Here is a 134,439-nt window from a genome sequence, read left to right as displayed (position 1 = left end):
AGCTAACTGACTATACGAACAATTTTACCGAAACAAAACACAAGTCTCACAAGAAGCGTCTAAATGAACCCTGAGCGAAAAAATGCTTACACACTTAGCACAGAACTCACGGAAAAATACTCTTATTACTTATCGTAGCTGCACATACAATATATGGATTAGCAAGCTGAGATTCCACAGATTCCAGAAATATAAGTATCATCAGAACTCGCGACAGGGGAAGCGAAAACAGACATCATTTCACGGGACATCGTCTTACCTTAGCTGTTGTTCTGATCAAAAGTTGTGTTCAATGGCATTCAAACGATAAAAACGCTGCTGAAGTTTGATCCAATGGTTAATTCAATGTGTCTGTGTCACTTTGAAATTATTACTGATAATCCATAATTCAATTTTTATGTCAATAACGGAGTTTTCTTATTAGCTGCTATGATAGCCACCAGAGTGTATCGCAGCTTCGGATTCCGGGGCATTCTGGCTACGCTCATTCACTAATGGGTAATGTTGATATGGATTTTAGGAACTTCCCCTCTATTCTATTGGCTCTAACGGTTAAAAAGAGATGTCAATCATCAAAATCGAAAAAAGGTGGGCCAGAGATATGGAAAATCCACCCAAATGACCCCAGAAGTCGTTTTCTTTTTCTAAACCTCTCTAAAAAGTTCAAATTTCACTTTTTTTGCGTCAATCTTGATACAGGGTACTTATTATATGTTAAAGTTTGAATTCCTAAAGCTTTTAGTCTACCATCCCATCATTCAAGGGTGGTTTTCACTATAAGTAATGTTTGTTTTTGGACAAACATTATAATTTACATTTTCAATCTGAATTTACTTGAAAATAAAAACATCTATATTGATTCTGACTCTTCTACATCCAACTCACAGGTTTATCATTGCTTTGAGAAAAAAGATTATTAAATTACCCCTTTTAGAAGTGAAGTTATGGTCATTTGTTCTGGGAATGTCATTTTCGAAAAACAGGCTCAGGGCTTAACAGGTTAATTACATGCTGTTTTTAATACGAATGACGAAGATTTATACCGCAGCAGATGTGCCTTTTTAAGTGACGACAACTTCATTGTAGAGGAGCTTGATATGATTTTGCGTACCTCATAATTAAGTGTCTGTTCATCCATCAGGTGACGTCTCTTATGTTTGCGGGGCTGAGCTGCAGTTCGTGTTGTAGCAGCCCTCTTCTGTCATCTATTTTCAGGCCAGAATGAATCAGCCTCTCCTCCCTTTTTTGTTCATTTTGACACCCGACAAAACTCATCGCCTCCAAGGGAATTGCAGTAGAGGGTCTTGTTTTGTTCTGGCAGTTCTTTCAGGAATGGCCATCAATCAGGTGATCTATTGTGTTAGTGAGGGACCTTTCTCTATTGAATTCATCACTTGCTCCAAAAAGCAGATGCTACAAAGGTATTGAAAGTTTGCAGGGTACATTATAATCTGATGTGAAAGAGCCAGACTGAAAGTCAGGGGGGCAGTGCCTCATAATGATTTCACTGCCAGTTTATATGTCAGGACGAAGTGACCCCATTGGACGGCGCCTTGGGTCCCACATAATTTGTATTACATTGATATTCACTCATGATTATCCTCCACACACCATGTTCTGGTACACTGGTCCCCACAAAACAAAAGGAGCAGCTTGGAGTATTTGGCATTTTCCAGTAATGGAAAATAAAGATTGTGATGAAGCACCGCAATGAAATAATACAAAAAAAAATCTACTTTTATAATTGGCTTTTTTTCACCAAAAGACCAGCACAATAACCTTTATGATTGTTGTCTGCCTGACATTGATGTTTTTCAATAGGTTTGTTTCATGACAGATTGTTGAAAAATAAACAATGTTTTTTCCATGAACAAACCAAATATTGAGAGATTTGGTAGAATGTCAGCAGGCTTGAACAAATAGTGAAAACTGAAGACAGGAGTTGGTTTGGATATGTCCATTTCCCTCCAGCTGATCGATGAGAAGGACTGTGGTGAGCTATAGTGAACACATTTACTTGTCTTTTCAAAAAGTGCAGAGAAACTGGGAAAAGGAGTACTTTGTAAGGCTTAATTTGCTGGCATTGTCAGTCAATGCCTGTGTTCTTCAGGCTGCCCAGACCAAGGATAAACACAGCTCTGTTTAGAGAGCCATGGATGGAGAGGAACCACAAACAAAACAAAGGTCTTGGTGAAACTAACTGCGTGCAGCTTTTCTGCAGATGAGGTCTTTGGGAACAATGTATGTTTGTTTGTGGTTAAGACAGAAATATGATATTATTCTGACAGGCCTTTAGGTTAGCGACTCCAAAACCCATTTCTCTACCACAGTAATGTCAGAGCAAGTTTCACAGCATCTCTCAGCACCACTTCAGGACTCAGCCGTGCGAAAGCTGCATTTTTAGACATCTCTTAGGGATTTGTTTATCACTAAAACGTGCAAATGCCCACAGCAAAAACAGCTAGTTTTTCTTTGTTTCAAACACATAGAATAAAACTCTTTTCAACGCTCTACCCTAGCAGCTGTTTTTCTTGCAACTATATGCTCAATCTTGTCTTGAGAGTGGTTCATTTTCATGTTCCCAGAGTTTATAGTCGTTACACAATGTCCTCATTTGCAAGTTTGTTTTTAAAAGAGATGTTTCAATATCATGGCCCTTGAGATGCCAGTGACAAACACTCCAAATAGCACTTCAGAGAAAATATTGTAAACAGCTTTCAAGAATTAATCACCTTTCTCACCTACAGGTATTGATTCTTCACTCTGCATTTTTCTTCCAGACATTTGTTGATCAACTATATGCTCATCTCTTGGTTTCAGGTTTCCTTTGTATTTAAAATTCTATTCAGTTTCTCTGTCTTGTGGTTTTCACACTGCACTGTAATTATCCCCTGCCCTGATAATAAAGGCAGCCTGTGTCTCCACCGGTGCCGTGGTGCTTGTTAGGCTAACATTCAATTCTGGTTCAGGCTCAGTATATCTCAGACAATTGGGTTTAGCTTTCAATTGTCACTGTGTGAAAGTTGAAACAATAATTTGGGCTTTCCACCTTCTGCCATTCCGGACCAACATGGCTCCCACACAGTGTCTGCTCTGAGGGCTGCTGTGGAGCCGTTTTGTCAGCTGTGTGGTGTAGGAGTGGGTAATGGCGTGCTTTTACAGATGTCTCTAATGAGTCATGACAGGCAAACATTGGAATCCAACCGTGGCTATTAATTTCACCCGCTATGCTTGATTTGAATAGTTGTACGCATGCACATGGTAACTGGTTTTACATTTTAAAATATGAAATAAAATGTGGTTGGAAATGCACCTATAAAACAGATCCTACTGTATTTCCTTCACAGGCAACGTTTTAATATGTGAAATAAAATGTACAACTTTACAGCTATAATGTTGATATTCTGCAGATCCCTTCAAGCATGCATGATAGTGTTTTGCAAAATGAATATATTTTTGACTAGATTTTGAGAAATATACTTGTTTACTTTCTGCCAGATAATTGGATGGCCAGCTTCATACAGTATATGTATGAAGTTACAGCCATCAACTGGTTAGCTTAGCTTAGCACAAAGACAAAAAGCAGAGGGAAAACATTTTCTGTCTTTCTAATTTCTTGTTTTTTGAAATATGTAAATAAGAAGTGCGTAAAAAGACACAATTTGCGATTTTAGGGTAATCATTTGTTGGACTATATTAATGCACTTACAAATTCAACGAGGGATATTTTGTTCCACAATTTGTTAGACTATTAGTAATACATTTGCCAGTGAATTCAGGTATATTATGGCAGAAAGAGAAATGTGTTTTTGGGCGTGATTGACCGGTGTTTCACTCTATGACAATCAGCTGCTTACTCATCTCACTTACTCAAATGTACGCTTCCCTCTCCTTTCCTTTGTCTGTTGCTTCAGTGACTGCCAATATATCAATGGTGGGTCAAATTGATCATTCAAAACATTTCTTCATCAAGTCCGAGACACCCCCTCCATGCTTTTCTGCAGTTTAGTTGAAACACTTATGGTCTTAAAAGACGAAGATTGGTTGCCACCATTACTTTGAATCCAGAGTGAGATTAAGGGAAAGGTTCTCCTCTGAGAGTTGTGCGATAAAGAGTTCGTCCCTCCCGATGGCCTCGAGAGGCTCTGAAGAAATGATTAGGTTCATGTGCCACTCAATTATCTGTTCCCTTAAAGCCATCTCTTTGACGATGCAATTATACAGGGTGAATGTGAATGGGAATGATGGACGCTGTGATGTGGGGCTGGCCACTGGTGGAGCTTTAAATTTGGTCAGCTTAATGGATCGCACATGTCTTGGCAATGTTTGTACATTCATTCACAAGACAAGAGTCATATTCTTTACGGAAAAAAAATGGGGGGGGGGGGAAGCAAAAGGGGCAGCATGCAGAGGGAATGACGTTACTCTTTCCCATCTGTTCAATTAATTTGCCATGAAAAGTGCCCTGAATGCTTTTTATAAACTTTCAGTGTTTTTCTGCCACCTTCTTCTGATTTTCTGCCACTGACCAAAAACAAGTTGGACACCGTTGTTTCTCCTGTTAAAAGATCATCATGATGGTGTTGTTATGGCCGGGCCCCTGGGTTTTTATGGACAGGTTTAACTGTATGCTCCCTGCCGCACCGGATCATGTTACTACTGTTCTGTTCCCCCACTGAATCTCCCTCAGGCCCAGCTGCCTGGCAAAGCATTCATGATTAAATGTGAGACACGAGCCGTCCTGCCAAGAGAAAGCTGGAGGAGGGGTTTCTAGCTTAGGAAGACCACAGTTTGGAATTTCTTCACTGTTTGTCATACACACAGAGAAAAATGAAAGCAGATGTAGAAGCAGAGGGAGGGGGGAGAGAAAGGGACAGAGGGAATCATCAAAGACAAGAGGTCTCTCAGGCAATAGATACTGTAGGAATACATTTAGAGCAATATTTGCAAAGCAGTATGTGCTGTATAGAAAACAGCAAGCCAAGAGGGGGTTTTAATTATACAAAATTCTCATGAGGCATACAAAATATCACTGGCCCACTAAGCCACAGTGGGTGGAGATAAATAACCACACGTTTTTTCTGGCTAACATGCTAAGATACATTAAAGCTCCACTAAAATTATAATTATAGTAACGGGAAAAAGGGGAACAGTTTTTTTACATTAGCAATGAATGAAGTGACTGTGTGTGTATGAGGTTTTGCATGCATTATGATCCCACAAATAATAATTTGTCAATGATGCCACTCTATGGAACTCTTTAACTCCTTTTGGTTCACTGCTTTTGTCCTGGCGCTTTCACACACCTTTTTTTCCCCAGAACTAGCTACACCACCTTCTTAGAAAGAGTTAGCGCTTTAAGCTAGCTAGTGAAAAGAGTTGAACATGTAGCTAGAAACACATATATTTATTAAGGCTGACTTTTTTATCAACCGCAAACAAATAGTCAGTTAATTTCTCCCAGCAGCTAAACAATGAGTAGGCTACTTAGCTGCACTTTATTTTATTTATTTAAAATTAAGCACTTTTGAGATGCACATATTTTCAATGCTATTTTATTTATTTTCTCTATTTTACTTGTAAATGCAGCCCGAGAGGAACATTACACATATCCACAGTATTTTACTGTATATCTGTATAGTTCAATGTTAATTGACAATACATATTGTTGTTTTTGAATTGTACTTTCTTTATTTGATTGGCAGTTGTCAATTGTCAGTTGTTGATTACATGCAGACATTGATAAAGCTACATGCTACTTCAATATATGTCACACTAATTCATAAAGCAAGTTAGACATTTTGATGTTCCGAGATTTTCTCTAACTGGACCTCGTTGAATTTTAGTTGAATGCCCCTGGCTTATACAGTGTATGATAATTAGGGAACATTAAACTGTACTGTGGCAATGTGTCTGGGATTTTCAAGGTAGCTAATTAGCATCCTGGCCAAAAGATAGTGTTGTTCTACATCAAGATAAATGTATAACTAAGAAACAGCTAAGCTAACGAACGCTACCTGTAAGTGCCTGAAGGCTGGAGCTGACTGTAGGACAAATTGGTCTCGTCTGTTAAGATTTCCGACTAGTCTGTATAAGCTAGTGTCAGTCAGTCATTGTTTATTTGGTAACATTTTGTTTCCTTTTTCTGCATCAACCACCCACACATTCAGAGATTCATTGATCAAAACCTTGACTACATTCACTGATTCCTACTCATGTTGTTCTGTTCACACTATTTAGGTTGCTTTGAAAGTAAGGTAGGAGAAATTCACAGCAGCTTCATCTCAGTTCAACACAGTCTCACGGCATTTTGTGTTATAGTCACGAAATGAATCTATTGATTTGTGTTATCCAACACGATTTCCCCATTTTTATTCGTGTTCCACAGAACAATTTTAAAAGCAATGTAAATAATAAGAAATTTGAGATTTCAGTATTATGACACAGAACGAATTTAGAAGCAATGTATTTATAGTATGTTTCGTGCCTGCACCAAATAATAACAAATTAGGAAAAAAAGATTTTAAAAAACACAGATTTCAGTATTCTGAGGCTCTGATCCCCATTTATTTCCCTCGGGGACGGCAAAAGACATTATACTATTTAAAATAAAAGGGTTAGGGTTAGGCTTAGGGTAAGATATTGAGTAAGAAAATGTTTTTATGAACCACACAGCTTCCGGTCTTCCAAGACCTGACTGGAAAAAGAGACGTGGTGCAGGCACGAAACATACTACCTATAGAAATACATTGCTTTTAAAATCGTGTTGATGAACACGAATCAATAAGTTAAATTAATTTTGTGACTGCGGAATGCTGTGAGACTGGGTTGCTAAGTTAGCACAAATCAGATGCAGCTGTTTTGGCTCATTCACTGTGTGTCAACATGCAGGTATTGAAAACATTTAATTTGATAAGAAGTATGAAGTCACATGTAAAGGGACACCCCAGGGTCAATCACTTCTCCAAATAAAATGCAGTTAAGTAAGAATGTTAAGACTGGAGAAATTGTGAAGGGACAACAATTATACTGTACATCTTACATTTTTTGACACCCCTATTATTTTATGAAATGTCCAATGTGCATTAAGGCACATGTCTTAATCTAGGGTGAACATACACTTAAAAAACAATATTTATGACCATCTAAAGACTAGAAGACAATTGTGGGAAAACGGTGTGCAAACAATAATACAATTGATTTTAGCATACAAACTCACACTAACCGTACTAGGAGAAACCAACCAATAATACAAAACATTATTCTCTTCTTGTGTTGCCGCTGTGCACATATTACTTGTCTGAAAACCTCGCTTTGTTTTGACATATGTTGAAGTATTGTCTCATGATGATGAGTTGTATTTTCCGTTAACTGATTGGGAGGCACTCTGTTTACCATTTGTCACAGTCCATTTCAGTGGTTTCTGAATTAATGTCGCTCTCACATATTGTGATGGGGGGGAAAGGGCCATTAAAACGTCCGTAGCCCAAAGGTTTAAAGTAATAAAAAGGTTGCCTGTGGGATTCATTGATTCATCTTCCACTATGCTAACCTTTAATGCAATTGGGGATTATTCTCATCCTCTCGTATACAAACATTAATCTCATGTCCAGGTCACAATACAGTCACAGGTTGGATTGGTCACACATTATATGTTTTAATCCAATATGCCAGGTCAGGAAGAACAATAGGTGCCTTGTGAATTATAATCTATGGACTGTATAAATGATTGGAAGATCTGCTAATACTTTAAATGTTGTTGATTTTATTTGCCGATCTTTTCCTTTTGCTCTGTTAAATAACTGCTGGTCTGAACTTCAGGTTTGATGTTCTATTTTGGGAATAAAAAGCTTGTTTTTGTATTATTTTCTATACCTTTCGTGTGGAGGTCTTTGTCCTTTGCAATTTTTCAGGATTTTGTTTGGAGGACATAATTACACATTGGGCATTGAGTCCTGTGTTTTTGTCACCTGTTCTCAAAACACGTATTGTTTTACGAAATAATGAGAACAAAGAGTTAAAGATAATTAAACATTTGTTTGTGTGGATTAGTTTTTCCTTTTAGGTGGCGAAATCTGATGTCACTGTTGTCAAGAGAGGGTGGAAGAGAAAGACTAAGAGGATTGTGAGAGAGACAAAGATAGAACAAGCCATGGTGTCTGATTGAGGTGTTTGATCCAGGGCATGCTGTGGTCTAATCATTGGCGCTGTGGATAGCCACTGTCGGTCGGTGTTTTTTATAAAGGAAAGATGGTTGTGCAGGTCTACTTCTCTCGGACGTAATTCAATTGGAAAATAAATGAGTTCTGTTGGTAATTTGGAGATAACCAAGTGGCCGAGCTTAAAAGAAAGATAAGAAACGACACGGGAATGAAGACAAGAAAACAAGACCATTTTTCAGCCTGCCATGGCTAATTTAAACTTTTCCCGGTCCTCCTCAAACTTTAATTAAAACACACACTTGCATGCACACAGGTTCACAAAGCCATGCTCACACGGTCCCACATCCCACAAGATAATCCAATAGGAGCAATCAAGTAGTTTAAAAGAGATCAGTAGAAAGTGAGCGGTGAGCCTAACTGGAACACAGTGAAGCTTCTCTATCTGCCCCTCTCTTGTTAAGATTAATCAGCGCTGTACACTCCCAAAGTCAATGGTCCTTTGAGTCGTAAAACATTGAGTTGTAGTGGGGTTGTGTACGTTCATCCTAAACACAAACACTTCTCATTATTTATTTCCAAGAAGATAGTGATGGGTATTTGTGTTGGTTTAATGTTATATTTGTTGATTAAGGCTGCTAATCCAATACAATGAAAGATGGTAGAAGCTTTAAATAGATACTGTATCACCTCCAAGGTTCTTTGTGACTTTCCATCATCCTAAACTAGAATGTTGAAAATGACATATGCCCTGGTGAGCATACAGTTATGTCAGTGTGACTGTTAAATCTGAGGTTTGACAGCTTTGTTTCTTTAGAAAAAGAGTCAAGGTGCATTTAGGTGCATTAGAAAAGTTTGCATTTTTTATTTCCAACAATACCAAACATGTTATTGTAGAAATGGTCCCTGATCTTTTGGACAAAAAGCTCTTATATTTATGACTGTAATATTTGATTTAAACTTTATAATTAACATACGTCTTACTACTTATACAAGACCACTTTCCATCACCACCTCTTGTTACTGGATCACAGGGGTCCATCAGGCTCAAGTGGAACTGCAGCCAGTGTATTGAGTAACACCACATCCCTGTTGTGTCACAACGGAATTTTGATTGGGTTTAAATTGTCTGTTATTAGTGCAAAATGTGGAGAGGCATTGTAGTCAATATGATATTTTGACTTGTTAAACCTGGTGAAAAGGCATTGAAGGAAGTCATACTAACATGGAGGAGAAGTTTCAACATCAAGACTGAATGGATCACCTGTGCATCTGGTGTTTTAATCAAGATTCCCACTAGGGTCCTTGTTCCCAATCCTCTTTGGAATGACACTGTTGCAGCTCCACTGAAACTCAACAAAGACACATGTAAATGGCGCAGAAAACCTCCACATGGTAGCACTTTGTGGATGGGAGCATTTAGCGTCTTGTCTCCAAAGCAGTTCCCCTGATTCCCACATGATTACGAGTGAAAGACCCACTTCTCTCTCAGTGTAGATGGTTGGTGGCGACACCTCGATCTGCAATTAATGCAGTTTTGAGGCATAACAAGTTGGAAACATGTGCAAGGCCAGACACCCAAAGTATAGAGCTCTTCACTCTGTGTGAGCTTTGTCTGCAGTCTCTGAGGTGTTTCACTGCATAAAATTCAATAATGTATTCGGTCTCAAATAAGACTCACCATTGTTTTCAGCTGTCCCACACTCTGACAATATTGTGATTTAAAATGCGGCATGCATTTCTAAGCCAGACAGTCACAAAACATACAGCCTCCTCTAAACAGGCTTATTCAAGTGGCATATTTTTTAATCTGCAAAAAAACAGGAAAAAGAAAAAAAACCTTATTTGTATTTTCTTCAAATGAAATATGAAGCTGTCTTGTGAGGAATAATCACACGTCTAAATCTTGATTCAGTTTTGATGGACTACTCTGAACTGCTCCACTGCTGTCAAGGTAGGGTTAAGGTTAGCTCTGTTTGCTTTGGATTTCGAGAGGAACTGTGTGTGTTTTTCCTGGGCTCTTGGCAAATAATAAAGTATGTTTTTACTGCGTGGTATTGAAATTTTTTCTCTCTTTTTCTTTTGCCACATTTGAGCTCTTTCCAAAAGTAACAAACTGAGCCCAAAGGAGGCAAGTGTTTAATGTTTTTAACTGGTAGCTATTCAGTGTCTCTTACAATGGAAAATATTCTTTTTTTTTACTGTGTGTTTGTTTGGGCACATTTTTTCAAACTTGTATCCAAACAAGGACAAATCAATATTCTATAATGCACTCAAATGTCTCCCCCGCTGGACGTGGCTGCAGTGATTTGCAAAGAAACTGTATTTTTCTTTGTCTGCATTGATTTTTTTTCCAAAGACTTGCAAAACTTTAATTTTTTGGAGGGTCTTTTTTTCCTCCCAATGCTCTTTCCCCTCACAGATATCCCACCACAGATCATTTTCAGGGACCGCAGCAGAGTCTTGAGATTCCCCTGCAGTATTTAGCGGTGGAAGTAAGTAGCTTCAGCAGCCCGATGAAATGGCTTTGAAACTCTGGTGTCTGTCTAAGCGGTGTGTGTGCCTGAAGTGGCGCTGCATTCGGCTGGGGTGAGGGGGTGATGGTATGCGTGCAGAATCTCAATAGTCACCCCTGTTACTTGGTCTGAAGCAGATCTAAGTTCAGCCAGCTCCTGTGAGTGAGAAGAGAGATTGTTCTCTTGTCTTTCATGACGAGGATATACCTTCTCCTTTTAACTTTAAATCATGAGCCAGACTTCATAGGGCAGGTCAGGTTTACATTAGCCCTCTGCTTTTTTAAGTATGTCAGTGGAAAATATGCATGGCATACCGTTCCATATGGTACATTAGAGTGAAGTGGAAAGAAAATTCTTAAAACACTCAGCTTTTTGGACAAATGTTACTTTTATAAATACCATTTTGATACCAATATGAATACACAGGGACTGGAATTCTCTGTTGAGATTGCTCAAACATTTCTTTGGCTGACCTTTGTGGTAGTAATCTCAAATAGCTCACTATTTCGTTAACTGTAATAGCCTTAAAATTGCTGTTTGAGGTGATGGGTCGTATTTGTCCCAGTGGTCATTTTTTGCTGCTTCAGCACAGTTCTAAATGACTGCAAGCGGCTCTGCTCGAGTATAGTAACCTGCCAAATGCACTTCTGTTCCTTTTCTCAAATCAGTGATTCCAGCTCCATGTAGGGATTTGCTTCTTGAGACAAAAACAGAGTGGCGACACAAATTCTTAACAGTGGAGGTAATTCTGCAGAATCCCCCTGTGTGAATTTATTTCCACCTGGAAAATTCAGCATGCCCTCATACTGTGTTATTCTCTCTGCATTCCTCCTCTGTGGCAGGGATGCTGGATGAAAGCATTTCATCTATCCATCGATTGCTCCCTCCACCATGAGTGCCGCATCATGTTTTGACTCAAGTGTTAGCTTGAAATTTCAAGCACTGTGGAGATAGCAAATTGTAAAGTTCTTATAGCAATGTGGCTTTCCATAAAGCACAATGCACTGCACATTAGTGCCAGTCTCTGGCATCTGCATTCCACTCAAGCAGCATGGAGGCTGTGCCCACCAGTGTGATAGTTCTGGCCCACATACAGACATTATAGCCACTCTATACATCTACAGGTCTATATGAGTGTGGACTGTTTTCAAACCTCTTCACCAGAGGAGAGGACGTGTTTTCAGAAGGTTTATTTTTAACAGTATGTGAGCATGAGGATGTCTCCCCTACAGATGCAAACAGGAAACTCCAACACGTTATGTCATCGAACAGCCTGGTGTGATTGATATTTAGTTTTGAAAAACAACATGACTCACAAAATGGATCATTTTAATCAGGTGATAAGTTTGAAATTAGGAGTTTTTGTTATTGCTAAGGCATTATATATTAGCCATACCTCCAACAAAAAGAGACTTAGATATGAGCGTTCCCCTGGAAGAATAAGATGTACATTTTGGTGAATGTCTGACAATTGGACAATATGCTTTTTTTTGTCTGCATTTCAATTTTTTGAATCTATCTTAAGTTGTTTGTAGATGAAGAATTGTCACTAATTCATATTTGTATATATATATGAACAGGCACGCTTTTAAGAAGTATGTTAACAAACAATCTTTTTTTTGCTATTATTTTTTTCTCTGTTTTGTAGTCAGCATACAGATATGACAACGAACAAAACAACTAATCTATTTTCCAATCCATTTCATGGGCTTCTGGACAAAGAGAAAAGGCAACAATTCTCATGGCTGTTGATGTCTTAATTGTACATTTTAAGCTCTTATCATGACTCTAAAGCAGTACGACACTAAAGCCACTACAATGTGAGTATCGGCGAGATAAGTTGTCTGTGCAAATGAAACCAGTAGATGTGAGTTAGCTGATAAATGGATCTAAATTACACCTATATTCCTGTTGTTGAGAGTGCAACCTATTTACACTATTTTGAATCCCAATTGAGATAGGCTTCTGAACAGATAATGTGAATTTAGAACAAAATAAATAAGGACAGTGTGAAGTAAGGTTCCGCATAGTACAACGTCAAAAATATGTTAAGATTACTGGACTTGTGAATCATCCAAGTAAATGTGCCTGTGGCCATCATATGTTGTGCTGTTTCCAGAGCCTTTATCAGTCTTTGTTAAGATGTTACTTTTGTTCCTAAATTGGAGACAGGACATCAAAGAGGACATCATTTCAGGGAACACGATTACATGCCAATTATCTTTTTGTTTTTCAAATATTTAGTTATTTTAGATTTTAAAGTAACTTGGAAAGGTAGCATTCTGCCATGTTGGAGGGTTTGTTTGCTGTGGTCTCTGCTCTACCTGATGAGGACAGACGAGATGGTTATCTCTCAGATGGTCCTCTTTGAGATGGTCATCTCCAGAGTCTTCTTCCAAGGAGCTTTGTCTGTTTTGTGTTATTTTCCCTATAAGTAGGAAGAGGTCATGGCCCCAAGGACAGGTTTTGTTGGTAAGTTGCACGTTGTCTAAACACAAGTCAGTACAGGAGTTCTCCTTGGATGCCATTAAGTAACATTTTGAGTTTTAGGTCTCTTCCCGAAGCCTGACTTAGGTTGCTTTTCTTGAAGCAGATACATTATTTAATATTGCATATTCAAATGAAAAGATGTACAGAATAGCAGTCATTAACAACTCATCAAATATCTACCCTTTGTATATGACAGATCCAAAGTAAAAGCAGACACAGGAGAGAGTGCTAACTTTCTTATGTTATAATATATCACGTTATTACAGTTGTATTAGGAAACAGTTGATTTATAAGAGATCACTATTTGTCATCAAACGTTTAACATATTGTTGACATGCTTGTGAACAATACAAAAACTTGTATTTTTCTCAAAGCTTGTTTAATAGTTTTTATATATCCAATCACATTTTGTATTATCTCAGGGTGCAACCACATGGCAGTGACTATAAGCACATCATAAAGGTAATTCAATTTGTCTGACACTGAAAAGGTCCAACCTTGGAGAAAGAGCAAGGCTTCCTGTGCGGGATTTCACATGACTGAACATGGAAATGATGTAGATGCGATCTCACCATGTTACGAAAGGAAATATGATACTATTCTTAATGAAGCTGTGATGCAAACACACTGACAAAAAACAATGAAAAGGTAAAAAGTGCAGCTGATGATAGACATCCTGAAACATAGACATGGTAGAGGGGGAGTACAAATTAATATTAGAGAGCAAATTCACATTCTTGTGCTTAAATCCAGCAGAGTGTATAAAGGAATCAATGGTAATTTTCCAAAGATAACACAAGCAATCCAGTGTAGGAATAAAATACATTTTATTTCAGTCTAATACTTACCCCCAGGGAGGTTATTTGAGTACATATGTGTGTGTATGGTGCTTGGAGATGATACACTTGCTTAGCAGCGGGGGCAGTACAAGGGGGTGGCCTTTGGAATTGGATCTGCAGACTCAACAGCCCAAGTGTTGCTAAATTGAAAACCTGCTCTCGAACATATCCAGACTGACTGGGTCTGTTACTCAGTCAGCTTTTAACCAGGCAAAGGAAATTACAGCCGTGACCTTGTGGCGCCTGCCAGAGAGAGACACTGAGAAGTAATTTTGCTTACACGGGAAAGAAGGTAGCAGAGGGAGGACGAGGTGGAGAAGAGGGTACAGATCTGTATAAGCACTGCGGTTCCTCTAGTTTAGAGCAGTGAGCAGCCATTAAATCAACATTCAACCCATAGAGGATTTCAGCTGGGGCATGAAAGGGCTCCAGAGAGAGAGAGAATGCTTGCTAAAGCAAACTGGGAGCCCTATCACAAACGCTGCACAGCCAGCTCTTTTTATGGGTGCAAGGCTAGTTTTAAGATTAGTGGTGATGCACGGCAAAGGAAACTGCAGTTACCGTACACTTTAAATCATAGAACAGAAAGGAAAAAACCTATTGGACAAGCCACTGAAATTATACAGGTTCATATTTTGTTCTAATTAAAGTGTTGCAGTTAACGGGCCAGTGAGCAAAATGGATAGAAAGTTATGTAGCTTTTAAAGTAAGCTATTACATCTTGACAGCAGCTACCGGCTTCCTGAAGTTAATAAATGAGTGCAATTCACTTCCTGGAGCGACGTTGTAGCTTATTCCCCCATTAAGAGGCACTGGCCAACCCATTCCAATCATTCTTTAATTACAACTGTTGTTATTTAGGCTGTCACAGGAGGTAATACCTCATGACAGCATCAGGATCAGCTTGGCAGCCTGCAATCTCATATTCATTGACGGGGGCTTTGGTGCTGCTTGGCTTCACCCACCCCGCCAGACTCAGCGGTGCGCCAAACACTTGCAGCTGATGCCTGTGTGGTCACATGGAGACCTGCAGCTTGCCCTGCTGACGTTGAGGGTTGTCTCTATTTAATCATGAAAACATGCAAAGTGTTTTTTGTCTTGCTGATCACTTCACCAGATTGCCTTAACGTACCATTGAGTCACAAAATGTTTACACAGAAACAGGAGAGGCTATAAAGTGAAACAGAATGGCTCAGCAGGCATTTATTCAACCATGCAGAGACATCCATCCATTAGTGTAAAATGTGGTCCTTAACAGCCAGAAGATGTCTGAGAAATGCAGGAAATTATGAAAAATTACAAATATGATAATAAAAAAAACTATTATTCTGTGGCCTCAGGTGTTTCTCATGTTGGCCCAGCAGGTCCAAAACAGTTAATTTCACAATGAGCTTAGTTTCCTCTTAATAAACAAATCCCATGTGTTTACAATTTGTGTTTAATGAAGTGCTGCCCTCTGTGGAGTGATACAGAACAGCACTAACACAGCAACAAAACCCTCCTGCCCCCGGCCCCTTGTCTCATTTTGACACATGGGGTGCACAGACAGACCATCAGTATGTATCCAGGTAAAATAGGATGCAGACCTCTCCAGAGGGTAAACTACTGTGGAAAAGAGGATGACATCAGGAACCCCAGCTCCCAAGGGAGACAGCTCTGGAAACATTGAACTTTAACAAGATTACCAACTTGGGGAGGGGGTGGAAGAAGGAGACAAAACAGCATGTGCCTCTTAGAGTTGGCAGCATGAAATACAGATTTATGAACTCCATTAAACCACTCTTTTTTTTTTTTATTGGGGCCTGCAGCATTTACCCAATGTGGAAAAAGGGTAGACAAAGATTCTCCTCCAGATAAATGACTAACAGCCTGGGCATTTCCACATAAGGTAGCTGTATAACTCATGAATAGAGAGATAAAAGCAACCAGACACCTTGACTGTGACACTCTGCTGGTCAACCGGCGACTTGTGTAAACCGAGCAACAAAAAACAGCCACTGTGGTCTTTGGAACAGGTGGCCATCTCAGACTGGCACTGGTGGTTTGGAGCTGGCGTGGGTTGGTAGCCAGACTCTCAATCTGTCCACTTGAAAACTCCCCGGTATTGCTGGAAAGTATTACAGACCCTGTGGAGGAGATAGCAATTACAATTTCTGATGGGAGAGGGGAAGAGCGCCAGGAGCCACATCCATTCTTGGAATACGATCAGACTTATGACTGGAACCTTTTTTACAAAGCGCCACTATATAAATGTCCTCTTAATATCATCAGCGTGGTGCCTTATAGCTTTCAATATACTTCCTTTTTCACTATCATTTAGTCACATTGCCAGGGGAGACTGTACATTTAAATACATCATTAAGCTGTGAATTGTCTTGCCAGTGTTTCATGAACCACACCGGGGCTCAGCAGGTACATGGCAAGGATCTGATGTTAAAAACCTGCTTCCATTTAAAGCCTGCATTGCTGTATTCTGTGACAGATTGCATTTGGAGTGGGCATTGCGTGCTCCAGCTGGAGACTGCTCACCCTTAGCCTCTCACCTGAACTCTTCCTGCTCTGGTATGTGTGACTAACATGTTCTTTTGGGAGAATGGTAACACTAGAGCCCACATGTTTGGCTATTGAGTGGTCTACAGCTGGCACTCAAGATTAAATCGTTTAAATTTTTTTTTGGATGGTCTGGAATCTGAATACTCTGCCACCCTGCATTTTGGTCACATTTCTCCAAAAAGGGCCATAAGCAGCAGTGAGGAAGTAATCAATTTTCAGGCCGCAGCGTCAGTTGATCGGTTGCTTTTGCACCATCAAATTGTTGCCAGATCTTACCTAAGTAGTGACTGCGTCTTGTTGGGAGCCCACATATGAATCTGTAAGCTCTGTCCTGAGGAATGAATAAGTAATAATCACATGCAAAGCAGTTATTCACTGTGTCCCACAAGCCCCATGTGACCTCCAACTGGCAGAACGTCTGAGCTCTGCAGTTAACAGAATAACTCGCTGGGTAGAAGTCACACCCAGCCAATGGTGTCTGCTTGATGGATTGTCATGGAAATGTGATTCTCCGTGTGCTACCAGCCGCCATAAACGTAATGCCACTAAAACCCATCAGAGCTGACAGAGGACCGTGTGCGGGTCCATGACTGTACTCTATGTTTGGATGCTCTTTGCAGCAGAGAAAAACAAACAATAACTCATACATCTGGTACGCCTCGATGAACTCTGGGGAGTAGATGTGACAAGACTGAAGATTGCCACCACCTTAGAAGGAACTGCAGCCACAAAAAGCCAAGGTCAAGTCTGTCGGCTCAAATGTGCCCCAGCGGTGGACCGACGGCACAGAGAGAGCCACTGCATGGATGGGTGCAGAACACTTATTGAAAATCAATAGTAATCTTTCAGTGGCAGCCTCAAGACATATTTGAACAACAACCTTTACTCAATAGAGTTTAGTCGGATTTGTATGCAGGTTTTCCATTGCTGAGAAATCAAAGGAGGTCAAAGGGTATTATACTTAAGAGGTACTCAATAGTATCATTGTGTTTCTTAATTTTGGTGACACCAATGAGCTCCTGCATGACCTCGGGGGCTATTTGTCTTCAGGTCGATTGTATGTTCCTGTGCCCACTAGTGGTCAACATGGATAGCGTTCAGAAGCAACACCACTATATAAATACTTCTGCATTTTAATGTTTTTGTGAGGAATGCATGGCTATTTCCAGCTAAATCTACTATCAAGTATCAAAAGTAAAACATTTATTATTTCTTAGCATTAGGCTATTTCTTCTAAAATATGGTAGTAGTAGATCATATTGGGCCTGGTAATTGACATGACTGTATTGTATTGCAAAAGCACTTTATTTATATGTTGTTTCTTCGGATTTAATTTTACCTGTAATTTTCTGATATGCTACTGTTCAATGCCAATTTTAATATTTAGTTGGTGAAGTTATAATTATGAGTAAAGATCCCACATGCACAGAGGGCAGCTCAGGGGTCCTTTGGGTGAAACGCAAAGAGGTAAACGCAGTGCAGTTAAGTGCTTATATATTTCAGGTAAGCTAATGATGAGGACTTGTATAACTTACCTTCAAAAATGTATGAGTAAAACTTTAACAAACTAGCGGTAATGCTGATAATATATTTATTAATATTGTATTTATCGTAGTTTAGTTTTGCCAGTTTAATGTTGAGCGTGTTATGTATAGTGCGCCACCTGCTAGCTTAATAGGACTAGTGTTTGTTTTGTAACAACCTTTAACTAAGTAGCAAGTTGTGTACGTGTACTTAATGGTGTCATTTTGTGTGTTTAGCGGGTTAATTCTTGGTAAACTTTTTGTTTTTAATGTTTAATGTAAGTTTGAGTATTTGTATGAATGTTAATGCAAAGACATCACTCATTAGACCGTGCCGAGTGTACAGTATAGTATCATGCATGCAGCTTCGTCCAGTGATGTACTTGAGCTTGTATTTTTCAGAACGGAAGTACAAAATACAATGATTTTATTTAAAACGTGTGCACGTCTGGCAGTCCCTTTTTAGAGTTGACATTAACTTTCCCATAGTCTAAATATTTCAAACAAACTCCAGTTTCTGCTTTTGTGACTAGAAAAGCAATATTCCCTATGCAACTTGAAATATTCCATGGAGAAGATCATTCTCTCTTCTAACATTACAGCTGTGGTATTTAATTATAGAAAAGTAATGCAGTTAGTTCATGGTGTAGTGCCGAGAGATAGGAGTCGGAGACACAGCTTTAATGTGGAGAAAGATATGTGCTTTCTGGTTTGATTGTGCGTTGATCTGTTGGTAATGCCTCGGGGTTCCGGTGGGCATTTAAACAAATGCATAATGCTGCGCTATACTTTGTGGCCTCACCCAGTTGCATAGCGACACTTATTGTTTAGGTCACGGTGTCTTTTAATAAGCAGGTAGTCATATCATTAGCTAAAACTAGCTGGATCTGATCGATATGGACATAAACGCGAGTGAAGTCTAATCTGACTGGAGAGAGAGATCAGCTGCTGCTGACGAGTCGACACGCAGCTCTGCATGATCACATGCAGCGGTGAGCGGAACAAAACACACACTTCAGGTTAGAATATCACACGTAGCTATTTTAATTACTTCTCAAACTACCTAAACTAGTTATAGATATGTTTAGTTTTACTGTTGGGTCACTCATTACTGGATCCGCGAGCTGCATGATACTGGCATAATAGATTGCCCGATCGGGCAACCAGCAGGTGAGGCCTCATGGCCCGAGGTAAATACTAGATGGCCCCGGGCCATCGGGCAGTCCTTAATGTCGAGCCCTGCATGTTACACAGTGGTCACCACAAGGGACATATTTTCCTTTTCATGTGATCAGCATGGTGTTAAAATATCTTTCGTTGCCTGATGCGATGGAGGTGTAGATAATGACAGTGCTTGTGTTGGTACTGGCACTGTTGGTGGTTGTGAAAGCAGGAAGCAGAGACATGCTGTAACTCAATCCCTGTGCCTATTACTTTTGGCAATCCACAGTTTATTCTAAGACAAGGACAAAGCCCTCTTCATGTAGTACTGCCTATTGTGTGAAGCGTTGGGGAATTTCCAAATAACTGCTTTGACAACACTAAGTCACAGGCATCAGAGAATATGCCAGAACATAAATGTGAGTCTTTTCTAAAGATTACACACAGACATTGAGCACAATCCAAAGTCAGGCATACATATTTGTCCGTGACTCATTTGACTGTCATGCTCGCCAGATCACCTTATTTTTCCTCAACTGTTGTAGCGTCTGGACTGCACTTCAAATACTTTTCTAAAACTCCTTCAACAGCTCCCGTCCTTGAGTGGTTCAGCAGGATCCCGGAGTTCATATCCATCAAAGAAAAAACTCAAAGATTATATATTGCATCAACACTCAATGTTTTATTGGTTTTGATGTGATGCTCAGAGGTGAAAACTTGTATTCAGTAGCATTGAGCTTTGTAGTCTACCACCATGTTTCTGAATCCTCAGCAATTCATGTTCTTGAAAAAACATGCACTGCAGTAATTGAATCATCAGGCACCCGTTATCTGCTACAGTTGTACTATCTAACTTTGCCTAATTGAATTTGAAGGTGTTGTTGGCTGCACATACTGTAGAAGGGCTTAACTTCTGCAGAGGGTAGCTCTCGCTTTTGTGATCAAACTATTCCAGCTCAGCATTATCTTACACAGTGTGGGAGTTGATGGTGCATTTTGCTACGCCATCCACAGTAGCGAGGTTAACACTTGTGCTTAACCATTTTGCCAAATATGTGTTGGCATACATGTGAAGATTGGTGATGATTGGGATGCTTTTAATGTAAAACTGCTGTACTGAAAATGAAAGCTTTAATTTTTGATGATTAGGAAGAAGACAAAGCACTCAGGCTGCACGCCCGATGGCTCACCCTACCTTTATGTGTTCGGAGGTGACAGTCTAAATCCTGTGTGCAGAGTGCCTAAGGCTCTACAACAGGGAAATTGCATTCTGATCGAGTCCACTCCTCTGTGTGCTAGTGTTATACAACAGACTATTGTGTCTGGCATTTGCATTAGGGCCATGAAATCCAGCCCACTGGCTTTCACTATGTGGCGAGATGAGACAACGGTAGGAGTTCTAGCTTATCTGTTGCCGTGCTACAACAGTAAGATCACATTTACGCTCGCTCTTCAAAGCTTTACTCCCCGGCCCTTTTGAAGGAGTGTATTTGCTTACATGAAAACCTATTTACATTCTTTTGGTGTGTAGATTTGACACCATGTGAAGCTTAAGTAGCCGCAAACAGAAAATTAAAGCAGCAACAACTGCAGCGTGACAAGACAACCTGATGAACCACGATATATGTGCCTGTGAGGCAGCGGGTGTTGGGTACAAAGTGCTGCAATGTGCTTGCTATTGTGTGGCCGTATGTGAAGTAGTCCTCTGTGTATCCATCATTATGGGCAGTGAATCAAGCAAGCAGGCAGGGGCTGTTGAGAAGAGGTCCCCCGGGAGCGTGGCCTTGTCCTGTCACTACCGGGAGGGACGACCAGATAATAATGGAGACATCATGAGGGCAGGACTTAGGCTTTCCTTTTCAAAGTAGAATATGGGGAGGATTTCCAGTGTCCCATTACAACAGACCCACAGCCATTGATTGGTCCCTGGCCTGTCTTAAATGAGGACAGCTTTAACTGCTTTTGTCGAAGAAAACAGAAGCCAGGGCTGTTTGCCTTCAGAAAAACAAATGTATTGTGCTTCTGAAGAAAAAAATATTGTCCTTTTTTAGTAATACCTGACATCAGTTGAGACACAACATGAATTGTGCTTCTCCCATCTTATAAAGGAGGATTCATTGTCTAAAATAAATGTTTTGCAAAGAGGTGGCCATCATTTTGAAGTAAGACCCATGCGTCTTGAAACGTATGGAGCTAAAACATAAAAGAAAAAAGTGTTGGCAACAAATAACCCTTCTTGCTTCAGATGTTTTCTTTTGCACTGGTCACAGATCGCTTTTAACAGTCTCTCCAAAAGCTCTTAGAGATACATTCAGACATGCTCTCAAAGGCATTTCTAAAGAGCTCTCAAAGACATTTGCAAAAAATTGAGCTTGATGATCATAGCCTATGCAACTCTTCAAAATAGGTTACAATAATGATTTAATTTAATATTGTCACTACTATCCCTCCTCCTTTTTAAAAAGAAAAGCTGCCATGGTCCTGGAATTTCTATTGATAGTTTGTTTTCTCTTTTTGTTTTGAAGTCTCCCTCCTCTTGTGTGTTGTCTTGTTTTATTTCCTTTTTTCTTTTTTTACTGCCATTGTTTATTTGCCGCCTAGTGAATCGTTTGCCCCGCCCTAATTAGTTTCACCTGCTACTCGTCAGGTCTGCTGACACCTGTCCCTCGTTATCTCCCTCCTGTTTGTGTGTGCTTAGTCTCTGCCCTTTCCTTTGTCAGTTTGTCTTTGTTGGTTAGCTGCTGTATTGGGTTTTGTCGGCCCATTCCCTGCCAGCTGTACAGTACCTGCCTGCCTTTTACCTGTACGTTTTCTTTCAATATTGTACTTGTTGGATCTAAGCCTGTATTTTGGCCTTGCCTGTGCATCTTAAAGGTGGGGTAAGTAATTTTGGAGAAACCAGCTCGAGTGCGCTAGAATTTGAAAATACACAACCGGAAAAAGATCCGCCACTTCCTTACAGAGCCCCTCGTCCTACACACACGAACGTACACATGACCAATGAGGGCACGAGATAAGTGTGTGCACAGATGGAAGGCTGACAGGCAGGTTGGCCATCCAGTTATTTTAGCCGGCTAAAATGATTGGTCGTGCTTTTTACAGCGCTACGGCTTCCACACATGACATTTTTAAAATGTATTTCTTGTCAAAGCATTTCATATATTCATTGCTATCGGGATGTTAAGAGCATTCCATGGAATATAACAAAAAGTGTTTCTGAAATAAATTACATACTCCACCTTTAATCAGCCTCAACATTGTTTTGTGAGTGATTACTTGAGTATTGAGCAGAGTTTGAAATCCTCTTTTTTTTCCTCAGGAAGCCTTGAAACTGAGTGAAATGACCCAGAAGTATCTTAGTGGCAGCCATAACAGCTTTAGCAATTTTCAAAATGATAAGGAAAGGTCCTTCAGTACTACCTTTGTTACTTCCTTTAACATAGGCTACAGTGAAGCAAAATACCTTGCAGTAGCAACATTTAAAGTGACACACTAATCAGCTGTTGATAACCGCTGCCCACACCTCCTTCTTAGCAACCTTGGACAAGAATCCTAACTTGAATTATACAGCATTTAGGGTTTAACTGTAGCTTATCCATTGTATGTCTTATGTATAAAGTGGCAATCTTAGCATCATTGAACACCTCATGGTGATTGAATCAAGGTCAAGGAAAAGTGGTTATGAAAAGACATGATGTGAAATATTTGTTTTGCATTTCACCGTAGCCACAGCTACTTAACTCCTTACTCCTAGCAGCCAACACGCAGTCCTTAGCTGTGTCACCTCCTCTTTCTCCTCCTGTCCTATTTCTCTCTCTTTAACTGTTCTATCCCATGACGGCAATAAACGGAAGAACAGCAAAAACATGATCTGAAAGGTTTAGTGGGTTTGACCATCATGTCATTTCAGCTCAACTTTTCCAGCTTTTACTTTAAATAACATTTGGAGATTTTTCTTTTACTTTGGAAACCACAAACATTTTTATATTGTGAATTCATTACCCCATGTTGGGAAGGACCTTCAAATATGACAGCTGAGTGCTCTTAAGAATGCATTTGGGATTGCTGTCAAATCCATGCCAATATAGGCTCCTTTTGAACAGTCGATGGACGGAACATTAGAAATACAGCAGCAGCTGCTAAGTTACCGCAACTGTGTGGTATGTATGCAGTGCCAGGCCGAGTAGGACAATGGTTTCATCTGAACTGCATCTCTGGAAAAAGGATTTGGACGTGTTTTATGACACAGAGCCTCAAGCCTAAGAAATACCGTGACAAATGGCTTGTATTAAAGTGCTTCTTCTAAAATACTACTCTATTGTGTTTTTATTCTTCTTGGATATATTGCTGCGGTTATTTTAGGTTATTCTTTTGACGATTGCTGAAGTATGTTCATATGCCGTCTTTGTCGACAATGAGTGCCATTGAGCATAGTTTTTCTTTGTTCTCACTGCTGTGGGTTTCTTTTTCCTCCAAAGTTGAACCTGGCAGCATCACTGGCTGACTCAAACATCACCTATTCTAACACAGTTTTTTCTCCTCTTGTCTGCAGCAAAGCCGATGCCGCAGGGTCCCCCAGGTGGTGTTATTGGGATCCTTGGAGGTGTCGTTGCCATTGGACTCATCGCCGGCGTGGCTGTTACTGTTTTCATGGTCCATCGGCGGCAGCAGAAGACCCGCACTGAGACAGATAATGACCTGTGAGTACTGAGCCTCTGCCAGGGAACATTGCAGGGGGCTGGACAGGTGGTAAGATTAGGTGTGCACTCTTGTCAGCCCACAACAGAGAAACGCTGTGAAAGGGGGGAAAAAAAACATTTTCGTGGAGAGTTAATGTGTTCGGAGACAGAAGATCGCACTGCAAACCTGTCGTTTATTCTGAGAGCTGATAAAGATAATCTCGTGGTTTAAAAAAGAACGCTTATTTTCGTTTACTCGGTCTGTGATTATCATTGAAGCGCCATTTATTAAGTAGTTGCTTGATTATAATGGGGGCTGTAGTGAGCCCATTTCCCATTAAAACACTATTGTCAAAATCAGGACTGATTGCTGGAGCGTGGGGAATGCCTCGCCTCTCTTGGATAGTTTGGATAGTATGTCATGTTCAGAGGCTGTTTCTACGTGTTATGTGGAGAAGCAGGTGTGGAATTAGTAGTGAATCAAAGATTGAATGATTGGGTTTGTTAATGTGCTAACCTTAAATGATATCATCATGTTTAGAATGATATCATGATGCAAATATGAATTCAAAATGCATCTCTCTCTATAAAATCCGACACTGATTTGCCTCCAAATTGCGGCTACATTGTTTGTAGTTCATTTTAATTTAATTCAGAGCGTGATTATCGGAATAAAAAGGACTTATCTCGCAGAATAATTTAAGCCATTTAGACTGGTGTTGAAGATAAACGTTTAGGACCCTGTATCGTTCTGACTTTAGTTACTTCTGCCGCCCCTCCTCCAGCCAACCTGGTCATTTTGTTCTGCCTGCAAACCAGAGGCCATGACAATTCTGAACATTGCCAGCTGCTGCCCGCACACAGAGGGGGAAACAGAAGTTGCAGAGGATGCAGCTGAGCGAATGACAAGCGACACGCCTTTATGAAATCTAGAATATCTCCATGCGCAATTCCAAAGGTGATAAAAGCCTCAGCCATCTGTTAAGGAGCGATTGTAAGAAATCTGGTTTCAACAAAGAAGGAAGCAGGCATCCGAGTTGCATATTGCTAATTGCCTTTCTCCAAAACACCTTGTTGCCAAGGTTTCCATGATGCTCTTGGCTATATAGTGGATACAAAAAAAACAACACATCCCCATGGGAATGATGCTGCTATGTGCAGTGGTTGGCTATCTTTCTCTCTGGGAATATTACCAAAACAACTGAGGTTGGGGGTGTGCAGAATCTGGCTGAGGGTGCACATGAGCCTTTAATCAAGTAGCATGATGAGATTACAGTGCTTATTTTAGAGATCCCCCCTCCTAAATCTTGTAATTGATTTGATATTCAAAGCAGTGATGCTAACATCAAGCTGACGAGTTTCTCTGCCAGATTTTTGGCCTCCGGCTCCTCCTGCTGCTCTTTTAGGCGCTCTTTGACTGCTTCACGTACACCGCCAGAGAGCCAGATAGCACGCTGCTCCAACCTCTCAGGAATGCTTTTTCAGACAAATGAAGCACACTCTTACCTCTCCCATTGCTTTCTGTCTCTTCCTCCCTCCCTGCTAACCTATCTTTCTTTCTAACTCTGATGCCAAAGTAACTGCTCTCTGTTTCCCACTCCCCTCCCTCAGCATTGCTGTTGCTGCTGTTGCTGATAGTTGTGTGACACAGGCTCCAGAGAAGCCAGAGTCCCCCACAAGGAAAGTAGAGGCACCTGACCCCAGTCTATCCCCCGCTGAACCCTGTCCTCCTGGATCCTCTATTCTGTTGCCTGCATGTAATGGTGGCCTGCAAGTGACATACTTGAGCACACCGTTGTGAGCGCCCAAAGCAGAATAACGTTCATCGACACAATACTTTGACTACCGTAGTCATCACACCAGACTTGACATCCAAAAAAAACTTTTCTTATTTATTTTGGTAACACATTGAGACGTCTGAAGTGAAATTAAAGATCTCTATTTGGTTTGCGAAAAAAAAGAAAAGAAACTCCAGCTCGTTAAACAACAATGAGCGATAATTAAACTGGCTGAAAAAAGTGTGCAAAGATAAATCAAACTTAATTAAAAGTCTTAAGATTAAATATCAAGCTCCACTTAGAGTTTATCAGATCGGGCGAGCATGGACAAAACAGAGCACTTTTCTGACGAGATTGAACATGCATATCAAATTGTTAATCTGAGAGAAATCTGTAAGCTTATAAAGGCTTTGTTTAACATAAGCTTAAACTCACTGATATATATTTTGTTTAGAGAACACATTGTGCAATCTCCCTCCCCCGCTTCTTACTCTTTTCCTCCTTCTGTGTGCATGCTTGTTGTCAAATATGCATGACAGCAGTTTGAGTCGTGTCAGTGCTGTGTAACTGTTGTTGTTGTTTCCAACTTGTAGCTCATCATGTTCATGTAGTGACATGTGATTCAGATCTTTAACTGTCCAGGTGAAATATTTCTGTCTGTTTTCTTGTGGTTTTACCATGAAACATGTTCTGTGTCTTATGAAGAAACTTTTTCTTGAAATGTCTGATGATGTGAACGCAGATGAGAATGTGCAGGGTTTGATTTGACGTAGAAAAAACCACTGGAAGAGATTCATAGTTTTATATGAGTGTCTGATGTCAGGGTAAAGGGGAAGCATTTAGCCAGACTGTTTAATTCCGCATGTTGATGAGCCGTTAATCAAGCTTGGGCATTTGATAACATGCCTGACTGCACCACCAGTCACGCCTCTGTTTGCCCTCACAAAGCAGCACATGATGTGACTCAAAATTGGTCAATCCTAATAAATCACTGGCCCTTCAGAGGCTGCACTGGAACTATAGTCAACTGATTATCCAAATAGATGGGCATTGTCAAAAATGATGTTCTCAGAATAATGTGTTCATCGTTCTGTCTTTTGCCCAAGCGTGATATGTATGACCTCCAAAATGCCGAAAAGCACTGCCAAACGTGGCGGCGTTCCTCGGCAAAACAAATTCAGTCCCTCGTGCTGCTGACATGCCGCTGCTGTTGACACAGTTGCAAATGCTCCCTGGTATAAATCACTTTGATGCCAACTTCCTGGCCATATTTACTAAAATATCTGAAAAGAATCACATGCAGAATGTTAAAAAGGATGATGAATTATGAGCTGGATGTAACTGTCGCCAAACTACAGCAACTCTGTTTCCTCAAAGCAGGAGCAAATCATTCCACCTTAGGGGCTGGAAATGTTTTTTCCGGGACTGAAATGTAGCACCATTGTGATTTTGGAAGACACTTGAAATTATTGATAGACTAAGTCAAGAAAAAGTGATGTAGAAGTTATAAAAAAAAGATGTTTCGAAACATTATTTGAAAGATGACACTGTGAAAAGTGGTTTGCAGAGATATTACTTGTACTTGTGTTCCCTTTGATTTATAAACCGGTCACCAGTGCTGTTCATCTTTGCTGTGTGGAGACCTTAAAAAATGTGATAACTCATTGTTGGACATCTTCTAGCTTTAAGCTGTAACCAAAATAGGATTGTCTTTTTATGTCTTTGAGTCATTCAACATGGACTTCCTGTACTGGGTGTGCATTTGATTAATTTCCTGTTTGAGTAATGATGGTGCTTGGTTTCTCTGTACAGAATGTTATACATGCAGTGCAACTGTCTATAACAAATACCTTTTTATTTTGTTGTATAGCATTGTATGTAATCTAGCATAAATGCCTGAGGTTTGGAAACTGGCCGTGTTTGTATAATTGTAAAGTTAAATGTTCTCAAAACCTTCCAGCAACAGAAATAATTCTTTTTGATAAACTTGTCAAAGAACAAAAACAGAAGTGATTTTGTTTTATTCTTGTTTTGTTCTTCTCTTGTGAGAGGGTAATTGTGTCCGCCTTTTTGAAAGATCGGAGTGAGACAAAGCATGAAAGTAATTGCCTCCTAAAGATCAAATCACATTTATCCCGTCTTGCAATTAAAAGTATCATTAGCATTTAAATTGCCAAATAAGATTGTGATCAACAGAAATCAATGAGTGCACCGAGGATCAGCTCAAACACTTCACATTGTTTTCCACAATCTGGGCTGTGGTGGTCGTACGGCGGCTCTTTAATCCAAACGCTACTGGGGATGCGACACTTCAATTTCTCTCACGTGGAGAGGACAGCAACTGCTTCCTAACTCGCGCATTGAGGTGTGTCTTACCTCTGATTATCTGTAACAATAAAAAAAAATGCCTCATTGCAACATTTTCTAATATAAAGGTCACTTTTTTTCTGTGAATGCATTGTAAAAGTCATTTTCTTTGCCGTAAATCTTCCCTCAGAGATTACTCTTATCAGTTTAAGGATTAGTTGTGTTTCTCCTCGCTATCCCCCTTAAATCTCGCCTTAAGCTGCCCTGAGCCTTTCGTAGCCAACAGAGCGAGGAGGAGCGAGGTCTTCAAGGTGGATGCCTGAGTAGGAAACAGTACAAACTTGAATGTAGCTTATGGTTCCTTGCTCGGTGCTATCTGCTCCCCACGGGCTTGTGGTGCTTGTCAGCTTTCATTAGTGTCCGGGTCTCTCACAAAGCCAACGCCCACATGGTGCCTGCCTCACATTCAGCTCCGAGGAAGTCTGTGTGTAATCGCACAGCTGACATGCACATGAGGTGGTCAAGCTGATATAAATATCGTGCTGCATCTGACTAATGAAGGATCCGGCAAACATTAGGGTCAAACTGCAGAATAAGTTGGATTGTAATGCATTACTGGGGTTGTGTGTAGGCCCACTGAATATCTAAGTCACATGGCACCAGTTTGCATTATGACAGAAACAACCTTGATAAGTATGTAATGATACACAACCTATGAATCCTTACTTTAAATCGTACTTTCTCTTCATTTTGGTTGACATCATCTTGTAAACATCTTTTTAATTCCCAATGGCAATTACAGCCAGTGGAAAGGTTACATCTCAGTATTGTACAGTTGTACGCTCAGAAACTCAGGCTGTATATATTAATCAACAACATTTGCAAGAAGCAAGAGGAATAAATATATAAATTAAGATCAAAGGGTAATCTTATTTTGCTTGAAAGCAAGCTGTGAATGGGAAAGAAGTCATTTAATTATTTAGCTGGCATGAAGAAAAATGCATTCACCTGCGAAGCAAACATTTCCTTGCTGACTCATTCATTCGTTTCAATTAGTTTGTCACAGGCATATACGTTTATTCTGTACAGCTCAATCCTCTTGCACATAAAGCTCATTCGGTGACCAAATGCTACATGTCATTCTATGATATCAACATAAAGAAGTGAAAAGTAAACTCAAAGAAGTCCACATCCAAACTAAAGTCACAAACATTTTGAGAGCTTTTTCAATGGACATTATTTCCAACAAGGCTTCATGAACATCCTGACAACTTCTTTTTTTTATGTTAAAACATTTAGTTGACATCCCTTGCTTCTCTTTGTTAAACTATAACGCTGGGTTATTACACCTCGGGTACTTGTTTCATGATTTCATTCACCCTTCAGTAATAGGTCTAACCCTGTTCAGTATACAGCCTGACTTCCTGGTTCAGTTTCAACCTACTGTGCATTTTATCCTTGTCAGTAACTAAGATTTAATTTTAAATTATTAATTGTCTTCACAAAATATTGTAGATATACTTTGGTAGGATTGCGGGATGACATATTTTAGAAGGCCAATTAGGAAGGAAGCATTTCCCTGGTCATCTGGACAAACAAAAGGAATTCTAATATAAAATAAACTCACTGCCAATCACAAGTGTATGATGCTTTCAAATTGTGTCAAGCATTACCAAAGCACATCATAATTACATAGATTTTAAAGCAAGGGAACCAGATTTGCAATTACTATAACTCATTTCCATGTTTTAGAGCTCGTTCCTGCAGCACTCTTCAAAAGCACTTGTACATTGTTCTTCCATAAGCAAATATCAGAAACCACTTTGGGGAGTTAAACATTTTCATCACAAAAGGGAACTGTAAGGACACTTAGAACGCAGACCTCCACCACGGCAGTGAAAAATAATACCGTATCCGTGACTTGGATCCTCTCCCAAAATATTATGGGTTCATCATTTGCCCATGGTACACCTTTTCACCAAGTTTATTTAAATCAGGCTGGTAGATCTTTTGTGAACTTGCTGAAAAACCAACCAACTGACAAACACATCTTGAAAACATAATCAACTTGGCTGAGGCAATGATGGCCCAAACTGAGAATGAAGGGCCGTGTTTGAATTAACTGGAGTTATCCTTTCGAAACACTCAAAGCTGTCAGAAAAGAAAAGAAAGAAGCCTCTCGTCGCTGGAAACACGATTTGTTGCTGGAGATCACACAGCGTCGGGAGCATTTCTGAAAACCAAATATTTCATTATTGGAAAGACATTCATCCCTTTTTTTTAAGTTCAATTAACACTAGTGTTTGTACCTGCCAGTGTAATATGGTCAAGCACATCAATGTCCTTTATACTCAAAGAAACTGAATATTTGAATGATAAGTACTTCGCAGTAAATTGGGGCACAGCTTTAATGCCTAAACACACACATTGTACGTACACTGCATGTTTGTCTTGACATATGAGCCATACTCTGTGTATACGCTGTGCACATACGGCACTTCATTAAACACTGAGGGTACTTTTCGCTCTGTTTTCCTGCAATTGTGTCAACCAGTAGTGACAGTGTATACACTGGCTGTCTCCTGGGGGCTGCCGTTTGTGCGCAACGTTATTTCAAATGGGGCTAAATTCAATAAAGAAAGGGGAGCTCTGACGGAGAGAAAGTGGATGCTGCTGGGTGGTAGTCATGAGACGAGGGAGCTTCTTCATGTTTTGTCCGATTAAATAAACCTGCTATGCATATGGGCCCCCAACACACTACCTATTTGAACAGGCTCCTTCAAATGATGTGCAATGAAACACAATCATCGGGGGTCCTATGGGATTACGTGTAAGAAATGCATCAGGATCTGAATGCCAATGCTTCATCATACATAAGCGTGGTTCATCCTATGAAGATATTCAACTGGTTTTTCCTGAAACGCTAAGAATGTCTATCAAATAGAAGACGATGCTGCAAATATACTTTTTAAATAAAATGAGTTTGATTGTGTGTCAGGATTCAGTTTCAGAGGCTGGAAATTACTTTTTGTCTCATACATTTCTTGAAAGCAAATGACGTTGTCGGCTGTCACAGCTTTTTGTCAACGTTCTCACCTTTATCAGAATCCAGTCAATCACACGCGACGGATTACTTTATAATGAGGCACTGCTGTACCTGTGGAAACATTCCACAACTCATTATCTGTCTCAGAGAAAATGGATGCTACTTCTCTGAAGGCTCTGTGATGGAAAAAGTGTATTGTAGATTGTGCTGCCTTTCTGTGTGTGTTTGCCTCTGTGCTGCAGGCAGGCTGAAGAGGGTGCCACATGAATCTGGCAGCGGCACGGCAGCCCTGTCTAGAGACAAGGTGATACCGACTGGAAATAATGAGCGTGAAAGAAAGAGTTAAGAGGTGCACTCATGCACACATTTTCTGCACATTAAAACGCCGGCTTGGCCTTGCGGAAAGGTCATGTTATTCAATAAGGGTGTGAACCAGTGCGAATGGGAGGCGGGAGGAGCTAGAGATAATGCATGTAGGTACACAGCTCAGTGTCTGTGCTCCTCCTCATTGTCTTTGATCACTCCTGATATCATGTCAGAAGACGGCAGATGACATCTGACTGCCAGCGTGTTTGAGGGAAGGGGTTATCTTTGTAACGATTTGGTAGCAACAACCCCTCTGATTCCTTGTCTCAAAGAATTATCCGTATGCTCTTCAAACAAGTTCAACATCAAGCTTTCAATTACTGCTGTCTTTCCTGCTCACAATTTAATTTCCCTATTTATGAACATATCCATGACTGTGTGCCGGGGCGGCCTTTATCTCCGGTGAAATCTTCATAGTTGATTTGAAGAACATAGTGGTGTTCTGTTCTGGAAATGGCGTCATGTAAATGGGTACAAGTGTTCACTTGTTCTTTCCCAGGTGTGTCAACAGAAGGGAGGGAGGGGGGGGGGGGGACACAGAGAAAAGGTGGAGAGCTGCCTGCTGAGCTCTCTGAGTCACAGCTCGTGTCAAAGCAATAGTCGCTGCACAGCAGGCAGGCAGGGTGTTTGTCCGCGAGGCACTCTTGAAGAGACTCAATCCACGCTGAGGACTTGACTCACACATGCCCTTTTCCCTGCCCCCCTATACTCCCTCCATCCCTATCTCCTCACCTCAGTGTCCAATTACAGCCCACTCTCATTAGCACAGTGTCTCTCCAGCGAGAGCCTTTGAAAGGGCAGGGGGAATGGCTGCCGCCGCAACAAAGCCACCAACTCGAGATCTATCAAAACCCAAGGAAAGAGTGAAAAAGGCAAGTGCAGGCAGGACTTCTCATTATAGAGTGCTGTAGAAGGTGAGGGACGTAAAGGGTGGCGATCCCTTACTGTGCCGAGTGTCATGTTATCTTTTCACTCTCTTAACAGGACCGACCTCCCACCCGCCCACAAACCAGCCCCTCCTCCGCCCAAAAAGAAGAATAGCGACATGAAGGGACACCTAACATCCGATGACATCCAGGTAAGGGCATCCCACTCCTCCTCTTTTTAATCTGTGGCCCTCCATGGCTTATCTGAGTAACATTTTGCTGATTTAAACTAAAATATCTACCAAAAGAAATCCCCAAAAAAACAAAACACGGCTTTAATAATACATATAATAGAACTCTGTCTTTATATGTTCTTCTTGAAAAGTGAATTCACTCGATATAACCTCATGGTGGGTGTTAGTAGGGCATTTATCAGAATCTGGTGAAATGTGAGATTAATAAAAGTTAGGCTATTTTTCTCATGTTATACAGTATTTATCCTAATTTCACAAAGCTGTCCGACTGTTTCTTGTCCCTCTTTTCCTGACTGGCGCTTGTCACGGAGTTCCTCCAACAATCCATGTTCCAGCACTATTAGCTCAGAGTGCTTGAATATCTAAATATAGAAATGATTTCTTCTCTAAGTCAAGCCAGTAGTGTAATTACCAATCTGACGCTAATTAATTTCCCCCTTAATAAGTAAAGTAATGGTAAGTGGATCAACTTTGACACGGAAATACTGACCTCAAACTGCAGCATACATATTAAATAGTACCTCGTTGTTTGTGCCGGGAAGTTTTTTATTTCTGGATATAACTCATTATCATAGTCCGCGTATGTGCCTCATTGCGAACATGCAGAATCTGATATAAGACATGAAACCTTAAATTAGTGGTATAGATGAAGTACCTCTCAAGTCTGATGAAGTGCCTCATCAGTGTTTTTTTTCTATATCTTTTTATTTCATTATATTGTACAATAATCAATGCCATTTAATTTACATTTTAGTATCACAGTACACTCACTATACTCCCCACTCCCTCCCTCCATCCGCACATGCAAAACCAAACCAACAAATGCTTATCAAGATAACTTAAACAACAGAGCCATGAAAAGAAACATAGAAAGGAAAAGGAAAACATCAAAGTAAAACAAACAAATAATTATACAATACAGCGACAATGTAGACATTGACAACACCACAACTAGTATTTCCGGCCGTCAGGACTAATAGCCACATAATGCACCATTCCATCACTGGTCATATATCAGATATATTCTACGGTGGCCGGCAGGTGCAAACGCGGAACAACGGCCAAAAACACATACATAAGCAGGAAACAGCTGCAAATAATGAAATGAAAAACTAACAAACCCTGAAAACAAATACAACAAAAAAACACTGCATTTACAGAAATTATGCAAACTAAATACAACACACAAGCCCCGAAAACAAACTCAACAGAAAAACGCTGCAAATACAAAAACGATATGCAAACCCCAAAACACATACAAACCCAAAAACACACAATGCTCCAGGCCCAGTGCATGACATTAAGGATTTTGGGAGATGGCCCTGTGGGCCATCTAAGCTAATTTACAGATGTCCCTGAGCCCAATAGAGATTGCCCTGAAAAATGCGCGCGGACGAAATGACGCACGAAGGGTTTGGGGGGCCTCCCCCTAGAATATTTAGATTTTTGCAGGTCTTAGATGCTGTCTGGTGCATTCTCTAGACTGAATTATAAGATGAACCACAATATTACAATTTCAATTGTATTCTTCATTTCACTTGTTTGTGTTTGCTCGCTTGCATGCCCTGCATAGCTATAATAAATACTTAAGTTGTTGGTCAAGACACTTTCCATCTGATGAAGGCAAATGCCTTCCAAGATGTAAAAAAGTAGAAAACATTACATTCAGTTGTAACTGCCAAAACAAACATTATTTACGCTATTATGACCTGTTAAAAATGTTTGTAATGTTATCTACTGTAAGTTGGTCGAAGGAATGCCTCCTCATCCAGAAGCTGACCGAGCAGACCCGAGCAGCCGAGTGCATCCGCGAAGCACACACAATGGCGACGTCAGAGTTCCCGTTAGCAAGCAAATCTAAATCTCTTCGGTCAAAATGTCCGGTCAAAATAATTTCCCTTTAGCGCAATACCGCTTCAGTTGCGCCACTTATGTGACAGACAAGAAGAGTATGTGACAGACAAGAATAGTCAATTCTAATGTGTAACACTTAATGTGGAGAAAAAGATGTGCTGTATGGGTTGATTGTGCGTTGATCTGTTGGTAATGCCTCGGGGTTCCGGTGGGCATGTAAACAAATGCATAATGCTGCGCTATACTTTGTGGCCTCACCCAGTTGCATAGCGACACTTATTGTTTAGGTCACAGTGTCTTTTAATAAGCAGGTAGTCCTATCATTAGCTAAAACTAGCTGGATCGATGTGGACATAAACGCGAGTGAAGTCTAATCTGACGGGAGAGAGAGATCAGCTGCTGCTGACGAGTCGATACGCAGCTCTGCATGATCACATGCAGCGTTGAGCGGAACAAAACAAACACTTCAGGTTAGAATATCACACGTAGCTATTTTAATTACCTCTCAAACTACCTAAACTAGTTATAGATATGTTTAGTTTTACTGTCGGGTCACTCATTACTGGATCCGCGAGCTGCATGATACTGATATAATAGATTGCCCGTTCGGGCAACCAGCAGGTGAGGCTTCATGGCCCGAGCTAAATACTAGATGGCCCCGGGCCATCGGGCAGTCCTTAATGTCGAGCCCTGCCTCTAGGGGGCGCGCTACGTGGAACAGATTGATGTCTGACCAGACATAGAGATAACGAACAAGAGTGATGGCTCCGTGTAAACCTGGTGTAAACATGTATATTACCTGATATGTTTGGTCCTGGTCCTTTCACCAGACGGGGAGCGATAGAACGAGCAAGTGGTATGATCACTTTTGTGATTACAACCTGGTACAAAGCACACAGGCATCTTGTAAAAGTGAATTTATTGGAGCAATCTCTTATATTTATTGGAGGGAATAAATCAGTTATGAGATCTTCTTCTTTGCTTTAATTGCGAGTCGCAACCAGTCTTGGAGCATTATCGCCTATGACATCACTTAAGCGACCCAGAATGCGATTTGGGATTTGTAGTCTTTCTAGTTGCGTATTTTTTACGACAAACTGACTTTTTTTACATGGAAATTATTGTTTAAGATCGACAAACATCATATGTGTCATTCGTGGCACAATTCAAACGGGATCAAAAGATAACTTTTCTCTCTCCATTGACTTCAATGTATAATTTTCCGCTTCTGGGGTCCCATGGAGGCTCCCGGAAGGGGAGGGACTTCGCCTCTCTATAGAATCCGGAGGAAAGAAAGTTGATTGAAGTGGACAAATCGATATATATAAGAAGGTACGTTTTGTTTTGTTGTTATACAAAGAGCGCCATATTTACGCAGCTAGCATTAGCGTGCCTACAGTAACTACTACACCAGCTCTGGAGAGGAGAGCTTCACCTGAAGAGAAGATAAAGTGAGGGAAGAACATTGTTAAAAGAGATGACAAATGAATTGCAGGTAAATAACACGGGCCAATGTGAGTACCGCGGAAACATTTGAAGAAAGAGAGACATTCTTAGCAGTTTGTTTATATTATGTATTTGTGTATGGCTGTTGCAACTATACAGAGCTTTAGCAATACTATAAGTAACTATCGTCGGTGGAGAAGTGATAAAATGTGAAGAGGGACAAAGTAATGACAGGAGAGTAGTGTGCATTAGACATGCTCAAGAACAAATATAGAGAAGACATTCAAGGACAGAGAGACAAAACACAGATTCAACGGTAAACATGATGTATCGTTCTATTTATTTAGCTAACCACTATTTAGACTGTGTTTTTGATTGACTTGATTAAATGGATTTACTACATCAATGTATTTCTTTTCAGGCTGCCATGTTTTGTCCTTTCTGTGGCCAACATCTGGGGACAGTTCAAGTGTTCTGTGGCTCCTGTGGCAAAAATGTACAGTTTTTGTTGAACACAACAGTAAGTTCACTTTTTTTATTGTATCTGTTTTAAATGCAAGAAATAAGGTTTCAACAAACTACTCTGTTTAGAATACTAATTGGCAGATGCATACACTAGTTATCAGCATGAAGGACACATGTTTTCATTGTCTGTTTATGTGAAATATGTAGAAGCCATCATTACATTGTAGACCAATGCATGATTAAATACACAAAACAGCTTATATTATACATTCATAATTGTGTATTAGTTCTATCTTTATAGAGAAAATTATACATTTAGAATCAGACTTTGAGACAGTGAGCGGCTGGGAAAGTCACACCGCCATGGAGCACAAACAGTTGCTGACGTGATGTTTTCTTCATTCTCAGGCATTCCATAAGGAGGGTCAGGAACTCACGCTTGGGACCACCAGTGTCCCCTCCATCCTCAGTTTGTCCCTCATCATCAGTGAACTTAACTATTATCTCATGAGAGGGGTCGAATGAGGCACTTTTGAAGCCGCGGATTGCTCCATCCCACACATTGGCTCTATTAATATTGAACCTGCTGCAAGATGTATTTGTTATTTGTTACAATGTGTGCCGCAGTCAGGTATTTGTTGTGTCAGGTCAATTATGTTAGTTTGTTATGTATTTGTCACGTTCATGCTTGTTTTGTTTGTTTCACTTCCTGTTTTATTTTTGTACTCCTCGTCTCATTCCAGGTGCCTTTACTTCCTTGGTTCTTGTTTCCCGCCATTGTCAGCGTCTGCCCCGCCCCTGATTGTTTCCACCTGTTCCAACTTACCTCTTTTATATATTGTCCTGTCTCCCCTTGTCTGTTGTCAGTTCGTCTTGTTCGTCATGCCAAGAAGTCAGATCCAAGCAGCCATAGAGAGACCAAGTACCTTTAGAGATATCCTCCATGAGAGCGTTTTGTTTTGTGACCGCTTTGTCACTCCCTCTGTAAAGAGTGTTTTTGTTTTTTTGATCCATTAAAGTTTATTTTTCTTCAAAACCTTTTCGTCTCCGGGTTGTGCAATTGAGTCCTCATATCAGTGAGTCACGGTGCATAACAGAACGAACTGACCAGAATATGGACTCAGCCAACCCCAAGACGCTGCAGACCGGCAGGGTAACGTCATCCATCAACACCAGGAGCAGCTAAAGAATATTAGCCAAGTAGTTAAGGAGCTTTCAGATCGCCAGGAGGGTTTCCAGACCTCTGTCACTTCACAGGTGAACCATCTGGCAACACAGCTCCACGGACTTCTCTCTCATCTGGAGGCAGCTTCCACAGCTCCGATTCCTGCTACTCCACCTGATGCCAATCCTGCTGTGAATCATGCCCCTCCTGTTCCAGTGCGGTTAGCAGCACCGGAGAAATACTCAGGAGAATCGAGCAACTGCAGAGCCTTCTTAGTCCAGTGTGATTTACATTACCAACTTAATCCAGCAGCGTTTGTATCTGATGAGGCTAAAATAGCGTTTATGATCTCCCACTTAACCGGCAGAGCTGCCGCATGGGCCACTGCGGAGTGGTCTAGAAATTCCAATATCTGTAGATCCTTCATAGCGTTCAAAGACACTATGAGCCGCATATTTGATATTACCTCACCTACCGGTGACGCCACTCGGGCTCTCATGCAGCTCAAACAGCACTCACGGCCCATAGTAGATTACGCCATCGAGTTCCGTACCTTAGCCATAGACAGTGGTTGGAACACTCCAGCATTAATAGATGCCTTCCGCAATGGACTCTCAGAGACGATTAAAGATCACCTGGCTCCATTAGAGTTATCACAAGACCTCGAATCACTCATTTCCACGTCTCTCCGAATTAACAATCGCATCAGGGAAAGAGAGGGAGAACGACGCCGAGTCGCAACAAGACCTCCCAGCCACCAAGGGCGCTCTCTGGGTAGGCAGTCCTCATGGGGTTCCTTGTTTGCCTCTTCATCAGGCCCAGCAGTGACAGCGCCACAACAGGCACCGGAGGAACCTATGCAGCTCGGGAGAACGAGGATTTCTCCAGAGGAACGACGGCGCCGCCTGCAGGAGGGATGCTGCTTCTACTGTGGTCAAATGGGACACCAGCAGGCGACATGTCCGGGAAAAGGGCATGCTCACCAACCATGAGGAGGGCGTTGGTGAGCAACATTTCATTTGATTATCCTCCTCGCACACTCACCCAGGTAGATACCATTGCCAATAGTCAGACACACACTATGGGGGCCTTAATTGACTCCGGGGCTGATGAAAGTCTCATAGACTGGGGTCTAGCGTAACGTCTTAATATTAAGACTGCTCCGCTCAAACATCCCGTCAATGCCAGTGCCCTAGACGGCAGACTTATGTGTACAGTCACTGACTGTACAGAACCCATGCAAGTGACTATTGACAATAATCATGTGGAAATGATGCAATTTCATCTGTTCGATTTTGCACAGCATCCGCTGATTTTGGGGTTCCCTTGGTTAAAGACACACAACCCACATATAGACTGGTGTTCAGGACAAATTAAGGGATGGGGAGAGAATTGTGAACAGTCATGTAAAGCTCCACGTACTGTTGCAGTGGCTGATAGTAGCTCAGACTTTCCTGACCTTTCCAAGGTCCCCTCTTGCTACAATGACATTAAGGAGGTTTTTAACAAAACCAAAGCACTACCATTGCCTCCTCATCGTCCGTTTGACTGTGCCATCAACCTGTTACCTGGCGCACCCATTCCTAGGGGGCGCTTATATTCTATCTCAGGACCAGAGCGGGCGGTCATGGATGACTACATCTCGTCCTCACTGAAAGCGGGGATAATCCGTCCCTCTTCTTCACCTGCGGGCGCAGGATTCTTCTTTCTGGGGAAGAAGGATGGGTCTCTAAGACCATGCATTGACTACAGCCCATTAAATTACATTACGGTGAAAAACCGCCACCCACTCCCGCTGATGTCTTCAGCTTTTGAACTACTTCAGTCAGCTAAGGTGTTCACCAAGCTTGATCTGAGAAATGCCTACCACCTCGTCAGGATTAGAGAGGGTGACGAGTGGAAAACGGGGTTCAACACACCTAGCGGATATTACAAATACAGGGTTATGCCTTTTGGACTATGCAATGCTCCTGCTGTTTTTCAAACTATGGTCAATGACATTTTGAGAGAATTTTTGGAATGTGTCTGTTTTCGTGTATTTGGACGATATTCTGATTTTCTCTCCAGATATTCAGTGTCATGTCAGGCATGTCCGCCAAGTCCTCCAGAAACTTTTGGAGAATCAGTTGTGTGTGAAAGCTGAGAAGTGCGATTTCCATGCAACCACTGTCTCCTTCCTGGGCTACATTTTCACCGCCAATCAGGCCCAGATGGATCCGTCCAAGGTCAGTGCGGTGACCGACTGGCCTACTCCAACAGTTCCTGGGGTTTGCCAACTTTTGCCGAAAGTTTATACGCAACTTCAGTTCTGTAGCCGCTCCTCTACATGCTCTCACTCTTAAAGTTTCCTTTCAGTGGACCCCCCAGGCCGAGTCTGCCTTCCAGTGCCTCAAGAAAGGATTCACCACGGCACCCGTACTCACTGTTCCGGATCCCCAGAGACAGTTTATGGTTGAGGTCGATGCGTCCAACGAGGGCATAGGGGCGGTGTTGTCCCAGAGGTCCTCCAACGATAACCGGATGCACCCCTGCGCTTATCTATCGCGTAAGTTGACCTCAGCTGAAAATAACTATGATGTAGGGAACAAGGAATTACTAGCTGTCAAAGCAGCGTTGGAGGAGTGGAGACACTGGCTCGAAGGGGCGGAGCAACCGTTTGTTGTGTGGACAGACCACAAGAACATAGAGTATGTAAGGAAAGCCAAGAGACTCAATTCACGTCAGGCCCGGTGGACTCTGTTCTTTAGTAGGTTTAACTTTACATTATCCTTTAGACCCGGTACGCAAAACCATAAGCCAGACCCACTGTCTCGTCTCTTTGAGCCTGTCCCTAATGCCAAGAAACCTGAATCAATCCTTCCACTAAACTGTGTGGTTGGGTCGGTAACTTGGCAGATAGAAACAGATGTGAAGCAGGCTAATGTTGTGAGCCCGGCACCTAGTGAGTGTCCAGACAACCGTTTGTTTGTCCCTGTGTCTATACGCTCTCAGGTAATCCACTGGGCTCAAACTTCCAAGCTCACATGCCATCCGGGGGTCCAGCGAACTATGTTTGCCATAAAGCAGCGGTTCTGGTGGCCGGCCACGAGAAAGGACGTCTCTGAATATGTGGCGGCCTGTCCAGTGTGCGCCCGGAATAAGACTTCTTCCCAGGCCCAGGTGGGTCTGCTCCAGCCCCTCCCAGTGCCTCAACGACCATGGTTGCATATCTCCATGGACTTTGTGACTGGATTCCCACCTTCCAAAGGTAACACTACCGTCCTTACAGTGGTGGATCGCTTCTCAAAGATGGTACATTTCCTTCCTCTGCTCAAACTTCGCTCTGCCAAGAAAACGGCAGAGGTCATGCTTACTCATGTGTTCAGAATTCATGGTTTTCCCAGCGACATAGTTTCAGACAGAGGTCCTCAGTTCACTTCCATCTTCTGGAAGGAGTTTTGCCAGCTCCTCGGCACCACCGTCAGCTTGTTCTCCGGTTATCAACCGCAGTCAAACAGTTAGACAGAACGCCTGAATCAGGACCTTGAAACCTGCCTCAGGTGTCTCGTGTCCCAGAAGCAATCCACCTGGAGCGATCATCTGACCTGGGTAGAGTACGCACACAACACTCTTCCATCGGCTGCCACTGGTCTCTCCCCGTTCCAGTGTGCGAACGGATATCAGCCCCCTCTCTTCCCTGCCAATGAAGAAGAAGTCAAGGTGCCATCCGCGCACGCTATGTTTCGACGCTGTCAGCGGGTCTGGGCCGGTGCTCGGCAGGCGCTACTCCGGACCTCGACCCGGATGAAGTCAGCGGCGGATCGTCACAGATGTGCGGCCCCCCTCTACAAGCCGGGACAGAAAGTCTGGCTCTCTACCAAGGACCTACCTCTATATGTTCATTCCAAGAAGTTGGCACCGAGGTTTGTGGGTCCTTTCCCAGTCTCAAAAATCATTAACCCTGTCTCTGTGCGCCTCAAACTCCAAAGGTCCTTGAAGGTTCATCCTACGTTTCATGTCAGCAAACTCAAGCCAGTTCAAGAGAGCACTCTGGTTCCCCCCTCCAAACCCCCCCCTCCACCCCGGATCATTGATGGTGGCCCGGTGTACACGGTCAGGAAAATTCTGTCGGTCCGCAAACGGGGCAGAGGACGCCAATTCTTGGTCGATTGGGAGGGATACGGTCCTTAGGAACGTTGCTGGGTCTCCTCGACTTTCGTGGTGGATAAAACACTCATAAATGACTCCTATGATCGCCACCCTGAGCAGCCTGGGCCGTCGGGAGTCGGCCCTAGAAGGGGGGGTACTGTTGTGTCCCGTCAATTATGTTAGTTTTTTATGTATTTGTCACGTTCATGCTTGTTTTGTTTGTTTCACTTTCTGTTTTATTTTGTACTCCTTGTCTCATTCCAGGTGCCTTTACTTCCTTGGTTCTTGTTTCCCGCCATCGTCAGCGTCTGCCCCGCCCCTGATTGTTTCCACCTGTTCCCACTTACCTCTTGTATATATTGTCCTGTCTCCCCTTGTATGTTGTCAGTTCGTCTTGTTCGTCATGCCAAGAAGTCAGATCCAAGCAGCCATAGAGAGACCAAGTACCTTTTGAGATATCCTCCATGAGAGCGTTTTGTTTTGTGACCGTTTTGTCACTCCCTCTGTAAAGAGTGTTTTTGTTTTTTTGATCCATTAAAGTTTATTTTTCTTCAAAACCTTTTCGTCTCCGGGTTGTGCAATTGAGTGCTCATATCAGTGAGTCACGGTGCATAACAGTATTCTGTGCTGGGAAAAACACACTGATGCATTGTAATATTAAATGATGGAGCTAGTAATATGATTTACAGTATAGAATGGAACAATTAAGTGGTAATAGTAACAATGAACACTAGGGCTGTCAAACGATTAAAATTATTAATCAGATTAATCACAGCTTAAAAATTAATTAATCATGATTAATCACCATTCGAACTATGTCCACAATATGCCATTTCTTCATGTATATTGTTGTGGGAAAGGAAAGATAAATGAAAGAAGGCGGATATATCCATTTAACATACAGTATGTATGTATGTTTATTATAACATTGTTCTGTGTGTCAAAATGAAAGACAGCCCACACACCTATCAATCATCAAACCGTGGGGTCTTATCGATGTATATAGAGATGTACTACAGCAAAAGTATTCTCCGTCGGGACTTCCTGCAACAACACCATGCCGTTATCTTGATTCTGATTGGCCAGAAGACATTATCAAAGATGTTCTATTGAGAAGACGATCAGTACGTGACAAAGGTTTTCAAAACCGTTTCTGGTCTTCGGTATTTCCAGACAAGTGGCTACTGAAATCAATCTTACTAACTGCTGTCTGTGCAATTCTCGGCGCGAGTTGGCAGACTTTATTTTGCTTACTTTAACATCATTTTTCATGGTGGGGCTAAGTCATTGCATGGTATGGGTGTAGCCTACCCCAGCCATACCCTGGCGTTGCCACTGGTGGGATGTATGGGGCGGGCCATTCTGCACATGCATTAAATATTTCAACGCAATTAATTCCAAAAATTAATTACCGCCGTTAACGCGATCATTTTGACAGCATTAATTAATACCTTTCCTCCATTTTGTCTTCTGGCTCAGACTGGCTATCAATAATGATAAGTGCATACACATTTGTGTAGTTGCTGCAGTGAGAAGACAGTTGAATAATTACTTTCAAATACATAATATATGCATGACATTCGTATTTACAAAAGAATGTCGATCCTCTTCCTGTTTTTTTTAAATTGGCTTCTTAACTAACAACAGCTCTTTTGTCATACTCCTGCACAACCCTTGTAAACATTTGAAATGGATGCAAGAAACAATATCTGATCTTTGAAAAATATTTGTTGGTGTTTTTTGTATCGTCTTCACTAAGATGTAAGATGTTGTGGGTGTCATTTGGAAATGTATACAAGTATACTTTTTCTGCTTCCTGGCAATGTTATCTACTGTGATTGGAGGCTATACAAACAAACACATGTACAAATAAAGATACACACCAAACAACTGTGTCACGATGCAACGGTCAACATCGTTTACCTATACAGTAGAAGTTGTTCTGACCCAGGGCAGACTGGACCTCTTCCTGGAATGGGGTTGGTACTCCATCCTATCTTTACCCAGGAAATAAGTGCAGTTGATCTAATGACAGTGTCATTAGCACACAAAGGTATTTATTGATTTCACGTTCATAAATTCAAACCTACATGGTATAATTACATTTTTAATTGGTCTTACCCGATCAGACGCTGGTTGTGGGTGCCTGAGAGGTCTGATAAAGGTAAACAAGAAATATATTCAAACTACCGTACTGTTAAAACATTCTGCTTCTTGAGACACAAAATAATATGTTGACAATGTTTTATTTTACCCTGGCAAACTGTTGTCCATTCGTGGAGTGCTCACTTTTGAGCGGAGGACCCCCTGTTGTTTGTCCCTCACACTTCTCAAACCCAAGTTACACCCTTGTATATATACAGGACTGTCTCAGAAAATTAGAATATTGTAATAAAGTTCTTTATTTTCTGTAATGCAATTAAAAAAAACAAAAATGTCATACATTCTGGATTCATTACAAATCAACTGAAATATTGCAAGCCTTTTATTATTTTAATATTGCTGATTATGGCATACAGCTTAAGAAAACTCAAATATCCTATCTCTAAATATTAGAATATCATGAAAAAGTATACTAGTAGGGTGTTCAACGAATCACTTGAATCGTCTAATTAACTCGAAACACCTGCAAGGGTTTCCTGAGCCTTGAAAAACACTCAGCTTGGTTCAGTAAACTAAATCACAAGTATGGGGAAGACTGCTGATCTGACTGCTGTCCAGAGGACCGTCATTGACACCCTCCATCAGGAGGGTAAGACACAAAAAGAAATGTCTCAAAGAGCAAGCTGTTCACAGAGTGCAGTTTCAAAGCACATCCACAAAAAGTCTGTTGGAAGGGGGAAATGTGGCAGGAAACGCTGCACAACCAAGAGAGATGACCGCAGCCTTAACAGCATTGTGAAGAAGAGTCGCTTCCAGAATTTGGGGGAGCTTCAAAGACAGTGGACTGAAGCTGGGGTCCAGGTATCAAAAGTCACTGTTCACAGACGTGTCCGGGAAATGGGCTACAATAGCCGTATTCCCATGGTCAAGCCACTTCTGAACTCAAGACAACGGAAGAGGCGTCTGACTTGGGCTAAGGAAAAGAAGCACTGGACAGTTGCACAGTGGTCCAAAGTCCTCTTTTCAGACGAAAGCAAGTTTTGTATTTCATTTGGAAGTCAAGGCGCCAGAGTCTGGAGAAAGGCTGGAGAGGAGCAAAATCCAAGTTGCTTGAAATCCAGTGTGAAGTTCCCACAGTCAGCGATGGTTTGGGGAGCCATGTCAGCTGCTGGTGTTGGTCCACTGTGTTTCATCAAGCCCAGAGTAAATGCAGCTGTGTACCAAGAGATTTTAGAGCACTACATGCTTCCGTCTGCTGAAAAGCTCTATGGAGATGAGGAATTCATTTTCCAGCATGATCTGGCACCTGCCCACAGTGCCAAAACCACCAGTAACTGGTGTACTGACCATGGCATTACTGTCCTCGATTGGCCTGCAAATTCCCCTGACCTGAACCCCATAGAGAATATGTGGGGTATTGTGAAGAAGAAGCTGAAAGACACCAGACCCAACAATGCTAATGAGCTAAAGGCCGCTATTGAAGCATCCTGGGCATCCATAACACCTCAGCAATGCCACAGGCTGATTGCCTCCATGCCACGCCGCATTGATGCAGTAATCCGTGCAAAAGGATTCCCAACCAAGTACTGAGTGCATTAATGGACATTTTCAAATGTTTGATTGTGTTTTGCTGTTATAAATCTTTTTTTTTTTACTTGGTCTGAGGAACTATTCTAATTTTTTGAGATAGGATTTTTGAGTTTTCTTAAGCTGTATGCCATAATCAGCAATATTAAAATAATAAAAGGCTTGCAATATTTCAGTTGATTTGTAATGAATCCAGAATGTATGACATTTTTGTTTTTTTAATTGCATTACAGAAAATAAAGAACTTTATCACAATATTCTAATTTTCTGAGACAGTCCTGTATATGATGTCAAGAGTTACATGTATGTGCACAATGCTGTCTCTTGACTTGCAAGCTCTTTTACCAAACAAGCTAATGCCAGCTGGGTAAATATGACGCTCTTTGTATAAAAACAAAACGTGCCTTCTTATACTGTATATCGACTTTGTCCACTTCGATCAACTTTGTTTCCTCCGGCTTCAATTTCCATCACTCTCGTTCGTTCTCTCTATGTCTGGTAAGACATCAATCTGTTCCATGTAACGCCCCCCCTAGAGGCCTGGAGCATTGTGTGTTTTTGGGTTTGTATGTGTTTTGGGGTTTGTATGTGTTTTTGACTTTGCATATCGTTTTTGCATTTGCAGCGTTTTTCTGTTGCGTTTGTTTTCGGGGGTTTGTGTGTTCTATTGAGTTTGCATCATAACTGTAAAAGCAGCGTTTTTTTGTTGTATTTGTTTTCAGGGTTTGTTTGTTTTTCATCTCATTATTTGCAGCTGTTTCCTGCTTATGTATGTGTTTTTGGACGTTGTTCCGCGTTTGCACCTGCCAGCCACCGTAATTTTCCAAGTGAGAAGACAATGGCAACCACATAGCTTGAAAAATAGATATGTTTTTTAAGTAATTTGAATAAAACGTTTTTATTATTAGTCAGAGACAAACTGATAGTCAACATCGAGTGGATTATTGAGGAGAATCTACTTAGAACTATTTTCTCAGATCAGTGATCTGGGGCGAAGAGGCAAGACATTCTCCACAGATCCAATCCAATCCATTTTATTTCTACAGCACATTTAAAAACAACAGAGTTGAACAAAATGCTGTACATCGATAACTGTATAAAAACATAGCATAAATACATAAAAACAGACAGGACATGAACACCGTGGCAAAGACGTGTTCAATCCTCAGCAGTGCTTCTGCTTCAGTGTACAGACAGACAGGCAGAGGTTCGTGCTGCTGTATAGCATTAAAAACCTCTTAAGCCCCAAGCCTGTTTTTCAGGTTTCAGGCTCGAAAATGACATTCCCAGGACAAATGACCATATCTTCCCTTCTAAAAGAGTTACATTAATAATCTTTTTTCTCAAAGTAATGATAAACCTATGAGTTGGATGTAGAAAAGTCAGAATCAATATAGATGTTTTATATTTTAAAGAAAATTCAGAAAACTGTAAATTATAGTGTCCGTCCAAAAAATATGTTGTACTTATAGTGAAAACTAACCTTGGATGATGGGTTAGTAGACTAAAAGCTTTAGGAATCCAAAGTACAACATATCATAAGTACCCTGTATCAAGATTGATGCAAAAAAAGTGACATTTGACCTTTTTAGACAGATTAGCCAATAGAATCGAAGGGAAATCGTCACACACACACTTGTAAAAAAGAAAAGGTGGTGTCTTCACGCATTTAATGTTGCTACAGAGCATAGGAATGGCCTGCTCTGATATTTGAAAACGGAATTGCAGTTTTATTGCTTATAGATTATCAGAACATTTCAAAGGGGACACAGTCACATTGGATATTAACCTATGGATTAACTACAGCATCGTCTTTATCGTTTTAATGCCATTGAAGACCAGTTTTGACCAGTCAAAACCAAGGTAAGCCATGTTAGCGTTGTAGGCTACCTAGTGCCACACTAGTGATGTACGTTTTTGTTGATAACGTCGCGAGTTTGTATCTTTCAGTGTTGAGGTGGGTACCGTTAGATTCTGTGTCTTTACGAACATAAACGATATGTTGGATGTGCAGCTAGGATAAGTAATAAGGGAGCTAGGAGTGATTTTCGGTGCAGTAATAGGTTAGCATTTTTCGCTCGGGCTAATTTAGAGGCTCAGTTTTAGCATTGTGTTTTTTTTGAAAAAAAAAATGAAAAAGATCAGTTAAATTAGTTTTTTCCCGTTATATGGATATCAAATATTCATAGTTTATTAAATATTAAGGTTTCTTTGACGTTGTTTCCTGCAAATGACGCAATTTCGGCCCCGGAACCGGGTCTGTGGGGCTTAAGTTAACAGCACACATGTTACAGCCTCCTCAAACGGTAGACAATCTTCTCATAATTATATAAATACATCATGTGCTCACAGCTGGGGAAACATTTAAACGTATTGTGTTGAAAAAGCTCCGGAAGCAAGGAAATAAATACTTATTAAAATAACACAAATGTCATTGTAAAGTTACAGTAGGTCGCCTTTGCATGGCTGGCATATTACATTATATCTCGTAAATATAAAATATGTTGATGTCTTGGATTGCAACAAAGTAATAGTGTATAGTTTAAAATATTAAAATGTAACCTAGCATGGGGTTGGGACAGTGCAGTGAATGTGTCTTAAAAGAAACACATGGATCTCTTAAGTGAATTAAAGCTGCAGTTCACCTCTTATAATGTATCAATTCATTCTTAGTCACATCTATAGTTTTCATTGGAGTAACACAATGTATTATGTGTGTTTACGAGTGTAGTTGTAAGGCAAAATTAATGCATTATAATTTCCCACTGCACACATAATTCACTATAGATGTTGTCTTAAAGTCTCAAAGCTTCAAGTGTTATGTATATCTTTATATCGCATTATAATCCGTACTATACATAATAAAAGTATTCCATGGAATAACTGGTTTGCTCCAACCTTACCCAGCATGCTGTGGTTTTGAATCATATCAGAAAAGAGGAAAGTACAAGGTCAAACTTTTGGTACAGTACACCATTGTGAGCTTTCTAATACCTTTAGTCAAGGACTGTGGCACGGAATAATTGTCCATTTCAAATTGAGCAGATAAAAAAGAATTATTAGAATGTGAATAATTGAAGATTCATCTAATCGCAGAGTTTGCTTGCCTTGATCAGCCCTGCTGAGATTTGAAATTCAACTTTACTCTTTATAGCTCCAAGGTCGAACTCCTGGACGTCTGGGCACTGAAGGGAAAGAACTTTGCTTTCTCAGGACTAGGGTACCTAATGCTACCTTCACTGGAGATTAGTAGACATGAGGTTTTATTAGACACTCGATTAACAGATGTTTACATCTGTGGATGTTGTTGCTTTAAAATGCAGCACATTCAGCAAGCTTAAATCTGGCAAAGTAAGAGTAAGCAAAATAAAGAAATATCACAGAAGGTTCCTGATGCACATGAATGAGCAATTATCACTGATGCATTAACAATAAGCATCTCTGTTATACAAGTAGGCATGTGCAGAGCAAGATCTTATATATTAACTGGCCAAAGGTTTTTTAGTATGAAGGTCAGGACACATCTGACTCCTTCTTTTTAAGAGAACATCTCAAATACAACTTTAAATCATAAACCTAAAATCAGTGTTATGGTCTCATCTTTCTTCCATCAGATAAATCATTCCCTGCCCAAAACATGTCAATCATCTTCATGAGCTGCTTCTACAAATCACTTTGAGATTTTTTCTTGTTGTTGTTTAGGATGTTATTAAGATGATTTGTGAACTCATTTGCCAGGTCTTACATTTGTACTATCTCTGAAGAACACATTAAAAGTTACCAAACCAGGTTTGACTGTAGTCTTTCATGACAAATCGTTATTTCAAAAATAATGAATATTGAGTGGTTTGAAATGAAATCAAAGCAAGTTTAAATCATTTGTTAAAGGAAATGACTAATAGTTTTATCTCTCTGGCTGCTCGCCCCAGCTCTCAGCCCAAAGCAGCCTGAACATCAATGAAAACACCATTTTATTTGGTTTGCAAATACAGATCCAAACAGTCAGGTAAATCATGCTATTGATTATGAATCTGTAAATGTTTTATATTACAGCATTATTTCAGGAAAGGTTGCTAGGTGACTCGGCTAGCCTGAAGAAATTGGCAGCATCACGGTTTCATCATGGCCCAGTGCACAGAGCAAAGCTGGCAACACAGCCAAAGTATCAACATCTGCGCTCGCTACATCACAACGCTCAGTGTAAGCTGCAGTGAGAAGAACTCCGAGAGCCAAACAGATGACATCCAGGAGGCCGATGTCTTTATGGTCCCACAAATGTTTCCTCTAGCTAATTGTATATTAAATTCAATGCTCAGCACAGCGTCGCTCAGCTCTAACACTCTTTGTCTTTTGGATGTGAGATAAATAGAAATGCTCACCCCAACCAAGTGCAGGTGACTGAAATTCAACAGCTATTTTATCGAAGTGTAAGAAAAATGGGCACCAAACAACAGTGGGCAGCCATTCTAATCCCTTATATCCCAGTGTGGAGAGGAGATGCCTTGTTCTGACATCTATTATATTAAACTCACATTTATAACGTTGATGACTTCATTGTTCAAGGATGACTTTTAATTATTTGAAATCACTTTTATTTCTTTTCATTGTGCAATATGAACACAAAGATCGTGTTCATTTGTCATTTCAAAATTAATTAATTCCTTCATGTGGCGAAAGGTGTGGAGAGTGTTGAGAACAACCCTACTAAGAACCGTTAAAAGGCACTCAGCTTTCAGCAGCATTAAACTTTGCATTGTGATTATGACAGAGTTTGACAGATCAATTATGAGCACGCTGTGCAGAAACTTTAAAGACAGCGACCTGTTGAAGGAAAACTATGTGAAGCACTTCACCGCCCCAAAGTGCTTCATTCTTTGATACACTGCTTCTATTATGCCGTACAGAACCTAATAGTTCCCCCATTAAAAATTCTAAATTAGAACATAAAAAAAACTATGAGACATGTTTACAAAAAAAGGTGCAATAACCTTTTCATTGTTAACTATTCAAATACAGTTTTCCCATCTTATCAATTTGTTACATTCTCTATAAGTGTTTCTGTAAAGTTGACCTAAAGTGGTATATTGTTTGCTTTATATTCACATATTGACATTTTAAAGTAAAAGTTAAGACCTCATGTTGTATCTATAAACACCAGATTTTTTTTGTTTCGTGCAGAAGGCATGTTGGGAGTGGTCAGAAAATCCGCTCGCTTCCCACATTGATCGTCCTCTGTCATCTGTTTATTTAAAGAAAAACTGAGAAAAAAGTAGACAAAAACCTCTAACTTCTAACTGAAGATTCTTAGCCATATGGTGTATAATGTGCATCATGTTTACCTTGTACCATGCGGTTGAAAATTGTTTTTCCTCCCACCCATAGTGACCACCTGTTCACCTTTCCTTAAATACAGTGCCAAAACCATATCACAATAATTCATTGATAGTCAACATCACCCAAAACAATAATAAACCTGAACACAGGAAATCCCCCAAAACGTCTACATACAGTATAAAATAACAGAAGAAAATATCCATCATATTTCGTTATAACTCTAAATAAGTAAAGATATCTTCCTCCGTGCACATACTGCACATTTGACAGATTACATTATTTTTCACTTTTAAGAATAACTTTTCAGAGTCCCTGCAGTCCAGTTTTAAAACTTCAAACACTGAGAACATATTACTCTGAAATATGAGAAAACTAAGGCACAATTGAAGAAAAGCTCCATACAAACGCATCTTTGCTGCTGAGTGAGTCCACATTTCAACATTTCAGTTCAGAGACGTCCAACCATTAAAAGAGACCTGCAAAGTAAACTGGGATTTTACATCAAGACAGGACCTCGAGTTTGTGATGATGTTGAAATTGTTAATGTTTTATGTTTCTTTTAGTGGGATATTATTTCACTCCATTAATATAAAGGTGGTTTCAATGAGCTTCATCCGTATACTCACAGCCTGTGATTGCCTTGCTGTAATGAATCTGCAATGCTCTGTGTTGTTAACATGTCTCCTTCCTGTATGATTTAAAGTCCCTGCACTATTTCCTCCTGCACCGCCGGCTCATGCGTCTTTACATTCCTGCTCCACTATTTCCAAAGTTTACATCATACCTTTTCTGTGATATGGAAGTCGTTCATTTGATAAAATAACTTTGATTTTTCGTGTAGAGTTCAGCCGAGCGGCTAAAGTTCAAACTGTTGTCAAGCTTGTCAGATTTCACATCTTGTTCCTGCTCATTAGCGATGGAAAACCAAATGGGGGCAAAATTAAGTCAAAACTCAGTTTAGGTAGCAGTTTTAACGAAGGGCTAGAAATGAAGGGTTAACCGGGGGTGAGGGCTCTGAAGCGGCTCCAGTATAAACTGGTCGACCTGCCTGCTTTATGGACTTCTGGAGCTCATTACGATGCTTGCTGAGCTCTCAGTGTTTCCTGTAGGTGGTTCATCTGGACAAGGATGAGGAAATGCAGAAGCTTCCTCTCCAGCCTCCTTATTACGACATGGCGCCCTCTGAGTTGACCCCCTTCACTGATAAGCTGGTGAGTAGTGATGCCACGAGCGTGTTCAAAGGAACTTCTCTATGAAGAGGTCAGCCACAGTCGCAGCCTGCGGCCAGATGTAATTTCCTGGTGCAACTTTCTTACTTGAGAACAGATTTACAATTGCAATACAACCTGAATGTCACTGAGAGTCTTACATGTAGCTACTTTCAGAGCTTTGACCGAGCTCCATATGTCATCTTTAATATCTGAACTCCTCACCTTGTTCTATCTGAACCTGGGCCAGCTGTCCCCCTCTCTCCCTGTGTTAGTGTGATGACTGTTTCACACTCTGACCCTGACACTCATCGCCACTCTGCCCTGTGCTCCCCCCCCCTGCACCTCCTCTAATCCCTCGTAATGACTTGTGTGTTTGCATGGCAACCGTGTGCAGATGATTTCAGGGGGATGCTCGACAGTGTATCCTCGCCCCTGAGTGTTGACTGTTGACTAAGTGTGTGCCGTCTTGTGTCAGATGCTGCTGCTTACTGCTACGAGCCTCCCTCAGTGGTGCAGATGCTTTAGTATTTTTTGCAGGGCTTTATTTGCTTTGGCTGGAGTCTCAGCTTTGAGATAAAGACAATAAAGAACCTAATTTGGGCTCTTAGGGAATGTGTTTGCATGTGTAAGCCTGTGTGTGTTACTGTGTCAACTCTTGCTGTGACAGATATGTCATACAGTATTAACCTGCTTTAAATGAGTAGCACCACCTGCAATGTAAAGGTAAGTTGTCATGTTGTCTGAGAACATCTCTGCTATATATGGAAAATAATAGGGACCATAGGGATCATTTGCAGAAATGGATTAATGTTACATGTGGGTGTTGCTCTGGATTACAGCATGTGCTATCAAGCTGTAAATACTGAAGTATCTTCATCAGTTTAGTGAAATGAACTTATCTTTTAGCAGACAATCAGGGTAGACTTGATGTTATATATTTTCATATTAACAACACATTAAAAAACAAGGCTGATCCTACTAACAATTATGGTCATTTTCAATAGATATCATACACACCTTTACTAGAGCGCACATACTGACTATATATTCATCCCACGTTAGAAAACCTGACCAATAACTGCTTCTTTCAGTTACATTACTGAATTTTTCGGTAGGATTTGTTGCTACAAATAAATGACCAAATACCAACGTACTATGTAATAAATACTTTAAATGTATCCATCTCCTTTTCCCATGGCTGTCATTGAAACGTTACATGAGATCAAACTATCAGAGGAGTCAGCATACTTATAAGATATTTAACTTAAAAGGCAGATTGGCCACTAAGTTTTTTAAGTTACATTTACCATTTTTTTTTTGTTTTTATCTGGATTGCTGGTATGTTGAATAACGTTTGGCTTGATTTACATTTCTGTGTTAAGTGGAAGTTACTTTTCTTTAATATCAAAGTGATGCACTCAACTCTGGCTAAACTTTATTATAAACATCACCCAAATGTTCCATAACGGTTGTGCTTTACTGGTGCTCTTGATGACCTGAATGCTTCCTGTTTTCGTTTATTAGCCAAGCCATATGTCAGCCATGCTTTTTTTAGGAACCCTTCTTTGCATTTATAGTATGCTTTTTTTTACATGACTCATCTTGTCTCAAATAATTGTTCAGGAATAACTCAATTACTAGAACTATCTTCTCCCAGACCAATCAAATGAGATGTTCTGCTCATTAATTCAGGATCATCTTTAACTCTATACTCAACGGAACCAGATGTTTAATTTTGATATTCCTTTGAGTTGGACACAAACTGTGTGGATGTAATCTCAAGATGTAATTCCTATCTGATAACATCCCACTCAAATGGAAGTTTAAGACTGCTCTTAAGATGAAAAGGGTATCAGGGAGGTTTTCAAAACACTATTTGTGAGAGACATGCATTGACTGCCGAGCGCCGACTGTTACTAATGATGATTCTCTAGGGGCAAAACACTATCTGCCAAATTTGAATGCGATGTGGCTGTAATTTTCCCCCTGATTGCACTCTGGTCATGACAAATATTCCACATATTTAAATATCCAGCGAGCGCAGGGCCTGAGAGCTGGGGGAATATGTGACGGTTGAGAGATTGCATAGTAGATTTAAATTATTAACACGAAATTCCGTTAAAGCTTCAATCTTTTCTGTGTAATTCATTCTCAGATAGAAATAAGGTACATTATTGCAATGGGGGCAGGCAGGCAAACAGGTGTCATTCCTTTGTATTTCCTCCCTCACTATCTGTCCTGAGAGGGTTGTTAGATACAGGAGGGCTGACACCTCTGCTTTGCATTTACACAGCCACATAACTCCTCTGTATCGCTCCACTGGTTTTATCACCAGGAACAAGCAGACACACCAACAAAGAGACCCTAACTTTCTTATGCTGTTTTTATTTTTGACTCTCAGAATAGAAGAATAAAACAAAGCAGTACATTATCGTGTTTTACGCCTCAAAATGTTGCCAGTTGTATTGGAACATTTGTCTGTTATAGTTTAACTCCTGACATTATTCATCGCTTATTCTTGTTTGTTGGTTTTATAAACATCAGTGCATTCTGACTGCCATTTGTAATCCTCTGTGCTGAAAGAGAAAGCACTTTGTTTTGCTTTTCATAAAACAACATGTCAGTCCATCAACACGTTAACATCCATCTGCAGTCAGTTTATTCTGAATAAATCAACCGGGAACACATTTTCATTTCTGTGACTAAATCAATAATCATGACCTGCTTAAAGGAAACCCAAGCCGTGTTGATTTAATGTTGTGTTGATACCTTGTTGTTAGGGATGCACGATATATATTGACTGATAAATGACCTATCCATAATAAGACATATGCTGTATATCATAATTTATCATTCCATCATTAAATTATAGTTTGTAATACAAAGCCGAATTGATTTTATAGACTTTCAACAAGCAGAATTTACACATTCCGGTATGGTAGTCAGAGGCACACATCTTTAAAGATGGTTTGCAATCCGCAAACAATGAGAAGAAGAAGAGATACAAAAACAAGTCCAGCAACCTGACGAGAGAGAGACGCCGGTTGGACGTTATGTTCAGTTTCAGGGGAAGACAACAAGGTTTCAATTTCCAATACAAGTGTTTTTTTTTAAAAATACTTTTATTTATCTACGGTACTTATTTTTTTTAAAAGATACACTTGTGTTTACATAGAGTAGGTAAATCACAAAAAATAGACGACAAAAATAAATGAAATAAAACATTGAATTAAGAGCTTTTTTGATGTACATTACCGACATTTTAATGAAAATGTAAAAAAGTAGCAACTGTTCCTCTTGGTTTTTTTCTGTTAAACATTGTGATTTTGCTTTATTTGGTTGGACAAATAAATCATCCGTCTTTGCTCACTTCACATAACCCTTTCCTACCCTCACGTGTGCATGAACTACAGGTTATTTTTAGAACACAAAAGTTTATATTATCAGTATCAGACCAGATAAAGCATACAATTATCCAATTAAACAAATCCATATTTTGCATCCAATCTTGTTATTTATTGTATTCATTAACTTGAGTAAACACATTCCCTATTACAATATATTTATATGCTTGTCTTGTCAGTGATTTTTGACCCCATGCTTTTGAGTCTCCTTCCAAGAGCAGAACAAAACAATCTGAGAAGTATTCTTTTGGAATTAGATAAACCGGGCTGAAAGCTGTCAGTCATTTATTGATCCCCCATTAAGGACATTTACTCAATCATCCACATGGCCAATTGCTCATCGAGTCAATCATTCTGCCGATCATTGGTGTTTGCACTGTGGTCGCATGCTGGTAGAATGAAGGTCTTTGTCTCCGTTTACACGCACGATGATATTCCAGTTTCAGAGCAACCTTTCCATGAATGTGCAGCTGACGGGTTGTATAAATAGCTCCATGTGCTGCTCAGTAACTGTGGTTACTGCCAGGACACATAAATGACTGTCTTGTATAGACATGCGTTGACCATAATCCAAGCATTAGTTGCAACACAAGCACGTTTTATTTGTTTAGTTACAGCGATTGTTTTTGTTTGAATCCGGTTTCATGCCCATCAACTCTGAGTAGTGCACGATTTCGGAGAAACGCCCACAAGCAACAGCATTGTAAAAACAAATTTGAATAAACACAGTATGATTGAATAGAAACGTCTATAAACACTTATATTGGGCTATTTTCTGAATCTTAAAGATAGAACAATGTCATTACATGCATGCAAACACAGTCCTTCCTCATTCCTAACCTTTTATTCCTGTATTAATTTCTGTCTGAATGTTTTGTTTTTCTTTGCATTATCAGTGCAACATCTCCATTTTCTCCTCAACCTGTCACATTCCCTCTGACATTTTATTTATGTTCCCTGCTTTCACATTTGCCTTCCTCTCTAACACCGCTGCTCAAAAACTCAAAATGTCCCCATGGCCGTCAGATCTTCAGCATTTTTTTCTCTCTCATCTGTCTGACTGCCACTCTCTCCTTCTATCTCTCAGCCAGTCTGTCAATCTGCCTTTCTCAAACTCTCTTCTCTCATATTTTTGGCTGCCTCACTCCTCACACGCCTCTCGCCTCTCTTGTCTCCAGAACTCTGGCCACAAGGACTGTGATGTCCAGTATGCAGAGCTGGATACCGCAGCTTTGGCCTCCTCTCCCAGCCCACGAAGCTCTGCTCACACTGGCCCTGGGGACCTTGTCGAGTATGCAACCATCCAGCCTAGCTCACACTAGCGCATGCCATTATAGGCCTTTCCCCTCAGACTCTGGCCTCAAGGTACACAGACTGATGCACTCCTTCCCCTCTTTCATCCCCCTCTCACGTGCACTAACCCCCCCTTTATTTGCTCCACGTGGTTCCCTTGTTTATCTTCCTCTTGAGTCCTGGCCGTCTTTTTTATTCTCCCCTCACGGCTCTGCAGAGAGTTTGATTGAGGCAGAGGTTTTTCAGGTTATTATTGCTACAGAAAATAGCACTTGAGGCAGAGGCGTTCACTTCTTTGGAACCACAGATACACGATGAAGCCTAAATCCAATCACACAAGCGATCAAAAAGATCAGCCGTATAAGTGCTTTAAGAAAATGTCATGTAAAATATGACACACTGGCAAAATGAAAATATTTTAAACATTTATTTATTTATTCTTTCACTCAGTTTCCATGAATCTTGATCATAGAGAGATTTAGAGATAGTGTCTGCCACGTAAACAGTCCCTGCTATTATCTACATTGTGGGCGATTTAGCTACCCGAGTCTTTTGCATACAAATCTTTGAAGAATGAGCTTTTCACACAATTGCGAACACATTCTGAAGCTCTTTTTCAGACCTTTAAAATGTTTTGAGTAATGCTGATTTTTATCAAAAATGACGGTGGAAAACATTGAAAGTATCTCATAAAAAAAAAAAAAAAATCCCCCAGCAGTCAAAAACAAAGTGTGTTTCTCAAGTGATTATGCCACACTTGAGAATCTTGATTGGTGGCCCAGCTCTCATTCACATGTTTGCCACTCTAATATCTCCTCTGAACTCGACAGGAAAGAAATCCTTCCATTACACATAAATGCAGTTCATTACAGACAAATAGCAAAGGGGTATATCATGGGACCTAAATGGCCTTGTTGCTAAAATTGTTGGACTGGTTCCTATGGCAATTCCCAATAGGAAATTGTTAAGACCTGCTGCGATGTGTTATTGAAATACTGAAGCCCCAATGATGTTCAAATAATTTTGCTAACAAAGAAGACTAGTATTACTATCAGTGTGGTTTTTAGTGTCACAAATGCTTTCTAATAAGCCCTATATTTTAACATCGTGTGTTAAAAATGACACTAAAATCTCTGAAGAAGTTATTAAATATACATTTGACTTTCCCATATTTAATTATCACATATAATGCCATACCAAAATCAACTGAATTGATGCAAGGGTTAAAATTCTGTGTTGAGATACTGTTTTCATCGGCTGAAAATGATGGTCATCTTGGAAAATGGTCGCAATTTTGGAAATTCAAGGCTTTTTATAAATAAAGAGCCCCACAGGGATGAACATGGACTTTTTAGATCAATTGTTACAGCTTTCTGAAGCACTATATATGGTAACAGGAGAGTCGGTCTGAATTGTGCACAGTCCACCGAAATCATGGGCTGTAATGACAGCAAACATGTTTACCAACCCAGCAACAATTTTTTGCTTTACACAAAAAGAAGCAAAAGACACAATTAACCAGTGAGTCCACCTCTCTGGACAAAGAGCCATGGTTGCCAGGAGACAGTCTGTTTCCTCCTTACTCACTTTTAATGATTCCCTTTGTGATGATTAGTTGACCCAATGGGACAATAATGATGAATAAGCCATTTCTCAATGAACCATTATCGACCTACACATAGCTGTCGTTGTAATTAAAGATTCTTTGATGTTCATGATGAATAGTTATGACATGGTTGTTGTCAGAAAGCTCCTTTGTTAGCTATTCAGCGCATCAACAGCACAACAAACTAGAAAAACACCACAGAATATATGTTTCAGTCGGCCAAGGCACATTGTTTATTTTTAGAATGTAGAGTAACATTTCAATTAATTATTCCCTGCTACTACACATCAGTAAATGGGGAGTGAAAACAATACAATTCCCATATCTACGTATATGGCAAATGTGTACACACAAAAAATGGAACATTTAAAATTGCTTATTTATTATGTGTAAAAATGCATCAGGCAGACATCAAACATCTTATAATGTAAAACACTATAAAGCAATATTATTACCCGATTGTTAATCTGCAGAAAATCTCATGAACGTCAATTCCTCATGAAGTGTAGTCAACTGCCTGGACCAGCTTGCAGACTTCCCTTTATATTGCCTTTTTCAACAATTATTTTATTGAAATAATTTGGTATTTAATACGACATAAGGATTTCAAGATGTAAAAGATGCCTTTTGTGTAGCCTGTTTGTCTTTAGCTTCCATATAGGAGTCAAATAATTACGATGTTGAGTAATGAATAGACAAACAAGGGTCCTTATATAACCCTAACTCTGCCATGCAAATTAGCAGATTTAAATATTGTTGTAAACAAAGCTTCAATGCAAAACAATGTGCACAAACAGTCCATATTATCACGCCACACTTTGGCAAGTTAGAGAAAGCTCCTAAAAGTCTTCTGAGAATATTCAAAGTAAAACATAGCTTTCTATCTGTGGGTCTTTTTTTCTTAAACAGAACACATTATCTTCAGTGGAGAAAATAAGAACATTGTTTTAAGACCTCATTGTGTTTTTAAGACACCATACATTTGGTAAAAGTGAATAATAACAAGCGATACTATCTATGTTATCTACATAACTGGAAGAACATTTCAATAGTTATATCATAATGTCTTTCAAAAATAGACATTTATATTATAGTGCACTGTAAATCTACATAAAAACATGTGTATGAAAAACATTTATTCTTCTTTTCTACTGTAATACGTTTACCACCCTGAGAAAGGGACAGAAAGAATGTTTGAAATCTGATCTGAAAACATGATCAACCAACAGATTACACAGAGAAGTTCTGAGAAAACAATGTATACATGTTGATTTTGTTCAGTCAGCAGCTCTGTGATTGATGGTGTGCTGTAGCAGCAGGAGTTCCAGCATAAAGCCCTGGTGAGAATCGCCTGTTGACACTGCATGTTTGTTAAAAGGCATTAAGCTTTGTTTTCCCTGGCTCAAGTCACGACATTACACCAGTCAATGAAATCTTTGTTTGCTGAGCCAAACCCTGAACCACTGGCTCATATCCAGGGTGACACAATGATGTATTATTTTATTCGCCTCTGGTCAGTGACTTAAAGGTAATCAGTGAAATCAACTGTTAATCATAGGCTGCTTCTATTTATCCAGCATCCATTTGCTTTGACAGAGTTATTACATGATCAGATATGAGAACTTATTTGGGCCGAACTTCTCCAAGGTTAGACTATCTATTCAACATACTGCTGCTTAGAAATGAGTTCAAGGTGAGGCAGATTTCATTTAGATTAACCCTCAGTTTCAAATGTATGCATGTGAAAACTACTTCATCTTGTCCTCTTTTGCTTTAAATGTCTACAAAGTCAGACATAAATCCCCAGACAGTAAGAGGAAGTCTGACCTGACAGAAAGAGAAACAGTGGCAAAAGTGGCCTGCACTCAGTTCTGTAATGGCAGTAAGCAATTTAGCAAAAGAGTAGAAAAGCCACAGGTACTGCTGCGTTTACAACAAAATAACTTCTCCAAATCAAATGAAGATAAGCACCTGTTGCCTTATGTTGTTTGCCGTTTGAATAATTGTTGAATTTTCATAAAACCATTTTGAATCTGCTGTCTTCTCTGTTCCCGCTGTGTAAGCAGCTGGGAAAGCTGAGTGGACGATGTTTGCAGAGTGTTGTATGACAGTCTAAACACTACGCCTGAAGACAGACAGAAGGTAGTAAACTGTTCAAAGTGAAATCTCTTTTGGGTAGACTTTTTTCTCTTTTTACTCTTACATATCCTTCATTTCCTGTTACAGTTATTTGTATTTTCGGGTAGAAACAAGACTTGGATAGAACACCAGATGCTGTCTTTGATAGTTTTAAAGACTTTTTGTTTTGTTTGAGCCGACGAGAGATCTGAACATATGAGGAAAAGTGACAATTAGGCAAGATGAGATATCATTCATTTGCAAAACAGCGTCCAAGTGGAAATAAAGAACATCATGAATGCACATTTTGGCCGAAGGAAGTTAAGTAAGAAGTACATTTGATTCCTTTTAACACATCTGTTGATGATATTTGGGAAGATGTGACTTGTTACTGACATCACAGGCAACTTCCAACAGGAGTCATTTGGAGGGGCTCTTGGGGGAAAAGGTTGGGAACCACTGATCTAACCAACAAGTCAATAATTGTTCAACTACAAATTTAGAATATGTAACATAGGCTGCAATGGTGACCAATGGCGTAATATAACTAAACAGCTTCCTATGAATAGTACAACAAAGCAAAACACAGTATTTTACTACTTTGCTTAAATAATGCCTACGTGTTGAGAAATGTGAAAGACAACACAGGTAAATGTATGGATATACAGTAGATACCACTTCTGCTTTATCCAGTTGGTTTCTTAAATGATATACTAACAGAAGGGTGATCATTTAACATTAAATAACTGCCATGGTCCATCATTTGTCAAGAATAAAGGTAGCTGTATTGAAAAACATTTTGTTGCAGTCATGACAACGAAAGTTACGTTAAAAGACATATAGGAACTGACGTTTAGCAATGTACATCTAATAAAGTAAAAGATTACACAAGGGAAACCCAAGTTAAACTAAAAACATGACAACACACAATATTAGTTCATCCTGTGAAGAGAAAGCCGCATATTTGCTCCAGATGTTAGTGAGCTTCTCTCTGTCAGCAGACGTCACATCTGTGTCTGTGTAGTGTTAAGCAAAAGGAAGAATATTAATGTTAGAGCTGTAGAGTGAGCAGTCGATGTTTTCAATCAGCGTCTGTCGTCACTTCAGTTCATATTTACTTTCAGAGAGTTCTGGTGGGATCATTCAGGGCTTTTAGCTGTTCCGTCTACTTGTGCGAGACTATTTTAATAATCTCTATTCCTTACAATATTTTAAACATCCAGAAAGCCAGAGCACTCCTCTCTTAACCTACTTTTTGTATAGGGTAAAAAGAGGTGTATAACTTTACATTACATTCCTGTCTTGTGCTTCCTTCATGTATTAAGTTTAACAAAATATCATGTTTCTTCTTACATTAATGACTCTCTACGCATTAGATGTACCTTTTAAAGTAAGTATGCTGGGTCTTCAGATAGACCATTATTCTAAATCACTGAGATCCTTGGACCGCTGCCCAGAGTTTGATTAAAGTGTGGAAAAAGACACATTCAGCTTGACCTCTGCTGTACATCACCCTAAGGTAAAAAGCCTTCAGCCATAAAAAACGTTTTACTGTCAACAAAACCTTTAGGTCAAACTCCAGCATTTGCCAATTGGCCCACAAGCATATGGAGGCATCCAACTTAAATGATATTCCTCAAAAAAGCAAGTTTTAAGATGTCTTTCTTTGCGTACAAAAAGACAACAAAGAGGCTGAACTTTCCTCAAATTACAGACAGGGCCAGGGACGAGGTTGGAGAAATGTAAAGCCCCACTGTGTTGGATTTGAAAAGGTCCAACTTTGCTGCCCTCAGTGTTAGAATGAACAAAGATTGCTTAAAGCAACTCAGATTTTTTTTTTTATTCTGACAGCTGGCTGTATGTGAGTTTTGTTTATTGTAAGAAAACTACTGTTCATGGTGAGCTGTTCTCACATACACTTAAACCTGAATGTGGGTGTGCTGTCAGTAAAAGATATTGAGCTTGCAGCAGTTATAGAAATATTTGATACGCAAACTCCACTGTGCCTTCTAGAATTGTTTACATGTGTACTTATAGAAGTAGCCCACCTGATAAATTCATTGTACCCACATAACTTTGATACGTTTAGCATATAATAATACAATGGGCTGTTAATTAATTTAGGATGAAGCTTAATACATGTATTATAAAGTCAACAAACAGGAAAAAAAGCGTTATTTGTTCTGTTGGCTCCATGTCTGTCTATACAATGATAATTGCAATATTGATATCACTGCAGGGATTATCCTTTTTATTCATTGTGGAATAAAACAATAAAAAAAACACCATAAACCTTGTATAAACTTGGTTCACAATTAACTTTGTAAAGGTATGGTAAGACATTAAGGGAAACTCAAATTAGTTAAGTTAAATTTCCAATACTAAGGTTAATTGTCAATGTATTACTTATAATTGTATATAATTAATAAATAAAAATAACAATTACTACGTGTTAAACCAGCACATCCAAAGCTTGTTTGAAAAGGTTGACACATTACTCATAAAACCACAAAATCGTTCCACTGCCGTTTTGTAACAATTAAAAAAGAAATATAATGAATTTAGCTGTGAGCTTTAAAGTATACTTGTTTTCTCTTGTCGCCAGACGACCCGTTAACAGCCTCTTTGCTAAATTAAACCAACCAGATGCTGGCTCAAGCTTCAATTAACAGACACATACACTCTGCAAGTAAAGAAGCATATTTGCCAACATTTCAAACTGTTTTTTTAAATAAGCAAACCGGTTTTGATTTTTTAAATAACCAAACTTGATAGGCCTGCTTGATACAGAGTTGTCCACGTCTCACAGGGTAGGATTTATTTTCAAATTAACACCATACCTTTAACATTGTGGAAAACCTTTATCTGAAGCAGTTTGTTTAAGTTTCAGGTTCAAATGTATTCTGACAAACCTGTACGCTAGTGAAAAAATGCTCCTCAGACTTTTGGTTTTCATTTTTTTGAAACTACCAAGGTCTTCTTAACAAGCAAATAAATGAAAAACAAACTAGAAAGTTCTTTCTTCAGCTTGAGCTTTCTTTGACCTGAAGCAAAAAAGCTTCCCTGACTCTGCTGTCTCTGCATGTGTGTCAGGAGAGGTTTACTTGCACGTCATCCGCTGTGAAAACGCTACTCACCTTCACACACCATCACACACCATCACCTTTTGCCTCGCTGAGATCCGCTGTGCTTACTTAACCATTCATCCCTCACCATGTCACCTCAAATAAGAGCCTTTTCTTTGAGTGTTTTCTGTATCGCCCAAAGTGCATGCTATAGGTACATTTCAGCATTTTTATATGCAGATTGAACTCTTTTTTTATGGTTTTGTTTCCCCGTCAAAACATTTCAGAGTTGGGATAATTGGTAAAGATACTAACTACTAGTTAATTCCATTTTCACTTGATGTGATATTCATGTTTTACACATCAAGTTAAGTAACCTACACTGCCACAAAGGCAATCTTTTTTCTGTCCCGCATTTTGCGGTGATTCATTAAAAGGAATGAGCAGGGAGCATTGTGGGTAGCAGCATCAATACAAATGTAATTGCAAAATAGAGTTACAAACTTTAATCTTTACCCTCCCCAAACCCATGTTGGTGCCTCATTGTATTTCAGTAGTAAAGGCAACTACTTTTTAATTCAAATGTGACCACCACATTGTAACCCTCAAGTGGGATGAATGAATGTCTTTTATTTTGGTTGATTACATCTATGTAGCCATTTGAGTGTGTTGTAAACTCAAAATCAAACACATTTTTGCATTCCTCATCCAGTGCCAGACCCTGATTAAAAATGTGCACAGCTCGCTACGAATGATGACAAATAAATACATGAACCTGCACTTTTCTATAGAATTGTTGACCAGCACGAAACTCCAAGTCACAGCTGGGTAACCGTGGTTCTGAGTTTCCACACCAACACGATAACTGACATCCCAGGATACCCAGCTCCAATGAAGAACTATAGGCCATTATAAACTTGGAAGTAGCACTAGAAGCATTGTGATTTGATTTCGAATACATAATGAGTCAGACAATAAATGCTTCAAACGACAGCAGAATAATGGCTGCAGTTGTTTTTTGGTTACATTTGATATTGGCAAGAAAGAAAACAAGTGCATTTGACAAAGTCTTTGCTTTGAAAGCGCCTCTCAACTTCTGTCTGGTTGTTTTATATTCAATCAAGGAATGATAATTAGAGCAAGGCCTTCTTTTATGAAATCATGGAAACCACTTAAAGGAGCGCTGCAGGGAATTGTACGATCCAGTGTGTTTGGAGCATAGTACATTATAGCACCTTAAAGTCTGTTGGCATTATTGTATTTGTATAAGCCAAAGTGAATGTGATCCTTTAAACACGTTTAGTTTTTAGAACTTTCATAATTATGACTTCAGTTGTTATAACGTACAATTTCAAATCCAGAATGAGAAGGTTGATTTTATACTGTACATGATAACTGCCCGAAGCATCCAAACCGAACAACTCCACTATTTTCTGTTAAAAGGCTAACTCATATCCGGGTTTTAGGACTTATTCACACACTTCTCTTTTTGTGTTATGTGCTCGAGTCAGTGCAGCTCTATTCTTAGTTCTCTGGACTGAGGGTAGACTGCTGCTACAATGATTCATTAGTGCATCCCTTGTAACAAGTGGTTTCACAAGACAGGACGTTAGTTAGCATGCTATTTTAGTATATATCTCCTGAAAACAATATTTAAACCTGTTTTACAAACGCCAACACAGTAACGTCTTCAATTTCTGCTAATAATTACATTTCATGAAAGAAAAATCCTATAATACAAATTCTGTCCATATCTTTCACATCATACCTTTTAAGGTTTATGTTTTAAGATCAAATAATGATGTTAAAAAAATATTTAGTTTGTTTATATATTGGAAGCATTATTAAAGACACAATTCTGGATATGAGATTAAATTAAATATATATTGATTTTTAATATATATTTAATATATGTGGAGGCCCATTTCATTTCCGTGACAAGTGCAAAGGGTGGTGGAGGATTATTTGAACCACGGGTGCGCCAGAATCTGCTTAAGGTTGGCACGCTCCTTCGGGTTCACTGCCAAGCACATTTTCATTAAATCCTGGCAGTCTGAGAGAGAAGAAGGAAGTTAATAAACAAGGTTAGGTTAGGGTGAAACATGCAATGATCCAATGACTATGTGAGGAACAAAATTGTGAGCAGTATAAGAACCAAAACTCAGGTACTGTGTTGACAGGGCATCATCTTACCTTGGGACAGCTTCTGGTTGAGTTCGATTTTGTCACAAAGGTACTCGGAGGTGGTGAACTGTTTGTCCCCATCTAGAAGCTCAAACAGGACCGCACCCAGTTGCCAGACTGTGGTGGGGCCTGCCTTGTATTTCCCCTTAATGAAGAGCTCTGGAGGAGCGTAGGCAGAGGTTCCTACAATACACAGACAAAGGGTGAGGAGAAGATTTAGATAAGTCATCATCCAGATCAACAGCTGAATTCAGGACGAGAACAGAAGCCAGACGTCGTACCAGAGTATGAGCTGAAAGGCCTTTTCCTCACACGGCAGCCACAACCAAAATCTATGATCCTCACCCGAGGGACATCGGATCGAGTCTCAATCAGAATGTTCTCTGTTTTGATGTCCCGATGAAAGACTCCGACAGAGAGCATTTGAATGGATGCCTCCACCAGCTGCTTCATGATGTTCTGGTTAAGAAATTCAGAGACACAGTAGGTTAGCACAGCTTGAAGGGAACACCGTAAACTGAGACAGTAATATGCACCGCTCAGCTTAAGTACCTTAGCCTGGTCCTCGCTCAGGGCACCACCGTTGTCATTAAGGTGGTTCCAAAGGTCCACAGAAGAAACTGGTCTCTCCATGATGAGAAGAACCTCCTCATCAAAACTGTACCAGTCGATTAAAGAGACGGCAGCGGATTTCCCCACTGACCCTGGTCCATCTCCAGCTCTCAACATGAGGAGCACCTCATTGGGGATCATGTAAATCTTCCCATTTAGGATCTGAAATACACAACATTCAAGTCAGGAATCGTTCCCGTTGAAAACTGGTTTGAAGTGGTCTAATCACTTGGAATGAATACTCCACTGCGACTAACAAGAACGTTCAACATTGACTTCAAACCACTCACCGTTGGTTGAGTCTCCACATCAGCTTTGGGGATGTGTTTGATTGCAACCTATGGGACAGAGTTACCAGTACTTTGGTTAGTGCAGGAAGGAATGACAGATGGGAAAATATGTATGGCAATCTTACTTGAAAATGATCCGTTCTCCTGTTCCCAGCATAAACAGAACCAAAGCCTCCTGCTCCAAGCAACCCAAGCTGCTCGTACTTGGCCTCAAAATTGGCTACACATACAAATACAAACATGGATTTATGTCTTGATACATGACGATAATATATAACTTTAACCCATCGTGTAAACTGAAGTCGGGCGCTTTAGTAAAAGGCAGTTGCTGTTAACCTGGTGGTTGGTTTAATCTTTATCGAATGTTCCATAACATTGTTTAACGCGTACCAAAGAAGTTTAGAAACGCATCATATTTAGTGATGAGTTTACACCATCTAGCTTACCTCTGATGGTGTTGACGAATTGGGGCGTGCTCCCATTGTGTTGTTGGGAGGTTGAAGAGTTGCTGGGACTGGGGTAGACTTCAGAGCCAATCTCCCTTCTCCTTGTATCTGGAGTCTGTGATGCTGGCAGCTGCTCAGCACTGGCCCTCTCCAAACTCTTCTCCACTACCACCTTGGTGGGTTTACCAGAGTTAGAGTCAGTGTTTCTACCCTTCTGCCTTTTGTTGGGGATCACTACTCTACTGCTGGCCTTTCTCTTGGTCCCATGGACCTCAACAGGTTTGCTGGCACCACGCCTTTTTGTGGATGACTTTGAGGGTTTTTCGCTGACTTTTCTCTTTTTGCCTTTAACCCTATAGTCTTCCCCAAGGCAGTTTTTGGTTTTAGTCCTGTCGCCATTGCTCTCTACAAAGATACAAACATGGTTAACGTCAACTTGTTTGTAGATAGTGGATAATTACACGTGTTTTCCCCCTACAACATCTGCATATGGCAACGACTGTAATGTTAAGGTGAACTGAGCAAAACTGAACATTTATTCAAGTATAAAATATGCAGTGCATCAAAGCAGGTTTTATAAACTCACCAAAATCACTCTCTGAGTCAAGAGTTTTTAACCTCTTAGGCCTCATTTTGTGACTTCAAACTTGCTTAAAACTAATATTCTGCTGCGGATACTGAGAAATTGTGTGTTTCTCTTCTGATCTGGTGTGTGTGAGTGAAGGTAGAACTCTGGGTGTTCTGAGGCCATGTGTTGGCCGGGTTCCGTCATCAACACGACAATACATTCTGAATTCTACTGAGAATTCTACTGTTTTTTCTGTCGCTTTGGCAGAAGCAAATCAATATTAAATCAAACAATTGGGACACAGCAATCATCCGAGAAAGCTTAGTTTAATTACAGATGTTGAGCCTTAAACTGTAATTCTGTGTTTTTGTTTTTAATATATTTTATTGAGCATTAAAAGTACAAAATATACAATTACAGACTAAGAAAGTTACATAAACATAATGCTAGATGGCCCTCTTTTAACCTGGGTAGATCGTGGAGGCAGTATCTTCTGCAGACCTAACCTGCTCTGGACCATTATGTACAGAGCCGGCCTGCTCTAAGCAAAGGTCACGGAGGGGGAAATGTAAACCCAAATTCTACACTCTAAAAACAAATGCCTTGGCTCAACAAAGAAAATCAACGCAACAGTTTGCATCGATGTTTATTGAGTTAAGACAACTTCTAATGAAATTGTCTTAAAGCAACAAAGTTATTTGAGTTAGGAGAGAAGGCTTTTCCTCTACAATCAGAGGTGTTTTTAATTACCACTTACTTAATAATTGGTAGCATAAACATAAGTTTTGAAGTTGATTACTCAAAAGATTAAGTTGTTCCGACTAGTTTTACCACATGATTTAAAAGGAATTTTAAGTTGTATGTACTTAATTACCCTCATTCGGGATACAAGTTTTTAACTTGATTAGACCAAAAATTAAGTTGTTCCAACTTGTTTTACCACATGATTTAAAAGGAATTTTAAGTTGTATGTACTTAATTACCATCATTGTGAACACACGTTTTTTTAAGTTGACAACCATTTATAAATTAAGTTGCTCCAAATATATTATATTCAATAGTTTTTTTTCTTAGCTTTTTCATGTTTTTGCCTTTTAAAGAAAGAAATTAATTCCACCACAAAGATTCACTTTTTATTTTGAACTGCAGTTGTTTATTTCAACACATGATGTTTCAATCAGGAGATAATTCATTTTGTTTGAACATTTATTGACACATGCCTTATGATAAGGTGCATGAACCCCTGAAATCACAGCTGACTGCAGGAGAGAGGAGAACCATTTTATAGTTTGGCTGCAGCACGTTGATTGGCTGCTGGAGAATGAGGTGAATGTAATAGGTTAAAGAGAACGCCTGTGATGAGCTGAATATAAGCAGCTGCGGAGTGAATGTATATACACCCAGTCTTCCTGAAATAACTTGTGCTGAGCTTCATTTAAATCTTGAAAAAAAAGATGGACAACACATGTTTAAATTGTCCCACAAATAATAAATACAATAGTGCTCTCAAAGTTAACGCGTTAATTTTGGCGATTAATTTTAAACATTTGATGCATTAAAATGTTTTAAAGCAATTAACGTGGTTTTGTTTACTTCCGGTGGCGGCTGACTACTTCCGGTGGCGGCTGACCCATAACCTTTGGTCACTTGCACGGGCAAACCGGGCAAACATCTATCCTAACTAAAGGAGAGTCTATGGCGGAAAGATGGATAAGGGCGGACTTTTAGGGGGAAAGTTTCATTTTAAAAAGTTGCCCGACGGCTCGTTCTACAAAACCAAGGCAATTTGCACAGTTTGCAAAGCCGAATTTAATTACCACAGAAGTAGCACATCTTTAGCGTATCACCTCAAAGCAAAACACCCTGCTGAAATTACCTCCACGGGACCTCGCCAGTCTACACTACAGGAGTGTGGCACTCGTGGGCGAATAACGAAACCTGTAAGTGAAAAGTTAACCAATTCCTTGGTTACTTGGATAGTTAAAAACTGCCGCCCAGTTAGCACAGTAGAGGATGATGGACTGAGAGAAGTAATTCGTGTTGCATCGGGAGATACCTCTTATAATTTACCCTCGAGAGGAACCATTATGTCAAGAATACACACGTTGTATGAGGATGAGAGGGCACAGCGGACGAACATGCTTGAGCAAGCAAAGCACATCGCTGTCACAGGTGACCACTGGCCGTCTGTCAACAACGATAATTATTTGGGCGTCACAGCGCATTTCATTGATCAAGACTGGACTCTGCAGTCGTTTGCACTTACTGTGAGTAAAACAGAGGAGCGACATTATGCCGAGGCATGTGCTAACCATTTTCTGGATGTTGCAAACGAATGGGAAATCAAGGAAAAGTTGACCACACTCTGCACTGACAGCGCTCGTAACATGGTAGCTGCCGCGAGGCTACTTCCATTTGAACACCTTCCTTGCATGGCCCACAGTCTGCAAAGAACGGTCACAGTCTCACTTAAAGACAGTGGATTTGAAAGTGTTCTGGCCAAATGTCGCAAGATTGTCGGGCACTTTAAACATAGTCCATCTAACGCTCAGGAATTAAACGAAGAGCAAGTTGCACACGGACTTAAGCAAGAATCACTTGCTCAGGACGTTGCAACAAGATGGAATTCTACGCTTGAGATGGTAAAGAGAATGCAGAGAAACAAATCTCCACTGACCACTACCCTGGCGCAGCAAAAGAGCAAGGTTGCCATGGTGACTGACCCGGACCTTGCCAAACTGCAAAAGCTGGAGGAACTACTTGAGCCTTGCAGGTAAGTTATTTATTTCTTGTTTCTCCTCCCTCTCTTTCTCCCTATCTCCTGTGTACAGTATATGTGTACCGTTTTCTCTCCCTCCCTCTCTCTCCATCTCGTGTGTGTGTATGTTGTTTTCTCTCTCTCCCTCTCTCCTGTGTGTGTGTGTGTGTGTCTCTCTCTCTCTCTCTCTCACTCACTCACTCACTCACTCACTCACTCACTCACACCTATGTGTGTGCGTGCACTGGTTCTCTGTGTTGTTAATAAAGATTTACTGAAATGTTTAACACCTTGTGCTTTCCATTGCATATATGTGACTGAAGTGCTGGGGGGAGAGCAGTATGTCTCCTGTTCCGTGGTCTTGCCAGCTTTACGCCACTTGTTCAGAGTTATGGAGCCCTCAGACGATGATCCAGTCTATGTTCTGAGGTTCAAGAAGGCCTTTACCACAGACCTAGCTCAACGGAAGGATAGCACCAACCTCAAATGGCTGAAGACACTACTGCCCTTGACCCTAGGTTTAAAGACCTTAAGTGCCTTACAAAAGATGAAAGGAGTGAGGTGTGGGCTTCATTACGTGACCTGATGATGAGAGAGACATGTGCACAACAACCACCTGCTGAGACAACAGAGGAGCCTTCAGCAAAGAAGAGGAGGAGGATGTCCATCTTGCTGTGTTCTTCTGATTCAGATACAGATGACGAGGAGGAGTCCATAGAGCATTGTCTGGATCGCTCCAAAGCAGAGCCAAAAATGGACATAGAGGGGTGTCCACTACAATGGTGGTCAAAGAGAGAGGGAGCACATGCCAGGCTGGCACCCATTGCACGCAAGTACCTGTCAACCCCTGCAACCACAGTGCCTTGTGAGAGGTCGTTCTCACTCTCAGGCCACATCGTACAAAAGAAGCGAGCTTCTTTGTCCCCTCATAACGTAAACAAACTGGTCTGCCTCAGTAACTGGCTGAATGTAAAGAAGGACTAACTAAATTATGTCTATGGAGTGAAAAATGTTCAATGTTCTGAATTATTTTTTGTATTTGCACTGAGCATATGTGCACCTTAAGCCATTAAAATGGTCTTTGAATTTAAATATACTTTCTCTGTGTTTATTCTACATTAATTTAATGATTTTACATAACTAAATATTCATTATAAGCTTCAGTCTTAAGTAGAAAAATGCAATTAATTTATTGATAGATTAATCGCGATTAATTACAGAAATGTGTGCGATTAATTACTTAATTTTTTTTTAATCTATTGACAGCCCTAAAATAAAACATTAGCTATATTACCATGGGTCAAAAGACCTCATGAAAGACGACACACGAAGTGAGGATACCCGGCCCGGAGGAAGCCCGGGGTCCCCTTCTGGAGCCAGGCCCAGAAGGAGGACTCGTCGGCGAGCGTCTGGTGGCCGGGCTTGCCACGGAGCCCGGCCGGGCACAGCCCGAAAAGGCGACGTGGGCAACACCTCCGCTTCTCCGTCCCGCGGGCCCACCACCTACGGGAAACAGCGATGGGGTCGGGTGCGCTGCCAGAAGGGTGGCAGTGAAGGCAGAGGGTCTCGACGGACCAGACCCGGGCGACAGAAGCTGGCTTTGGGGACGTGGAACGTCACCTCTCTGGGGGGGAAGGAGTCGGAGCTTGTGCGGGAGGTGGAGCGTTACCAGTTGGATCTGGTTGGGCTCACCTCTACGCACAGCGTCGGCTCTGGAACCTTACTTCTGGATAGGGGTTGGACTCTATTCTTCTCCGGAGTTGCTCAAGGTGTGAGGCGCCGGGCGGGTGTGGGGATACTCACAAGTCCCCGGTTGGGTGCTTCGTTGTTGGAGTCTACCCCAGTGGACGAGAGGGTTGCCTCCCTACGCCTGCGGGTTATGGGGGGGAAAACTCTGACTGTTGTGTGTGCTTATGCACCCAACAGCAGTTCAGAGTATACAGCCTTCTTGGAGACCCTGGAAAGAGTCCTGTATGGGGCTCCTGAAGGGGACTCTTTAATCTTGCTGGGAGACTTCAACGCACATGTGGGCAATGATGGAGACACTTGGAGGGGAGTGATTGGGAGGAACGGCCCCCCTGATCTGAACCGGAGTGGTGGTTTGTTACTGGACTTCTGTGCTAGGCATGGATTGGCCATAACAAACACCATGTTCGAACATAAGGATGCTCATAAGTGTACGTGGTACCAGAGCACCCTAGGCAGAAGGTCCATGATCGATTTGGTTATCGTATCATCGGACCTGAGGCCGTATGTTTTGGACACTCGGGTAAAGAGAGGGGCGGAGTTGTCAACTGATCACCATCTGGTGGTGAGTTGGGTCGAGTGGCGGGGGAAGCCTCTGGATAGACCTGGTAAGCCCAAACGTGTAGTTCGGGTGAACTGGGAACGTCTGGAGGAGGCCCAAGTTCAGGAGGCCTTCAACTCACACCTCCGGCGGAGCTTTTCGGGCATTCCTGTGGAGGTTGGGGACATTGAACCAGAGTGGTCGGTGTTCAAAGCCTCTATTGCCGAAGCCGCGGCGGGGAGCTGTGGTCTCAAGGTCCTAGGTGCCTCAAGGGGCGGTAACCCTCGAACCTCCTGGTGGACACCGGTGGTCAGGGAAGCCGTCCGACTGAAGAAGGAGGCCTTCAGGGATTTGTTATCTCGGGGGACTCCCGAGGCAGTTGCAAGGTACCGACAGGCCCGAAGGGCAGCAGCCTCAGCCGTGGCCGAGGCAAAGCAGCGGGTGTGGGAGAAGTTCGGAGAAGACATGGAAAAAGACTTTCGGGCGGCACCAAAGTTGTTCTGGAAAACTGTCCGACACCTCAGGAGGGGGAAGCAGGGAACCATCCAAGCTGTGTACAGTAAGGATGGGACGTTGTTGACCTCAACTGATGGAGTGTTAGGGCGTTGGAAGGAGCACTTTGAGGAACTCCTGAACCCGACAACTCCGCCCTCTATGTTAGAGGCAGAGCTGGAGTATGAAGGGGGATCGACACCAATCTCCCGGGGGGAGGTCACTGAGGTCGTCAAACAACTTCACAGTGGCAAAGCCTCGGGGGTGGATGAGATCCGCCCAGAAATGCTGAAGGCTCTGGGTGTTGAGGGACTGTCATGGTTGACACGTCTCATCAACGTTGCGTGGAAGTCGGAAACAGTACCGAAGGAGTGGCAGACCGGAGTGGTGGTTCCCCTTTTCAAAAAGGGGGATCAGAGGGTGTGTGCCAATTACCGAGGCATCACACTACTCAGCCTCCCCGGGAAAGTTTACTCTAAGGTACTCGAAAGGAGGGTCAGGCCGATTGTCGAACCTCAGATTGAGGAGGAACAATGCGGATTCCGTCCTGGTCGTGGAACGACGGATCAGCTTTTTACTCTCGCAAGGATCCTGGAGGGGGCCTGGGAGTATGCTTATCCAGTCTACATGTGTTTTGTAGACTTGGAGAAGGCGTATGACCGGGTTCCCAGGGAGTCACTGTGGGAGGTGCTGCGGGAGTATGGGGTGAGGGGGTCTCTACTCAGGGCCATCCAATCTCTGTACTCCCAAAGCGAGAGCTGTGTCCGGGTCCTCGGCAGTAAGTCGGACCCATTTCAGGTGAGGGTTGGCCTCCGCCAGGGCTGCGCTTTGTCACCAATCCTGTTTGTAATATACATGGATCGGATTTCGAGGCGTAGTCGTGGGGGAGGGGGTTTGCAGTTCGGTGGACTAAGGATTGCACCACTGCTTTTTGCAGATGATGTGGTTCTGATGGCTTCATCGGTCTGCGACCTTCAGCACTCACTGGATCGGTTCGCAACCGAGTGTGAAGCGGCTGGGATGAGGATCAGCACCTCCAAATCTGAGGCCATGGTTCTCAGCAGGAAACCGATGGACTGTCCACTCCAAGTAGGGAATGAGTCCTTACCCCAAGTGAAGGAGTTCAAGTATCTCAGGGTCTTGTTCTCGAGTGAGGGAACAATGGAGCGTGAGATGGGTCGGAGAATCGGAGCAGCGGGAGCGGTACTGCAGTCTCTTTACCGCACCGTTGTGACGAAAAGGGAGCTGAGCCAGAAGTCAAAGCTCTCTGTCTACCGGGCCATTTTCGTTCCTACCCTCACCTATGGTCATGAAGGATGGGTCATGACCGAAAGAACGAGATCGCGGGTACAAGCGGCCGAGATGGGTTTTCTCCGCAGGGTGGCTGGTGTCTCCCTTAGGGATAAGGTGAGAAGTTCGGTCATCCGGGAGGGACTCGGAGTTGAACCGCTCCTCCTTCGCGTCGAAAGGAGCCAGTTGAGGTGGTTCAGGCACCTAGTTAGGATGCCACCTGGGCGCCTCCCTAGGGAGGTGTTCCAGGCACGTCCAGCTGGGAAGAGACCAAGGGGTAGACCTAGAACCAGATGGAGGGATTATATCTCTTCTCTGGCCTGGGAGCGCCTTGGGATCCCCCAGTCAGAGCTGGTTGATGTGGCCAGGGAAAAGAAAGTTTGGGGCTCTCTGCTGGAACTGCTACCTCCGCGACCCGACCACGGATAAGCGGGAGAAGATGGATGGATGGACCATGGGAAATGGACACTGCAAATAAATGCTGCCATCACAACGAAGTTAGAGGCCTTTGCATATTTAAAACCAGTGCCAAATATGTAAAATCTGTAAAGTTTTTGTAAAACTACAGTAACAAACTCTCAATGGCCACCAATCTGCAGATCACACACATCAATTTTACAAAAGATGTAACAAAGATGTTTACACTGCGACAGTCATTATTTCAAACAACACATTTAACGCAGAATGCTTGCTCATTCATTTTTTTCCCTCGACCACGATGGTTGCCATCGTATGGTCAGATCCTGGGGTGGACCGGTCGCTGATGAAGGCGATATTCATGCCCTTTTGAAGCACATTGAATAATAGGTTAGCACATAAGAGGTGATGAATTAGGTAACTGCATACTTTTTAAACTGTCACTCTTAGCTAATTCAGAGCGATTATTGTCTGCATGTGTGTTTCATCATGGCAATGTGGTCCTGAAGACACACAGAGGTGCTTTTGAGTACTTTGCCTAGTGTTTAAATGCGTGGGGACAGATTTTGTCAATCACAACCGTGCAAGTTTTAGTGTATCTTCTCATATTTTTTGCAAGTTCCATACAATATTTGAACTGGTTAAGTGAAGAGCAGAAACCACTTTTCAAATGTTACGCAATCCTTTTCCCATGCCATTGCTGTCAACACCTATCCATGCTGAACGTTGCGAAGATATTATTGATTGGGGCGTGGCCAAAAGTGCAATATGCTATGTAACTGACAGAGAGCAGTGCTTTTGCCCATGGATTTTATTTTATTTCAAGATATTTAATTACATCGCTAAACTCCTTGAAAAGGTCCTCTTCCTTTTCTCCAAGGTACACGACAAGGCAGCGGATGGCTATAGCTCTCTGTATACTTCAATTGTATTGTGCTATTTTTGAAAAAGGAAAATAAGAGAAAGGACCTAAATTAATATGTTCTGAATGGGTGACTGCCAACAACTTGCATTTCAATGACAACTCTAAATAACAATCCTACCTCAAGAAGCATGTCCTTGATCTGCTTCTCCGAGATTCATTTTTAATAAAAAGCGATATCACAATAGTAGCCAAAGTATTTTTATTCTCACAGTAGCCTCTACTACTTTGTGTCCTCTCACAGAACTATTCACAGTTCAAAGGCTGCTAATTTTGGTCAAACAGCAATTTGCCTATACAGTGCAACTACAAGGCTATCTACTCTATTTGAATGACAAAAGATCTCACTCACATTAAAATGTCCTTTGTATACAGTAGTATTTTGTATTTGTCTTAACTGTCGGAACTTGTCCAGGCATGTTAAGTAGGAGTGGACTAGACATCCTTAACTCACGGTGTAGAACAATTAAGTTATCAAGCCAATTGCATTACTTGCTACAACTTGAATTTAATTTGAAGTCAATTAACGCAGAAATCAGAGTTCAAATTACACACAATATTAAGTTGATGTAATAACCAACATTATTACATCAACACAACTTATAAATTAATGTTTGCAACTTAAAATGTTTATCTAAATCAATTAACTCACATTTTTATCTTGCTACCATGCATTTAATTAAGTGGAGGTGAAAGGTCGCCTGAATTCGTTTTTAGAGTGTATTTTCCAATCAGCAAAATTTCCCAAAATGATTTTATTTTCTCTTCATCTATTTAAGCAATAATAAAATCAAAACGTTGATGAAACATGTCAACTAATATCTTAGAAGGCTTAATTAAACATACACACTCACAAACAGTCAAATGTGCATAATTTATACACTTCCATTTTACAAAAAATGTTTGCCATTTAGCAAATATGCCAAAATGGTAGATGTTTTGGAATAATAACCAACTCCTCTCACCACTGCAGAGCCACGCTACCAAAACTCCAGCTGGACTAAACCAGTTTGCGCCACCATCTGTATTTGCGCCTCCCCTGTTGATGAAATAGTGCCCTCAGTCAGTGTAAAGAGATAGTGGCCATATATGCACATATGGCATATTTAATACCACTGCAGGTCTTCTAATGACTGGGCTGCTACTCTACTATAAAATATAAAAAGTGTTTTATAAATCTGGCATATTCTTACTATCTGACAACTTAACACAGTTGTTATCACAAGAATGGCCAAAACAGTATTGTTTGAAGAACTCAGTATTACAAAAAAGGAAAGAGTAATTCAATCCATCTGGCATCCAGTTGGCTAATCATAGAGAAATATATGTTTTTAAAATAGATTAAAAAAACAACAAAAGAACTTTTGGATTGTGAAAAAATGTGTGTTTTAATAAACCACTCCCACTGTACTGTATGATGCAATGACGCCTCATGTTGGGTTCAGTCAGCTTCCCTCAGATGAAGGCCACCCTGTCAACTTGAAGTGTTGTTTTCTGCTTTTGTGCCCCCCCCTCGCAGGACTCTGGGAGGCGTCCAGAAGAGGTGTTGAACCCGGCTGAATACATGAGCTACCAGCGTGTCTGCAACATGGAACCCTACTCCGAGTCTCAGCCTGCTCCGGCCTGCCCTCCTTCCACCTTCCTGCCTCAGCACCCCTACGTGCAGCCACCACCCAACGAGCCCACGTACTCCAACACGAGCTTCACCACCCCCGGCCCTCGAGCTCCATTCACGTTCCCCAAGGAGCAATCCGTGTGACACGCCACGCCAAGCTTTGCTCTGCAAGAGGCAACATGATAGTGCCACAAACGCTTCATGGAAAACAAAGCTCTGTTAACGGATTTGCATCCATTTCCACCCTTCTTCTGTTTGTTCCATAAGCTTATGACATGTCCCTCCCGCCCTTCCTCCCCTTACCCCCCTTACCCCTAGCCATGATGGAAATGTGTGGCTCTGAACCCCTGTGTATTCTGCACTGCTTGTTCCACTGAGGCTGTCTTTAGGACCCCCCTCACCTTGTGATGTTAGCATAGCCTACACAACTACCCTCTTCCTCCACACCTCACCAGTGACCACTCATCCTGTTTGTTTGTTTCCGCCACCTCCCTATTTTTGCTCTTATTTGCCAATTGACTGAACCGTGTACATGGTATGCAATTGTATCACTCAAGATTTGTTCTTGCTTTTGTTTTTTGATTTTTTTACATTCCCAACCGTGGTAGTGACCATTTTTAGCATCGTGCTTCTTTTGTTTGCTTTCTCTTTGTCTGTCAATCATATGCTTGCTTCGTTGAAAGTGATATACTGTAATGTATGTGTGATTGGGCGTGTTCTGGTGAACAAAAAAAAGAATGCTATTTGATTTGTAAAGCTAATAATCAATCTATAATGACATGGTCCACCCCTTTAATGATAGTTAGTGACAGGGTTGCTATGTGAAGATGTTAATTGGCAGTCTCTCAACTGAATCCGTCATTACTTTTAATAATGGCTTACTGTAGCTGTAATTGAAATTGACTTGTTATTTTGGATTATTAGAAGGTAAAGTTATCCTCATTCGCCACCAAAAAAACAAAGGGCTTGAGATCCAACAGTATCTACTTTCTTCTATTTCTCCATGTTTTATTATCCATCCTACCAGTTTATTATTATTATTATTATTATTATTATTATTATTATTATTATTATTATAATCTAATAGTAGTTGCCAAAGACATATAGATTAATTGCGTTCTTGTCCATCTGCTTTCATGCCAGTTTACATTTAAACTACCTTGTTTGATGGGAAATAGTTTAATATTGGCAATGTGCTACACTTTCCCAGTTTACATCACTGCTTGCCATATGCTGTATTTTCCATATCTGTATGTGAAATGTTGAGTTGCTCATGGTGGTTGGTTTGAGGTCCATTGCATTGTGGGTCCTTGTGTTTGTCATCAACCAACAGGAGTTGTTCTTTATGCAAGTGCAATAGGTGAAGACAATCACATACTTGGGTTGTCCTGGAAAAAAGAAATAGATACATAAGTTCTGAAAGGGAACTTTTTTTCAAGGACAGCCCACACATTTAACATATTTAAAATAGGTCTTGATTTGTACTAATATAGCGTGAAGAGTTTCAAATCAGTCTAAAGAAAAGCTTGCTACTGTATTTTTTTATAGAATGCTTAGTTATATATACGACAGCACTCCATTTATTTTCTGAGTCCATTTTACACTGTGACTGTTCATTTGAACCATACATAAGCTATTGTGCTTGACGAGCCAATTTCAGGATACTGCCTCCTACAAACACGGGCCCTTTAGACATAGCAAATTAAATAAACTGAAAGTTCACATTTTTTGCCATGTCATATGTATGTTTAGAAAAAAAAATAAAGTAAAGAAAATACTTGTGTTTGTTCTCAATGTGTTTAAAAAAAAATCCCTGAGGTGTTGAAGGTAATTTAGTGTTTACTCATATGGTGGTTAATGGGATAGAGTAAAAATTGTGAGACTTTCTCCTGTGCTCACCTTGTTATTTTTGCAATGGCTCGATTTGTGTGCTAGCATTTAGTTTAAGCAGCGGCTTCTTGTTCAAACCGCTGAAGGAGTTTGATATTGCTGTACCTGCTATGTGAAAAAACACTGAAACACTACTTTGTCTTTTTGTGACACATTTATTATTCACAGGATCTTCCTTTTCATTTTAAGTATTATGATTATTATACTTTTTTTTTATTGTTATAATATGTGTAAATGCTACTACATGGTGCAACATACTTAAAATTGCATTTACATATACTTTATTTCACTGTCAAATCTTAGTTTGAATGTCCTGAACATAATTGCCATGTTTGTTTTCACCCTTGTTGTTTTGTGTTTTGTAAGACTGTAACATTTCGTTTTTATTTTTTTAAACATATACATATATACTGTAGCGGAGCCCCACAGCACATTTCTTTTGACATGTATTGTACATTTGTGGAAGATTAATACCTGAATAATGATTAGGGTTATTCACTCTTCTTGTTGCTGAAATAATGAAAAGATGTGAAACAATTTAACCTGTTATTTTTTATTTGAGTAATGTTTGATGTAAATATTAACAATGTATCGGATGTGTGGAAAAAACAAACAAGTCATGCAGTTTACCATTAAACTTCACAAACTACCCATGTTAGAGTTGTTGTAATTCTATTTAATCTAATTTCAATGTTTTTAAACTGCATTCATTACTCTCTTTGGTTAGCAGGTGCCACTTGATTGACGAATATTTGAGACACCTCAATAATATAATACATTAACCGTGCTTTATGTGAACCTCATCATGACACAAGAGAGGACGGGAGGACTGCAATTTCCCGTGTTCAGTGAATGCAACAGAGACAAGTCACCAGACCAATCAGAGAGTTGCATGGAAAAACACGTGTGCTTGTGTCATTCAAGCTCGTCTCTCTGTGTGTGTGTGTGTGTGTGTGTGTGTGTGTGTGTGTGTGTGTGTGTGTGTGTGTGTGTGTGTGTGTGTCTCTGTCTGTCTGGCTGTCTGTCTGTCTGTCTGTCTGTCTGTGTGTGTGTGTGTGTGTGTGTGTGTGTGTGTGTGTGGGGCAATAGCGAATTTAGTGTGATAGAGAGAGAGGGGGAGAGAGAGGGACCGGTGCTAGCGAGGACCGTGATGTTAGCATCTGGTTAGCTAGCTGCACTAAGGGACATAAGGAGCTGTTTCCACAACAAGCTGGAGGAGTCTTCCCCTGTCAGACTGAGGGGCTCAGGTGAGCTAAAGGACTCTGAGTGTTTAGATTAGAACGGTTTTGTCACAAATTATTCAAAAGATTATTTCCGCGGTACACCTTCATATGATCATTATAGTTATACAAACAATAAGAGAATAATTGAAAAACAGGTATGAAATACTATATGGCAGTAAAACAAGAATACAGTTTAAAAGGGGAGTGATTTGTAAAATATCCATAAAGAAAAAGAACATATGTTTACAGTTCTGTCTCATATGGGTGCTGAGAGATGAATCCATAGATCTCTTCAAGTTGCTCTCAAAGTGCACCAGATTGATGCTTTCATCTTCAATATTTAAAAAACAATCTTCCCGGGGGAGCATCCCCCGGGAACCCCCTAGAAGAGGTGAGGACCTAGTGGAGGTGAAGTCCGCCCCCCACTCGCACATAGCACTTTACCCCTGCCTATAAGCTGTGAGCTGATTATGGAGCCTTCATTGTAACAGTAATTCAGATGCAATTAGCCTATATAAAAGGCCTCAAATTGGAAGCACTGTCTGGGCCGTCTTTTTCACTCAATTCTGCAATAGGTAGATCTCACCTTTCACCTAGGCCGAGGTCGGTGATCTTGGGCTTAAAAAGGTTGGTGACCACTGATCTAAAGAGTTCATTTGGCTAACATGTTAGCGAACAGATGAGTATTTACATCACAGATGTATAAAGAGAACTTGTTACAGTGTCCGAGGTTGGGCATCGTTCATCAGAGTTCGTCAGCGGCGCATGAAGCTCAAAATGGAGCGACTGTAGACTCAGAAAGTACCCGGATCATCCGAGGCCTTTTACTCATAGAACATGCGCAATTGAGTATTCTTCAAGCCCCGCCTCCAATCACCCGCTATTGTGTCAGTCATTGAATAGAGAATAAAAGGAAAATAACGAATAATGAATTTGGCTTTTAGTGCATAACTCTGAGACCCTAATGATTCAAATAATGGCCATAAAAGTGTTCGTACTGGATAGTAAATGATGTGCTGATTTACATATGTTTCTTTCCCAATTTAAGTCAATGTGAAAAAGTCTGACGTAACGGACAACTGGAGTGTAGTAACACTGTTTGGCCAATACGGCCATTCCTAATTCTGCTTCAATGGCCAGCACACTTCCTGGGGGCTTGATTAACATTGGGGTAATTTCTGATGAATGTAGGTGAATCGTCTTTGTTTTACTGCTGTTTTTAAGCTTTATCCAAGATTTTTCTTTATAACTGTTGCCTACAAGTGTGAACATAACTCTAAAATATATGTTAAGAAAGTCAGTAGAACTAGAGCACCAACACATTTTACTACTTAGTCGTAACAATGTTTTTTACATTACGAGGAAGTATTCAAGTGTGTAAAAAAAAAAGTTGTCAAATGTGTTGATGCTTTAGTGTGTTTAACTGATCACATTACACCATTGTCTTATAATGTGATAACCTTGAAGTTGTTGTGGTTCGCACATTACGCGTTTAATCAGAGATGGGATTCTCAAGATATTTATTCGACAAAACACTTGCTGTGGGAAAAGACGCAAACCTCTGCGGGAGACAGGCGTAGAGTGGGTAATACATCTCTAGAGTGTAATGAAATCTATTCAAGTATTGCTATAATGAATTGTGGAAATATGTTAACACTATAATATAAGCGCCCGCTAAAGTTAGTTACTTGCTGCATTCACTTAACTATAAAGGAGATATCTCTATATCTTATCCATGCCATTTAGAGGAAGTACTCCAGCTGTGTATTCAGCAGTGTTCGTTGGCCAAAGCCAGAGGAGGTAGTCTGGCTGCCAGAGAGTAGCTTACAGCAAGCCCCCAGGAGCTGTCTGACCTGCATGTTGAAGACTTCATGCCCACAAATATGTTGTGCCATAAACAACCCACTGCAAAGCTACTTTAAATTCCTTTCCTAAATCCTTAACTGACATTTTGTCAGATAATGTGTTTCCTGGGTGAATATTTGAATAGCATTTAACTTTTTATGAACCATTTTGAAATACTTTCAGTTATTTCCTTAGGTGTCATTAACACAAGGGACACTTTGGGGTTTCCAAACCACTTTTAGATGTGCTTAGTTTTGTCCCTGTCAGTTATGAAAAGCTTATTTTGTTTAGAATTAGGCTAAAATTGCTGAGTTAAAGGGTATTTGAAAACCACTGAAGAACCCCCCAGGATGGCACATATGATCATTATACAAAAATAAGAGCATAAATGAAAAACAGTTAAGAAATATTATATGGCAGTAAAACAAGAATACAGTTTAAAAGGGGAGTGATTTGTAAAATATCCATAAAGAAATAGAACATCGGTTTAGAGTTCTGTTTCATATGGGTGTTGAGAGATGTATCCATAGATCTCTTAATTTTGCTCTCAAGGTGCACCAGATTGATGCTTTTAATTTCAATATTTAAAAATAAATCCTCCCGGGGGAGCTTGCCCCCGGACCCCCCTAGAAGATGTTAGGTCCACCCCCCACTTGTAAAAAAATAGCACTTTACTCCTGCTTACACCTATATGCCGTGAGCTGATTATCGAGCCTTCATTGTAACAGTCGCGGGTACATTGTATGTGGGGAGTGTTGGAGTATAAAATTCAACTGTAGCGCCCGGTAGATTAAAGGCCCAGATACACCGGCCCGAAATCGGCAGTAAATGGGAGTCAGGAACATGAGCGTGGGCACGGCCTTTTCGGAGTGGTGTGCGCCGCACCGTTGGGTCTTTTCCGCCGACCTGATGCCTTTTCTTGCCGATTCAACATGTTGAATCGGCGTCGAGAACACCACCGGAAGTCGGACAAAGGGATAACACTAATTGGCTGTTCAGCTAGCAAATCAGTGCATGAAAAGCGTTAACGGAAGTGAGGGAGGTAAACAAATGATTTAACACAAGCGTGAGTCCAAGAGCTGCTAGCTCCAGTACCTCCCGTTCGTCCTGCTCCTGTTCGTTCATGTTTTCAATGGACGAGAGTGAAAATGGAAAGAAAAACGCTGTTCTTCTTCTCTGTCTTCCGGTTGTTCCCTCTTTTGAATGATGAATACACACTACTGCCGCCTGCTGGTAAGGAGAGTTGTTGCCACTCACGCATGCGCAGTTCATACGTGCTCGGCTCGGATTTGCGGTGTGTTCCATTGCGCGAAGATACGCAGGAGAGTCCGGCGACGCAACAGTCGGTGTCGGCGTCGGCGACTTCTCAGGTGACTGGCCGGTGTATCTGGGCCTTAATGGGAAACCCTAAATGTTTGAGCACCCTCTATGAAACGTCAAACTACCCCACAGCACCCCCAAAAGAAAATATCTGGCACCGCCACTGATTCCTCCCACTCCTCTTTTCCACCAGTGTTTATTATGTTTTCTCTTCACCTATTACCTCCCTGGATCTTTCTCATGCTGTCCATCAGAATCTGCAGTTAAACGTTACTGCTGCTGATTCTGGTGAGAAATTATTTCAGAGGTTTAGCCCAAGACCTTATGTATAAACTAATAATAAGCCTACAACAAGTTCAGGAAAGTTGTTTTTGTTTATTTACAATACATGTAGTCAGCAGATATTGTACCGTATTACATCTCAGGTAGGAGATACTTGTTTTGATTTAACAATATATATTTATGGCCAAGAATACACAGATGAATGGAACGGTGTCAGGGGACTAGACACTGGTGGTGGAATGAAGGGATTGATGGGGGTCGGTGTGAAGAGGAGGGATTTAAGTTTAACGTGGACCCTGGATTTAGAGGAATGAGATATAGAAGGGGTTGAGGGGGGCTGTTTCGGGTCACCTGCTATGACATCTGACAGGAGTGGAGAGAGCAGGTTTAAAGGTTAGAGACGATGCGCTATGATTGGCTTGTGGGAACAGAGACGAACTGATGGGGAGTGAACATCCCCTATCACTGATGAGGGGTGAGCGTAGATAGATGGAAATAAGTAAATAACAGGATATAAAGATGGTCTTCCTTATTGAACTTGCGCTGAGCTTCATTAGTTGGACTGGTTGGCTAGATATCTGGCTGAAATACATAATAAAATATTGTAAGAACATTTTCATCCAACACGAATGTACCTAGCAATGTTATTCTTTCAGTTCTGTCTATTTACCCATATCATAGGGCAGTGAGATGTGATATGTGATAACGACTATTACCTAGCAACCTAGCAATGCTGTTTATGCTATTCTACATATTTATTTTATTTTCAATTTCATAGTTGCCTTGACTATGGCTTTATTATGCGCCAGTATGCAATTTTATACCAAACCTGCATAATTATACACTTTGTGCATGAATAATATGACATTTGCTAAGTTGGTGGGAATCACCACCATATTTGTATGCTGCATAATAGCTGGACTCAGAAATGTTAGCTCCATCCTACAATTTGACTGAAGATGGTGTCCCTGTTTCCCTGCAGGGAATCTCAGTTATCCTTCAGGCCCCACTGAGTATTTTCACAATCATGTACTATTCTTTGAAAGTTGCAAACCTACTATGGACACATACCTGTAGTGGACACAATTTGTTGTATAAGGGAAAAGTGTGGTTTTATAAAATGTAGCCTTCAGGGAGGCTGAAGGAAATACGTTCAAAGAGTCAAACTCTGGGGGATGCTTATCTTACAGATATTGTAGAAGATAATATATAGCCATGAGTTATGAGTGCTGAGGCAGTTTTATCATTCAGGGGGAATTTAGAGTCAGTGAGTCAGCAGAAGAAATCTATGTAAGTCACACTTACACAGGAAATCAAAAACTGAACTGAATGATGCTGGTGGTAACTTTTAAAAACAGTTTTAGTTCACATAGGTCCCAAACGCATTTCCACATTATGTTGAATAATGTTGATCAGTTTATTTAGACAATTGTCAGAGCAAAACAACATCTGTATTAGAGGAAATTGTTGCAAGATCTCCATTGGTTTAATACGGAATGCTCATAGGCATTTCCAAGAGCAAGAGAGAAAGATTTATAAATGAATGAGTGCCTATAAGAGTGACTGAATTTCACTCAGCTTTGTCTGCCTTAAAACACTATAAAAAATCACACCTTTATCTTTTTCTCAGACTGTCCTCCTACAAAAAACGACCATATAGGTCGATTGTTCAGCAGGTTATTACAACCCAGTCACGTTTTAAAGTGTTGCACCTCTAGTGGTCGTGTAAGAAACAACATGCTCCCGTTGATTGCAAACGCTCCGGAGATTCTTTTATTCACAAATAACCAGTGTTGGGACTAACTGTAACGCAACTACTTTTTGCGGTAACTAATAGCGTTACTAGTTACCTATTCCCATGAAGTAACGCCGTTATAGTTACTGTGATTTAAATGGGTGCGTTACTGCGTTACATGTGATGGAACTGAACCGAATCTCCCTGCGGATGTAACTTACAGGCAAATACAGCGATGTCCTCTCACAGTACCATGGAAAAGTGAAAGTGACCAGAGAGGAGTGATGATTGGTTAACGCGGGGTAACATTTCAGGGTAAGCCAATCAGAGACACAGTTGGGCGGGTCTTGCCTTATAGGGAAAATGTAATACACACACACGAACACTTGCTAATGCTAACACACACACACACAAACAAAAACACAGAAATTGACTAACAACAGAAAGATGACAGATAAGACACATACACAGGTACACAGACAGAGATACACAGACAGCAACAGAGATAGGACAATTTCACAACAGCAAGGACAGGGAAACAACAGGGACGTGGCTCTTAAAAGTGCCTTTGGATTGATGCTATAGCTTATAACGGTGTTTGGCTTTCACTTAGAACTCAGAAGAATCTGTTGAGAGAAGAAACAACATTTAGGAATTGAACACCTTACATTTTACAGTGGCGTTATCTTATCAAATAATTAAGAACATCAACATAGCATGATTACAAAAAGACAGTTTGGAGCTATGGTAACATAGGTTACTGGAAATACATTAGTATTGGAAACCATACAATTCCCTATGACTGTAACCTGTAAGATCATATCTGACAAATAAAGGTCACTTAATATGTAAGGGGCTTGGCATTAGTGTCATGAACATGAAGGAATATTTCTGAACTTTTATGATTATTTAAATGTTTTTATTGTTGTGTCATTCATTTAATCAACTCTAACCCCATTGAAAACACATAACTGACACATAATAACTACATTCCTAAACAATCACAAATATTATTTCATGCAATAACAGGTGTCAGTTGTTTGCCACCTCTTAAATAAAGTTAAACTTAGAAGCACCTTCTGTGCTAGCGAATAGCTAGTAGCAGCTAGCTAGCATTCTGCACGTTTGATGCAGCAAGTTATACTTTTTTGAATGTCTTAAAATTATTTACAGGCAAAAAAACGACTACCCTGCACTTGTAAATGTTCCAACAATGTCTTATTGGTCCGACATAAGGCTGTTTGTGCTGAATATTGAATGATTTTCTCGAGTTCAGGCACATGTTCACGGTGTTTCTTACCTGCTGGAAGGATCGCAAATGGTCTTTAACATCGTCGCGCATAGATGACGTCACAAGTGTGTGCCGAAAACATCGTCACGCATAATTCAGTACCCAGCATGCATCATCTCAACTTCACATAAGAGAAAGAAATGCCTATAAACCTATTATTTTTGCCTAGCTGTCGTCGAGAACTATCACAGAGTATGACAATTACAATTTTGTCATAAAGAGCAATGACGTCTCGCACCATACGCTTCAGCTGAGAACGGGGAGCTGTTGCAGTGTCCATAGCAACCACCTTAGCAACCATGAATGTGTACACATTGATGAAGTAATCTTCGTCATAACTAGCAAACTAAACATCATGTACATCTACTGCACAAATAATCAGAAATAACAACTCATATTAATCGCATAAAATAACATCAAAACGCATTTCAAGGGCCAAATGAACCTTAAAATAGGCATTTTCCACCGAGAATAACACGAAGGTCGGCCATTGTTGTTAATCACGTGGTCTATGAAGGTCTATGGGACGCCCTGCCCTTAGAAGCCTGACGGTCAAGGGGTCCGCTGTCCGCAATGAAGGTCTATGGGACGCCCTGTCCGTAGAAGCCTGACTTCCAAGGGGTACCCTGTACGTAATAGAGTGACGGGGAGGGGCCCTGACCGTCCGTCAATATGTGTCGGGTTGGGAGTGAGAACGTGTTGCACGCACACACACACACACACACACACACACACACACACACACACACACACACACACACACACACACACACACACACACACACACACACACACACACACACACACACACACACACACACACACACACACACACGGCAACGCTCACCACCAGCACACACACACACACACAATGGCAAATGCAATTATCAGCGAGAGCAGCAGCGCATTTGCAACTTGGAAATATAACCACTTTTTTCAATTTGTGGGGATAAGGATGCAAAAAAATATTACGTTAAAATGTAAACTGTGCAGGACAGAAAGCATTGTCCACATCGAAAAACAGCAATGCCAATCTCCTGAAGCACCTAACTAATGTACATGTGGGGAGTTGTGTTTTCTCTTACTGTGCCATAGAACAACACAAAAACTTGTATTTGTAAAGTAACTTGTTACTAGTTACTTTTGAAATTTAGTAACTAATAAAGTAACTAGTTACTTTTTGAGAGCAGTAACTATAACTATTAGTAGTTACTTTTTAAAAGTAACTTGCCCAACACTGCAAATAACCCTCTCTGGAAAATCCTAAATTGTGGAATAGTTTGGCCATTAAAATGCTTTTTGATTAGATTTCTAGCGAGAAATGTATATTGTACTTTTATAAATACGTGGATGTGTAGGATCTATAGTTTGATAGATATTACGAAGATGATTTGAGGTCTCGCCAGGAGAACGTGTATTATAGCTTCCATGTAAAGTTAGCGTCAACCCTCATGGGGTGAAAACAGTATTTCCGGTCTCGAAGTTTTCCTAATAAAATATATCCCCCTCACTGTCAAATGATTACACAGTGATATCTTCATTACTCATCCACTAAAAAACATCAGTTTATCCTTGTTAATTACACAATATTGATTGGTTTAAATTGTGTACAATGCTTTTGTGTTTTTAACCTTCGATTCGGAGAAACAAATAGGTTTTTCGGAGTTCAGACAAGACAGAGTTTCCGAAGACACTACACTACCCAGAATCCCGAGCTATCGTTTGGGACTACAACATCCGCCTTGCTTTACAAGCCCCTTGATTAGTCCTCAAGCTCTGTGATTGGATGTTGGAGTGGCAGTGCGACAAGGTTACACAGAGCGTCAAACAGCTCTTTGAAATGGAATGGAACCACGGCAGACTATCCAAAACTGGACTTGGACGGGTCCAGCCCAGCACATTTTGCAAATATGGCAGTAGCCATCGTTCACCTTAAGATAAGATAAGATAAGATGTACTTCATTGATCCCAAGTTGGGAAATGTTTTTGTTACAGCAGCATGTATTACTTTGCTTTACTCCACTACAATTCAGAGATTATCCTATTTTTACTCCACTACATTTTTTTTTTTAGGGCTGTCAAGTTAACGCATTAAAAACGCGTTAATGCAAAATTAACGCCACTAATTATTTTAACGCGATTAACGCATGTGTATTTTTTGTCCTCAGCCGCCCGTAGTTTCAGAGCGCATCGAGTTTAAAATACCATCTACAAGCTGATGCTGACAGCGCCGCTCCTGCCGTCCGCTTGCGGCAGACCACACTTCCACGCTCACCGGCAGGCACCGACTGGCCATCGGGAGGACCGGGAGGGTGTGTGTATGTGTGGCACGAGCGAGAGAGAGAGAACGTGCACACCTTACGTGTATTGTTGTTGTTAGCATCTGGTGCTTGTAAAGTCAAACAGAGCCTAAGGCTTTAATAAATATAAAATAAAAAACAGATGACAAGTAGTCGAAAAATAATAGATATGGACACATACCAATAACAAAATAGGCTAATTTTAATCAGATGTTAAATCATTAGAGCTACACATTTGTTTAATTTAAATACAAATCACCAATTAAGAGGGATAGACAACAGGTGTGAAATGATCGCAGGCAGTCCTGCCTCCTCTGGCAAGCTGGGTGTAATCACCCTACTCACAGAGCCCAGTGCTGCAGCATCCTGGAGAAGGATTTAAATAGTTGCTGTGTGCGTAGCTTGGTAGACTGAAGCGTGTAGACGGGAGGACAAAGTCAGGACAGGCAGCCGGTAAGATCAGAGCAATAATGCTGCGTGAGAGCTCCGCAGAGCCGCTAAATGTGTGTGTCATGTGTTTTGTTAGAAAATAATCTTTCTTGTTAAAAATAATTCATTAGATTTTTTCGAAGCATTGATAGTGAAATCCAGTTAATTAAATCTGCTGAGATTTTAAAAGAAACGTTTTATGTTTAAAATTAATATTTCTGTGCTTAGTCTGCTGAACCAGTGTGTGACATATTAAACATTAAGGCAGCAAACGAATGTAGCCTATTGGTTACATGCTATGTTTACATGCTTTATTTATATTTTATAAATTACAAAGTTCTAAAATGCATCTTTCTTGTGTTTCAAAGGTTTTTCACCTGAATAAAATGACCCAGTCAGGAAAGAGACTGAAATGAATTGCTAAATAAAGAGTCTAAAAAGAAAAACTGTGTCATTGGGAGTGGAATCCTGTTCATCAAAGTCCAGTAGATGCCTCGGGTCCCTTTCAAGTGGGGAAGCTGCACCAAAATCAGAGGAAACTTGACAGTGCTAGCTAGCTGCGCTAACGGATATAAGGAGCTGTGTCCATTAAAACAGAGGAGCAACATTTCGCCGACAACTGCGCCGAGCACTTGACTTTATGCAGGTAGCTAGACAGTTGGACATTGTACGAAAAGTCAGCACACTCAGCATGGATAGTGCGCGCAACATGATTGCAGCGTCCAGGCAGCTCTTGTTTGAGCATACAGTATGCCTTGAGTTGCACATAGCTCCAACGATCCATCACAGTGTCTCTCCACACACACACACACGCACACGCACGGCAACGCTCACCACCAGCACACACACACACACACACAATGGCAGATGCAATTATCAGCGAGAGCAGCAGCGCATTTGCAACTTGGAAATATAACCGGATGATGATAATAAACAAACATTTGCATATTTATTACATTGCATTTAGCTGACGCTTTTATCCAAAGCGACTTACAATAAGTGCGTTTGTCCAACAAAATACAAACTTGAAGAAAATAGAATCATATAAGTACATCAGGTTTCATAGAGCTAAAACATTTCAAGTGCTACTCAACTGGCTTTAGATAAGCCAGCCCTTTATTAGTATATAAGTGCTTTGTTACTAGTTCTATCGCTCGAAGTGGAGTCGAAAGAGATGAGTTTTCAGTCTGCGCCGGAAGATTTGTAAGCTTTCTGCTGTCCTGATGTTAATGGGGAGCTCATTCCACCATTTTGGAGCCAGGATAGCAAACCCACATGTTTTTGCTGATGGGAACTTGGGTCCTCCTCGCTGTGCGGGTGCAGCGAGCTGTTTGGCTGATGCAGAGCGGAGTGCACGTGCTGGGGCGTACAGTTTAACCAGGTCCTGGATGTAGGTAGGGCCAGATCCATTCGCAGCATGGTACGCAAGTACCAGTGTCTTGAAGTGGATTCTAGCAGTTACTGGAAGCCATTTGTCCACTGATATGTTAATAAGAGTATTACAAACTTGAAAATATCCCTCTAAGGAACATTTAGAACAGATAAAAAATGTGCGATTAATCGCGATTAACTATGGATAATCATGCGATTAAATATTTGAATCGACTGACAGCCCTATTTCTTTTTACTTTGCAGATTCTGATTAATGATGTGAAATATGAACAACCCTTCAATCAGACTTTAGTTACACCTGAGTCAAATTCAGGGAAGGTGATTGTCAAGTGCCAAAATAAACTGTGCAATATATTAGACGTTAAGTACTTAATATTTATCTGTTGATACCCCCAATGTTTCTTATTCAAAAGAAGACCTTAACTTAAAGTATTCTTTAATGTTTAAAACCTCTTAAGCCCCACGGACCCTTTGGCGGGTCTGAAACCACAACATCTGCAAGCAACAGTGTCTGAGGGCTTCTTAAGATTTAATAAACTATGAATGTTTCATATCCATGTAATGGGAAGAAACTCAGCTCAACTGATGATTTTTTTTTTTTTAGCAAAAAAAAACACAAGGCTAACGCTGAGCTTCTGAATTAGCCCTGAGCAAAAAAATCTTAACGCCATTAGCACAGAACTCTAGCTATACCGATTAATATGCTTATTGGATCTGCACAAACAAGTTTAGCTAACATCCTGAGATTCCACAGATTATAGAAATATAAGGATCATCACTGAGAGATCAGAACTCATCACAGGGGAAGCAAATACAGACAACACACGACGTAGCTTTAGGTTGCAAAACACGGAGATATGCTCACCTTAGCTGTTATTCTGATCAAAAGTTGTGTTCAATGGCATTAAAACGAGAAAAAAGGCGGCTGAAGGTTAATCCATAGGTTAATCCAATGTGTTTGTCACTTTGAAAAAATTATTGATAATCCATAATTCAATTTGTATGCAAAAATCGGAGAATATAAATTAGCTGCTAATGGTAGCCACCAGAGTGTGTCACAGCTCCGGTTTTGGCTACGCGTCACTCTCACTCCTTATTTGGTAACCTGTGTGTGTATGTGGGACTTTCCCTCGATTCCATTGGCTCTAGCGGTTAAAAAGTTGTCAATCATCAAAATCGACCAAGGGGGGCCAGAGATAGGTCAAAATAGGAGACACTATGGACACGCTCGTGAACTGTCAACCCCAACGGGGGGGGGGGGGGGGGGGGTACACTGTGTGTGGACCTCTGTGTCGCCTGTCAGCGCAACTTACATGATGCCTTTTAGACAATATAATAGTAAAGGGCGGTGTCGGCTGTCAGCGAACCGATCTGGCCTTTCTGCGCGACTTTCACTCAAATGAGGGACATAGTCTCAATTTGTGGGACGCGGGACAAATAATAAAAATGCTGACGGTGCAGTCCTACACAATGCGGGACACCTGGTCACCCTATATACACACACACACACACACACACACACACAGTGCTGCCCCTCACAAACACACACGCTTCAAATGAAGTCACATAAATGCTCGAGCTACGTTTTTATTATAATTACTGTGAAATCTGCCTATTATGTTTTCGTCATTGTTACAACAATAACAGTAGTCTCCAGTGTAAAAATCTGACTTTTTGTCGATAACTGATTTCTACAACTCTTCACCCTCATTTCTACAAATAGTATTAGTAAAAATGATAAGAAAATACAAGGATGAGAGCTTCACAACAACATTTGAAAACACTGTCTTTATATGTTACTTTAAAGCCTGATGTGGTAATTGAATGAAGGTCTCTGTTAAGTGCATAGCAAGGAATAAAAAGCCCTCAATCGATCAAGTTTTCTGAGAAACACTCACAGGTGCAATTTAATTTCAAAGTCTAACAATGCTGTACAGAATTTTTTTTGCGGTATATGTTATCCATTTAATTTGTTTTGTTTTCTTCTACCTTACCAGCGTATAGCAGTACACAACTTATTATTAGCTGATTGAAAAAATGTCATGATGCACTGTAAAAATAATAATTAATAAATTGCTCTATATTTTTATTTTAGAACACACATCAAGAGTGACTTTCAGTTTTATTTGGATCATAGCAACAGTTTCACAGAAACAGACACTCAGAGCTTCTTATTTCTCATGTGTTGTTTTCCCTCAGAATTACACAACATATCTTGTGAAATATCTGCACCAAAGGTCCATGTCTGGAATTTAAAGTGGGCCTATTATTTTAATTTACTTTATTTACACATCCGCTCTCTGGTCTCTACCAACTCGTCAGGGAGCCTAGGAACCCTTTTATGCTCATTTAGTTTTTCTTAGTTTCAAATAATAATTTCATTGTATGCCTCTACTGTGACATGTTGACGTGCTTTATTGTTCAAAAAGTGTTTTATTTCTATCATACTGCCTGTGCTGCAGCACCTCTTTTCACCCTCTGTCTGAAACCAGAGCCCAGTCTGCTCTGATTGGTTATCTCACCCACGCTGATTAGTCAATGGCTTATAACATGTCCCACCCCTTAGCCTGTTAAGCCCCAAGCCTGTTTTTCAGGTCTCAGGCTCGAAAATGACATTCCCAGAACAAATGGAGTCGTGGTGGAGTCACACATTCTGGTGAGACCAGGTTGGATAAGACGTATTTGCCATTTTGGCCCCGTAAAGTGAAGTTGTGTGTTGTCTTTGCTTGCCTTCGCTGCCCTTTTGGTCGCACAGTGATGATACTTATACAGTATCACTGGAATCTGTGGAATCTCAGCTTTCATATGATATATTGTTTGTGCAGATCCGAGGAAGTATACAATATTTCTACCGTGAGTTATGTGCTAAGTGCGTTTGCACTCTTTCGCTTAGTGCTAATTCAGACGCTTGGCGTTAGAGTTGTGTTTTCTTTCGGTAAAAATGGTTCATATCGTCAGTTAGCTGAGTTTCTTCCCTGAAAAAAAGCCTGTAGGGGCTATGGGGCTTAACCTTAGCCTACCACGTACAATGTGGAGAACTAGCCAATAAATGTCATTGTGTCGCGGAACAATAAATGGACTACATTCAAGGTGTTACAGGCAGGGGGATGGGAAGGGGGGTAGTGGGAGTTTTTAGCCATTGCAGACCATTTACATGCATAAAAACCTATAAAACACACATGAAAAAGCATTAAAGGCACCTTTAAGCTTTGTTTGCCATGACATGCAATAATATAAAGATCTCTGCAAGAAGCTATACACAGAGTGAACTAATCTAAAAATGAAAATATCTAAGAATTAACAATAACATGACCCATGACAATAAACACCACCTCTCTCCTACTTTAATTCAGAATTGCTGTTTCGTCTGTTATGGCTGTAAGAACTAGAGAATATTTCCGATTTTTATACTAGCAACATAAAAAAGCTCCTTCCCTCATTACTAAAGGACATGTTAACGTGAGTGCTTTCTCTGGAGAGATGCAAGAATCGCTTGAGAACTCATCCAGAAAAGCCCAGTTGATTGGATTGGGTGAAGTCTCCTGGAACAAATCCTCGTTGTCACATTTATGTAACGCGCTGCTCTGCTCCTCTTTTTCTCATCTCTAATTTGCTTTGTCTTCATGATATCTGTGTTACAGACATTTGGGTAACACAGACTTCAGTGATACTAATTACAGTATGACATTAGAACAAAGCAAGTTTTGTGAGTACAATAGCTTTTGCATGACAAAGACAAAGAAAAAAGGCAAATGTATACTCATAAACTGAATTCCCATTTGTCTCGAGCTGCTAAAATAGACAGATGGCTTGCTCAAATAAATCTGTAAAGTTAAAAGAAAACAAACACATGTTGAATAGTTTCCAATCTGATAAAACAACACCACAAACTAAAGCTTTGGAAATAACTGTAGGGCGGATTCAACAACTCTATTCATAGATATGTAAAGACTCTAGTAATACCAATCCTCGAAGATTAGTAATGCTAAAACTCACTCATCTGTGAGATCTCTGGTAAACTTTTCAAACCTATGAATGCTCGTGAATCCCAGACTTCTCCCACTCCCCAACCACTCTCTATGCTACTCCCGGTTGCCGTTACTGATACAGTTCCTCACGTCTCAGGACAAGTTGGGGCACTGTTACTTTGACAAACAAACAGGGAAGAGTGCTATGGTGAGAAGCATACACACATTCACACATCCTGAGCTTAGGCTGTTGAATTAAACATAACAATAACAAGACTCTTTAAAATTCTCTTATATTATTTGTAAACATTGCAATTATCTTGTATATGAGCATTTTTGCAGCCGACTGTTTCACTGATTCATGTTAGCCATTTCTGATCTGCCACTTATGATGCCACTACGACCAGCGGTGTTCTATGATTCGGCATAGGACTAGCATACAATTGAGACACCCATTTTACATTTTTGTTTTCCTATCAAGATGTGGCTTTGTTATGCTAGTATCAGCTAATGTAGCCTCGAGCTGCTAGCCTGAAGCAGGGATGAGGAGTGAGCTACAGGTCTAGTGAGCTCATTTCTTTCTTACACACACTCAAGTCACGTGACGTCTCCTAAGGCAATTCATCAGACTCTTACAGCGCTCTCTGAGGCCACAAAAAGCTTTATTCAGTTTTTGCACATTTGCCAACACAAGAAGACATACTTTCCTTTTAAAATGGTCAAACTTTTCTTTTAAGGTTAGATCAGGCTAAGGCAACAGTGAGGGTATCAAGATTCCTCTTAGTAATATGAATACAATCATGTACGATTTCAGTGTAAACACTTTGAGACAGCCACAAGGTGGCCATGAACAGCCACCGATATGAGAACCTCCAAATATGGATTTTAAAGGGCCCTATTGTGCTTTTTGGGGTTCTCCCTTTCCTGTAGTGTGTTATATAGGTTTTGTGCACATGGTCTGCAAAGGCTAAAATCCCAAAGTTTCTTTCCCAAAACTCCCCACCCTGCCTGATTCGCCTCCATTGGACTCCTTTGTTTACTTCCTTAACAACATCACTCTGTAACACTTGCGCTTCTATTGGCTAGCACAAAATAAAACCCTTGTTTAACATTAAAGCATGTACACATTTCAGAGTAGAGACACAAATTAGGTTCCCAATAACTAATATATCTGCTGGCTGGTTTGGCATAGTCGTAATCCCCCCCCCTCCCCCTCCCCCAAAAAATACAGGATATTGAAGACCAATTGTATGTGTGATATAGAACACCTTTCTGCTTTTTTGTCAACCTCCTGTCGTCTCTCGGCTAGGTAACAAGCTCCCTGGTTATCGCACAAGGTGGCATAGCGATGAGCGAAGCTAAGCCCTGCAATGCTGTATGGGATTTATCAGCACACCTGCAACATGTCTGTGACCAATTACACTGCCAGGCTCCAGTACAGAATTTGTGTACAGGCTTTAAAGAGCTCTCTGTCACACACGGTAGTGACCAGGAACATATTAAAGATACCTGAAATGATTTCCCAACTGCTGTTATACATTGGAGATATCGGAGGGGGAGAAAGCATCAATTGTGACAAGTGTTTAGCGGATGCATAAACAATTCCATCTCATTACATTCTCCAATAAGTTAGACGAGGCAATTTCCTTTGAACACTTGACCCCTCAGACAGGCATATTAAATGCATCTGTTATGCTCTGTGTGTGTGTGTGTGTGTGTGTGTGTGTGTGTGTGTGTGTGTGTGTGTGTGTGTGTGTGTGTGTGTGTGTGTGTGTGTGTGTGTGTGTGTGTGTGTGTGTGTGTGTGTGTGTGTGTGTGTGTGTGTGTGTGTGTGTGTGTGTGTGCGCCTTTAATGCATCATACTGTAAATGTGTTTCTGCTTCTACTAAAAACCTTAGCAGTCAGAATCGATGCAGCTGGTCTCTGGATGCGGCAAACAGGGACAGGCGGTGGAAGCTGCAGCCCCAGATGGGCATTATGCTCATTTTTTCTCATCAGCCCTCTGCCATATTTTAATACCATGTTAAGCTCATTGGGATGCATAGAAGAGAAAAGGGGAACAGAGATGAAATTGACTGATTTGCTGCCTTGCACAAATGGAAACAAATTCCATGTGACACACCTCAGCAGAGGAAGATGGGCCGTTTCCTCACAGTGGCCAAGACCAATAAGCATCATCCCCCCTGCTATACATCATGCCCAATCCCTATAGAAAATCCCTTTTCCTTTTTCTAATCACTTACTGTGGGGAGAGCAGCTCTGGTCTGCAGACTTTGGCTGAAGTATATTGTCGCTGTGACTCAAGTTTTGCAAACAGATTCATATTATTTGGAAGTCGTCCTCTTTTCTGGCAATTAATATAATATGACAAGCCAAATCGTGAATAGGATATAACATTTGTTGGCCCGGAGGGAGGAAGCTCAGGAGCAGAATATCCAGTTTATTTTTCACGTCAGTGCAGCAAGGATTCATCTTGGTGAAATTAAAATTACTCCAGAGGTTCACACAAAATAATTTTGCCTGCGGAAGAAAACACAATGAGGCTCACAATGCTGAAGAATTTTGGAAAATATCTGCTTTTCATCCACCACAGACAGTAATGGATTTGATTATCTCCTCTGGTCACTGACAATTACCATTCGCTTAGAGGTAATCATGTCAGTCTGTCAATCATTTCAGTTTTTCTTATTTTCCCCTACCAATATATGGAGAGCATGTGTATCAACATGTAGTCCAAATTGTGTTGCAATTAGCTCATGATGTGTATTTGTTTTGATTGGAAGAATTAGCCTTTATCCTTGATTTATCTTTGTCTTGTATGGTGGCCGACCAGGGCAAATGCATCACAGCGGCCAAAAACACTTACATTAGTAGAAATGCACTGAAGTTTCAAAAACAGTGCAAAGATAAAAACAAAAATATGCCAAAACACATGCAAATGAATATACTTCCCCAACTTGACAACGCATGTGCAGCATTTAGAAACATTCACCAACCTGTCAAAAGAGGCGCAGCGTTTTCTTAAAGCGCTTCATTAACATATGCTGTAGATCCAAATGACTGCAAATAAAAAAAAGTCGCATCAGGCCCAAAACACAACGGGATCGAGGACACTTCAAAGTGATGCACACAGCTGGGACCGTGTTGACGTTCGGGGATTACAACATTTGCCCATTCACTGTCCCTGGAAACTGAGTATGTTTTATTGGCTTATTTTAAGAATACAATTGCATGATTCCTTATGATAGCAGATCTACTGTAAGCTAGCTAGCTGACGTAGCTAACGGAGACATTTCATTCCAGCATACCAGCTGCTGCCATCAGGTCGCAGACTAAAGGTCCCAATGGACAGGAAGAACTATAATAAATAATGTATTACATCGGCTGGGACCATCCTGACAGCCTGTTTAAATAAGTCTCCCCTCCAACACACATGCATTATTATCATTTTACTGACAGAAGACATCCTGAAATAAAGGTTGCTGTTGTTCTTTGACTTCTATCTTCATTTGTATGGCCTGGAGGACAACATAAGTAAACATCGGCTCATCTTACCCCACTCTCCCATATTGACACTTTGAATTATGTCAATATAATAACATATAGTCGTTTTTAACCAATTAAAACCATTACATCATAATCAATACCAATACTAATGCTTTTGTTATTAACAACAGCTAATGTGTCATGTGTAGCATTTCATGAGATGATTGCATTATTAATAGGCTACTTCTTACTATAATTGCATTATCTCTGAATGATTTTCCAAATATAAAGCAATTATTTTTCTCCTATTTGCTGTTAATTACTTAATCACATGCTTGTTAAAACACAAGACAGCTTTTTATGGCAAATAACAAATGCTAATTGTGTGGCTTCTCTGCACGCAAAGGCAGCAGAGAAGCAAAGTAAATAAATGAGTATTCATGTGCCCTGAATGTGATTTAATACAAGACACCATTTTTGTTTATTTGGTATTGATCCTACTGACAAATATGAAGAATACTTATTTTTGCAGAATAAAACTTGATCAAGTCTTTACTTTATTTAAAAAATGTTTTTGTTTTACAGCATAACAGTGATTTACAACAAACATCTTACAATTGTTCCTAGTCGCTGAAGATGTTTGAAAGAAAAATAATGAATTCATGTTTTATCAAAAGACCTTTTTTCATCATTATTTGCTCGAACACTTGCTAACTCTAAAAAAGATAAAAGTCCTTCACTTTTTATTAAAGGATTCAAAGTGCTACACATAATGAATGTCTGATTTGTTCTCCATACAAACATAATTGTTTGTTTCTCAAAGATTGGACAAGTGCTTTGTGAAATGGGGAACTGTTTCAAATCATGAAAGAGCTTTTTAAAAGAACAACAGCTCAGCTTTTTATCATATGAACACATTTACTGTTGCTTGGTGTTATTATTCTCTGTTAAGTCAAATTTACTTTATATCATTACATTGTTATGTTTTGCTTTTGTAGTGTAAAGTCTGAATGCTCTATGCTATTTCTCAAAAAAACACATTGCATGCCTTTTTCACCTATTATAGCTTGTATTTTGTATAACATATCTTTGTTTTTGATGTAGAATGTATTTGCTTGACAGCTGCTCCTTGTATGTGAATTCATTCTCTTCCTGTCCACTGTTGTTACCTTCTAAGTTGTCCTCCCATTCTTTTCCATCTTATGAACTACCCCTCCTTAAGATTGTCAATCACTGCCACAGCCCCAGACAAGAGTGCAGAAATGACTCTCTCACAAGGTTCTGATCATACCCTGCGCCACTGGGATTTTCTCAGACATGGGCGGGGAGGAAAAGACTGAAAAAGCCTGAGAAACTAATTTACACGAGATCAAAAGCATGAAAGAGCACTTCTGTGGAGAGATGATAAGCCTTCAAGGCCACTGCCGGAGCCCCAGGACAGTGCTCTGGTCTCAGCCATGTGGACACTTTCTATGACCACCTCTGTCCATCATTGTCCGAGAGACAAGCCACGGGGAGGCTTTAACAGGAATGCCAGAGCAGGCTGATAAATGGAGTGCAACGGTGAGGAGGCAGATAAACAAAAACCCAGTTAGAGATAAGGGAGAGGGAAGGGGTGCCAGAAAGTAATTTTCATACTTCAAAAGGTTAAAGCTATGTGTGTGTGTCATTGTGTGTGTGAGAGTGTGAAAGTGGGACAACAAACTCGATTATTCATGATCACAGTAATACTTTGTCACCTCTATTATCAGTGTGACTGTGACCTTTAACCCACCTTATTCTTTGCTGCCTGTGATGTTGGAGACATTTTAAGCTAATTTACTCTTTAAACTCATTGTACTGCAGGTCATTCTGAATAACAGTGGCAGCTAAAAGCTCTGGATGTTTATGTTAATTCAAACAAGTATTTCATTATCATCTGGGATGAAGCAGTTCTTTTTTTAATTTGTTATTGCTAATAGGAAACAGCACTTTATTGTAACAGCTTAAGTATGAGTGTTACATTTTATAATAGTATTTTCTGTCATTTTATATTACCTGTAATGCCAAATGTTCTGCTGTAGTGGTTTATTTGTACAATCGACACGATTAAAATGTCATGCTGAATCGTGAAGTTTCATCTCGTGGGTGTTTTTGAAGAAATTGTTTTTCATATTTTTCCACCGTAGCAATTCCAAAATTGTAAGTGATTGGCAAGCTTTCATGTACTGCGGCAACAGTGTATTTAGGAAGTTCATGGAATAATAGCAGATTTTCTTCAGTTCCGTCCATTTTTCTGCACCGGCTGCTAGCGTTTGGACCTGAAAAAGAAACGGAGAGGACTGTGAAGGAAAAACACTTCCGACCGCACTCAGATGAAACTGTCACCTTAACTCTTCCTGTGTCCCTCATCTGTTCTTCCTCTGCACTCTGAAGTCCAATCACTCCAATCTCAGCCACCTTGTGTAAACTCTGCGGGAGCTATGAGCTGACAATTCTGCAAAAACCCATTATCAAAGTTGAACTTGACTTGAAGGTGACATTACAAAAATAAAGTTTTTTATCCAGATATGCAAAAATTTGAAAATTGCATACCTAATAACCAGCTGTATTCAGATTATTCTCCTCATAAGAGGCTATTTTGGGTTTCATTTTTTTATTCAGCTGCTTGTTAACCGTATAAGGTGATATTGCTTTGAGGTGAGGATGGTACATGAGCAGCTACTTCCTGGAGGTAAGCCTAACTTCTAACTGCAAAGTTTACTTTTCACAGACGAGATAGAAAATAAAGATCTTGGATAAGAAATGCTGATCTGTCTGATAGTAGCTCTAATAAAAGCTACCATCAAGTGCCGGTCTTTATGTTTGACAAGAGGAGCTCATCAGGAGAAGAAAGGTTAGATATAGAGATGCTGAGTAGCTGAAATGCAGATTGTTTGAATTAATTGTTGGACATTTTAGGGAAAAAGGTAATATTTGTTTACCACTTTGAACCTCCCTTGTATTGCTACAGTACAGCCAGCAGACCCAGGATTAGCTTAGCTTAACATACATACTGATAAACAGGGGGAAATCTAGTCATAACTAACGGGATAAAGTTATAATCCGTCAGTTTAAGAAGTGCTGTAGCTGGATTTTGGCAAATTGCGATAGAGCCAAGCAATTTGTTCCTCCCAGTTTTCCCTAAGCTAAGATACAAGCAGAACAATGGATACGAAAAAGATTGTCACATTGATAAGGATCATAGACACAAGAATTGGCCTCCACTTTTTGCATTTCTGCCATCATAATCTTGTTTTTTGGAACTGTAATTGTCAAAAGAGGGTGGAGTTTAGTGCACATGAATGCTGAACAAGATATTTTTTGTATTATAGGTCTCAGACAAAATGTTTTGCTCAAAATACCAAACAGATCACCCATTCTAGCCATGCCTCATACCCATCTATTTCAGCCCTGTTAGAGAAGGGCTGATTCTGGGTCCGTAGCTTTAAAAACAAAAGTGCATTTTGCATAATAGGGGACCTTTAAAGAAAGTCGAAAAGACAATAAGTACATAAACCAGACAACACTGACACACGTTACCCTCTATTTTAACATAATAGAACTGAGGTTACCTACTGTAACCCCAGCTTCTATGAGTAAATGGCGCAGCCCTCTAAGGCTATCGCTATTGGGTAATCCCCCTGCGCCCCCGCGCAGCACTGAAACACTTGTAGTCCACGCCCACCCGCAAGGTGGGCCCCACCCTCGGGCCTCCTTCCGGTATAAATAAGAAGGTGGCCCGGCAATCTGCTCCCATACAACATAACTTTTCTTCAGCTATTCGTAGAGCCAGTGGGGCCCCGCACTTAGAGGGCTGCGCCATTTACTCATAGAAGCTGGGGTTACAGTAGGTAACCTCAGTTCTATTTCGTATATGGCTTCGCCCTCTAAAGCTATCGCTATTGGGTTAAGGGCGAAGCATGATGTAGTCTGCGCCCCACTGGGTCCGCCCGGCACTAGAAGCACAGACATACCTGCTCAATAACACCCCCCTGCCTGATGTGCCATGCGTAATGGCTCATCACCGTACCTGGAACATAGCAAAACATGCCTATCTTCCCGACGGGGTGAAGGCTGGGAACAATACATACCGGCCGCTGTGAGAAAGTAGAAACGAAAGTCCCACCTCGTCCTGCGATCGTAGTGGGGGAACAGCAGCTCTCTGCGTGCAGACAGGCAGGAGAGCGCACAGCTGGATCCCTGACGTCACTCACTCTGACCAGGCACTCCGTACAAAGTGTGTTAGAGGAAAAAGGAACATCCCTCCTATAAGAGGGGAAATGGGCCGCTCTCCGCGTGCCAAAAGGCAGGAGAGAGGCGCACAGCTGGCTCCCTGACGTCACTCACCCCGACAGGACACCCAGTACAGGGTGTGTCAGAGAGGAATGGGAGACATCCCTCAAATAAAAATGAATAAATGAACAGGGGGAAGACCAAGATGCAGCCGTGCAAATATCTTCCACTGACATTCCTCCGTGCAAAGCCGTGGAGGAGGAAATTCCTCTGGTGGAGTGCGCCTTGATGTTCTCCGGGGGATCCACCCCAGAGGAGACATATGCCTGTGACACAGCTTCACACAGCCAGTGTGACAGCCGTTGTGCAGACAGAGGTTGCCCGATCGAGCTCTCTCTATAGAGCACGAACAGGCGCTGAGAACGGCGCCAGGCTGCCGTGCGCGCCACATAGCAGGACAGCGCGCGCACAGGACAGAGGAGATTTAGAAAAATAGCGGGGGTAAAAACCGCGCAAGACACTGTTCCTGGGATGACAGGAGTGTTTCTTGTATCCCATGGAACTGCTGGGGGGAGAGGCTTCTCTGTGAAGTGCCGTAATGGTCTTCATGGTGACGAGCCACGCCATCGCCGCCGCTGCCCGTGAGGCAAAAGGGCTGCGAGGGAGTTTCCACACGCTGTCTCTCCTCATGAGGCGCGTACACGCCCAGGGGATGAGAGGTGTGTGCATGCTGTCCACACGAGGCGTTATAACGGTGCTCGTGGTTATTATGACCGTGTGTAGGAGGCATATCTTGGACAGAGGAATGCCGCGAGTTCTGCAGTTTATAAACCAATAGGTTAAAACAGCAAGCTTCTGCAGCGAATGAACCACCTCTGGAGTGTCCCCCTGTTGGAAGAGACTCAGGGGGATCATCACGTGACCAGCTGACGCCAACGCCGAGCAGCTGCGTCACGGAGAGGGCTGTGTGGGTTGTCACACGCCGGAGGAGAGCTGTCAGTTCTTCCCCTCGCTGCCGCGAGAGTCGCGCTCTCATGCTGGCTGAGTTTAACTCCACTCCCAGATAAACGATTGTCTGAGAGGGAAGAGGACAGCTCTTCTTCCAATTTATTATGAAACCCAGGCTTTGACAGATGCGATACGAGATGTACGGTCTGTAAAGCGACTTCCTCCCTGGGGCGAGCCAGCAAATAGCAGGTCGTCCAGAGGAAAACCACACTCTCATCCCTCCTCTGTGTAGTGGCTCCAGCCTTCTCTACACAAATGCGAGGAGCCAGGAAATATCCGAACGGCAGACGATTGTCTGGTCTGATATTCCCTGAATGGAAAACGCAGGAATTTCCTGTGTTTCGGGTTGATGGGTACGTGGAAGTATGCATCCTGCAGGTGGAAGTGAACCAGTCGTCCTGGTGAAAACATTCCAGCACCGGTTTGATCGTCAGCATGTGGAATACTGACAGATCGAGGATGTCTCATTCCCCCAGTCTTTTTCGGGATTAGAAAAATAACGGGAGTGAAAACCCCTGATTTTCCTCCCTTTGAGGAACCCTGGAAATATCCTCTTTCAACAGGAGTTCCAGCAGCTCGGATTGGAGCGCAAGACATAGCTTCTGGGAGGACAGGAGTGTTTCCTGTATCCCATTGAACTGTTGGGGTGGGGGAGAGGCGAACTGCAGGACTTATCCTCTGCTGATCAGCCTGCTCATCCATCTGTCCATCAGACACACGCGCTGCCACTCTGAGAAACACTCTAAGAGCGGGCGCACATGCTCGAGATGTTCTGTGGTCGTCATGGCAACGAGCCACGCCAGGGAGTCACACGCTGCGTTTCACTCCGGCTCTCATCATGAGGCGTGTACACGCTCAGGGGATGAATGGAGGTGTGTGCAGTGCTGTCCACACGAGGCGTTATAACAGCGCTCATGGGTTTATTATGACCGTGTGTAGGAGGCGTATCTCGGACAGAGGAATGCCGCGAGCTCTGCAGGTTAGTAACCGAGGTTAAAACCGGCAGGCTTCTGCAGCGAGCCCTGCTGGTAATCAACAGATTAGTGGCAGCCGGCTTAATTAGCGAGCTCTGCAGTTAATTAACCGATAGGTTAAAACCAGCAGGCTTCTGCAATGAGCCCTGGCGCCGTGGCGCTGCGGGCGCTTCCGCTGGGGGCACTCAGCCTGGAATACTGCTCATTCCCCCGTTCTGGCTTCTCTGTGATGTGCTGTAATGGTCGTCATGGTGACGAGCCACGCCATTGCCCTCGCCGCCGCTGCCCGTGAGGCGAAAGGGATGCGAGGAAACCTCCACACGCTGCGTTTCACTCCGGCTTTCATCATGAGGCGTGTACACGCTCAGGGGATGAGTGGAGGTGTGTGCAGTGCTGTCCCCATGAGGCGTTATACCGGCGCTCATGGGTTATTATGACCGTGTGTAGGAGGCGTATCTCGGACAGGGGAATGCCGCGAGCTCTGCAGGTTTATTAACCGATAGGTTAAAACCAGCAGGCTTCTGCAGGGAGCCCTGCTGTCTACTTAATCAACAGATTAGTGGCAGCCGGCTTAATTACCGGCTCCGCTTCCTCGGAGGCTCTCGCGGAGTAGACCAGGAGCGGGGGAGCTTCACTCCCCTTTGACTCGCCGCCAGGAGACCCTGTCTCTGGGGTTGCGGGGGAGCGGAGACGTGGGACGGAGCCCCTGCAGCCGCCGGGGTGGTTGCTGTGGGCGTCTCTCTGCTTGCAGCCTCCTGTGGCCGGCGTGGACGCCGCGGCTGCTGCGGGCGTTGGTGCCGCTGTGGCAGGCCGACTGGAGCCAGCTGTACATGCTGGCGAATGCCGTCCACCTGTTCCGCGGCCGTCTTCATGGACTCCACCATGGCGTGGAACTGGAGTCCGAACAGCCCGTCCGGGCTGATTGGAGTGTCCAGTAGCACTTTTCTGGCCGTCTCCGTAACAGACGCCGCCGCACTGTGGTGACGGAGAGGGGGAAAGCATGTTCGGCCGCCAAGCTGGCACCCTGCTCCGACTCTGTCTCCCCCGTCCGGGGGAGAGGAGGGAGGGGAGAACCGAACGGTGAACCGTGGAGGGAGGCGGGGCAGGAGTTGCTTCGGACTCCTGCCCGGCACTCTGCCCCAGGGACACGAGGCCCCCTCCGCGGGCTCGTAAGCCTGGACGGGCCAATCGTCCTCCTCGGCCACAGCAGCAAGAGTGTCCGCTCTCCGCTTCCTGTCGCCCGAGGGGAGACGAGCGCAGTGCATGCTACCTGCTGGTTTAGAGCCGCGTACGCGTGCTCTGACCCCCGGCCGGATTCGCATACTGCTTTTATCTCTGCAGGTCATAACTCATTATGAACCCAGAGCCACATGAGGGACAACCACGGACGCAGTTGTTGCTCATGATGATTCTCAATTGCTGTGCTTCAGTAACTGTGCTGGTTTGCTGAAAAAAAGAGGGAGCAGATTGCCGGGCCACCTTCCTATTTATACCGGAAGGAGGCCCGAGGGTGGGGCCCACCTTGCGGGTGGGCGTGGACTACAAGTGTTTCAGTGCTGCGGGGGGGCGCAGGGGGATTACCCAATAGCGATAGCCTTAGAGGGCGAAGCCATATACGAAATAGAACCAATATACAACTTCACGTCATGCTGCATTAAGGATGACTCAAAACTGGTGGGATCATTAGTCTGGAACTGAAGTAATCAATCAAATGAGAAGTACGTTTCTTAGACTTCTGTACAATTGGCTTCCATTTGATAAAAGTGGCTGGATATTCGAAATAATGCAGGTGTTACGGTGGGTGAAGCCAGCAGGACCCAAATGCAGATTACACTGATATTGCCTTTATTTCAAGGATAAAATAATAACTTAACCATAACTTGGACAAAACAGAACACTCACCGGTGAACTCAGTCGAAAACAAAAGACGAACCAACACTGAACACAAGAAGAGACAAGAATAAATACAGGGAGGGGTAATCACAACAGCCGGGCAGGGGAGGAGAAACACAAGGGCAACAGGTGAACACAATCAGACAACTAGACACACCAGGGAAACTAACGAAAGGAGGAAAAACACAGGGAAAAGGACCTGACAATATACCAAGAGGAAAACATGACAGGGAGAACAGCAAAACACCCAAAACAAGACACAAAATGTGACATAACACAATAATCGTAACAGCAGGTTTAAGGCACTTTTCTAATTTGTAAATCACACAAACGTGTAAAGAGATGCTGTACAAACTGCTCTACAAACACGTAACACTGAATAGTATAAGCTAGAAAATGTAACAGATTTTTATGTTGTGAAATAACTAAAAGGACTTTATTTATACAGTATGTGTCTTTAAAGTAATGACTCACCAACAGTGGAACAACATTGACATGGTGATTTTTGTGAGCTACATATCTCTAAGGAAGTGTTTTCATGCAGATCATCCATTGGTCCATCCCTCCTGTATAGAAGAAACCAGACCATCTTGAATGTAATGCTGTTAAAGTAGCAAAGGCTCTGGTTAATAGATGAGGGGTCAGCCAGCCCAACCTGCGCTGGTCCAGGGTCAGTCCAGGGGGGTATACTACAAAGCTGGTTCAACCTAACCTGGATATGTTTGAGTTAGCCGGTTGGCCTAATCCAAAACATACGCGCTCTCGCTAAACGGTACTACGACGCTGGTTATCAAGTGGATCGCTCAAGCCAGCCGTGTCCTATCTAGTTAGGTGCGCGCTCACATGAAAGGGGTGGTATTTGGAGCATTCGACCAATCACAAACATGGAGAAGCGTACTGACAGCGCAGCATCATACTTCCTGAATGAAAAGTCAACTATATAATTAGACACATATGAAGACGTTAAACTTTAAACATCCATGACTTAAACACTTTATCCAGGATAAAAGCCACATAGCTGCACCTGCAAGGTGAATACAGATGGTAGTGTTTGAATGCGTACATTAACAGGTTTATGATATCACTGCCCCGTCTAAGACACGAGTGGATCTGACTTTAATTACATTTGTCTCGAGTGTTTCGTCAACTTAATGTGTTGCTTAAAATAATACTTCTGCATACAGTATGTGACACTGTGAGTGTTGCACGGCCAGATACTGCTCAGCTGACTCAGGTAAGGAGATATATGATACATTATGATGTGATTTGCCGCGGACTGTACTTAATGTTACTCTGATCCGGTTACTTATGTTGTGGCAGATATTTAACTTAAGTAAGCTTTCTTAACGCTAATGTTATAACAGTCAGATTGCTCTGAAAATGGGAGGTGATATTCTATTAACGTTCACGTTCACACAGTCGGTGATTTTTGCCGGCCGTCTTTCCTGCAATGGCAGCTTTTCTATATTTCCTTTCTCCTGTAATATGACTTGATCGCTTTAAACTCCGCACACTGAGCTCTGATTGGTCAGCAGGCAATGCTTTCACTGAGTTGATCTCTTAGCCTGCAACCTAACCTGCTCCGGGGCAGGTTAGCCGCACAGCCTAAGTTACCATGGAGATCTAGCCTGCTAAAAAGAGAACCAGCTTCGTAGGACCAGAAACCCCGAGTTTTCTCTGAAGTTAGCCGGCTAAGCAAAAATCCTGCTTCGTAGTATACCCCCCAGGTTAGCCGCACAGCATAAGTTACCATGGAGATCTAGCCTGCTAAAAAGAGAACCAGCTTCGTAGGACCGGAAAGCCCGAGCTTTCCCTGAAGTTAGCCGGCTAAGCGAAAATCCTGCTTCGTAGTATACCCCCCAGGTCTGTTAGAGGGGGAGACACTGATAATGTTCTGATAACAAATGGGCCTTTACTGAGTAACAAGCTTGGTCAAATGCAGGAAGGTAGTGTGACTGAGGCTGCAGCATCAGAAAAAAACAAAATGCACTTTCCACCATATATAATACTCTATATTCAACATGAGAATGGTCCATGTCTGCTGGATCAAACAGAAGTACAACCATTAACACAGAGGGAGGCACTTTCAGACAAACAGCCAGGCTAGAGCTACAGATTTAATCTTCTAATGTTGCTTTTCAGTCTGACATTATGGTCAATAATAACTAGACTTATCCACCTTGAACATTACCTCAATCAGATCTGCATTCATGTTGTAACGCAGTCCATTTCTGAATACTGGGCGTTTTGTCGAGGGCCTATCATTATTGTCCTGCATGATTTGACAGGATACCGAAAGCCCACACAGTGCAACACGTAACAAAAATGGCTGCAACACGCATATCCTGTAGATATAAGGAAATATTTTCAAGCTCACTGCGCTTTTCCAGGTAGCATCAGTTAGTGTCTTTGATGAGTTACTGTATGCACAACAACAATGTGGTGTTGAATTAAAAAAGATGGAGGTCGGGGGGATTAACTAAACAGGTCCCAATGGTAGGATAGAGCTCTGCGTGAGGAAATCAGCTTTTTAGAGGCAGTAATATGTTATTGCTGCAACATAAGGTGTTGGATAACTTCACTAGCAGCCGGTGCTCCATAACAGCTGCAGCTGGTAACAGATATTGCCAGAAAAATTGGAATGACAAACATGTAAGCTATGGTGAGACAATAACACGAGATTCCAGCACATTTTCATTACAACCATTTTTTATTTTAAACTCTACAGATTTTAACTATAATCAGCATGTTTTGCAACAGGATATGAATGTTCAAACGTTATTATGCAATTAACTTGGAAAAACAATACCATTATAATAATATGGACAATAAAACTAACCATATGAAAAATACAACAGCATTGTGAGTAATCATAAACTACTTAAATGTATTCTGCAACATATTCAGACATATTTTATTCATCAGTGAACCCTCAAATTACATGTAAACATATTTGTATTGACTCTTCTCCCACATATTGCACATTGTGTAAAGCAAAAAGGATAATTCTACATTAAATATAAACCTGTGTGGAGGAATAATAAGGTGACAGCCAACTGGCATATACAAGACTGTGAGTGTGCGCATCATTTGAAACCTTCTGATGCGTTCTTTGTAGATGACATCTTGACAAAGAGCCCCTGACAGTCTCTCCCTTTAGTTGGACTGCTCGACAGGAGTCTTTTTGAAACTTAATTCATCACGAGCCAGATTAATCAAGTTAATAAATTGAGCCAATTATCCCAGTGCGAACCCATTACTAACTTATGGTAGCTGACAGCTAACTTCAGAGTGATGGACAAGCGGCTACAAGGAGTAATTTCAAGCAACCCTGTTCGTAATAAGTGTTCAGTGAGCGGAAGCATACAGCTCCAGTCACACAATATGATTCTGTCAAAGTTTCTCCAAACTTTTTAAGCTCAGCGCCATCAGTGTCACAGCAAGAGGGAAGATAACGGTGAAGAAGTAATTTAAACTTTAAAATGTTAATCTTTAGGACAAGTTTTGACCATTAGAGTTGACCTTGTGACAATTGGGAGACTGCACATTGTGTCCATGAATTTAATTACTTCATTAGTACATCATTGAAAAATATGTTTTGAATATATAATAATTGTTCTGCTACCATATCACACATCTCCATGTACATGCATTTAAATAATAGTTTTTGTATTATTTACCTGCGTAGGCTTACCCTGAATAGTTTTCCCATATTTATATTTTCCCATAAAGGTTTTGCTTTTTCACTCCTTACAAGTTCTAACCCTGAAAACAGTGACACCCCAGATAACTAATGTCAGTTAGCTCACCTCCTGTGCTGTTACCATTCTCATTATTCCTAACTTGTGCCTGTGGCAGTCTCTCCTCCCGGCCACATATACAAAACAAGTCCAATCTGAAAAAGACAAGAATATCTGTAAGACTTTACATCAATTGTGTGATGTAAAGCAGCAGAACGTCAAAATCAATATAATCAACGTCTTTTCAAAATGTCTCTCAGTCATTTGTGCCCATAGAATTAGATTTCACACTCACAAAGCCAGCAACACTGGCAGACCCTTTCAGCTGATGGCTCACAGGAAAAAGCAAGCTCAAAGCAGCGTTTCCAGTTTTTCCAGGAAATCAAAATACTGGCAGCTCAAAAAGACACCAGAAGTTATCGCCTGATGTTAGACTGCAATAATGTTATAACCATTATCGTGGTTATTTTAAATGCAGAATAGGAATTAAATTGGACAGGAGATTAAGCTGATTAGAATTTAGAAATAATAAATGTATGTTAGAAAGTGAGAAATATGTGTTCAAATGTTAAAGCACAAAGCACTCATTGGAACAAAGCCGAAGCACATTTTGTGCTTTTAAGGCCCACATTTTTGTGTTTTTAAATCGTTTTAATATAGAAGCAGGGATTCAACTTACAGCCAGAGTGTCCATGTGGGCCCTAACAATAGCGTGTGGGCCTCAAATTGGCATACTTTATTGTCCATGTCTCCTGAAGGCATGGAAGTAGACATGGAAGAATTTCACGCCTGTGGCACTCACCTCCATCCTCTGCAAATGAAAGGAGAGGATGGAGACTGGGAAGCTCTCCAGCATAGTGAGGAGAATCTGGACTGAATCCTGTTGCCTACAAGGACAGTCAGAGAGCAGAACATGCCTAACTTTTCTGGCTGCAGTGGCTAGGCATCACATGACAAAGTGTTGGTCTGTAAGCATAAATTAAGCTGAAACTGGCAACAATATGAAATGGCATATTATCCTGAACCTTTGTCAGTTACCACTTCATTTATATTCATTAAATTCAACTGTAATCAATAGAAATTGGACCAGATTCATAATAATTGTCGCAAAGTATTCTCTAACTCATGTTGGGCAAACTCTTTCACGCTGGATCCATTTAAATAACCCACAATTGTCTTGTGAGATGCAGGTCCATGCTGTAATAATATGATTATTGTCATATATATAAATGTAGAGACATCTATTGTCTTTACATTTTTAAGTATTACCTGAGATGCTAATCTACTAAATCCCAGAAAATTATCCAATGTATAGCCAGCGTTGATAGAAACATTCACAAAAGGGGATTTGCAATGTAATTACATACATGCTATATCGACGCCCCTGACAGTGAAACGCCACGCCTGAGGTTTATATTATCTCTCTGTCTCAATCCAAATTGAACTGTATGAATTGAAAAGGCACATTTGTCTTGTAGTAAATAAAAAGGGCGACCTGGAGCCAATCCTGCAATTTCCCCACAAGTGAAAGAGTTGACATGCTGAAAACCCAAACCCTGCAGGGGGGTCTGGGGGGATTCTCCCCCAGGAGATTTTTTGAAATACTAACATAAAATACACATTCTGGTACTCTCTTGAGAAGAAAAAGAAATACATCAATTACTACACATTTAAAAAAATGAATGCCATTTTAGTTTTTTGTTACTTTGTTTTGAAAGCTGAACCTGCTGCTCCTCACAGAGAGAAGAGGGAAGAGGCTGTGTGAATGACTTTACTTTGTGGATAAGTGTGGATGTGGATAGCCCCTATTGTTCTGTGTGTCAAAATTAAAGACAGCCCACACACCTATCAATCATCAAACCGTAGGGTCTTATTTCATTACGTTTTGATTTCTATCAATGTAATGTTGTATCGATGTAGAGATGTACCACAGCAAAAGTATTATCCTTCTGGACTTTCTGCAACAACCAGGCCGTTATCTTGATTCTGATTGGCCAGAAGACATTATCAAATACGTTCTATTTAAGAAGACGATCACTACGTGACAAAAGTTTTCAAAACCGTTTCTATTCTTCGGTATTTCCAGACAAGTGGCTACTGAAATCAATCTTACTAACTGCTGTCTGTGCAATTTACTCCGCGCGAGTCGGCGGACTTTATTTTGCTTACTTTAAAGGAGACCTATCATGCTATATTTAAATGATATAGTGTATGACCATACCTATATAAGGTATATTTATACATTTTATTTTTAAAAATACCAAACAGATCATTTTTTAGCCATGCCTCGTTTCGCTCATTTTCGCTCTATTCCAAGCCTGTCTTGGAAAATTCTGAGCAGCAGCTGACCACGCCCCCCTGCAGAAGAGGGGGGCATGAGCCGGCGAGAGTCACGTTACCATGTTTGCTGTGATTACGAGTGTGGAATAAACATGTCATCTCAGAGCAATGCATGTGTTCAAGCATATTATCAATTTGATCCAGAAACTGACCCTGAAGCAGCGGAGGTTTTGGTGGAGGTGCAAACATCTCGGTTGCAGCAGGACGTTTCTGAATGGTTAGTTGACAAGCTGTTGTCCCTATTTATTTTACTCTGTTATTTACGATGCTTGCTACTTATTCCGTTCATATTTTGGCTAATTAGCAAGAATGCAATGTGTCCAGTTTGTAACTTAGAGTTTGACCCAGCAATAAGTCTCTGAAAGGCGGGTGAAAGTTTTGTGGATAGAGGCAGATCGCAGCGGCAAGCAGGCTGCGTCACCTCACTTTGTGACCCAGGAAAGGAGCAGGAATCCTGGGTACGTGAGTGTTAAAAGTGCATTAAACTGTTTTAATCCGACAGCCGCTGATGTGCACGGAAGTCTGTCCGTTTAGTTAACATTTGAATAGCCAAATGGACGGAAATCCGTCCTACAGTATATGCGAATGAGAGGTTTGGAAATGCACGTGGCCGTGGCTCATTCCCCTGATAGGTGGAGAGTGGACCAATAAGCGGAGCACCTCTTTGTGACGTAGAAAAGTGTTGAAATCTGGATCCGTTTTTTCAGATCCGTTGCAGCCCCTTTTTTAGAGATTTGGCTAAGGAGGAAAATAGAGAGGGTTGTGTTTTCTGACACTTGGTGAGTTCCCTGGAACACCGGGGACACATATTCATGTATAAAAGACGTACAAAGATGCATTTTGCATGATAGGTCTCCTTTAACATAATTTTTCATGGTGGGGCTAAGGTGGGGGTGGGGCTAAGCCATTTCTTGGTATGGCTGTAGTATACCCCAGCCATACCCTGGCGCCGCCACTGGCTAGAAGTAGTCAGTAGTAGTCAGGGAGACAACCAAATCAGTTTGATTATTCCACTGTTCGCACAAAATACTATTTTGTGCGCACAAGACAGTATGTAGTGCGAACGAGAAGTTACTGGTTCGCCAAGTAGGAAGTGGAGCGCACAGGAGACAACCTTTTCATTGCAGACTGTTATCTTTATGTGGAGAAATGGCAGTGCATACATTATTTGAGATATATTTCAAACTCGGACTTCATTTAGGGACATTTTGGCCAGGGGTTTAGAGCTATTTGTTTAAGCACCGGATTTACAAAACAGAAGAGTCTGTAAACCAGTCTGCTTTGATCTATGAATTCCTGTCTGTGACTCTCACAGTATCTGCTGCCCGCAGCTGCTTATAGAAGGAAAACCTCCTTCACTTTATGAAATCTCTGCAGCACCAGTAGCCTGTACTACAAAGCAGGATTTGCTATTTACTATTCATTCATGAAGTATGACGCTGCGCTGTCAGCACTTTTCTCCATGTTTGTGATTGATCAAATGTTGCAAACCCCGTCTCTTTCTCATGAACGCGCTCTCAGCCGGTCAGAGAAACCCTGGTTGATTTACTGAGTTGATAACCTGCTTCGTAGGACCGCTTATCGACATCGCGTTTGTTAGGGTTAGTTAAGCCGGGTAACTCAAACATATCCAGGGTCTGTTGAACTGGCTTCGTCGTACAGGGCACTGGAGGCAGTAACGTGTAACTCAGCAGAATCTGAGAAGAGCAGCACCAGCTGCAAAGAGCTGTGACTTTTACTGTTTACTTCACTGCGTTTCCCTTCATTAGAACAGCTGAATAGAGATCAAGGCTGCTCCGTTGTTTAATCTTAATCTCGATGTAGTGCTATAGTTCTGCCGGAGTGTACCGGAACGAACGACACTGTCATAAACAGATGCCCACACACACACACACACACACACACACACACACACACACACACACACACACACACACACACACACACACACACACACACACACACACACACACACACACACACACGCCCTGGCGACCGGACATATTCTTCATAAAACTAATAATATGGCGTAATAATCGGGCAGTTCGATGTGTTTTACTATAAGAAAGTATCTTGTGCGAACAAGAAAGTATATCGTGCGCACAAATTAATAAAACGTGGCTTCGTTTTATTTAAATTGAGGCCACGAATTACATCTCGTGCGCACAAGTTAATAAAGCGTGGCGTCGTTTTATTTATTTTTCTCTCTATGAACCCTCCAGTGCTCCGTAAGTTTATCTACAAATGGCAACATGTCTATTTATCATAAATGATCATTAATTGTCTTACTAGTATATTCTGGATATACAGTATTTCCCTTGTCAACATATCGAATAGATAATAGATGTCATTCCAATGGCGCATGACTCTAGTGTTGAAGTCCCCTTGGCAGCTTGCTGGCCTCCACGAGCACCCCACCTGTGTCGACCCTGCTTTTTGATCTCTGTAAAGGAATTCATCCATATTGTGTGTCAGTTTATGTTTGATCCAAGTGCTTCACTACCTGTGGAAGGATACATTCCCTCATGCAGCATGGCCAGTATACACAAGGTGACAGGTCATCCTGTATGTTCCTGTAGAATAAATAATTCATGGTAGCAAGTCTCTTGGTTCAGGCCTACGTAGTCCCTCTGTGTCTGCATTAGTGTCAGTATCTATTGGCAACAAAGGAAATGAAACAATTTCAACAAGCCTCTTGTTGCATTTCATTGTAGCATGCAATTACCTTTGCCAATGGAGCTGCAAATGAAACACAATTGACTGGTTACTGTTGACTTAATGAGGGTTATTGTGTGTCCAGAAATAAAAGCATATGTGTGGGAATGCATTGTTTTTTTTATTTAGAGAATCAGAGAAAGCATATCTTTTTATTTAAGTTTTACTTTATGCAAGTTAAATGAACTGTATTAGTATGGAACCATCACACATTGCTCTTCCTGCAGGTACATAATGGAAGTCATTGATATTGTTTAGCCTCGCGTCCAAACATTGCAGATCCTCACAGATATATAATGGCCGTTCCTGTGCATATGACAGCTATAATCTCACTTAATGCAGGCCAGACAAATGTGGCCCTTAGAGACTTCTGTTTTCATTCCTCAGCTGTTATCAGCTGTTCCAGTGATGTTGGTCAAAGCGTTTCATATTTTCTATCCTTTAAGGAGATTCTGCAATGTATCAGTGTATTCCAGACATTACGTCAGTGCAGACCCCTCAATAAGATGCTTGTCAAGTATGTCTTTTTTTAGTTTACCTCCTCCTCACTCTCTTTTTGTCTGTGGTGGCTTGTAAGCAAACAGCACGGAACTATGAGTCAAGTTAATGTACTTCATTAGAGGTTCAGTTTTTTATGTTTGGCTTAATTTAACAAGCCGGAAAGCCTTGGGATAATTCTCCTGACATTTAAGAATACGAGGCCTGGCATAGGAGACTGGTGTTTATATGAAACCATGGAGAGAAGGAGAGGAGGGGACAGGAGAGACTACAGCTAATTCTGCCTGTTAATGGTTGTTTAGAGCCTAAGGAGACAGGATGCAGACAGACCCAGGAAGCACACAGCTGGAGGGAGGGACCTGTGCTGGTAGTGGTGCTATTTGGGGGGGGGGGGGGGGGGGGGGGGGGGCGGGGGCATTGCAAGGCAATACTCTACCAGGAAGGGGGGGGGGGGGGGTCATTCAAACATTCCAGAAATCCACTAGATTTCAGATGGACGAATAGTTTATAGAAATTAATAATTTATGAAAAGGAACACTATTATTTATCATACTGAATGTAGGGAATATATAAGAAAAGGCAAAGGATAAGGCAATATGAATATTAGATTATAAAGGGCACGTTATTCTACAATTTATGCATTGTAAAGCGTTGCATTCTCTCCTTGTTGTTTTTCTCTCATTTAATGAGTTATGGGATATTTATGATGCCATATGCATGTGTTGTGAAGCTGTAAAGATCATTCATGATTACAAAGATGTCTTTGTGTACTATTGGGATTAATCAACTAATTTAGTCAAATATGGATCCTGAGTGACATAAGGGCAGTGACATTATCATATGAGCTTCTGTATTCCAAAGTCTGTGCCTCTGGGTTTTTTCATTATTAATACAAATGAAGTAGACTCATTGCAGCTGTGAAAAATGTGCACTAAAGAGCTGTCAATGCTGCATTTTCTTCTAATGATTGTAGTTAACCGTAGGCAGAGATGGGGTCGTTACTAAAAAAAAGTAATATATTACATATTACTTTTTAAAAAAGTAATATATTACACTACTTCATTACTGTCTACATAAAGTAACTCGTTACTTTACTCGTTACTTTACTCGTTACTTTACTCGCAGGGCCGGCACGCCCCTCCCTACAGGCAGATCACGCAGACTGCGGCGCACCTACAGTGTAAGCGCGCCACAGTTTTGCCTCTGCGAGACTCCACTTGCACCCCCAATTACTATTGCATTAAGGAAGACATAACACAAGTCTTTCTTTTTATATGCTCTTTAATAAAATAGGCTAGCAGCCTACCACAACAAGCTAACAGTCTGTGAAACGTAAAGACACTAATTAAAGGTGGGGTAGGTAATTTTGGAGAAACCAGCTCGAGTGCGCTAGAATTAGAAAATACACAACCGGAGAAAATCTGCCACTTCCTGACAGAGCCCCTCCTCCAACACACACGAACGCGCACATGACCAATGAGGGCACGAGATAAGTTTGTGCACAGATGGAAGGCTGACAGGCAGGTAGGCCATCCAGTTACTTTAGCCGGGCCGGCTAAAATGATTGGGCTTGCTTTTTACAGTACTACGGCTTCCACAGATGACATTCTTTTATGGATTTTTTGTCAAAGCACTTAAGATATTCATTGCTATCAGGATGTTAAGAGCATTGCATGGAATATAACAAAAAGTGTATCTCGAGCCGCTTTCTCAAACTTACCTACCCCACCTTTAATGAAACCAGTTCAAGACGCATTATTCTTATTCTTATCATTCTTTATGAACGCAGTAACGTTAAGGTATCTAATTACTTATTTATTTAGTTTTCCATAACTTAGTAACAGAGATGGTCAAACTAAAGTGGTAGAGACATGGCAGAATTCCTACAATGAAGCGGGACATGGAACTGTTCACCCGTGAGAGGGCAATCAAGAAAAGAGAGCGAGCGGCCCCGTTGAGGAAGTTTACAGATGAAAAGGCTCAGCCATGTTTATGCAGCACTGCACGTGGAGATGTGGATGCGCAAATCGCGCAGATTACGTAGGCCTATACAAACCTGCGGCGGAAACCCCTCTTGTCTGTCAGTGAGTGTGATTATTTTATAAAAGTAACGAAGTAACGAAGTAACAAAGTAACGCGTGTCGGGGCAATGTTAGTAACTGTAGTGTGATTACTGAATTATAAAAGTGTTATAAACGCGTTACACTACTCCGTTACCGACAAAAGTAATATTATTACAGTAACGCGTTACTTTGTAACGCATTACACCCAACCCTGCCCGTAGGTAACTAAAATCTCCATCAGTGTTCATTCTAGAATCTGAATTGGGGTTTACTCAATATGGACGAAACATACATACCATCAGTGTATACGGTTATAAACATTGGGTATGAATAAAGTCATACAACGAATCCATTAGGAGATTATTTTTTTTACACTGTAAATTATAGTGTCCGTCCAAAACCCGGAAGCTTGGTTGTAGCTCTAATAGCAGCTAATATGAAATCTCCGTTTTTGACAAAAATGAAATGATGGATTATCAGTAATCGTTTCAAAGTGACACAGACACATTGGATTAACCTTCAGCAGCGTTGTTTGCATTTTAGTGCCATTGAACACAACTTTTGATCAGAAAAACAGCAAAGGTAAGACATATTTACCGTTTTGGCTCAGTGAAGCTACGATGTGTGTTGTCTGGGTTTGCCTAAACTGCCGCGAGTTTTGTGAGTTCTGTGCTGAGTGCGTTAGTATTTTTTCGCTCAGGGCTAATTCAGAGGCTTGGTATTACCCTTGTTTTTCATTTAGCTAAAATGGTTCATATCGTCAGTTAGCTGAGTTTCTTCCCGTTAAGTGGGTATGACACATTAATAGGTTGTTAAATGTTAAGAAGCCCTGAGACACAGTTTCATGAAAAAAAAGAGCCTGTAGCCCCGCGGGGCTATGGGGCTTAACAGGTTTAACCAACGTTTTATACATGTAAGCTTTTCTGTTGATTAATAATGTAACATTGCTCCACTTCCATTTACCGAGCCGAACGTTTGGAGACCCCTTGGGGAGAACTGCCACTCATTTAAAACCTCTGATCAAAATTAATATAATGTAATCTTCATAATGTCATCTGATTCAATTAGTCTCATTGTTTGAGCTTGTAGAGTTACAGTGAACTAATTGTGATGAAGCAAGTCTTGTAACCTTGCAGATCTTTTTCTCCAGCAGACATTTTGTTGCAGCAATAAAAGCACAGGTTAAAACCACATTTTGTTAACAATGGCTCAGTTCCATTATGATTTCCAGTAAGATGTGCCAGTAAGGAAACATGGACAATATGCTATTTTTCCTAGCAGCCAATCTCATTTTTAATGGCATGGTACATGCTGGTGCAATTAAGTACATAATATACAGCACTTGTTCCATTTTTGTGGGCCACGCCCCTAAAGTATTGTACATTTTGGTTCATCGGGATGGCTATTCCTCACTAAATAGAAAGGACCAGGATGATTTATTTTTATATCTTACAATTATACCGCTGTTTACGCTGCTATGATGGCTGCTGTGAAAAAACCTTGTCTAAATTGAAATGAAACTTGTGCTTTCCCTCTTTTGACATCCTGAAATGTCTGCTGTGAAATTAGTCTATTGAGATGATGATTGTATCATATTGTAATGTATCATTTATACTAAACAAAGCTTAATGTAGGCCTGTTTACAGCTACACAGTTCTGCCACACACAAACCTGACCAGTGAGAGGGAAGCTAAGGATAACTTGGCAATATACCAATAATGTTACACTGGACGAAGTGAAACTAAAGCATAGCTCCCTTAGGGAAATGTTGGTCTGGTTAGCTGAAGCTACTAAGAGAAAGTAGTGACATTGAAAAAGTAAAAAAGGTTTGACAACCGTATCAAGTCAAACACAATACAATACAAAAATGGCACATACCAGCAGAAAATATCACTCAATTGAGTTTATTTAATTTAATTTGAAGTACAATGGCAGAAAAAAACAATTCCATTAGGACAGGGGTCGGCAACCCGCGGCTCCGGAGCCGCATGCGGCTCTTTATAGACCCTCCAGAAAAACGCGATTCTGCGATCGCAAAATTTACCGCATAATCAGCAAAATGGCGCAGATTTTTAAAAGGCCGCATATTTATCAAAAGGCCGCATAATCCCCGCATTTTTCCACACAAAGTTGAGAAAAAAAAGTTAACTCGTCTTGACGTGACGTCATCAGCTCGCGCATCACAGAATGTAAACAACACTGTATAGAGTGAACGTGTGGAGCTCACACGATAGAGAAAACAACAAGATGAAAAAATCTAATCCATCTCATTTACCGACGAACATTTCTACTAAAGACCGGGCAAAAAGTGGGGGGACACTATTCTGCACCCCGTGCAACTGTGTGTTGGAGCATAAGAGAAAATCGACGGTGAAGACCCACTTTGATTCATTCAAACATTCGAAAATGCTTTCTGCTGCTGCGGACAAGAAAGCCAACAACTCACGTTCACGGAGGCATCAACCTCCAAAACCCTTTCGAGGGCTACAAGAAACGAGGTGAGTAGCCTACAAGATTGAAGCTGGTCAGATAACGAACGAGTAAATGAAAACAGAATGAGGCGGAGAAGTGTGTGTGTGTGTGTGTGTGTGTGTGTGTGTGTGTGTGTGTGTGTGTGTGTGTGTGTGTGTGTGTGTGTGTGTGTGTGTGTGTGTGTGTGTGTGTGTGTGTGTGTGTGTGTGTGTGTGTGTGTGTGTGTGTGTGTGTGTGTGTGTGTGTGTGTATACGTGTGTGTATACGTGTATACGTGTGTGTATACGTGTGTGTGTGTGTGTATTTTTGCGTTTGTGTGTATTGTGTCTGTTTCCCGGGGAAAACACTCACGAGAAACACCGGCTGTTGTTATGCCTGCTGTGACGTCAAGTTGCTCTGTTCTTCGCTTGTATTTATGCCTTCACAAGCTTCAAAGTTGTATTTATCATCTGAATTTGCCGGAACAAGTTTAATATTCTGAAAGCCAAGACTTTGTTTATTTGAAATCAGATGAAAACAAACTGTAACGGACCCTGCCGTGTTATCTATGATTACTATACGCTTTACATTCATAATTTCAGCCGGATGGAGGGGGAGCTGCGCTGCAGAACAGCAGAGTGCGAGTGAGAGCTGTCATCTTCCTTTTACAAGCTTCAAAAATGTATTTATCGTGTGATTTTGGAAATAAAAGTTTCATATTCTGAAAGCCAAGACTTTGTTTATTTAAACTCTAACAAAACACTCGAACCCCGAAAAACAATTTTTTTACACAAATCCACGTTTATTTTGAAATGAGCCGTTGCGACTTCCGGCTGATTTCGATAGAGCGGGTCACATATGTTTTGCGGCTCCAGACAAAAAAAATTGGTGGATAAGGGGGAAAAATGGCTCTTTTCGTCAAAAAGGTTAGGATTTAGGAGAATTTAGGAGAAAGGCGCTGCAGTTTCGGATGCAATGCAAATAAAAAACACAATTGCCAAAACACATGCAAATTAACAAAACAGCGGCACTTCTTGTAAAAATTGCACATGGATTGTCAAGTCGGCGAATGTTTTTCCAAAAGCTGCACTTGTTCATGTGAGTGAATATATTTCTTCATCTGCATGTGTTTTGGCATATTTGTGTTTATATTTTGAATCTTTTATGAAGTTGCGGTGCGTTTCCCCTAATGATAGTACTTTGGGCAGATGCAGCGTGTTTGCACTTCTCAGCCACACATCCACAGTTCTTAAAAAAACTGCTTAAAAACGTTTTACTTTTATGGAAATAAAAATAGTAGTCTCAGGGGGCAATAGGGTTCATCACAGAAAAGCAGTTGCAAAATAATTTTCTTTGATGGTTCAAAACAGTGTTGTAGTTTGTTTCAGTGGTTAAACACACAAAACGTGAACATTCATCCCTCCGGCTGTGTGATTCTGATGTAACTCTGATAAGTTAGGGCAGTGTTTTTCAAAGTGGGGGCTGCCAGGGGGCGCCAGGGGGGTCACGCAAAGTTTGAGGGAAACGGGATTTTTTTTCTTTTTTTAAGTTTACTTTTTTTTTATTTATTTTTTTTATTAATAACTGTATATCTATCAATCTATGTGTCCTTTGATGCCAATCTTTTAATATTTTTTGTTTTTGAATCACACGACCGCCCTTCAAGCCAATCAGAATCGAGCTGCCCCAACTGAGAGTGAAACTGAGTCCGCTTCTCAATGGCGAGGAAACTGGCTTCCAAGCCAATATTTCAAGGATACTACGTCATCGAGTGCCGCCGAAGGACTGTTCCAATCTCCAGCATACTTGGAATTCCACCGAGGCTGCGTCCTTGGTTTGGGGGTAATTTTGAGGCTGCACATGGGTAGACTTCGTGTCCTTAAAATCCCCACAATGCTTTGCGCACGGACCAATTTCCAAAACCCTTGCGGAAAATTGCTGAACCGACGCAGCACACATTGAAATGTAAGTATGTAGTGGCGTAGAACATGTGTTGGTAAATATGTTACTTTGTTACATTTTTTTGTTATCACCAAAAATGTGTTCCGTGAAAGTAAAGCAAGTTCATAATTAGATAGACATCGTGAGGTATTTATTTTTTGTACAGTTTATGTTGAAACCGTTTGAGAGAGTGGCACAATTGTTAGCCTGTTCCATTCTTCTTCGTTTTCCAAAGCCGTGGCTTGGAAGTATACTTGCTTTGTTTCTGAAGGAAGTGACTTGGAAATACGCGACTACCAAGCCAGCATCCTCGCGATTGAGAAACACCCTTCACGTCCTTCAAATCCCCACAATGCTTTGCGCACGGACCAATTTCCCCAAATCTGTGGCGGAAAATGTAAGGCGGGGCCTCTCATATGACGCACACCTGCACTCTTGCTAGCCTGTTCCACTCTTCGTTTTCCGAATGCCAGGAAGGATTCTTGCCTAGCTTCTGAAGGAAGTGACTCGGAAGACATGTGCTACCAAGCAAGCATCCTCGCGATGGAGAAATGGCCCGCTCAGCTTTTGGAGCAAGTGAGAGCTAGTGAATATTTCGCTCTGCAGCTGGATGAGAGCACGGATGTAGCAAATGTCGCAGAATTGCTTGCATACATTAGATGTATTTCAGAAGACAACTTTGTTGAGGAAATATTATTTTGCAAAGCATTGGAAGAGACATTTTCCGAGTTTTAGATGTGTACATCATCTTGAATGGACTTGACTGGTCTCGTTGTGTGGGTGTGTGTTCAGATGGGGCAGTGGGGCTATGACAGGCAAAAAAAGCGGAGTGACAGCTTTGATCAGGCAGAAGGCCCCAAATGTAGTGGCAACACACTGCATGCTCCATCGCGAGGCACTTGTACACATCATTTTAAAAATAAATTTGCAACAGGGGGGTCCCCGCCAGAGCATAATGCTGTATGGGGGTCCTTGGCATGGCAAAGTTTGGGAACCCCTGAGTTAGGGCACCTTTAGCTATACCGTTTCAGCTCGTTACATTTTTCATAAACAAGCCGGAAGCCTACAGTCCGATTGTTTAGCTTTGACAAGCATCTTTGGATGAAACCATGAAGTTTGCACCTGTTTAAAGGCTTTCCACCTTCTCGCCGCAGAGTTTACTTTTGGGAGTTTGGAAGCAAAACAATTCTCCAAAACTCCTGCTGGGATACACTTCAGCAAGGTACGTGAGCTGCTTCTGCTAATATGTATTGTGAGTTATTATGGTTTTTGCTATCCGTTGTTGCTGGTGGCTCGTTGCTTGCTAGCAGTTTGCTTTGTTGAGCTTCCTGTTTGGCAATGTCCAGTAGTCTACACTGTTGTTTTTGTGTGAAGTGGTAATTAATATATGGTCATGTTTAAATGTTGTTCTGCATTAAATTGGTTTTGCATCACATATTCCTGCTGGTTGCATGCCTTTTGGTTTAATTATGTTCTGTAGTTCACTGTAACACAGGCGTGTACTGGTTGCTGTTGGCTTGTACACAGTCCATTCGCATACCAGTAATTATTTCCCTGTTATATTGATTTTATGGAAAACTCAACCTGACTTCTCGGAAAGCTTGCTTTATTATGCTTCACACTATTCAGACACTGCTGGGCTGCCCTGCACACCATGAGTTCTGCTCCTGCCATGATTCTTCTGTTTTTAAATGTGTGTAAATATCTTCTGCATAGCTGACACGTCTTAGCCTGCTGCTCTGCATAGCAGGTGCATGGCTGGGTTTGTATTTATCTCAATTCACTGGGCAGCAGATGTATTGTAATGGTCAGAGGTGCTTTACTTGGAAACGGCAGATGATGCTTGCCAACACATAACCTAGAATTTGCTTAAAGGTCCCATGTCATTCTTTTCTGGTTATTACCCGTCCCCTTGTGTGTTATGAAGGTTTTTATGCATGTAAACGGTCTGCAGAGTCACAAACCCTCAAAGTACACCCTGTAGCGAGTAAAACTCTAACACAGAAAATACCTGTCTATGCTGCCCCAGAACGCCTCGTTGGACATTTCTCTTTTTCTTCCTGGGTACAGTGACGTGACCGTACCCATTGGTCCAAACGGACCAATCCGTGGAGCTCCTAACACACACACTCTCTCAGCGGTGAAACTGTGACGCGTTGGGGGGGGGAGTGCTAGTGGAGCCTCGCAGCGGCGAAACTGTGGCGCGCTTACACTGTAGGTGCGCCGCGTTTGGGGGTGCGGGTGCTAGTGGAGCCTCGCAGATGGGGGTGCTGCAGCCCCATCATCCCCCCCCTTTCCCGCGTCCATTCGCGATGTCTCGCTGTCTCGTAGACTCCACGCAGCAAGCAAGAAATTAACCCAGCTCACACTGTCCGCTCCTCGCAGCAGCGAGCCGCGCAACGTCCCGCCAACACGGCACCCAGACCCCACGCAGCATTCTCATCTGTTTGTCGTTACTGGGGTCATTTTCTGGTTGCTAACAAATGCCATTGTAACACATAATCACTGATGTTCCGCTGTAACAGTGGTGGAATCATCATAACAGAGTGGGCGAGCTGACCAATCAGAGCACAGTGGGCTCATAGGGAGGGGGGGGGGGGGGGGCAGGAGCTCCAACAAGCCGTTTAGGACAGAGAGTGAATACAGATACTATACAGAGATGCTGTATGAGAAACCAATGTGAGTTTGGAAAATTGCACAATATAAATATATTTTAGTAGACCTCAACAATGGAATTATGATCAGTAGAAATGGCCATGACATGGGACCTTTAATAGTTGGCATCTGCTCTGTATTGATGTGGTTTAATGAGTTTTTATGATCATTACATATTTGTCCCTTTTGTGCTGAACTTTTTGTATGTGTGTGAAAGTGATCATTACTTTGCAAATTGCAAAACATTTACTTTACAATACTCCTATTCACAACTCTGGGATTTTAACCTTGACTAAAAATCCTATAACACACTACAGTAAAGGGATAAGCCCCAAAAGCACAGTGGGCCTCTTTAACTGTACAATACTCCTATTTACATAATCAATTGCTTTTGTGTGAGGCCCACATGCTTAAGTAGAGAGTACAACAAACTTATTAGGATGTTCAATGTGTTACACTGTCATACGATTGCTTTGACGTAGAGGTTGTCATTCTGAAAAGTCCAGTGCCCTTTTAGTTGAACATAAAATACCATACTGATGTCTCACTTTTTAGTAGCTCCTACACTCAAAAAACGAATTCAGGCGACCTTTCACCTCCACTTAATTAAATGCATGGTTGCAAGATAAAAATGTGAGTTAATTGATTTAGATAAACATTTTAAGTTGCAAACATTAATTTATAAGTTGTGTTGACGTAATAATGTTGGTAATTACATCAACTTAATATTGTGTGTAATTTGAACTCTGATTTCTGCGTTAATTTACTTAAAACAAAATTCAAGTTGTAGCAAGTAATGCAATTGGCTTGATAACTTAATTGTTTTACACCGTGAGTTAAGGATGCCTAGTCCACTCCCACTTAACATGCCTGGACAAGTTCCGACAGTTAAGACAAATATAGATATACAAAGGACATTTTAATGTGAGTGTCATCTTTTGTCATTCAAATACAGTAGATAGCCTTGTAGTTGCACTGTATAGGCCAATTGCTGTTTGACCAAAATTAGCAGCCTTTGAACTGTGAATAGTTCTGTGAGAGGATACAAAGTAGTAGAGGCTACTGTGAGAATAAAAATACTTTGGTTACTATTGTGATATCGCTTTTTATTAAAAATGAACCTCGGAGAAGCAGATCAAGGACATGCTTCTTGAGGTAGTATTGTTATTTAGAGTTGTCATTGAAATGCAAGTTGTTGGCAGTCTCCCATTCAGAATATATTAATTTAGGTCATTTCTCTTTTTTTCCTTTTTCAAAAATAGCACAATACAATTGAAGTATACAGAGAGCTATAGCCATCCGCTGCCTTGTCGTGTACCTTGGAGAAAAGGAAGAGGACCTTTTCAAGGAGTTTAGCGATGGAATAAAAAATCTTGAAATAAAATAAAATCCATGGGCAAAAGCACTGCTCTCTGTCAGTTACATAGCACATTGCACTTTTGGTCACGCCCCATTCAATAATATCTTCGCAACGTTCAGCATGTATAGGTGTTGACAGCGATGGCATGGGAAAAGGATTGCGTAAAATTTTGAAAAGTGGCTTCTGCTCTTCACTTAACCAGTTCAAATATTGTATGGAACCTGCAAAAAAGATGAGAAGATACAGTAAAACTTGCACGGTTGAGATTGACAAAATCTGTCCACATGCATTTAAACACTAGGCAAAGTACTCAAAACCACCTCTGTGTGTCTGCAGGACCTTACCCATTATTCAATGTGCTTCAAAAGGACATGAATATCGCCTTCATCAGTGACTGGTCCACCCCAGGATCTGACCATACGATGGCAACCATCGTGGTCGAGGGAAAAAAATGAATGAGCAAGCATTCTGCGTTAAATGTGTTCATACTGTTTGAAATAATGACTGTCGCAGTGTAAACATCTTTGTTATATCTTTTGTCAAATTGATGTGTGTGATCTGCAGATTGGTGGCCATTGAGAGTTTGTTACTGTAGTTTTACAAAAACTTTACAGATTTTACATATTTGGCACTGGTTTTAAATATGCAAAGGCCTCTAACTTCGATGTGATGGCAGCATTTATTTGCTGTGTTCATTTCCCATGGTAATATGGTGTTTATTTATTATTTGTGGGGCAATTTAAATTTGTGTTATCCATCTTTTTTTTCAAGATTTAAATGAAGCTCAGCGCAAGTTCTTTCAGGAAGACTGGGTGTATATACATTCACTCCGCAGCGGCTTATAATCAGCTCATCACAGGCGTTCTCTTTAACCTGTTACATTTCACCTAATTCTCCAGCAGCCAATCAACGTGCTGCAGCCAAACTATAAAATGGTTCTCCTCTCTCCTGCAGTCAGCTGTGATTTCAGGTGTTCATGCACCTTATCATATGGCATGTGTCAATACATGTTCAAACTAAATGAATTCTCTCCTGATTGAAACATCATGTGTTGAAATAAACAACTGCAGTTCAAAATAAAAAGTGAATCGCCTAATATTTTTGTTGTGGAATTAATATCTTTCTTTAAAGGCAAAAACATGAAAAAGCTTAGAAAATATATTATACATATTATAAAATATTGAATACAACATATTTGGAGCAACTTAATTTATAAATGGTTGTCAACTTAAAAAACGTGTGTTCACAATGATGGTAATTAAGTACATACAACTTAAAATTCCTTTTAAATCATGTGGTAAAACTAGTCGGAACAACTTAATCTTTTGAGTAATCAACTTCAAAACTTGTGTTTATGCTACCAATTATTAAGTAAGTGATAATTAAAAACACCTCTGACTGAGGAAAAGCCTTCTCCCCTAACTCAAATAACTTGGTTGCTTTGAGACAATTTCATTAGAAGTTGTCTTAACTCAATAAACATTGATGCAAACTGTTGCGTTGATTTTCTTTGTTGAGCCAAGGCATTTGTTTTTAGAGTGTATGAACCCCTTGATAAATCTCCTCTGGAACTTCTAGGAGAGTGCTATGTATCCGCTCTACACAGCGGTAGGCTTTTCAAGAACAAGGTCATTCAATTAATATTTACTTTTGAATATGTATATTCAAAAGTGTCTAGCAGTGTCATTTACTATGTTCCTTAGATATTAATAATAGTAACCCTTATTGGCTTAGACACAGTAAGTACCACACACTTATTTACATAAATGACACCTTTAATTTAATTACTTGTGGCCAACACCATCAACTATGTTTTCATTTTGGCACTTATATGAGGAGAAATGAATCTGTGAATGTTCAAGCCCGCAGGGTCTTCTGTTAAATAACCTATGTTAGGCTATATTTTAGCAATGGGGGCAGAGATGGATCCCAAATAAATATTTCAAACCTATAAATAATTCTATTTTGTTTCGTCTCCCTGTGAGGAGCTGGTGCTACCTGCTTTGCAAGCATGGCAGGCCTCAGACACAAACCCTGAATACGGTGTGCGACACATGCGACTTCATCTCCAGTTTAGAGTGCAAAGTCAACGAGAAGAGAGACAACCTATTCTGCAGTAAAACAATGGAATATCTATTACCCCGGGGGCGTTCTCTGATGTTTATCATTTTGCTTCAGTTTCCATAATGTGACCATTATAGTAGTTCATCATTACGAAAAAGTAACTTGAATGTGAAGAAATTCACCTCCTATAAAGCTCATAAACATAGAAATCCTATTTTCCTTGCTGTTCCTGAATTAATTAGGCTAGGTGATGCATTATTGAGAAAGGCAGGAACTATGTATAAGATTAGGGTTTTGTATAATATTATGTTCACCAGATATACTTTTGTTGTATTCTGCAGCATATGTATAAGCTTTTCATGTGGGCAATGTTTTTGGCATGCCTCAAGGTGTCACTTTGGTCCCGCTATGCATCTGTGGTGTATGATACTAATGAGGCAGTTTGTGAAGATTAGGACCAATATTCACTCATGTTGGTGTGCACAGAGTGTGTTCCAATTCATGTGTCTTACCTCTAGAGCAGTTAAACGTTCTACTTACTTCTTGTAAAGAAGTGGAAGAAAGGGAAAATAAAATGGTCTCTTTTGTTATAACCTACTTGCCGTCTCACAGCAAGGACAACAATATCAATGGTAAATTGCCAACAGCAAAAGCAACAAGATAAATAGCAACATGACGATAATAACTATAACAAAGATGAAGACCCCACGAACACAATGATAGCATTAACAACACCAACAGCAATCCTCAAAACAATGCCATGCACACTGACAAAAGCGTTACAAATGTGAATTGCCGCAAAATCTACAATGAATTGGAGAGGGCGACTGCCAGAGCATAATGCTTCAGATATGTTGTTGAAATGTGTTCCATTTCACAACCCTCCACTCTGTCACATGTGTGTAGTTTTGTTTTAAGTTTGTGAAATTGAATTGAATACACGACTAGGGCAGCAGACGACAGGCACAGGCAGATGAGATTGCCTTATGGCCGTCGACAACAACATCTGATGATTGCTGAAGATCCGGAGTGTAAATCGGTGCTCTAAAGTAGCAGAATAAAAAAGGGATATGAGAAAAGTGTGAAATGGTACTTTATTTGAGACGTTGCTAGTGATTTGGCGGTAAATAAGTGCAAAGGACTGTCAGGGTGATGAAGTGAATCCTCGATGGTGTAAAAACCAATAGCTAAGCCGTGGAGAAAAAACAAACTGAGGCCATAATGACAAGAGCTACAATTATAAAAAAGAATGATGTTAAATTATTTAACCACAAATCACTTCACATGTCACTAAATTACAACAAATAAAATCAGAGAGGAAATGAGATTTCATTGCAGGTCTCCCTTGAAAAAGAGATCTATGATCTCAAGGGACCAATCTGGTAAAATAAAGGTTTTAAATGAAATGAAATGAGATCAAATACAAACAGGTTGGTTAAATATAACAGAGCAGAAACAAGGTAATGAATTATGAAATGTATTCAACCGCAGGCTGGTTATTCTGAGGTCGAGAAGCAAAGCGAACTATACGGTTTAAATCAACAGAAACCTGCCCAAGACAATCAGTCAGTCTCTGTTGGAAGAACAGGATTACATTTCCTAAAACCGTGCATGCCACAACTAAACAATGTATCAGAAAATGAGTTCTGAGAGATTCTCCAAATGAGCAAATACTCTAACTGAGATCCATCATGGCTGATATCATACTGGATATATTCTCGTGAGATTTTTTCACAACTCGGACAGCATAGATGTGTTTTTTATTCACTCTGATGCAAACTGGTTCAACAAATGGCACACATTTCAAAGGTTTTCTATATTTTAAAAGAAAAAACAAAATACATTTCAAGTAATATCCTTATAGCCATTGTGTGTAGATTATCAGTGGCATTGCACTCCTGCATTGTTTATGACACAATATCTGTGTGTAATGAACCTTGTGACATTATATAATGCAATATCTCGCTGCAAGGAAACCTCTCGAGCAACATCGTTTTGTTTCGTTGTTATTGTAAACATCATCGAAATGTCGGCGTAAGAAACATGCTACTCCCACCACGATGATGGTGAATCATGGGATGCATCATGGGAAAAAAGCAGCACTGCTTCTACAGTCCTCCGGTTTTGTTTTTTTTAAGCTTTGATTTTCGTTTGACTCGAGGTTCCCTATGTGAAGACTCTCAGCCCGGGATGAAAGAGAATATAGCTTTGTAGTATGCGAAAAAGTGGATTACACCTGGAAAGTAATGTCTTCTGAATGATGAGGGTTAATCTGCAACAGAGCAGATGATATCTTACTTATCATTCCTCTAATCAAACGGCTTTATGTAGATATGAGAAGACATTGAAGTGATGTCATTCCAGCATCAGTTGAAAAACAAACGATCACACATTTGCAGATAGCACAGTTCATAGAACTCACCGCCGAACAGCCAACGCACTGGATTTCTGACCTTTCTCTTTTATTCTGCACTAATTGAAGTTCAGAAAGGAGTCTCTATCTGAGCAAATAACAGCAGGTGTGTAAGAAGACAGGAGTGAAATGCCAGCAATAGCTCTTGTAAAAATAACTCTTATTGTCTAGTTAATTACCATGGCTGTGCTACAAACTTCAGAGCTGAACCTAGATGTAACTTAGTTGATGCCTTTATTACGGCAGGCAATAATGAGATGCAATGGGCCTCCGACACAAACAAGCAGTAAATGCTGGTTGTCATCAATCTGGGATCTGGGTAATGCAGTTGGGCGGTGGAGCAGAACACCATCAAGTTTACTTTCACTTGTCACTAATCCCTAAAACTGTGCGAGCTATACTGTAGGTGATTTATTTTCCTTTTTCAGTCTAATGGCTCAACAAAAAATACTTTTTTGCCTTTTAGTTTATATGTTAATTTGCATTAAAGAAATGATTTGGTTACAAGGCATACAAAACAAACATTTAAGTGCATACTGTACACAAACTAAATAACAATCCACAAATCAGAGAGAGAAGAAAGAGAAAAGGAAAGAGTAGGAGGAAAAGAACACCAATTAGTCTATCACAATGTACAACAAGTTTGCATTGTGATAGACTAATTGGTGGGGTTTTTTATATAAAAAAATATATTTGCATATCCTCGCTTTCCTTACTGTTCAATGTTTCTCTCAGTTATAACCCCCTCATACTGTACGTTAAAGATATTCCTAACTGCATATTGCACAAGTTAAATATCTGATTGCTTTCATCTTAATCTATCACATAGTCTGGTTTTAAATACTGCCGTCAAAACAACTACATTTTTGGACAAATACAAAATAAATGGTTGTGTATAAGCTATTTTTTTTTTTGCTTTTACATTGCAATGTTGAACAGAAAGCTGGGCTATATGTTGCATGAGGATCTGCAATCTATATTTATATGACTTTAAAAAAGAAAGAAGACGTGGTGAAACATGTATACTTATTTAGACTTGATGAGATTCATGTGGGATGCTGTTAAGTCTGCTTTTCAACGAGCTGATACTGGAGATGCACATTCAAGAGCTAGAGATAAAGTGTTTGTATATGTCTATGACCCCCACACCAAAGAAAAAATGTGCTTATTTTCAATTTGTATTTCATTTCAATTTCCAGTGTGATATCAGCGCTTATTGAGTTGTTTGATCATAAAGAATAACTCAAATTGGAGCTTCAACAGTTAGTCCATTAATCCAGTGAATTGTCTGAAAATAATCACAAACTATTTTGATAATAGATTAATCTTCATGAAAAGATTCCGATTTTCTAAACCATTCTCTGTTTTAATTTGGATTCATATTAATAATATTTATCATACATTATATTCATCAAACGCTTTATAAGGTACTCGAAGACACTTTAAAGAGATTAGAAATATAAATACATTTAAATCGAGCTAATAGAAACTAGGGGTGTAACGGTTCACACTTACTAGTACCTAAGCAGCCAGTTTGACATTATGACTTGCTTGTCATTGTATTTTCATATTTTTTGAAAGAAAAATGAACTTGTCCACATTGCTTGCCGAAAGGGCAGATCTGCCGGCACTAACAATGTCTCCTGCTGCGGAGAACAGGTACAGAGGTAGCAGATACAGCCAGGTAGCGCTTTGCTAACATGGCAACATAAGAATATTTGGCGTTTGTAATAGCTTTGGCTCGTTCTGAACTTTTTGCGAGTGGTGGAGGCTTAAATGCTAGTGGGAGTTGAGTTTGCACTTCAGTCTTTTTTCTTTTGGTACCGCGGATGATATTCACGTTCGGGGTGATGCCTTTTCAAATGAGTGTTAAAATTTGATGTATTGCCAGCCGCGTAACCAATTTTAGTTGAACAATGCCGACAAACAGCTTTGGTTCGGTCCACCTGTCTTTGTCCGTCATCCTTGTACGTAACTGCGAAACCAAAATGTTCCCAAACCGGAGACTTCAATGATGCTGGAGGATTTTCGAGCTGAACTTTATCTGCGTTCGCCATTTCGACAGTTCCTCAAATTACTGACTACATTTGAACGCATCCCTGTGACCAGCTCTCTTTGCCTCTCGTCCAATGAAATGACTTGCTCGCTCTATGACGCGTTGAACCCAATGTGAGCAAATTACTCTGAATGCTGCGACCGCGACGCAGCACATGAGATTACTTCCAAATAGTTGTTCACGTTCTCAATTTTTTACGTTTAACGTTATATTCGTTCGGTACACTTCGGTACACACGTGTACCACGTGTGTACAACATCATATCTTTATTCTTTGGAAAGACAAGACATTTTGAAGACATCGTTGAACTTGGATGTTTTATAGACCAAACCATTCATTGATTAAGAAATGGTTAGGCAGGAGTTGGCCAATCTGTTTAAAAAGCTTCAAAAAAAGAGTGATTAAATACATATTAAAGTCATTTTCCTGTTAATTGTGTTACTCCACAGTGCTGTGAGTTGTGTAACAAGATGTGTGGTTAGTTATGAGGTTCTTTGTGACAGCTGAGGGTCACAAGGAATTGAAAAAGCTCTGACAAGCGTCGTGGGAAATGAGCAATGAACCTGCAGAGGAAATTAAAAATTAAGTGGCTCCTATATGCTGTGCCAAAACTACCAACATCACGGAGAGCACCGCTGATATTCAAGGTGATTTTATCGCGGCTAAAATAGACTGTAAATTTGAATGTTAATCACTGAGTCCTCTTGACATAAAGCATTTCTCAAAGCAGCGTTGAGGTTATCACACAATCCTAAATCCACGTTCCTGAGAGTAGACTACTAAAAGAGCTGTCCTTGGTGCTGAAATCCTGTGCGCAACCTCCTGGTATTTTCATACAAGTACATAACTATGTTAACAACGTGTTGGAGAAATGTAATTCAACAGTTTTGAAAGAAGATCTTTATGAAAACACCTTTATGAATGTTGAGATTCAATGAAATACTTGCTAGCTCTCGGTGAACAAGTTTGCTTTTAGAAAAAAAAGGTGTTTTTCCAATAAATATTTAGACATTGTAAACATTTTTATATTTCTATTCCCTGTCATGTGCAATATGATAAATACATTAAAAGATTAACTGATATTGTTAGAAGCCAATAGAGTACTTCCTTATACAGTGGAGCTGAACTTTGATCCATTAGTTCTTTCCAATGAGACCTCAGATTGGGGCTGTGTGGTATGACAAAAAACTCATATCACGGTATCTATACATTTTCAACGATTGGACATGTATTTACATTTATACGTTTTGGCCCAACAAAAAAACACCTGATCAGTGGTGGCCCTAATGAGTCTTATGTGGTGAAGGAATCAGAATGCATGAAGCAACTGCAACATTTAAACCATTTGAACTTACCACATAAAAACTAACAACAAAAGCACTGTTTGAGAAATACAAACAAATCCCCCCTTCCCTGAAACTGTAGAATGCATATTTAAGTATTTGATTCTTTATCATTGACCTTCAAACTTAGGTACAGAATAAAAATATCTAGTGCAACTTCAAAACTTTAATAAACCTTTATTCAAGCCAAGGTAGACTACACAGACAATATTCAAGTATTTAAACAAATACAGCTATTGCAACTTGGCTAGCACTGCACTATTATCCCATAGACACTTTAACACACGTTCAACACATTCACATCCAAAATGGC

General features: G+C 40.9%; 1 protein-coding gene across 9 annotated transcripts; it reads left to right on the top strand.

The window, feature by feature from the left end:
• Nucleotides 1-18,882: 18,882 nt before the first annotated feature.
• Nucleotides 18,883-79,738, top strand: LOC307035830 (uncharacterized protein). Of its 9 annotated transcripts, none has more exons than XR_013807223.1 (6): nucleotides 18,883-19,099; nucleotides 23,794-23,941; nucleotides 32,402-32,495; nucleotides 36,259-36,357; nucleotides 36,711-40,012; nucleotides 40,459-42,145. XR_013807223.1 is itself a non-coding variant. In XM_079675595.1 (6 exons), the coding sequence occupies exons 1-6, from the start codon at nucleotides 19,057-19,059 to the stop codon at nucleotides 77,130-77,132; spliced, it is 531 nt and encodes a 176-aa protein (XP_079531721.1). In that variant the 5' UTR covers nucleotides 18,883-19,056; the 3' UTR covers nucleotides 77,133-77,271. The 9 variants fall into 9 exon arrangements, 8 of the variants coding, with proteins under 8 accessions (XP_079531721.1, XP_079531720.1, XP_079531717.1 ...); XM_079675595.1 differs by lacking the exons at nucleotides 36,259-36,357; nucleotides 36,711-40,012; nucleotides 40,459-42,145 and adding exons at nucleotides 51,729-51,830; nucleotides 56,413-56,525; nucleotides 77,102-77,271; XM_079675594.1 differs by lacking the exons at nucleotides 36,259-36,357; nucleotides 36,711-40,012; nucleotides 40,459-42,145 and adding exons at nucleotides 51,729-51,830; nucleotides 56,413-56,599; nucleotides 77,102-77,238.
• Nucleotides 79,739-134,439: the final 54,701 nt, after the last annotated feature.

Source organism: Notothenia rossii, assembly GCF_949606895.1.
Source record: "Notothenia rossii genome assembly, chromosome: 4".
Lineage (NCBI taxonomy): Eukaryota > Metazoa > Chordata > Actinopteri > Perciformes > Nototheniidae > Notothenia > Notothenia rossii.
Note: the sequence above shows the minus strand (reverse complement) of the source record. Positions and strands in the feature narration are given on the sequence as shown.

Excerpts from the sequence above, each read along its gene's own strand:
- LOC307035830 (XM_079675590.1), top strand. The coding sequence starts at position 19,057 with ATGATCACATGCAGCGGTGAGCGGAACAAAACACACACTTCAG. Across the intron at positions 19,100-23,793 it reads GAACAAAACACACACTTCAG|CAAAGCCGATGCCGCAGGGT; the intron begins GTTAGAATATCA and ends TCTTGTCTGCAG. Across the intron at positions 51,831-77,101 it reads CCCCCTTCACTGATAAGCTG|GACTCTGGGAGGCGTCCAGA; the intron begins GTGAGTAGTGAT and ends CCCCCCTCGCAG.